The sequence below is a fragment of the Corythoichthys intestinalis genome, chromosome 7, assembly GCF_030265065.1.
Source record: "Corythoichthys intestinalis isolate RoL2023-P3 chromosome 7, ASM3026506v1, whole genome shotgun sequence".
NCBI classification, from domain to species: Eukaryota; Metazoa; Chordata; class Actinopteri; order Syngnathiformes; family Syngnathidae; genus Corythoichthys; species Corythoichthys intestinalis.
The window spans coordinates 13,429,349-13,535,548 of NC_080401.1; the positions used below are offsets into that span (position 1 = coordinate 13,429,349).

The 106,200-nt window shown below is 39.3% G+C and overlaps 1 protein-coding gene across 2 annotated transcripts; it reads right to left on the reverse strand.

Annotated features, from left to right (window-relative positions):
- Positions 1-44,567: 44,567 nt before the first annotated feature.
- On the reverse strand, positions 44,568-102,812 carry tnfaip8l1 (tumor necrosis factor, alpha-induced protein 8-like 1). 2 transcript variants are annotated; one of them, XM_057841295.1, is made up of 3 exons: positions 101,988-102,293; positions 62,665-62,944; positions 44,568-51,500 (listed from the first exon to the last, which is right to left on the reverse strand). In XM_057841295.1, the coding sequence occupies exons 2-3, from the start codon at positions 62,934-62,936 to the stop codon at positions 51,212-51,214; spliced, it is 561 nt and encodes a 186-aa protein (XP_057697278.1). In that variant the 5' UTR covers positions 62,937-62,944; positions 101,988-102,293; the 3' UTR covers positions 44,568-51,211. The 2 variants fall into 2 exon arrangements, with proteins under 2 accessions (XP_057697278.1, XP_057697276.1); XM_057841293.1 differs by lacking the exon at positions 101,988-102,293 and adding an exon at positions 102,327-102,812 and having other exon boundaries at positions 44,569-51,500.
- Between the last annotated feature and the right edge of the window lie 3,388 nt (positions 102,813-106,200).

Sequence of the window (106,200 nt, forward strand, 5' to 3'; positions counted from 1 at the left end):
GTGGCCAATGAGTGTATGTATATATATATATATATATATATACACACACGTATATATATATATATTAAAGTATGTATGTATGTATGTATTATTAATGTATGTATGTATGTATGTATCTCTTTTCAATGCTAAAGCTAAATAAATACATTGAACACACACACAAAACACACATAAAATGGTAGGCGGGTGCGCTACTTTGTGGGCTTTTTTAATTATCGCGGTGGGTTCTGTCCCCATTAACCGCGAAAAACATGGGATCACTGTTCATCAAGTGCCAACTCTCATCTCGAAAAAAAAAAGGCACCTCGTTGTCTAATATCCACAATAGTTGAAACCTTGAAACCAAAAGGTGTATTTTATTGATTAAAAATAAAAATAAAAACTAGGGTTGTTCCGATCATGTGTTTTTGCTCCCGATCCGATCCCGATGGTTTTAGTTTGAGTATCTGCTGATCCTGATATTTCCCAATCCGATTGCTTTTTTTTTTGCTCTCGATTCAATTCCAATCATTCCTGATAATTTTTCCCGATCATATACATTTTGGCAATGCATTAAGAAAAAAATGAATAAAACTCGGACGAATATATACATTCAACATACAATAAAATATATAAAATAAAATAATAATAATAAATAATAATAAAATAAAATATAAGTACTGTATTTGTTTATTATGACAATAAATCCTCAAGATGGCATTTACATTATTAACATTCTTTCTGTGAGAGGGATCCACGGATAGAAAGACTTGTGACTTTGTATATTGTGACTAAATATTGCCATCTAGTGTATTTGTTGAGCTTTCAGTAAATGATACTGTAGCCATGCCCAAATGCATGATGGGAAGTGGAACCATGACTGTGCATAGTGCTACCAATTGATATATCTTCTATGCATTGGGAAATAATATAAGGTGTTAAGAAAAAGATCAATTGCTACCTTGCTTCCCCACATTGCTTCCCATGATATTTCTAATCGTAGGGAGAAGGATTGTAAGGCTTTAGCCAATTAAAAAAATGCTCCAAAGGCTGCAAATATTCACTCTACTCATTTTATGCTGCCTTTTATCTCTCTATATAGGTAAATCGGCGCCATTACAGATTGAGCGCGACAATGCGTGAGTGGGTCGTGCAGCGCATGCAGTAATTGCATTAAATATGTTAACGTGATACATTTTTTAAAAAAATTAATTACCGCCGTTATGGGGATAAATTTGATAACCCTTAACTAAAGACTCTGGATGAGTGTAACATATTATGTCTGTAACGTTAAATACAATTAGAAAACGATTTAATTATAAAATACATATATATTAAAAAAAGGCATGGCCGATATTTTTTTGCCGATTCCGATACTTTGAAAATGACGTGATCGGACATCTCTAATAAAAACTCTTAAGAAAAGCAATTTGACTCGATTCAAACTTTGCAGATTACGATAAAGAGCCAAAGCTGATGCCAAAACAGCAGACTAACCTGACTCTAATGAAGTTACTAATGAATGCAAATGTCCCTGGAAAAGTTCATCTATTTTCTACAGTGCTTTTCCTCATTAAGAAACAGGTGAGATGGATCCTGCTACTGTTGACTTTTAGTGAGAGGCAGCTTACATCCTGGTTTTCGCATACTATCACTAGCGGTAATTGTATTAGTCATAGTTCAGTGTGTCAAAATGCCTAAAGTCAATAAAACAACAAAGCTCGGGATGGTCAAAGACTTCAGCGCAGCACTTTGTATTTATTGCCTTCTTTAAGACCTTGAATTTATGTCTCTTAAAAGGCTCTATTTTCCTTCAATCAAGCCAGCCTCTTGAATGAGGTCCATAAATAACACGGAGGCGGCGAAAGACACAATCATAGGAATAATAGGTAGCTGTCTCACTTGCAGTCCATTTCAGGTTGGCTGAGCAGCCTCACTACACGGATTGCCTCCCGTCCTTCCATTATGTTAATGTGGCCAATGTTTGTGACTGAGAGGGCCACTGACAGAACACAGTCGAAAACTGAAACAGATTTTTTTTTTTTTAAACTTTGTCCTTTTTGTTATTCAGAGTTTTGATTCAACAGTAAAAATGGAAATATTTGACAACAGGTTTACAAAAGCATATGTTGACTGAAGGACCTTTTTCCCCAGGGCAAAGAAACTTTTGGAGGAGCATTTCCAAATGTCTATTCTCTTTATTTTGTAGCTGTTCTCATGGCTGCACGTCTTAAGAGTACGTGTATGTGGATATTCGATTTTCTTTTTTTTTTTTAGCATAATCAGATTTCAACTCCTGCACTTTAGAATCTGATTTACCTTAAACTATATTAGCAGTGGGACTGTTTCTCTAATTAATGTCCTTTTGAGTTAATCTCAAAGGGCCTGCATTTGCCTTCATTGGTTGCTCATGGCAAAACTGTTACAGAAGGCTAAGGCATCGTGAGGTATCAGTTTTGTATTGTATTGATGCTATCTACTTTTGCATGTAGTGGTGATACGAGTAGGTGGATTAACTTGAATAAATGGTCTTCGCTTGGTCTCGTCCAGGGTCTACAATAGGGCTCAACTAATGAATATTTTTATAATCGATTAATTGGAAGGGCTTAGGTTTGCATAGGGACGGGAGGGACATAACACTACCAACTTTTCAGAATGGTCAAATTATCCCCACCAACTTTTAATCAACCTTATTTGCATTATATAATGACTTCAGTTGTATAGGTCATTTAGATTGTCTTTCTATATGTTGTAAGGATAGAATAGATCCTACCATTACTAAGTGAATGACAGTACTCTCATTATGTTCAGACTGACCTCTTTTCACTTGCTGAATGTGCCAGTGCATTTTTTCGATGAAAAAATGTACGTTTGATTGGCTGATGACTTGACCCCCCCCCCCACACACACACACACACAGCCCGACAGAAATACAACATGCCGCCTCCCCCGCTCCCTTCAAAGACAAGGGATATTAAAAGTTTTTTTCTGCCAGCAGCAGCCACTGTAAGTAATGTAAAAAGACGTCAATGTTGTGGAGGTCGGGAACGCTCTACTAATTTTGCCACTGCTACTGTGCTTCAAGTCGATTTTACTCACTGAGATTTCTTGAAATAAGAAAAACAACCAGCTGAAAATAAGCTTAACATACTTATTTTAAGCAAAAAGTTTGTATATTTAATCTTAAAAGAAAAACGTTTGTCAGAAATGGTCTTCATTCAAGTATATTGTTCATTGTTTTTTTTTTCTTGATTTAGGTGAAAGATGACCAACTTTTAGATGTATGGGCTCAATACGAACAAATAGTAATATTTATTTAAAGTAAGTGGAAGAATCTGACACATTAATCTATTAACTAGCCTTTAACACTCAAAAAAAGATGGAGAAAATTATTTTACTACATTAAATTTTTTTTTTATCAGATTAAGACGTTATAAATTTGCAGTGTGAAAGTTAGAATAGGTCAATACATATTTATTTTGCATTAATCATTTAACCTATCTATTAATTGGTGAGAAATATAGCCCTGACCCCCATTCACCAAATATGTTTGGTCTTATTAATGTCCCGTCCCCAGCAAAAAGTGTACATGCAGGTTACGCTGTTGTATCGTCCCTACCAATATCAAGACCAAACCTACGTCCTTGATTAATCGGACAATTAATTAAACGATTAATCAAATAAATGTCCCTTTTTTCCAATTACCTTCACAATTTAACCTGAAGTCTTTTTAGGCATGTTTTAAATAACAATGAAGACAAAATGGTTGACTATTTCCCTCAAAAATAATATTTGATTACAGCTTCCTGACTTAAATGTAGTCTGCAACTGTACTGTATACTATTTTAAGTACATCAAAGCTGTTAAAGTTTTTAATAAAAGTTCTGAGTATAAAACATGAAAAGAATTTCTCAGTACACAAAACAGACAAAAGTCCTGTTCATTCACTTCAAAAAAAAAAAAAAAAAAAAAAGCAGACAAATGAAAAAACAAAAAAACAACGTGCTGCTGATTGACATTTTCTTTTCTTGTGGACAAAGGGTGGTATCAATTGTGTCAATGACTCATTTATTTTAGAAACAAAATCGATTGAGGAGGGGGCAGACTGTAATGAATCAATTTCCTTGATCAAACAGTTGTTCAGAAATACAATCCAAATCCAATTTCAAAGCACACACTCTTGTATGCCAATTTACAGTTTGAATGGGAATGTGTGTTATGTGTGTGTGTGTTTTTTTTAATGGGAAATGAGACAACTTAACTATCTAACAGTAACTCAAGTGCTAATGTTTCTCCAAAACCTAATACAAACCAACATTTAAAACACTATTAGCATTAGTGCGAACTAGTTTAGCGCTCCGTGCTAAGTAGTAATGTCTCATTAAAAAAGAATACAGTTAGCTTCATTTACTCATCTCTGAAGGAGGCACACTGGCTCTAACAACACAAAAGACAATCTAACACTCGACACTTCGTAATACATTATTATTAACTCAGAAACCTAACTGGAGTGTAGCAGTGAACTTTCTCTCTCTTGCTGTAATCACTTGCGCAGAGCCTCACGTTACACACAAACAAGGACACAAATGGGACTGCTCATAGCTACTGGCAGAAATCGATTATCAAATTTCTTGGCAACTACTATTTTAATCGATTTTAATTGATTTAATCAATTACTTGTTGCAGCCTTAGTTTACAAAATTTAATTCCCAGCCCATGCGATTTTAATGCAGACAAGCACTTTAGAACAGTAGTTCTCGAGCATTTTACAGCAAGTACCACCTCCAGAAGTACTTGGCTCTTCGAGTACCACCAGCATGGCCAACAAGAACTCATTGGCTACCATTGATGGTAAAAGACGAACTACAGTGGGGAGAACAAGTATTTGATACACTGCCGATTTTGCTGGTTTTCCCACTTGCAAGCCATGTCGAGGTCTGTAATTTGTATCATAAGTTCTCTTCAACTGTGACGGACGGAATCTAATACAAAAATCCAGAAAATCACATTGTATAATTTTTAAATAATGAATTTGTATTTAACTGCATGAAATAAGTATTTGATACATTACCAACTAGTAAATATTTCGGCTCTTAGTTCTTTTTTAAGAACCCCTCCTGTTCTCCACTCATTACCGGAAGTAACTGCACCTGTTTGAACTTGTTACCTGTATAAAAGACACCTGTTCACATGCTGAAACAAACAAACTCCAACCTCTCCACAATGGCCAAGACCAAAGAGCTGTGTAAGGACATCAAGGATAAAATAATAGACCTGCACAAGGCTGGGATGGGCTACAGGAAAATAAGCAAGCAGCTTGGTGAGAAGTTAACAACTGTTGAGCGATTATTAGAAAATGGAACAAGTTCAAGTTGACGGTCAATCTGCGTCGTTCTGGGGCTCAATGCAAGATCTCACCTCGTGGGGCATCACTGATCATGAGGAAGGTGAGGGATCAGCCCAGAACTACACGGCAGAACCTGGTCAATGACCTGAAGAGAGCTGGAACCACAGTCTCGAAGAAAACTATCAGAAACACATTACGCCGTCATGGATTAAAATCCTACAGCGCACGCAAGGTCCCGCTGCTGAGGCCAGTGCATGTCCAGACATGTCTGAAGTTTGCCACTGACCATCTGGATGATCCAGAGGAGCAATGGGAGAAGGTCATGTATTCGGATGAGACCAAAATTGAACTTTTTGGTCTAAAATCGGCTCGTCGTGTTTGGAGGAAAAAGAAGGATGAGTACAACCCCAAGAACACCATCCCAACCGTGAAACATGGAGGAGGAAACATAATTTTTTGGGGCTGCTTCTCTGCCAAGGGTACAGGACGACTGCACTGTATTGAGGGGAGGATGGATGGGGCTATGTATCGCCAGATCTTGGCTGACAACTTCCTTCCTTCAGTGAGAGCCACGAAGATGGGTCGTGGCTGGGTCTTCCAGCATGACAACGACCCAAAGCACACAGCCAGGGCAACTAAAGAGTGGCTCCGTAAGAAGCATCTTAAGGTCCCGGAGTGGCCTAGCCAGTCACCAGATCTGAACCCGATAGAAAATCTATGGAGGGAGCTGAAAGTCAGTGTTGCCCGGCAGCAGCCCCGAAACCTGAAGGCTCTGGAGAAGATCTGCATGGAGGAGTGGGCCAGAATCCCTGCTGCAGTGTGTGCAAACCTTGTCAAGGACTACAGGAAAGGTTTGGTATCTGTAATAGCAAACAAAGGTTTCTGTACCAAATATTAAGTTCGATTTTTGTGATGTATCAAATAATTATTTCATGCAATTAAATGCAAATTTGTTATTTAAAAATCATACAGCGTGATTTTCTGTTTTTTTGTATTAGATTCCGTCCCTCACAGTTGAAGAGAACATATGATACAAATTACAGACCTCTACATGCTTTGCAAGTGGGAAAACCAGCAAAATCGGCAGTGTATCAAATATTTGTTCTCCCCACTGTATGTGGTTGGAAGTGGAATGTTTTGATTAGTGACCAGCTAGTAGCTACAAAGCGCCAGTGTGGATCTACCTCGCGATACACTTTAAATCGAAACTAGCAGCAGACGATAGATTAAGGATGTGCTTTAAACCTAAAGAATCCACCTAAAAGATTGTATGTTTGTTCTTATCACTTTGTTGATCGTTCGTGGACAAAATTCTAACAATCAGTTGTGTTAGCATGAGCCTTCCATCATTTATGTCCATCAACGTGTTTTTGTGAGGCACATCAAGTTGTGTTCCATTGCCTAACAGCGTTTTCCACCTTTAAACAAACGAACAAAAACTGTAACACTTGCATTTATGCATTTAGGGTAAAAAGCCCGTGTATGACTTGTAGTAGATGAGTTTGTTTTCCATTTCTGTATCGTTGAACAACTAGCAAAGCTAATAGTGTCTCAGCTGTGACGCAACACACAGAATTGTAGTCAAATTGAACATAATTGTACCTGTTATTGCTTTGTGGTGGCACTGCCATGGTTCCGCATCTGCCTTCATGAATACAAAATTCCCCTATTCATGTATCAGGACACATTAAACTTTGTTGCTGTGGAGGTAGGTACTAGATGACTCAGAGCTTTTCCGGTTTCTGATAGCGTTTCCATCCACTGCCATTAAATCAGTAAAATAGGAAAACATTTTGGTTGTGGTGACTCTTAGCCATTTCTTCACGTTGCCTTCCCATGTCGGGATTATGGCAGATGGATGCGATATTTCCAAATTGACTTTTTTAAAGGGATTTTGATGAGTGATGCCAGCTGCATTGTTATTCAATGTTTTTCCTTGCTGACATGGAGGGTCTAAGGATGGCGGATGCCCAGGACTTGAACTTTATCTAATTCATGTACTGTTTCTGACTGTGTATCATATTGCCTCTGCAAAGCCCTTTGAGACAACCCTGTTGCGATATAGCGCTATACAACTAAAATTGAATTGAATTATATGTTAGAGAATCTGGAAAACGGAAGTCGAGCAGCAATGCGGAAATAAAACACAAGTACCTCAGAAACTTGTCTGTGGAACTTTGTCTGTGTGTGTGGCTGTGTGGGTGTGTGTGTTCGTTCCCTATGGAATCCGAAATGGCTCGACCGATTTCCTTGAAATTTTACACATTTGTACAATAAGCATTTAGGAGAGTTCTTAGATGGGTTTGATCTCTGTAGGCCTCCATTTAGTCCGGGAAATTAATTCGAACCTCCAAAAATTAGCATAGAAAATCCCTGATTGCGGAGGCTACAGCGCCGTCTTTTGTGTAATGTCGCAGTTGGTTTTCAAACTTTACGGTTTGAGTTCTCCACAACAAGACAAAAAAAATGTACAATTTTCCGGAATATTATCAAGGGATTCATTTCGGCTGGATATTCGTACTCTACACAGTGATGGAAAAGCGATTGCACATCAACCCCTTTATGGTGTCCTTTACTATATTTCATCTTAATCTCTAAGTACAGTGGTACCTCTACTTACAAAATAAATTGGTTCTGGAAGTCGTTTCGTAACCTGAAAATTCTGTAAGTAGAGACATGTGTTCCATGTAAATGCTTCAATCCGTTCCAAGCCCCCCCAAATTCGATGTAATTTTTTTATAATGCATAAAAATGCATCAACACATGTAACAAATAAATGTTACAATCAGATTATTGCACATTAAACATAAAATCTGAGTTGTGAATTATGGAAAAAAAAAAAAAAAGAATATAGTAAAGAATAAAAGTTAATACACTCATGTAAAGCTGTCGTTAGACAAGGGGCGAACGAAGAGGACGCTGGGATACACACATACACATACAGTAGATGTCCCTTTTAGCCAATTGGCGCCAGTAATGCTAGGCAATAGCCAATGGCAGAGCAGCCATAAGTATGTTACGTTCAGTAAACTCCGAAAGCAGTGAGTACCAGTCATAGTGTGTTTTTGCCTTTCGTATCCTGAAATTTCTTTCGTAAGAAGAGGCAATATTTTCCCTTTGAGGTGTGTCTTAACCTCAAAATTCTGCATGTATAGACGTTCGTAAGTAGAGGTACCATTGTATGTTTTATCTGCGATTTGGTAGCGTTGCGTTCACTTTACACAAACCCGAGCAATGGTTTATAATAATACTGCTAGTATTTTCTAAAAATGATTTTTTGTTTTTTTTTACCCTCACCACCCAGTTACTTTGGCATTTACTACTTACAACTAAACTACAAATAAATGCTAATGCTAGCCAGAACGCGAAGCAACGCTCCGAGCCACCTAGCATAGCATTTGCAACGCAGTCACAACCCTCTTCCCCTCCTGTCCTCACCCTTCTGCTCTCTTCGTATCTCTCAGACATTTCTCGTGTCAATCAACCAACATAGTAACGCACGCCTTTTCATCCTCAGCAATGGTACAGCGTTGCAAAGTTGGGACACTGAATACCGCCATCTGGTGTACAAGAATATGCAGCACCCATGCCTTCACCCTTACGATCTATACACAAACATACTAAACAGGGCAGTTTACACTCTCTTCTCTCCCCTCACCCCAAGTAAACGCTGCAGAGACCATAATCACCTCCCTAAAAAAAGAAAAAATTATATCTATTGTTTAATCTATCACATACATATCTACAGTGTATCACAAAAGTGAGTACACCCCTCGCATTTCTGCAGATATTTAAGTATATCTTTTCATGGGACAACACTGACAAAATGACACTTTAACACAATGAAAAGTAGTCTATGTGTAGCTTATATAATAGAGTTAATGTATTTTCCCCTCAAAATAACTCCAAATATAGCCATTAATATCCAAACCCCTGGCAACAAAAGTGAGTACACCCCTTAGAAACTACATACATTCCTAAATGTCCAAATTTAGTACTGCTTGTCATTTTCCCTCCAAAATGTCATGTGACTCGTTACAGGAGTGCTTTCAGCATTGCTGCACAGATTGAAGAGGTGGAGGGGTTATTCCCACCACCATGCTTGACTGTAGGCATGACACACTTATTTTTGTACTCCTCACCTGGTCGCCGTCACACATGCTTGAGACCATCGGAACTGACACTTTTGACACAATGAAAAGTAGTCCGTGTGCAGCTTATACATTGGAGTTCATTTATTTTCCCCTCAAAATAATTCAAAATATAGCCATTAATATCTAAACCCCTGGCAACAAAAGTGAGTACATCCCTTAGAAACTACATACATCCTTAGATGTCCAAATTGAGTACTGATTGTCAGTTTCCCTCCAAAATGTCATGTGACTCGTTACAGGAGTGCTGTCAGCATTGCTGCAGAGATTGAAGAGGTGGGGGGGTCATTCCCACCACCATGCTTGACTGTAGGCATGACACACTTATCTTTGTACTCCTCACCTGGTCGCCGCCACTCATGCTTGAGACCATCGGAACCAAACAAATTAATCTTCGTCATGTCAGACCATAGGACATGGCTCCAGTAATCCATGTGCTTTGTTGACATGTCTTCAGCAAACTGTTGCGGGCTTTCTTGTGTACCCTCTTCAGAAGAGGCTTCCTCCTGGGGTGACAGCCATGCACACCAATTTGATGTAGAGTACAGTGTATGGTCTGAGCACTAACAGGCTGACCCCCACCTCTTCACTCTCTGCAGCAATGCTGACAGCACTACTGTAACGAGTCACATGACATTTTGGAGGGAAAATGACAAGTAGTATTCAATTTGGACATTTAGGGATGTACGTAGTTCCCATGCCGTGTACTCACTTTTGTTGCCAGGGGTTTAGATATTAATGGCTACATTTTGAGTTATTTTTAGGGGAAAATAAATGAACTCTATTATATAAGCTGCACACAGACTACTGTTCATTGTGTCAAAGTGTCATTTTGTGAGTATTGTCCCATGAAAAGATATACTTATATATCTGCAGAAATGCGAGGGGTGTACTCACATTTGTGATACACTGTATATCTACCATCATCGCTTGAGAGAAAATGGCATCAGTTCACGCTTGCGCAGTAGCAATCCGATCGGATAGTGACTGTGATTTTGGGTAAATTTGCTCCATATTTCTATAATATTGCCAATTACTGGCCTGGTATGTGTATTACAGTGTTTGTTTTTGTTGCACGACTATGTAAATTGGGATAGTTTCTGCATTAATGTTTTTTCATGCAAAGAATGTGTTTTAGCTGTGTTTCTATTTGCAAACTTTTGCAAAGTCCTGCTCTGATACACAAGCGCCAATTGTTGTCACCATGATGTACCTTTCATTTACCAGCTTGAACAGGCGGAACACTGGATCCTTGTCACCTTGCCCACGTCCTCCTTGAGGAATGTGTGCCGCCACCCTGAAAGTCTGTTGGCTTAAAGGAACCACCTCTGCAGGGAGACAGATTCTTCCTCAACTTCCTGTGAGCAGTGAGAGAGAGACACAGAGAGAAGCCCCACTCTCAAGCAATACTTTGAAGGGCAAAGGTAGCATGTCTGGTTAGATTTGGTGTGCAAAATTCCCATTAGTCACAGTGTGACCACCTTGAACAACTTGAGAACTTGCTGTATCACAATGAAAATAAGTGAATTTAAAGGTATAAGAGTTTTTACATTACGGCGCTGTGATGACACAAAGAGATTGGTGGCTTTATGAAAAAAATGGTGCGGCATTGATCCTTTATGTAGCCACATAACAGGGAAATTACGTTTTTTCTTACTAAGTACTAAACCACGCAGACTTCAAATAGTCTACATTGATGCTGTGTAAAACTTTTAATGAGTTTGCAAGCACAGCTTCAAAGACATTTTTTACTACCTCGTGGCAAATCAGTGGAGCCACTTGTTACTTAGAAGAATTCACGGGGCAGACTCATTTTTGGCTCGAAAAATTAGCTAATTGCTATGTTGTTACTTTGACAACTGGGGCCAGTACACCTCATAGCAATGATCCATCCATTCATTATCTTTTACTTGGGTTGCATGGGCAGCATCTTAAGCAAGGAATTCCATCTTTCGTTTTCCCGAGCCACTTCGTCCAGCTTTTAGGGGATCGCGAAATGTTATCTGGGTGATATAAATCTGCGCTTATCCCTTCAGTCTCTTCTTGGTGAGATGTGCCCCGAACATCTCACAAGGGAGGTGTCTAGGTGGCATCATTACAAGATGCCCAAGCCAACTCATTTAGCTCTTCTCAATGCTAAGGAGTAGCCACTCAACTCTAAGGGAGAGCCCTGGGGAGTAAACTCATATCAGTTGCATCCACCATCTTGTTCTTTTATTCTTGGCCACTGGCTGTAAATAAAAGAACTGGACAAACCGCTGGTTAGTTGACTTCCATTAAAGGCAGGGGCTGCTATCTGTGTTTGTGAAACCCATTTGGGCGGTGTGCATTTACGAAGTCAGTCTACGGGCAAGAATCCGAACGGGATGACTATGAAAAGATCCCGTGAGATACTATAAATACAAGTGGCCCGCTCATTAATTTTCATTAACTGTTGTTGTTGACCGCGACCCTCGTGAGGAAAAGCGGCATGTAAAATGAATGAATGAATGAATGTTGTTGTTGAAATAGATTACGACTTTTGTCCTGTAGTCCATTGGTACATCAGTGTCAACCCGTACTATCCGACGGCCAAGGGCGTAGGTTTGGTCTCAACGTTGGTAGGGAAGATATAAGAGCATAACATGCATGTACACTTTTTGCTGGGGACGGGACATTAATAAGACCAAACAGATCGGGTGAACAGGGGTCAGGACTACATTTGTCACGAATATAAGCCTAATTAATTGATAGTCAAATAATCAATGCAAAATACATCTGTATTGTACTAACTTTCATATGTATTGTTTCAGGTGATAAACTTCCATTTAAACCTTTGTTTTCAAAAACTACTAAAGAAACAGTCTAAAAACTTCCAGAATAAACGTCTGGATTTAATTAGCAAATTTATATTTCAATATCTGAACGCCTCTTAGTCCGGGAATAACAAAAATAAACAAAACAAAAAAATCAGCTTTTCTTCAGGTAAGAGACTACTGCTTTTGTCCACAAGCACAGCCAAACTCAACAAAAAGTGAAGGCTCCTTTGGACTGCTTTAAAACCACATTAACAAAATAAAAATGAAAATTGGGGAAAAAGGGATAAACTTCGGTTTACTACGTTCGTCACTCTTTAATTAACGTTAACAGGAAAAAATTCATACAAGAGGAGACTTTTAAGCAGCTTCCTACTCAAGTTTTGCAGGTTAGGAAATTCACACAGTTGAATGTTAAGCTAACGCTGATACAGGTCGTACTTTCAGTAGCAAAACTAGTGGTGTGTTCCCAACCTCCACAACATTGACGTCTTTTTACAAGAAATACAGTGGCTGCAGCTGCTGCTGGCCGAGGGAAAAAACCTTCTGATATCCCTCATCTTCGAAGGAGGCGGCATGTTATTTCTGTCTGTAGCTGGAGGAGGGGGCAGGGGGGTCAAGTTAACAGCCAATCAAACATGTGATTGAGGGGAAAAAAATGGACCTGCACATTCAGCAAGTGGAAGGGGATAAATGTAAGTCTGAACATAATGAAAGGTTGGTGGGGACAATTTGAGCATCCTGAAAAGTTCATAGTGTTATGTCCCTACCGTCCCTATGCAAACCTACGCCCTTGCCGTCAGCATCTGAATGAAAAGGGACTCTATGGTAGGATACCCAGGAAGACCTCACTTCCTACCCAGAGACATAAAAAAGCCAGGCTGGAGTTTGCCAAGACTTACCTGAGAAAGCCAAACACATTTTGAAAGAATGTTCTATGGTCAGATGAGACAAAAATAGAGCTTTTTGGGGAAAAGGCATAAACATAGAGATTACAGGAAAAAAACAAGGCCTTCAAAGAAAAGAACATGGTCCACAGTCAAACATGGCGGCGGTTCCCTGATGTTTTGGGGTTGCTTTGTTGCCTCTGGCACTGGACTGCTTGACCGTGTGCATGGCAATATGAAGTCTGAAGAGTATCAACAAATTTTGCGGCATAATGTAGGGCTTAATGTGAGAAAGCTGGGTCTCCTCAGAGGTCATGGGTCTTCCAGCAGGACAATGACCCAAAACACAGTTCGAAAAGCACTAGAAAATGATTTGAGAGAAAGCACTGGAGACTTCTAAAGTGGCCAGCAATGAGTCCATACCTGAATCCCATAGAACACCTGTGGAGAGATCTGAAAATGGCAGTTCGGAGAAGGCACCCTTCAAATCCCAGAGACCTAGAGTAGTTGGCCAAAGAAGAATGGTCTAACATTCCAGCAGAGCATTGTAAGAAATTCATTGATGGATACGGGAAGCGGTTGTTTGCAGTTATTTTGTCTAAAGGTTGTGCTAGCAAGTATTAGGCTGACGGTGCCAATACTTTTGTCTGGCTCATTTGTGGAGTTTTGTGTAAATTGATAATGATTTTAAAAAAAATAAAAAAATTCATTCTCTTTTATTGTTTTTTCATTGCAAGCAAAATAAATTAAGATATTACTACCAAAGCATTTGTAACTGCAATCATTTTCTGGGAGAAATTGATCACTATCTGACAGAATTGCAGGGGTGCTAATACCAGCAGTGTATGTGAACGTGGCTAATGTAAATTGCTCTGTTTTGGAGCCAATGTCCGGCACTGTAAGGGTTTTCAAAAGCTTCTGGGACTTCATTTTAAAAGATGAGAGGTTAGGCTTTGGTCTTGACCCAAAGCTCATGACATGAGAGGAGGGTATGAATGTAGATTGGCGACTAAATCAAGAGCTTTGGCCCAGAGAGTCCACATAATCACTGCAGACACTGCACAACTGTCAAGGTCTGGCTATCACCTTGAAAAAGATCTTAAGATATTTGACCTCTTCACCCTGGGGCAGGATTTCCTCCCTTTGAAATAAAGGTAAACGCACTCTAATATTTTTTCTGTGAGTGAGGAGCCTCAGATTTATACAGTTCTGATTCTTGTATATTGCGACACATTTTACGGTAAACCGCTCCATTGAGAGTTAAAGATCAAGACTTGATAAAGCCAACAGAACATGTTTATTGGCAGCACCTACAAATGATGTCCTGCACCCACTCCATTGTGTTCCTATAGAAAATGTTAAGATGGCAAAGGCGGACTGGCATATGGGGATTTCCCTGGTGGGCTGGTGGGCCGGTGTTGGGAGAAATAAGTAGGTTCAGAATTGTTTTTTAAAAAAAAGCGTTTGGTGTCACTACACATGCGCGAACAGCGACTCTACATATATTATACTTACAGTGATAAAATAAGGAATGGGTGAAAAATAAGTAGGAATTGGCGACTGCAGTCAAGCCAGCGGAAGTTCGTGATCCCGTGGTCAAAGGAGTGGACAATAAAATCAGCGCACCCGCGTAGCCATTCATTACTGTAAATGCATTTCGACCGAGCGGCAAGGCAGTTGACTTCCATGTGCTTGCGTTGTTCCCAACTCTTAAAAACACTCTCAACACTCTAAAATATATAACAACACCATTGTCATCATTTAATGAAGGAAATAAAGTTGCTTGAACTTAAAACCACTCCATCTACATGCGCGTTATGTGCGCTGTCACATCAGTACAATATTACGTGATTCCCCTTAGCAACAGGTCGTTTTAGTCGTAGGTAGGTTACAGTTCTCATTTGTGTGGCACTCTAAATCAACAAATCTGAAAAAACTCTGGTCAAGGTTCATGAAAATTTGTGGTAAACCTCTCTGACTACTCCCATACTAAAAACTGCATTTTTTGCTCTACAAATATCTAGAAAATTAAATTAAAAGTCCTACATGTACTGTATACTTTGATCAGGTTACAATTCTCATTTTTGTGGTACTGTAAATCCACAATTTTGATAAAGTTCTGGCCAAGGTTGGTGAATTTTAGTAGTTGTCCTCTCTGACTGCTCACATACTCAAAACTGCATTTTTACTGGACCAATTTTTAGAAACATGAATTAAATGTCCAACATGCAAACTTTAATCTGGTAACAGGTTACAGTTCTCATTTTTGTGGAACTGTAAATCCACAATTCTAGTTAAATTCCAGCCACGGTTGGTAAATATTAGTAGTGGACCTCATGGACTACTCACAAACTCAAAACTATGCATTTTTACTATACCAATACATAGAAATTTTGAATTAAAAGTCCTACATGTGTACATTGATCTGGTTACAGTTCTCTAATGTTTTATTCATATTATAGTTTATTGTATCAATGACCTGTTTGCACTAAAATCACTTTATGCTTTAAAGTGCCTGTGACAAGATTTTAAAAAAGAATTAAAATCATATTTTGAGACGATTCGACTGTACAAAACAATTTGGCAAACCACAGATGACGAGAAATTAGTCTTTTAATATGCCGCTTAGCCACCCCTGTCATAGCACTCTAGTGCCTCCAAAATGGGTGATGACGTCGGCAGAGTAACGATTTCAGCTGATTTAGAATTCAGCCCATTGAGAGGGAAGATTCAGAACTAGTAAAATGCGATCGAAAGCAGCAAAATTTCATCATTGTTTTAATCCGTCTACTCCAATATTTTTACTGGATTTTTTTTTTATTTTTTATCAAAGCATTTTTCCCCAACTGGTAAATAAATGGTATGGTCATGACAAATAAGTCTTGTGCTAAATGCAATATGAAATATTAAAAATGCATTTATTCAGTACAACAGGGTAAAATTACTGCCTCATGGTCAAAACCGCCGACTTCTTAAACCTCCCGAACTGTATCTTATGCCACTGGAGTTAGTCCGGCTTTTGTCATTTCCCTGCCCCGGCTTCAGAGATGGAGGAAAGAGCGTAAACAAAACAGGAGGCGTGACAGCTAGGCGACATGCTAACCCGAACCAAGCAGCTTTTCCAAGTCTTTTCCTCACCTTTCGAAAACGAAAAATTACACAAAATTACTCCGACTCATGTCACACACGGCGGTGGGGTTGATTATCTTCACTGATCGGCCAGCCCCTGGCGGGAAGCAAGTTTCGGTTCGTCGTTCTGCTGCAGCCCCGACAGGCAAGCAGTGCTTATCGCCGGGATGCAGGAAGGAATGAATGCCGAAAATAGCGCATTCTTGATGGACAAACCGGTTGACATCGGATCGCGTGGCTGCCTGAGCCCAAGCTGAGTATGGCGGGCACTAGAAGAGGACCGAGGGGGATGGAAGTCTGGACACAATCGAGAACCGGAGACGAGAGCGGGGGGCCCAAGCCAAGCCGAGGATAGTGCTCTATCGGCGGGCAGGCGAAGATGACGGGGGGGTGGATGTCTGGACACAATCCAACTCCCTGGGCCCAAGCCAAGGTAAGCCTTTATCTGCCGGCGACCATGGTGTGCGGCAAGCCACCAGTTGTCAGCCGAGTGTCTTTCTCGGTGGACAGGGAGCATTGTCGCTCACAAAATGCCAGCCACCTCCTTATTAAAACATTTGCCATGATCCCAGTATTTGACATGGCATAAAACACGTAGCTTACTTACTTCCTCGTCGGTTCATTGGTCCCACAGGACTGTTTTTGCCCGTTCTCCGTGGTGAACAAGATGTTTTAGGAATCCGAAAAGCCTCACCCCAATCCCCCTGGTGTAGCAACAAAAGCCTGCAGCCAATTGGGCTCGCGTGACACAAAAATAAACGAATTAATATGCAAAATCAGCTGAATCTGCAGTCCTTTTGCATGCTATTATCATACCTGTCAACCCGAGGCTGTTGGCAATCTTACCAATAGTGTGACGTATGCCCTTACAAATTCATGACTAATCTTACAATGTTTTATAATGCGTGCAATATGAAACAAAATTAATACTCATTTTTTTTTAAATAATATGAATTTATTGGTAATATTGTCACATGTAACCTGGTGCAGTCAAAGAACAATATCTTCAGCTACATCATGATTGCTTTTGTTATAATTGTATGCAGCACTTTTGGCAATTTCTATCATGTCTTTTGATGGCTGCACTTCATGGCACTTCAGCTCGCAATTCAGTTTGACTTGAAGGTAGTTCGTAAGTGTGTCCAATTATAAATTAAAAAGGTCAATTGATAAAATTAACTTACTGATGCAATCTTTAAGTCAGGAAACATTCCTTTTGCTAAATTTGAGAAGTGATCAGCAATACTTGCAGGCAAATTGTGTTCGGCAACAAATTGGCAGAATAAAATCTCTGCTTTCGTCACTTTTCATTCAGTGAGACTGCATTTTTATGACCAGTGTTAAAAAAAAAGTAAATTAAGTAATTAATTACAGTTACAAAGTACTTCTCCCAAAAAGTAATTGAGTTAGTAACTCAGTTCCCTGAATGTAAGAGTAATTAGTTACTTGGCAAAGTAACTGGTGTTACCTTTCATGTTTTTTTTCTTCATTTTTTCAAAAAAAAAACAAAAAAAAAAACAAAATAAAAACATAGCAACCTTTGCTATGTTTGGAAGTCATTTATTGTTGTTAATCAACCGTTAAAGTTGTTCAAATTGCTCCTGTTTTTGCATTAGTTCCCTTCTGTCTACTTTCGACATGTGAAAGTGATTTAGGAGTATTTTAGATAAAAAGTTACATAGGTTCGCTAGGAAGGTTCTCTACATCAGAGCCTTTCTGAGAAGTCTACTGCTTTAAGATGGCGGTTGTTTATTAACGCCGCCGAGTCTGTCATTTTGCATCTAGTTTTCTATGAATATGATATCTAGTGTAGTATCAAGTGAGTGTAGATTGTAGGCTGTCGGCTACAGTCAGGAAATATTGGAGCCACCTAGCCTAGCATCGCGTTTGCAACAGCGTCACAACACTTCTTACCTCCTTCCCACTCAAGATCTTCTTTCTCCGTGTCTCTGACTTTTCTCACGTCATTCAACCAACGTAGTAACGCACATTGTCCCGTTGCCGAAACGGTCACAAAATCCGAACAGAAAAGAAAAACGTAATGCATGAAAAACGTACACATTTTGAACGTACTGTATGGGGTATACATTTAAAAATCAGTGCTCACTTGTACAAATTACGCCGAAACCGTACAACTTGACAGGTATGTATTATAGTAATGGCTGTATCCTGAAGACGATCTCTACCGCTGACGTCACATTCACCTTCTTCCTCAATCTGAGACAGTGGCCGGAAGTCATCATTTTCGTAGTGCAGGATTCAAAAAATGTTATAAATTGTCGATCGCTTCCACAAACATCCTAGTGGTCCATTTCATTCAGGAGCATAAAATACCACCAAATAAACACGCTTTCTTTGTGTCACAGGCAGGGGCAGACTGGGACTAAAAAGCTGCCCTGGACTTTGACTCAGCCCAGCCACAAGAATTGCTATACGAAGGGAAACAGACCCCCTAGGGGTGTCCGGGGGCATACCGCCCAACCCCGGGGAGAATTTTTTTTTTTTTTTTACATTTTATTGTAAAATGCATCAATTTCTTGCACTTTAAGAGAAAATGAAGAAAATATGTCTAGACTGTCACTGTCAGACTTGGGGCGCTCAAAGTACTGCAAGGCTGAACAGGAGTTGGGTTCATTTTCTGTACTAGCTCTATGATAGACCTGAATAAACAAATGAAAGAATGTATTTTTCAAAGCAAGTTTTATGTATTCGGGCAAATTCCACATTCTGAAACTGTCAATGATTATGATGATGATGACAATAAATTCATTCATTCATTCATTCATTCATTCATTCATTCATTCATTCATTCATTCATTCATTCATGTATCCAATTGATTACAATATATCTCTATATATCTCTGTCTATAAAACGATTTCATTGTTTATGCCATAATTCAGTGGTCTCCAAACTATTCCACATAGGGCCGCAGCGGGCGCAGGATTTCATTCCAACAAAACAAGACAACACCTATGCACCAATCTGTTGTCTTACAAGTGTAATCAGTTGATTGCAGTCAGGTGCTGCTTGTTTTAGCAGAAACTTCATTGGTTAAACTGTCGGTACTCGATCGGTTGAAAGAAAAACCAGGCCCCACAGTGGATCTTGGGGACCGGTTTGGAGACCCCTGCCATAATTAATCTTGCCATACAAATAATAAATTTCACTGAAAATACAATAAACATTTCAAAACAAATCCTGTATACATAACCTTCATTGGAAAGTATTAACCAGAAAACAAAACGATATATAAATGATTAAAAATATATATCAATTTAACTACCTAAACTTTAAAGTAAAACCATTCATTTTATTAATATTTTGTTATATTTCTTCTGAATTAATATTGCTACTGCGTGTGCATACGTTGTTTTACAGCTAAAATATTTTTTCTTAGGAGAGTGATAGTAGGGCTAGCATATTGTAACTTGACACAATCTCAAACGGGTACATCGACTAGCTGGCACTAACCCTTTAATTGTCATTTATTTCATTTAAAATGTACCTACCTGGTGGATAACAATTGCCAGTATACTGAGCAAGTGACCCTCTTCATCCCTTTTTACTTGCCCTGCGCTTGTCTGGGGAACTTCCCTCTCGAACTTCCACCAGCTTATCATTACCTCTTCCCTCTTTTTTTCTCTCTCCCTGCACCGGCTGCACGTCAGAGCGGCTGCCGCTCCCCCTCTCACCATCGCCGGGGCTGGGCTGCTGTTACCCGACGTGGCCGTTGCAGCCAGACTGCTGCTTGCGAAAATATTTGTCAACTTATGACATTTTAATGCTTCGCTCTCCAGTTTCTTTAATTTTTTTCTTCCTAACCTTCTCCGCGCCACCCTTCTCTTTTTTTTGCCACCACCATCCATATTGTGCCTTAACGCTCGTCGCCATTTTGCTTCCACAAGGAACCAATGAAGGCAACTTTGTGCTTCTTTCGTTCTTCTATCAGACTGGCGATGAACAGCCAGGCGCATTGCTGCCACCTGTCGGATTGGATGCGAACTGTAGATAATCAGAGGCTAGGGGGGACAAAAACAGTGATGTATAACGAATGGCGGCCGCCGGCCGTCCAGGGCACCGGCCGTTCTGTGATCCTCCAGAACCCACAGATTACCAGTCCGCCCCTGGTCACAGGCACTTTAAAATCACTACACTGTTGTAATTATTTCACTCTAGGCTAATTAACCCTTTAAGGTCTGGGCCTATTTTGTCTGATTTTGCATGCCTTTGAAGTTGCCTTTGTATTTCAAAGAAAGAATTGTTTACGATGGCCTGGTTTGGTCCCTTTTTTTGTGACACCTTGAACTTGATGTCCAAACTGTTGTTTCCTTCACTGACCAATTATAAATCATCATTTTGGGCCCAAAAAGACCAAAAATTCCAAAATTGTTTTGTCAAAATTTTTAATATTGATGTCCAATTGATAACCAAACATGCGTAACGAACCGTTTTGAAACTTTGTAATATTTATTCAACATGTTAGGATGAACATTCAACCAAAAATTTTTTAGAATAAATAGTCTTATATTTGACAATTCAACATAAACAACAGGTATAGCCATAGGCGTTTTTTGCCTTTATACATGCTCTAGTCAAAACAGGTTATATACAGCAGACCAAACAGTGAAGAACAGTGAAAAAATATATACCATCTAACACAAAAAGTGTTTAGAGGCCATCTCTTTATGAGTTTAGGTATTGCGGCCCATCACCTGATGAAAACTATGTACACACAATCAAGCTTCTTGAACACACATTTATATACACAAATTGAGAAGACTGATTGTGGGGGAAAAAATATATATAACATTGGGAAAAAAAGTATTTTCAAAAATATTTACAATAAACAAGTTAAATTTTTTTCAGGCATGCCACTCCAAAAAGCAGTTTCGTCCTGGAATTAGACACAGGGCTACATCACACAGCCCACATTTCCATCGGGTGTCGGTCCTCTTTCCACCCTTCCACCCATCCATTTTCATTTCACTTTACTTTCATTGTCACTATAAATGTACATGAAAAAAAGTCAGTATTTATGAAAATAATAAAGTATAAAATAAAAGTATACACAGCAATAAATAATAATGGAAATCTATATGTATGACAATAGAAAGAATACCATAGCTGAATATGTGCTACATCCCTAATCTTCATATAGAAAGAAGAACACCACAAATTATAAATTCCTGCCTGGGATACATACAGTGCACGTACGACTTTGATCTGATATGCACATTTTATTATTATATACACAAACACACACTTATATTGCATCAGAATTAACTTTGTCTTATAATATCAAAAGAAACTTTCAAAAGAAACTTTTTCAGCATAAAAAAAAAAGTGAGTTGGCTTACCTCTGCTCGTCGATGGCGTCACCCACGTGTTCAAATCCGTCACTATCTTCACTCGAGGACTCTTCCGAAGAAGACGATGATGACGAATTTGGACCATCCTCTTCCTCAAGTTTATCAAAAAGCACAATTGCTTGCGCTAAATTTAGTTTTCCGTTCATTCTCAAAGTCACACAAAGTCGCTGCTCGATCCAAACGGCCGTCGCTCGCCACCTCGCTGCTTCAGAACACTCCTCCCTCTCGTTCGGTGGAACCTTGCACGGCAGTTATATTTATTTAAAAAAAACGCAGTGTGCTTCCACTGTGACTTCGAAAGGGTTCGTTTGATTTGTGTTTTTTTTAATGGAGCTTCCGTTGAAAAAGGACAAGAAATGATGGAAATATAGACATAAACAAATGATCCATGCAGCGTTTTAATGTTTTTTTGAGAGGACAATAACACTATAAAACTTAAATGACAATATCTCACGTTTTAGTTGGTCGATTGACTTCAAATAATAACGAGAGTAAACCGCAATTTCCGCACTTTAAAACGAGACCAACCAACGGCATGTGGGTGATGTAATTAAAACGTGAGGGCGCTTCAAAGACGACGTGCGCTGAGGCACGCCAGCGCGTCCTTCGCCTCTCAAGGGTTAAGAGCTTGTTTTATTGTTTACTATATGATTTTTGTCTAAAACAACATCAAATGCTTTGTTTCTTCATCAAGCTACAGGTACAGGTACTGCCAGTTGGATGGCTTCAACACCGTGGGCCGGACTTCCAATGACTCCCGGGCCACTCCACCCCTCCTAGTCCGCCCCTAGTGGACAGAGGAGGAAAATGTGAAATCCACCCGCCACAGCACCATCTACTGTTTCTATCGGGGCACTATCCTGTTTGCCCTTAAATGCACAGTCACTGCCGAAAGTTTGCAGAGAACGCCAAGTTTCCTTGTTTTGGTGCATTAAAAATGGAAGTGAGCAGATGTTGTCTTCCCCCAAGTGTCCAGTGTGGCATTGTTGATAATCCTCCTCGGCTCTCTTTTGTGCGTGAGCACACTGCACCACAAAGGTGTTACACACCCCTCTGCACAGTGAAACACACACGCTGAAGTGTGTCTTTCCTGTCCCCTTGCATATTTTTGTGTTGTTTGCTTTTTGGGACACACCCTCCCCCTACCCTTGCTGTCCCCGGTCCCCGCCATGCTTTTCATCCTTGAACACGTCAGTCAGGTTCTCTCTAAGGATTCACTGGGGAGAGGAAAAAAGAGAGATGTGGGGGACACCGAAAAGAGTGAGGGAGGGAACGCGAGCGCGTGGAGGAAGAGTTTAAAAAAAGGCAGCGTTTTGAAAGACTTTTAAGTTGCAAGCAGATTGCCGTCGCTATGCTTGCCAGAGGGGAGAGCACCTTTAAGCATACAGGATGAGAAATGTGGAGGGACTACAAAAGCAAGGTAACACATAAATAAGCAGCGTTCACATTTGCTCTGCAGGGGCAACTCACCTCCTCCAGGTCGCTGTTGAGGAACATTTTGAAAGCGCTTAGGAGGTCAATACCGTACAGACTGTAAAAAGGAATTTCGGAAAGCTCTGCTGCACCGATTGAGATGTCAGCCTTGGCACCAGAATTTGCATAGAAATAAGGGACAAACCAGAGAGACAGAAAACGGGCCCTGAGCGGACGACATCACAAATTGTGACAAAATGTTCTATCGAATAAATGGAACCTCATAGTTTTCGCGCTTTATATTTGATGCAGCTCATATGAGTTCGCTCCTGGACAATTTCTCATCCATTGAGGACACTGTGGATGAGTGATTAAGAACGCGGCCTGTGACCAAAAAGCCACAGGTTAAATTCCTCAAATCTCAACACCTGGCAAACAACACAGCAAGCTGACTCATTGGATGCCATTGACGCCGATAGACAAATTGTTTTGTTCCCTCCCCACCCCCATTATTCTGTTTCATATTTTTAGATTCCATCGCTGGCATGTTGCCTATTTGTATGTTTTTTACTTGCCTTCATCATTAGTGATCGAGGATACCCTGCAGTCAAGTACTAACTGTTCACTCGCTTTCATCACTTTCATTGCTAACATTTAGTGTTACACCAATTTGTAAAACTTAGTGTAGCTTTTCTTGATTCTATTTAAATTCAGCTTCTGACATTATCCTCATGAAATCAGTATAGTCTGTCCTTAATTTGTGCATTGGTGACGATTTCTGAAAAATATTGTAGTGCGCTACCTAGGGGTGTTACCGGGGGGGGGGAGGCAGTGCCCACCTACGGACACGCTCTGCCCACCCAAAGAAAACTGGATGTAGTACGTAACGGCAGTCTGGGCACCGCGTATGGTATCCCATTCATATAGTACTGATGTGTTCTAAGTTTTAACCTTTGCCTTGTTACCTCCTCTTTCACCTTTAAAAAAAAAATTTTTTTTAAATGAAATTAAATTAAATGTTGGTTGTGTTCCTAGGGGGCGCACCACACATTTACGCATATTTTTATTTATTTATTTATTTATTTATTTTACATTTTTTCAACGTTTTCACCAGTGTTCGCCTGGCTGTTGAGTGGGGGGGGCAAATGTAAAAAATGTAATTCAGTAAAAAGAAATATGTTTATATATACAGTATATTTTATATATTATATTATATCATTTTCTAAATATTTACTGTCCACCCTTTGTTTAAAAAATGTAAAAAGAAAAATTAAACTACTGTGATCCCTCGCTACTTCGCACCCTCAGTCCATCGTGGATTTTTTTTTTTTTTCAATTAAAAAAAAAAATACAGATGAGCTGTCCTGCGTCGATCGCGTAGTCTCACTCTCGTTCCCTCCCTCCCTCTCCCTGCTCTTTGTTCGTCAGGCACTTCACTAGAGTTGCTTTTTAAAGTTAACAATGTTGACAGATGTTTGTGTTTGAGTCACATACTTCTAAAGCGCCGCATGCGTCAATCATTGTTTAACTTGTTAAGCACTTGCTGTGGCAACTCATTGTGTGTGAGGTCTTAATGCCGATTTTTTGTCATATCTGTTTTTTTGGCGTGCCCGTTCAGACTGCTTTTGTCCATTGAGCACGTTCAATTATTACACATGCGCACTAATTCGCAGTCCGACACGCGCTGAAGAAACTGACCCGCATCCGCAGAAGCATCAAACAAAGAACTACACAGTGTGCGTGCATGACCCACACATAAGCCTTATATGTGTGCTTCAGTTTTCCCCGACTCGGCCATGTAAGCAATAGTGAAATATTGCTCATTTAGCGCACAGTAAGAAACCGAGCATTATTAGGCTTATCCTTTTCTTCATTTTATTTTTTTATGACTGTGGTCAAGCCCGCCTCCTGTGTAGTAAAAGCTAGGTGTTAAGGCTAATGAGCAGCTACTTCGCTGCCATCTTGCGTACCGCTCTCGCTCTTTGATGACGTAATTGCTGCATGAATACTGATTTGGGAGACTTGAAAGTTCAGACCGCTGCCACACTCTGGAAAAATGTGGCCCTGATTGGATTTAAACCCCATACGAAAGAGACCCTGATCGGATTTGAAATGGTCCACTTCTATGTGACTTGTCCCGTTCAGACCGTCAAGTTAATGCCTCACTCGAGTTGCAAAAACACGAAAAATTGGATTTGTGCAATAAAACCTGCAGTATGAATCTAGCCTTTGAGATTGGGTGAGAAGCTCGGTCATCCGGGAGGGACTCAGGGTCGAGCCGCTGCTCCTCTGCGTTGAGAGGACCCAGCTGGTTCGGATGCCTACTAGATGCCTCCCTAGGGAGGGGTTCCGGGCATGTCCGACCGGCGGGAGCCGTGGGGATGACCCAGGACACACTAGAGAAATTGTCTGTTGGCTGGCCTGGGAACGCCTTGGGATCCCGCCGGGGGAGCTGGTTGAAGGGGCTGGGGATAGGGAAGTCTAGGCTTCCCTGCTAAAGCTGCTGCCCCCCGCATCCGACCCCGGATTAAGCTGTAGATAATGAATGGATGGATGGATAGTCGATTACTTGTGGCAGCTCAAATTGTCATACATTAAGGCCCTCCGAAGGAACTCAACTATGATGTGGCCCATGACAAAGACAAGGACTGTAATTGACAAAACAATACCATATTTTCAAAAGAATCACAGTAGAGCCACTGTAAAATAACAGATATGTCACTGGAATCCCTGCTGTGTTTACAATATATTAGTGGTATGTTTTATCAAGTGAAATTCTTATTAGTGTGATTTGTAAGAAATAAAAAGGGATCACTGACATTGCCATGGCAATCGCTGGACCAGAAGCACACCTTTCATGGTTTGAAGAACTGAATATAATTCTGGCACTTCATACTTGAAACATATGAATCACTTTTGGCTTATAAGCAGTATTAATTAGAACTAAGTAACAATAGGGCTGACTTACATACAGTGGGGCAAATAAGTATTTAGTCAACTACCAATTGTGCAAGTTCTCCCTCTTGAAAATATTAGAGAGGCCTGTAATTGTCAACCATGAGAGACAGAATGTAGAAAAAAACCCAGAAAATCACATTGTTTGATTTTTAAAGAATTTATTTGCTAATAATGATGGAAAATAAGTATTTGGTTCAATACCAAAAGTTCATCTCAATACTTTGTTATGTACCCTTTGTTGGCAATAACGGAGGCCAAACGTTTTCTGTAACTCTTCACAAGCTTTTCACACACTGTTGCTGGAATTTTGGCCCATTCCTCCATGCAGATCTCTTCTAGAGCAGTGATGTTTTGGGGCTGTTGTTGGGCAACACGGACTTTCAACTCCCTCCACAGATGTTCTATGGGGTTGAGATCTGGAGACTGGCTAGGCCACTCCAGGACCTTGAAATGCTTCTTATGAAGCCACTCCTTTGTTGCCCTGCCTGTGTGTTTGGAATCATTGTCATGCTGAAAGACCAAGTCACGTCTCATCTTCAATGCCCTTGCTGATGGAAGGAGATTTTCACTCAAAATCTCTCGATACATGGCCCCATTCATTCTTTCCTTTACACAGATCAGTCGTCCTGGTCCCTTTGTAGAAAAACAGCCCCAAAGCATGATGTTTCAACCCCCATGCTTCACAGTGGGTATGGTGTTCCTCGGATGAAATTCAGTATTCCTTCTCCTCCAAACACGAGAACTTTGTTTCTACCAAAAAGTTCTATTTTGGTTTCATCTGACCATAACACATTCTCCCAGTCCTCTTCTGGATCATCCAAATGCTCCTTAGTGAACCGCAGACAGGCCTGGACGTGTGCTGGCTTCAGCAGGGGGACACGTCTTGCAGTGCAGGATTTGAGTCCCTGGCGGCGCATTGTGTTACTGATAGTAGCTTTTATTACTGTGGTCCCAGCTGTCTGTAGGTCATTCACTAGGTGTCCCCGTGTGGTTCTGGGATTTTGCTCACTGTTCTTGTGATCATTTTGACACCACGGGGTGAGATCTTGCATGGAGCCCCAGATCGAGGGAGATTATCAGTGGTTTTGTATGTCTTCCATTTTCTAATAATTGCTCCCACAGTTGATTTCTTTACACCAAGCGAAGAGTGAAGAGTTACAGAAAACGTTTGGCCTCCGTTATTGCCAACAAAGGGTACATAACAAAGTATTGATATGAACTTTTGGTATTAAGCAAATACTTATTTTCCACCATGATTTGCTAATAAATTCTTTAAAAATCAAACAATGTGATTTTCTGTTTTTTTATCCACATTCTGTCTCTCATGGTTGAGGTTTACCAATGTTGACAATTACAGACCTCTGTAATCTTTTCTAGCAGGATAACTTGCACAATTGGTGGTTGACTAAATACTTATTTGCCCCACTGTATGTGAATGTAGAATTACATAGCAATGTTTCGAATCCATAATTCAATACGCTGATCAGTATTAAAAGCATACAAATGTTTCCTCAAGCGATATAGAGTGAGTCATTCTGCTGTTTTTCCTCGTGGCTTCAATTTTAAACTTCAGATCTGCTGCAGAATTAGGACAGCTCTTGTACTACTACTATGGCAACCCTAGATTGGCGGCCACCTCTCAAACTGAGTTTACCATCTCGAGTTGTGTGTAGTTTTTGAAAAATAATGTACGGACTGAAAAGCATATTTTTCCTCTTTAGTTTGCGACTGTGTCTTCATCCATCCCATTTCCTTTCAGCTCAGCAATATGTGACGGAAAAAGAAGTTAATTAATGATTCAAACACTAATATGCAATTTAAGCACTATTATCTCCACCGGGAATGTCAGAATAGATGTATAATTTGATGGAATAGGCCAGAGGGCTTCATTTTCTTAAGCACTTCCCAGCGAGTTCAGCAGTTCAAGCATTAAAGTTCACCTTGGGCAGCTTCTAAACAAAAAGAAACTTTACTGCTGTCTATCTCCATTTAGAGTAAATTGCACTTCACAACTGTAGGAGGAGCCCTGGAGAAAAGAGTAGGAAATAAAGCATTTCTTTCCCATCATTTTCAGTCATTGGACCTAAAGGGGATTGTAATTGGTGATATAAAAAAAGATCTGGAAGACCAGTAATCCTGCAGTGTAGAAGGCTTTCTCAAACTGCGGCACCCGCACCAACGGTGTCCGTGAGTTGCTGATTGGGGCTCAGCAAAATAATTAGCTATAAATAATATCATATCAGCTTAGAACATCTAGAGCAGGGGTCAGCAACCTTTTTGGTGTGGAGTGCCACTTTCAAATTTTCTTGTCAATCAGTGTGCCGCCCCAAGATTTATGACGCGCAACCGAATTTTTATATTCAGCAGAGCTGGAATTTTACTCCAAACAAAAAAAACATGGACATACATCTAACTTGTATAACTACCATTCGTCTTCATCAATTAACTAAAAACTAATGCATATTGTCGAAAATATCAAAACTTGAAAATAAGTGCAACAGTAATAACAGCTGTACAGCTGCACCATTTTATGCAAACATATCACACACACACACCCCAGCACGCAAAGGGGAACAGGTGTGATTCTCAGTGCAGGTCTCTCACAGTACAGAGAGCCTTCAAAGTCAGAACAGCCGACTCTTACATTTTGTCTTGTTCACTAGCAACTTAAACAGTGAATTATATGCACAATTTTAGATATTATATTACAAATATAAAAGATACCTACTTTAATGTGTTCCTTGGCCCTGCTTTCTATGAATTTTCATGTTTTGTCTCATAGTGGCGTTTGACACTTGTTGTGCGACACACAACTCTCTCGAGGCATAATGCACAAAAAGAGCTACCAGAAGTAACCAGGCAACCAGTTGTTACCGGTATCCCCAAGGGGCCGCTGTCCCCTACAATATGATCGGCTTGCTAGTTAAGCGTAGAAGAAGAATTGGGCATCTGGGCGAGAAAAAGAGAGGGAACGAAGGAAGGTGTTGAGAGAGAGCGGAGAGCGCCGTGAAAAGGAGAGAAGAGGCTGTGTCCCCCGCTGGTTTTTGTTAAAAGTCTCCAGTAAAACGCCATCCAACGCGTCACAGTGTTTTTATACACATTGCCACCTCTCCGAAGTAAGCACCGGACGAATCGACAACGAGCCACGTTAATCGCCGGTCCACTCCATACTACAGTGCAAGCATCGCTTCACCCGCTGCCCTGACCTGACGGCTGGCAATCGGGGTCCAACCGGAGTGTTGCGATGCGCCGGGACAGGGGTGTACAGCCTCGTATCTTAAGCGACCGGCCTACGCGCCGGGGCGAGGGTGTGACATCGGGATCTCAATTCAAAGTTAAAGCGACGGGGCTCCCGGCGCGGACGCCGGCGATTCGCCGGCTGTCTACTCGCTTACTGGCCCGCCGGCCTCCACGCTGGGGCTTGGAGTAACAGTACCAAAAAGTGCAGATTGGTAACACTGTGTACTTCCACCAGCTCTCTGACTGGTTGGCTTCGTGACTCGTTAGTAGCGGGTGCTGAATTGAGCGCGCAGAATTGAGCGCGCAGAGGAAAAAAAAAAAACGACGAGCACAGGAATCGAGAAATTGAAGAGCTGGAAGTGTGCTCAAAATCAATAATTGTTCGCAAATAACGGTATAGGCAGAGGGGTCGGGAGGGACGCTCCTGTAAAGCCCTAAATAACAGGGTGTGCAACTAAAAATGTCTTAATTTCAGGTTAAAAAAAAATATATATATATATTATTTTGCCATGCGCTCGCGTGTCACTGGTTAACCCTTCGCGTGCCAGTGCTGACACGCGTGTCATAGGTTGCCGACCCCTGATCTAGAGTGATCCCTCACTCATCGCTGTGAATGGGGACCAGAACCAACCGCATAAAGTGAAAAACCGCAATGTAGAGTCAACCCCCACCCCAATTTTAACAGATTTTTTTCGTGTATATAAATCATCAATTGGCATGCATAAAAGCCTAAAATATATCAATAAAACATTATATAATGGTTTGAAAAATGTAAATAAAATATTAATAATATAAATCACATACACAAAATAATCTTTAAATGAAATAATACATACTGTACCTTGATTCTCTCACTCTATGATACTGTACGTGTATGTGTAAATGTACATTCATATGTAGATGTAAATACAGTGTACATACCGTAATTTTCGCACTGTAAAGCGCACCTGACTAGAAGCCCCCACCCACCAAATTTGACACGAAAACGACATTTGTTCATAGATAAGCCGCACTGGACTATAAGCCGTAGCTGTCCTTACTGTACTATGGGATATTTACACCACAACCGGTAACACTTCTTTTGACAGCGGCATCATAAGACTGTCATAAGACCAAATGAACGACCATGAAGCTTTGAACCAATTGGCTCCAAAGTGTCATTGCTTCAAGAAGCTTCATTTGGCCATCAATATTCTCTTGGGGGAGATAGTCAACCTCAGCTGCCAGCTACTGTCAACACTGTTGTCATCAAACATGCCTCCTAGCATGTATTGCAGCACAACTACAGATATGTAAAATTCCCGTTCTGTGCTAATTACTTCTGAGCTAATTATTTCTTCAGTTACTGTTGTAGTTGTTTCATTAATTGCTAGTCATGGAATTTTGTAACACTTTATATGAAGGTGGCGCCATCAGACTGTCATAAGACCATCATAATTATGACATGACACTGCCATGAGCATTAATGAATGCTTAAGACAGATGTCATTTTGTGTCATCTGGCAAATGATCTCCCTTTTGAATGGATGTAAAATATGCGAGCTGGACATACAGTGTATCACAAAAGTGAGTACATCCCTCCCATTTTTGCAGATATTTAACTATATCTTTTCATGGGACAACACTGACAAAATGAAACTTTGACACAATGAAAAGTAGTCTGTGTGCAGCTTATATAATAAAGTTAATTTATTTTCCCCTCAAAATAATTCAAAATATAGCCATTAATATCTAAACCCCTGGCAACAAAAGTGAGAACACCCCAATGAAAAAATGCACATCCCTAAATGTCCAAATTGAGTACTGCTTGTCATTTTCCCTCTAAAATGTCATGTGACTCGTTACAGGAGTGCTGTCATCATTGCTGCAGAGACGTGGAGGTGGTGGTGGTGGTGGTGGGGGGGGGGGGGCAGCCAGTGAATGCTCAGACCATACGCCGTACTCTACATCAGATTGGTGTGCATAGCTGTCACCCCAGGAGGAAGCCTCTTCAGAAGACAGTACACAAGAAAGCCCGCCCATCTCATCAGACCATAGGACATGGTTCCAGTAATCCATGTGCTTTGTTGACATGTCTTCGCAAACTGTTTGTGGGGTTTCTTGTGTACTGTCTTCAGAAGAGGGTTCCTCCTGGGGTGACAGCCATGCACACCACTTTGATGTAGAGTACGGCGTATGGTCTGAGCACTAACAGGCTGACCCCTCAACCTCTTCAATCTCTGCAGCAATGCTGACAGCACTCCTTTAACAAGTCACATGACATTTTGGAGGGCGGGGCGCAGTTGGGAGCTGGAGTTGTCCTTGGACTGAAGGGTCAGCGGTTCGATTCCCGGCTACGACTGCCCACTGTCGAAGGCACTGAACCCTGATTTCCCTCCAATGGGTTGACAGCGCCTTGCATGGCAGCAGCCCCGTTGGTGTGTGAGTGTTTGCGTGAATGGGTAAATGCGTGCTCATGTAAAGCGCTTTGGGCATGGTAACCATGCAGATAAATGTAAGTATTGTCCTTTTTTTTTTTTTGTTCTCGCACTTGAGTAATCTTGAAGACAAACATACGGAAAAAGCACAGAATATTTGGTATTGCCTCATACCTGGCGATACGATCGTATTACGATTCACAGGTCACGATTCGATTCAATCCTGGTTAATCCCGATACGACACTTGAAGACGATTATTGCAATATTTGTATATCACAAGAAAGCCCGCCCGTCTCATCAGACCACAGGACATGGTTCCAGTAATCCATGTGCTTTGTTGACATGTCGTCAGCAAACTGTTTGAGGGCTTCCTTTTGTACCGTCTTCAGAAGAGGCTTCCTCCTGGGGTGACAGCCATGCACACCACTTTGATGTAGAGTGCTGCGTATGGTCTGAGCACGAACAGGCTGACCCCCCACCACTTCAATCTCTGCAGGATTGCTGACAGCACTCCTGTAACGAGTCACATGACATTTTGGAGGGAAAATAACAAGCAGTATTCAATTTGGACATTTGGGGATGTATGTTTTTTCAATGGGGTGTACTGACTTTTGTTGCCAGAGGTTTAGATATTAATGGCTATATTTTAAGTTATTATGAGGGGAAAATAAAGTAACACTATTATATGAGCTGCACAAAAACTACTTTTCATTGTGTCAAAGTGTCATTTTGTCAGTATTGTCCCATGAAAAGATATACTTAAATATCTGCAAAAATGCGAGGAGTGTACTCACTTTTGTGATACACTGTAGCTGTAATATGAAACGGAAGAGGACAATGAGGTCAAAGGTCACAGAGGCCAGAAAAGGAATTTCTCAATAACTTAAAAAATGAATAAAGGGATTATTATCAAACTTGCAGTATATACAGGGTGACCCCAAAAAAAGTTTACACTGCCATAATACAACTTAAATGCCATATTTATTCAGCTTAGAATTAGAATTGAATCACAAATTATACATTATGTAAAGAACATGTACAGTACACTCTATTTTTCAATGTGTCCTCCCTTAAGTGTCACAACAGCCTCCAGGCGCCTGCGGAACGCTTGACAGGTCTTCTTTATGAAGGATGCTGTCATCTTTTCCCAAGATCTAACAATGGACCTCTCCAAGGCTGCCACAGAAGTTTGTGGTTTCTTACAGGCACTGTCCTCCACAGTTGCCCATATGCTATAATCCAGGGGATTGTGATCTAGACTCTGGGGTGGCCACATATCACCTTGTCAATCAACTTTTTGGTCCGCACAGATCGGGTTTTCCAGACCCAGGTTTTCGTGAGGCTGTTCCAGTATCTTTCAGCTTCTTTTTAACTTTGTAGACTGCACATCTGGATATTCTCAGATTTGCTGCAATCTCAGTAGGTGTCAGACCGGCACGCAGCAATTCAGGTACAGCTAAAGTTTTCTTCATTTTCAGCAGAAGCACAGGAATTGTAGAGACGAGAGATTACCAGCTGCATTGAGTGACCTTAATGTATCACTTAACCATGACAACCTATTTAGATATGTTTCAATGGCTTTTAAACAAGCAGTCAACTGAGTGTAAACTTTTTTTGGGGTCACCCTGTATTAGTAATATGGAACGGAAGAGGTAGTTTAATTTTGGAGTAATGAGGTCAAAGGTCACAGAGGTCTCAAAAAAGGAACTTCCTCACACTTAAAGGGCCTGCCCACTCTACCAAATATAGTGATGCTTTGAATTTGGCTGCTAAGGTTTAAGTCCTCTTGTTATTATTGTTTTAAAATAGCTGTCCAGGTGTACTACTGCAAGATTAGAGACTTTCAGTTCACTTGTCTAAATGTTAATATCGTCCTTTGTTAAATTTCAACTTTTTTGGTAAAGATTACATCTTTTGTATAACTGCGTCAAAAATATTTTGGAGGGACACTGTTTTGTCATAAGGAGAATGGTAGCCTCTCTTTTGCTACAGCAACAACCGAAATACCTTCTTTTGTACCAGGCAGGACAGCTTTTGCATTTCGTGTTTGAGGCAGCTCATAGTGTTTGAATGTTTTTTTTATTCTCAAAAAATACAACTTTTGTTTGATTCTTTAGGCATTTAAAGTGAGAAAAGACCGGTTCAGAAGACATTGCCCTCTAGTTTGTTTAGTTACACCACCCTGAACTCAAACATTGAGTTTTTTGTTTGTGACCGTATTGACAGCAGCGCTGCCTGGATATGCCAAAATCAACTGTATCCTCTTAAGGATACGGCGTGAAAATCCTGCTGGGTTTGTCCCAAAACAGCAACTCTGTTTTGATATGTATGCAACCACACAAGCACCCGGGATGTCATCTTTGATCCCACAGAGAAGTGTGATATTATAAATGTTGTTTTATTCGGTTAGGAATTCATAAGTGAATAAGGTGTGCTGTTACACGGGCAGGGATGTTAATAGAGCCTCCGCAGGCCTCGTCTTTATCAGCATCCTCTTTCTGGGGATTGCGGGACAGCTCTTCTGCAGTCACTTCATTATGGAGAATGATAATTACGCCCCAGTGGAGGTTGGCTCTCCTCAGCCTCTTTTTCTTCTCTCCTGCTGCTGATTTAAGTCATGAATGCCAAGTCAAGGTTTTTGCCTCTCTCTATTTCAATAAGAATATTTGTGACTCGTGAGGCGAGGTATTATGTTTGGTTGACATTTGGATTTGAAGCTGGCAAATTTTCACACACCATGTCAGCCTAGCGTCATTACAGTAAGCAATGTTGGCAAACCTACATTTAAAGTTGTAGCCGTGTTATGAAACTACAGTATGAAATTCTACTCAAGCTTGTTTTCTTGAGTGTCAGAAAATTCCTTGTAGTCATTATGGGTAGTTTTATGTAATTCCAGCGGCACTGTTGAATGCATGCCGCTAGGGTATGCTAACCTCAGTTAAGCTTGCATAACATAAGACCAAATAAGTTTGCAACAGGCTCGGATCTAGGTTTACCCACCAGAGTGGGCACTAAGAAATCTTGAGGGGGCACCCCCAATGCAAGCTTTTTTCACCCTCTGCATTTCTCCGGGCTTGGGACCGGTGCAAGTAGGACACTGGCTTGTGTCCTGTTGAGGCTGCATTAATTTGTGGGGGGTTTATTTATTTTTTATTTTTTTCATTCATCTATCTACTTATTCTCACAGTCGGTGTGATGTCACGATGACGTCATCTCGCATAGCAACGTGTCGCAATTTTGAGATGGGGGCACGCACAGGTAAACATTGTAGACAAACATTGTCTGAAATTCATATATTTCAGCTGTGTTTTGCGTCTTTTTTTCATAAAAACGTCTTAAACATGACTTATTATTATCACGAGTCACTGCCGACAGACGCGAGGAGGTGATACAACTTAAAATTATTGTGTATTGGCCTGCAAATCTGCCCATACAAAGTCGCAGCTGATAGCTGGATAAACAATCCAAAGGAATTGCCTGCAGTGGAGTTCGGAAATATCTACAACTACCTCATAAAGTCACCCAGTATCTTGACCTTTATCAATTACGTGGAATATGTACTGTGTGGGACTAAGAAAACTGGTAGTATATGCAGATTGATTATTTCTGCCGTAACCGGTAATTCGCTTCCAAGCGTTATTTAGCCGTGAACACGTCACGGCAAAATAACCAATTCCCACCAGGCCAATAATATACTGATTGACCGATCAGAGCAGTTCACGGCAAAAGAAAAATAACGCTTTGCGAGTTGTCGGTTACGGTAATAATAACCACTGCCTAGTCTATTGAATCCTAGCAGCTAATTGGGGCAAAAAAAATCGATTAAAGAGTACTCACCAGTAATAAAATGTCGGCTGCAAACGTAAATGTGCCTGGATTTAGGTTCCCACTGGCGAGAATGATCCACGGAATCATCTTCTTTTAATGTTCCCCGATTAATTGCTTTCAGCCATTTCTTTGTCCTTTTCTTCTCACGAGAAAGAATGAAGAACTTCAAATGCGGCTCCGAACTCTTCCTGTGTTACAACCCGCAACACGGCAACTTTTAGTCATTCCGATGGAAAAAAAGACCGCAAATAAGACAAAAGTTCAATGCGTTTGTACTACAATGCACGACAGAGCAACTGCTTGTGACTCGTGTTTTGCCCCCATTTCAATATGGCGACGCTTTGTTGTGGCTGGTGACGTCATTAATGCCCGGATGTCCAACTACGAGGTTGGAAAAACAGCTTGTTTTGGTGATTGCTTGTTCGGCGTGGTTGCGGCCAACAGTAACTGTTAATCCTGCAATAAAAATGTAGGTGAGACCAACTCTCTGTGCGCTCTCTATATCCAGTGCGACGCTACAATAGATATTCCCGACATTTTGATTGCCCACCCCGGCCCCCCCATACATCCGGCCCCGGTTTGCAACAGTAGCCAACTGCAATAAATATGTTTTTTGGGTCGTTTTTATACTGAGTTAGTGTTCCTCACCATGGCACTTTGTTGCCTTTGAAACATAGACATAGACAATGTCATGTTGGGCTTGCCAACTCCCTGAAAATAAAATAAAATAAGGGACACTTCATTGGTCGAGTCGGCCGGCCCGAGCTCCACCCTTTAAGTGTTATTTTGTTTGTGAAAAGTGATTTTTGTTGTTGTTGTTATTATAAATATTATAATACAGGGATCCTTCGTTTTTCGCGGTTAATGGGGACCAGAACCTGCCGCGTTAAGTGAAAAACCGCGAGGTAGACCCCCTCACCCCCCAAAAATTTTGTTTTTGTTTTTGTTCAATGTATTTATTCACATTTAGCATTGGAAAGACATATATGTGGCGGAAAACACAGACAAAGCTAAAAAAGCAGTTTCTGCTGTTGCACCCCTTTCTAAAATAAACTGCTCTATTTTAAGCCAAAAGAACTGTTGTGATTGATAGAACAATACGTCTGTATGTTGCCATAGCAGATTCATGGCGCATTAAACCCCTGAACTATTTTTAATTTGTCCGTTTTACCCTGGAAACCCCCGTTTACAGACATCGCGCAACCACTTTTGTTTCAACCCAGCCATAAAAAAAGGTAAGTAATTATATTTATTATTCAAAATGTCTGTCATTTTTAGCTTAGAATCATTCATCAATGTCTAATTTCGTAAAAAAAAAAAAATACGACTTAAAAAAATTATTAACTCGCATATTTTAAACTTTTAAACAAATTATGTCACAACGTTAAAAAAATGGTGTCAGTAAATAAGTCAGATATCTACCTGAAAACTATCGCTTCATTGTATTTTTTTTTTTGTTACTGTCGCATTTTCCCTGGTATGTTATATGATAAATAATCGATCCAGACAAAAGAAAAAAAAAAAAAAAAAAACGTTTAAAAGGGTAAATATATGAAAAATCCCCCCAAAATCTGGCCGTGACCATTCATAGCTGTGTCTTGACACTCAATGAAACGTGCTACGTGGAGTTTTTGGATCAAAAACAGGTAAGTACGTGATAATATCTCGTTAAAATTATGGCGTCTTTAATTATGCTCTCGCGTGCTCTCACCTCCAGTTGGGCTTTTACTGTTTTTTGTTTTTTTTTTCCTGTTCAATCTTTTTCTTTCCCCAGAAAATTGAGATTTTAAGCTTTCCAATGATGTATCACACACATATAGGACAATTTTAAAATTTGGCCGAATTTGGGGTCTCAGAGAGGAACTTCAAGTCACCTGAGTGTTTTCCGCCACATGTGTTAGATACGGTATGTTTTTTTCACTTTTTTCCCCAAAGTATAATTTAAAAAAACTTTTATGTATGCATATACTGTACATACTGTATATATACATATATATTAGGGCTGTCAAACGATTAAATTTTTTAATTGAGTTAATTACAGCTTAAAAATTAATTAATCACAATTAATCGCAATTCAAACCATCTATAAAATATGCCATATTTTTCTGTAAATTATTGTTGGAATGGAAAGATAAGACACAAGATGGATATATACATTCAACATACGGTACATAAGGACTGTATTTGTTTATTATAACAATAAATCAACAAGATGGCATTAACATTATTAACATTCTGTTAAAGCGATCCATGGATAGAAAGACTTGTAGTTCTTAAAAGAAAAATGTTAGTACAAGTTATAGAAATTTTATATTAAAACCCCTCTTAATGTTTTCGTTTTAATAAAATTTGTAAAATTTTCAATCGAAAAATAAACTAGTAGCCCGCCATTGTTGATGTCAATAATTACTTACACAATGCTCACGGGTGCTGAAGCCTATAAAATCAGTCGCACCCAAGCGCCAGCAGAGGGCAGCAAAACTCCATAAAACACAACAAGTGATCGTTTCACTGTACTGTCATTTAAATCTGTTTGAGCGGGGCATCTGCGTTAATTGCGTCAAATATTTTAACGTGATTAATTTAAAAAATTAATTAACGCCCGTTAACGCGATAACTTTGACAGCCCTAATATATATATATATATATATATATATATATATATATATATATATATATATATATATATTAGGGCTCTCAAACGATTAAAATTTTTAATCGAGTTAATTACAGCTTAAAAATTTATTATTATTATTATTATTTTTCTGTAAATTATATATATATTCTGTAAAATAATTTGTTGGAATGGAAAAGTAAGACACAAGATGGATATATACATTCAACATACGGTACATAAGGACTGTAGTGAGGTTTTCATACCACTCTACTGTCATTTAAATCTGTCTATGCTGTCCTCACTCCGAAGCGTCTACTTTTTCCAAAGCTAGACAGCTAGTGAACAACGCCTTAATAATCAGACTTCTTCCTTTTTCATCTGATTTATTAATAAAATGGCCTCAAACGACTGTCCTTTTTAGACTGTAGTGAAATTACAAAAAAAAAGTACACAAGCATTGCATTAGCAACAACGTTAGCTTAGCACGCTATACAGGTTCACTAAACATAAACAAAAAGCGTCTCATACAAAAAATATAACATTTCGCTTACTAACATAATATGTACATTCTTTACAACAACCATACTTACGGACAAATCTTGTCCAAGGATCATAGAAGCACAACATTACAACGTAGGCGTCAGCCCGAGACGTCGTGCAGCCATATTGAACTGGCAAGAAAGCAATAAACCATGTCGCAAAGCAACCACAAGAGTTCGCTGTTAGACAGCACAAAAAACCTTGCTGTAAAACTTACCAAAAGGCAGAATACTGTCTGAGCGGGACATGTGCGTTAATTGCGTCAAATATTTTAACGTGATTAATAAAAAAAATTAATTACCGCGCGTTAACGCGATAATTTTGACAGCCCTAATATATATATATATATATATATATATACGTATATATATATTTACTTTAAGAAATGATTTTTAAGCACTTCAAATGTAATAATTATGATACATTTTTAACATGTCACTGTTACACCCAATTATTTTTAAACAAGAATAAAGCAGAAAATTGCTTGGCTTTATAAAGAGTCCACTCAAATCCGCTCACGCTGCTCACTTACACACAACGAGTTGCCGCAGCAATTGTTTAACAAGTTTAATAATGATTGATGCATGTGGCGCTTCGATCTTGCCAGAGAACCGAACTTCAAACATAAAACAACAACCATCATTTACCTTAATAAGCAACTCCAGCGCATTCGCTGTCTGACCAACAAAGAGCAGAGAGAGGGACAGAGGAAGAATTCGGGACAGCTCATCGTTTTTTTGTTTTTTTTCTCTCTCTGGCAACTGTCTGTGTTGAGAAAGAGGGTGTGTTTGTATAATGTAAACGTGATATGATGAGTCATAAACACGTGCATTTTATGGAAAATAATCATTTTTGTCACCTCACCTAAAGGACAGCATTTATTTTAATTTCATTTAGAATAATTCAGTTATTTTTTGCAAGTTTTAAAATTTATTTCAACTTCACATTATGCTTATGTTCCAATTTGCTGATATGTTTTGCAAAAATTAAAATCCTGTTCAATGGGGAAAAAAAGTTTTTGTTGTTATTTTTTTTTTAACCCAGATATCTCAATGTAACACATTTTAGAGCTGTAATTGCAATACCATGATATTTTGGCTTAAGGTTATCATACCGTCAGAATCTCATACCGGCTACTGCCTACTTTGAAATGTGGGAGGAAGCTAAAGTATGCGGCGAAAACTCACTCAAGTTCTAAGCAACAGAGAACCTGTAACCTTCACACAGAACAGCCCGGCCTAGTGTGAGTATGCCCTTTGGAATTTTGCTTGTTTATAATAATGTTCTTTTCTCTTATAAATACAGGGCTCCAGAAAAATGTGTTTGGAAAAAAAATACTGGCGTAGAGAAGGACACAGGCAGAAAGCACATTAGCAAACAAGTCCCAAATGCACATTGCCTTTTGGCTCACAGAAAAATAAAAGCAGGCGTGTCATGATAGTTTAGTTTTCTTGGCAGCACTGTTAGATTAAGAAAAAAAAGGAAGAGGAAGCAGTTCACGTAGAAACAATGAGACGTGACGGAAGCGAAGCTCCCTCAAGTCAGTTGACGGCCAACAGAAGCGCAGGGTGTATTCACAAAACGCACAAACCGAGATAATGACCATTAGAGGATAATTGGGCGCTGGGACCAGCCGGAAGCTTTTTTTGTGCGCCGCCGGGACCGTCTTCAGACACGCTACGGGCCAAATTATCTCTCCGTAGTCCAAGCCGTGTCAATGACAGATTAAACTTCACACTGGATTCATAAACGCAGAGCAGTGATTAATTTAAATATCCCAGAAACAGAAGCAAGTCTCTCTGGCTGACTAATTTCCTGCGCTTGCAATCGACTGCTGCGTGGGCCCTGAAGGAAGTGGAAAGAAATGACCTAAACTTGAATTGCTTGTGAGTCAGATGGGTTTGTGTTTATTTTCGTGGCTTCCTCACAATGCTGGGAGCCGAGAAAGGAGAGGCAAGGGGAAGGGGGTGGGGGATTTGAGTAACTAAATTCAGGTCAGACAGTCCGATTAGCGCCGCGATTTGGCCGGGAACATTCCAAAATACTAATGAGAGAGAACCTTGATTAATGGCACGATGGACAAGTGGTTAGAACATCTGCCTCACAGTTCTGAGGTCGGGGTTAGAATCTGGGACCTGGCATTTGAATGTTGTAATGGTTGTTGGCGACCAATTCAAAGTGACCAAATAAGCACACTTGCTTACTCACAACCCAAATGGATAGCGCTGCACAAGTTGAATGGAGGGCTTAAGACATTATGGGTCATTCCAGAATTGTAGGACATTTTTACGTCCCACCTTAAAAATGTATACAATCTATATAAAAAATGTACTAAAATATGTACTGTAATTTTTGGCCTACAAACCGCTACTTTTTTCCCTCATTTTGAACGCCACAGTTTATAGTCCAGTGCAGCTTATTTGTTGATTTATTTGGATTAATAGGTAAAACTTTATTTGACACCGTTGTCCTAAGACTGCCATGAGACCGTCATAATTATGACATGACACTATCATAGTCATTAATGAATGCATATGACATGTCATTACACGTCATCCGGCAAATTATGTCACGAACTCCATTTATGTCCAGCTACGATCTTTTACAGCCATTGAAAACACAGATAGCAAAATATAACTGGAGCGGACATGGGCCAGACGTACTGCAAATTTCCGCCCAACTTCATACATTGGATCCGCCACAGTGTCTTTTTGAACAACGGCTCAGTAAGGAGTCATTTGCCGGATCCGCAATCAGTTTTTGGCCAGAATTGGTCCAAAGTAGCAGACACCACATTAATGTATGGCCCGGATATGGCACACATGTTACCCAATCTGGGCCGGATTTGTATCAAAACCGTTTTCAGTAATAAATTTGGAGTCCATTTTGTTCAATGTATCATGCTGTAATGTGTTTATATTGCAAATTAAATTTGTCTATTAAAAGCAATGATGATAACACTTCTATTTCATGCCATTTATTAATGCTAACATAATAATGCAACATAAAACAACATAACAATTTTACTTTTTCACAAAATATTTTAATTGGAACAAGCAACTCAACATTAAAGATGACCTATTTTTAGATTGTAAACAACATATTGTATTTGTTAAGGTTCTGGGGTAACGGGGGACTTAATTCATTGACAATGAGAGGGATTGTTAGCTAGTGTCCGAAGAATCCGGTGGGCAGTTTGGTAATAGAACAGGTGAACGGTCAGGCAGGCGTTTTGCCAGACAAGCAGTACAGGATCTGGGGGAGAAAAACACAAAAATGAGCGCGGTATCAGAATTAACAGATTCTTTGTTAGCTGAAAGTCACATACCTGTGGGTGAGTTGTTGATCAGGCGTTGATGTGAGGCCAAGGACCGGTTTAAGTAATATACTGACGATGATCAGCGGCACTTGGTCCCAGGCTAACCCATCTGTGCAATCAAGGTGACAATTAAGGCAAAACTGTCATAGTGCTGATCTGGGACGCATCTGGTGCGCTGACGCTAAGTGGGAGTTTGAGCACGTCCGGTCTTCAAGGTCCGCCCCGGAACAGTGTGTAACCTATCATTTGGACTTTCATAGTGCTGATCCGGGCCGCATCTGGCGCACTGACGTTATGTGGGTGGGACTGCTATGCGGATCTGGCAAGCTGAGGACGGCTCCGGCACACAGTCGCCTGCTATTGGGGAATTGAGATAATTTGCCGTATGACACAAAATGATATCTGTCATAAGCATTTATTAAACATTTATTCATGGCAGTGTCATGTCATAAACGATGTACACATTTGTGACGTAGGAACAAAGTTTATCGCAGTTAGTGACGTTTCCACAGTTAAATCGTATGTTATCAGTGTCCACATGATGGCGCCACAAACGCTGAATTTTTACAGCTTCACTTTGGACGTTGTTTATAAACCCTCTCGTTTTCAATGCCCAAAATGTGGGTGTGCGTGTGGATGATAGGCCAAACCGTAAAAAAAAAGTTATTCTTTTTGCCAAATACCCTGCTACATGTAGACATGGCATGGCCTTAGGCTACGTCTACACTAGGAAGGATAATTTTTTTTGCATTGTAATTCGGACAATATTTATACTTGTGCGCACTATGTATAAACGCCACACTCCTGCAAGAGACGCCTACATTTGCGCAGATTACGACTGTGCAAAAAGGAGCAGCCTCATGTGTGGCGTCATCGTCCGCACGGTTCACCTCTGAACCAGAAGCTTATAATTTTTTGGGATTGTTCGATATCTTCTCTGGACATATTCAAGCGTAAAAATTACAAGCTTTTTCAGTTGTAAAAAGAGGGGCAGGAAAGCCACGTATGTACCATTTGCCTCCATTGTTTACGATGCCTTAATGCCACACAGAAAAATGGCGAAGGCGCGCTCCATGACGTCACTTCCGTTGGCTCATATTTTTACATGGATAGCCCAGCGAGACCGGGTACACCAAGTTTAAGAAATTAGACGGCCCTCTCCTTTTTGTCATAAAATATATGGACAAGAGGTATATTAGAGTGGCTGACATGCTGTATAGTGTAATAAATTGAACGATTACGGTCATTATCCGTCCTAGTGTAGACGTAGCTGTGAGCCTGCTCGTCATTGCCTCTCGTCGCCATATCAACACTTTCGGCATCCCCTAAAGTCACGTCCAGCATTCAGGTATTCCGCCATTTTTATTTTACCCAACTTCTTGTTCCGTCCCAGGACTTGCCGTGCATGACCCCCTCATTGGTACCGTCGCCTGATTGACCTTCTGTCAACTTAGCCACGCTCACATCAATAAACCTTGTACATATCGCTGTCATTATCCCTTGTCTGCTTTGGGGTCCTCTTCCCAGTGTATCCTAACAACTCCTCCGCTATTAATGGACAGATAGAAATGAAATTTGGTAGGTATATTATAGGGATCTAGACACATCAATCTGCAGCACCCGATTGACAGCTACTAGCTTCTACTCCCGAGAAAAAATTGCAGTACGGATGTACTTTCGGACTGATGATGCCGCGTGAATATCCATCTATCCATCATGCTTAGTCCGGGGTCATGTCGCGGAGGCAGCAGCTTTAGTAGGGAAGCCCAGACTTCCCTCCCCAGCCACTTCAACCAGCTCCTCCGGCGGGATTCCAAGGCGTTCCCAGGCCAGCCGAGAGACATAGTCTCTTCAGCGTATCCTGGGTCGTAAACAGGGCCTCCCACTGGTGGGACATGCCTGGAACACCTCTCCAGGGAGGTGTCCAGGAGGCATCCAAACCAGATGCCCAAGCCACCTCGACTGGCTCCTCTCAACGTAGAGGAGTAGCGGCTCGACACTGAGTCCCTCCCGGATGACCATGCTTCTCACCTTCCTTAACCGAGAGCCTGGACACCCTGCGGCCCACAGCTCGTGACCGAACGTAGATCGACTAGTAAATCGAGAGCTTTGCCATTCGGCTCAGCTCCTTCTTCACCACTACAGACAGGTGCAGAGTCCATATCACTGCACCGATCCGCCTCTCGATCTCCCACTCCCTCCTACCCTCACTCGTGAACAAGACCCCAAGATACTTGAACTCCTCCACTTGGGGCACGACCTCATCCCCAACCCGGAGAGGACATGCCACCCTTTTCCGACTGAGGACCATGGTCTCACATTTTGAGGTGCTGATCTTCATCCCAGCTGCTTCACACTCGGCTTAGAACCGCTCCAATGAGAGTTGGAGGTCACAGCTTGATGAAGCCAACAGCACCACATCATCTGCAAAAAGCAGAGATGCAATGCTGAGGCCACCAAATCGGACCCCTCAACGCTTCGGCTGCGCCTAGAAATTCTGTCCATAAAAATTATTAACAGAATCAGTGACAAAGGTCAGCCTTGGCAGAGTCCAACCCTCACTGGGAACGACTTCGACTTACTGCCGGCAATGCGGACCAAACTTGACACCGGTCGTACAGGGATCGAACAGCCCTTACCAAGGGGCTCTGTACCCTATACACCCGAAGCAACTCCAACAGGACTCTCCGAGGCACCCGGTTGAACGCCTTCTCCAAATCTACAAAACACATGTAGACTGGTTGGGTGAACTCCCATGCACCCTCGAGGACCCTGCCGAGGGTGTAGAGCTGGTCCACTGTTCCACGACCGGGACGAAAACCACACTTCTCCTCCGTAGTCTGAGATTCGACTTCCCGACAGACCCTCTTCTCCAGCACCCCTGAAGATTTTACCGGGGAGGCTGAGAGTGTGATCCCTCTAGAATTGGAACACTCCCTCCAATCCCTCTTCTTCAAAAGGGGGACAACCACCCCGGTCTGCAAATCGAGAGGCAATGTTCCCGGTGTCTACGCGATGTTGTAGAGACGTGTCAGCCGCGTAATTATCCATTGATGTAATAATTTTTCTAACATTGACATTTAAGAAGAGGTAATCAAACCTTTCAAAGTATATTACTGATTATTAATGAATGTCGAGCAGAAAAATCAGACAAGTGAAGGCTTAGACTGATAAAATATTGAAGCCAAAATGCCCTTCAACTCTGGAATGACTCTTACACAAGACAAGAAAAACAATATTTTTAAGAAACGTAATATATTTGCTACATCTGGATACAATGTTGGAACACAAAAAAAACATTCGTATGTACATGGAATGAAAAACATCAGTAAAACTGCATCAAGACTAGTATGAAGAGCTTCAATAAAAGAAGTCATTGCAGAATGTGACTGAAAAACAGAATGAGAACCCTGAGATGGCCTCAATTTAAAAAAAAAAAGAAAAAAGCTGAAAACTCAAGCCCCACGCGTCTTCATCATTACGAGTGTTATGATAATCAAGTGCATACTGTTTTGTGAAGGTTTCCCCGGGAAGAGGCGACGTGCCGAGTAACAACAGCTCTTCAGCATCTCCTCCACCACTTTGGCAAGAGCGACTGAGTTAGAGGAAGTTAAGTTTCTGCAAGCCTATCTGGGAAACGTACAGCGCTTATTACACGGCTCAATTTCCAATTCTGTCACAGGTACGCATACACACACACACTCACTCAGTCACTGGCAGAATACGAAATTAAGCCGAGGCGCAGAGCAATCTCATGGACGCGGACTCGGATGTCGGAAAAACAAAGACAGCCATTATGGAACAGCCCAATCTCCTTTGTGAATGACAAACAACCTTCGACTGCACTAACCCTTTATAGGGCACACATTTAACTGTTTGGCTGCCATTGACGGCGCAAGACGTCCAATCCATTTGCCCTGGGAGGGCTGCAAAGATGAGCATTCACAGCCAGTCCTCCCAGTTTGAATGAATTGAACGTCATTTATTGTCAATGGCAGGGAATGAGCCAATTTTTATGAAGTTTACCCTTTCATGCATGATTTGAAGATTTTTTTTTAAAGGGAACCTCGGACTTGAAGACTTGTAGGCTCTAATAAGCCACAAGTGTTCTCTTTTTCTAAAATATGTTATTAGAAACACATAAAATATTGCAATTGATTTAGAAATCTATTTAGTACATCTTTTGACCTACGGAGGGCACCATGTTTTATGGAAGCTCAGGGTGATGACGTAAATTGTCACTGTCACTCGACAAATACTACCGGTGTTCTGCCAAAATGTCCTACATCGGCGAAACGTCTACATGAGGTGAATTAGACACCCAAAGTGCTACCGTGCACCCTCACCTTGTTTTGTTCAGATGCATACAGGCAGAACGTACAAAAAAAATGCCTTAAAAAAATACTTAAATGCAGTTATATCAAATAAGAATGGTTTAAATACGCTACGTGACTAATGTGGCCAACTGCTTTAAAGCTACCACCAAAAAGCACAATGGTTAAAAGTATGAGGGAAATTCATGCAAAAAGTATTTTTAAGCAATGAAAAGGTAATAAAAATCTCAAAACTATAAAACCAAATAGTAAGTACTCGCTGCTTTTAACCCATGTGCGCATGCGTGCCGATGCTTGCGCAAGTGCCCTGAGCGTTGTGTTGACATTTTGCCGCGTAGGAAGAAATTGCCGAACACCTGGTTACTGCAACTCCTTCTACGCGGTGAAGCGTCCAACACATGCGCTCATAGGTTAAAAGCGGCGAGTACTTACTATTTGTTTTTTAGTTTTGAGTCTTTTAATACCTTATCATTGCCTCGAAATACTTTTTGCGTGGTTCCTTCTCATACTGTTAAGCATTGCGTTTTCTTGTGGTAGCTTTAAAGCAGATTGTTGACCTGTTGACCACATTATTCATGTAGCATATTTAGACCACCCTTATTTGATATTACTACGTTTAAGTATTTTCTTAAGGCATCTTTAGTATGTATGCATTTAAACAAAACAAGCTAAAACCGCACGGTAGTACTTGGGGTGTCAAATTCGCCTCCTGTAGACGTTTCGCCAGTGTAGCACATTTTGGCAGTACAACAATTTTGTCCTACTCTCATCCCGTCTTTCTTGTTCATTTTGCTTTTGCTGCTCCTTTTGTGATAAATCGACAGTGCTGTCATGCTCATTAATGTTATTCTCGGGTTCAAATTGAAAAGGTTGAACAGATTACATGTTTATGTCGCTAGAGTCATGCTCTGGAAGCCAGACATCGTAACCATGTGACGTCACCGCCCTGCAACGTTAACAAAAATGGCGACCTATTAGTTAAACTAATTTTACAAATTGTATAAAAACGTAAACATCAAAAGGGGTTTCGATATCATTTTATCCAAACTCATAATAACGTTTATCTTTTAAAAACCTCAAGTCTTTCTATCCGCGGATCCTGTTAAACCCTTGTAAGGCACTCATTAGCTGCCATTGACAGCACTAGACTTCCAATCTATTTTGCCTGGGAGGGATGAATTAATGTTCATTCATTTGACCCTCCAAGTCAAAATGGATTGGACAACTATCACCGTCAATGGCATGCATGTTATACTATGAAAAAAAAAATCTAGTAGTTTGGGGCCGTAACCAGTGTGTATTTCTGTTGATATTCATTTTTCATTCATTTAGCTTGTATTAACATTGTATTAATTTTTAAAATGTATTCATTATTTATAAATATAAAACAATAATTTTAACAATATTTACATAATTGCTAATAGGTTTTTTAATAGTCACTGATCTATTATGAAGGGTTAAGTGTCAACTTTTGAACAGCTGTCCACTGTCCTTGAAAGGTTTAAAAAAAAAAAAAAAAAAAAACTTATAAGGGGCTGCTATAACCTGATTAATAAAATGTTAATTAAAATGCAAATAATATACATATTATCATATATTCATTCATTAATCTTCCAAGCTGCTCCTCACAAAGGTCGCGGGGGTGCTGGAGCCCATCCCAGCTTACTGGGCAGTAGGTAAGGTACACCCTGAATTGGATTATTAATTAAAAAAAATAAATATATACCAATAATAAAAACAATAATAATAAATGATACAATAATTAACATATATGGACATCACATTTGGGTCATGTAAGCCACAATATTACATGACCCAAAATGTGATCTCCAAATATAGGGGTTAGACAAAATAATGGAAACACCTAACATTTTGTCATCATAATCATTGAACATAATTGTTAAAGCAACACTAGGTAACTTTTCAACCTTTACAAAATATTTTTATAACATTTGTGATATATCGATTGACAACTACTTGAATGACACCACTTTTATATCTTGAGGGGGTCTGTATCACTTTCACCGGCACCAATTAACTTTGAGGAGGGTGGAGGGAACACTGCCACACACACACACACACGCACACGCACACGCACACGCACACACACACACAAAAAAACCTACAAATGTGCTGACTGCTTTACGGCATACATCACTTCCCCCTTTTCCCCATTCATTGTAAAAATGGAAGTCGATGTGAACACTTTCGCACGAATTCTGCAAAGATGGCAGAGCAATAAAAGAGACAAAAAGTTTTGTCCCGGTTTTCTGCAATTCCTTCCTACACGGCGAAACGTCTACACAAAGCTTAGCGCGCTTGCGCAAGCATCCGCACATCATTTAGAAGCGGCGAGTACCGTATTTTTTGGACTGCAAGTCGCAATTTTTTTTTTCATAGTTTGGCTGGGGGTGCGACTTAAACTCTGGAGCGACTTATGTGTGAACTTATTAACACATAATATATCATTTCATATTATTTTGGTGGAGTGACACTGATGGTTTGGTAAACTTGTTAGCGTTCTTTATGCTATAGTTATCTGAATAACGCTTAATAGCTAGGTTACGTTAACATACCGGCCAGGTTCGCATTTCGTTGTTCATGCATCATGTAACATTATCATACTGTACACTTATTCAGCATGTTGTTCTCTATTGTATTTTTGATTTTAAATTTCCTATCCAGATGACATATCTGTTCTATGTGTTGGATTTTATCAAGTACATTTCTCCCCAAAATGTGACTTAAACTCCGGTGCGACTTATAGTCCGAAAAATATGGTACCATTTTTATTTTTATTGAGTTTTTTAATTACCTTTTCATTGCCTCAAAAATACTTTTTGCATCTATTTCCCACTCATACTTTTAACCATTGTGTTTTTTTGTGGTAGCCTTAAAGCAGTTGACCACATAACTACATTCTACAAGGCATTCTTTCAAAAAATCCTGCCTGTATGCATCTAAACAAAACAAGTTCAGAGCGGACGGTAGTACTTTGGGTGTCAAATTTGCCTCATGTAGCACATTTTGCCAAACATTTAGGCAAAACACCCGCTTTCACTCGCTAGCGTGACACCCCCCACTTCAACAGAGTTCGAGTGGGGTGGGGGGCATAGCCACACTAAGCCACACAGTTGCTAACCGTCATATGTTATTGTTTAGCCACAGCTGGATTCATTACCTTACATTACTATTCATCAGTCACACAGCAGCAGGAAAAAGAAATGTTATTTAATCCATCTGTAGGCGACTGGGAGATTTTACAACACTGTGCGGGGGGTGCACTGGCCCTCATGCAAAACGCAGTCTTCCTTAAGGCAAAACACTGCCGCTTTTGTCCACGGACGTCGCTAAAATTGACCAAAACAGAAAAGTTACCAAGAATAGCATGAAGAAAATTCTAATCAAGTTGAGCATCTTGTATGGCCGGCACAATCCCCAACATTATGGAGCATTTATGGTCAGTTTTAGAGATTCAATTAAGACGTAAATTTCCAACGCTATCGTCTCTAAAAGGGTTAGAGGGTATTCTAACTGAAGAATGGCTTAAAATTTCTTTGGAAACGATTCACAAGTTGTATGAATCAATACCTAGGAGAATTGAGGCTGTAATTGCCGCAAAAGGTGAACATACACCATATTAGTTTTTGTTGATTTTTTTTTTAAGGTGTTTCCATTATTTTGTCCAACCCCTGTATGTGGACACTAGGTCTTCATGAGGTTTAGTGTGTTTTTATTTCAATAACAGAAACAACAAAAAGTTATTTGCCCCACGAAGGGTTTAAATTGAGTATGGGAGGTTGAAGTGAGGCTGTTGTATGCAGAAATGAAGGGGCTGGGCTTCGGTAGTAAGCTATGATTACAGTGAAATGGTACAATCAGGTACAGTGCTGTCACTGTGTGGCTAATCTTAACATGAAGCTGTGCTTCCCATCTACACAATATCCTCACTTTGTTTTCCAGCCAGCCATTTTTAAGTCATGTTTCTTTCCAACTTGAGCCAAATTGCAGCCAAGACACATTAAATTGGTAAAAAAAAAAAAAAAAAAAAAGTATCATCTTTATTTAGAATTGACAATTGTAAATTATTCAGAGCTCTTATCGTATTAAGATGGTATCCCATTCACGAGTTGAAGCAAAGATGGCGTCATCAAGGAGTCTGTTACAGTCACAATGTTGACTCACCGAGAGACATCTGAGTCAGCGTAAAGACAACACACACATTGCCGACTCCTTTATATTCTAGTGCCCCTATGACCTAAATACTTCATTTTTGTTGCGCTGGCTAGGAACCAGATTGGAGAGAAAAAAGGGGGAAAAAAACTAGAAGCGGCTTTATTGACTACTTTGAGACAAAAAGCCCAGCCTCGCTACAAATTTAAGATGTTTAAAATTCAGGCTAAGCAGGATTAATCTGCTCTGGTTCACATGGTTGCATTATTGCAGGAAAAAGTACAGTACAGCGCTTATTCAGGCTTGAGTGCAATAGTAGTTTAAAAATATATAAAAAGGAGCTTTTTTGACTCTGGCGTTTCCAAACGGTAAAGACATTTCTTTCCTCTCCAAGGCATTGTTTACAAAGATAAAACTGCCTGTTCAGGGATTCACTTTTTCTCAACTGAGTGAGATAGCGAGCATTGTGCCCTTGGAATGAGTAGGAAGGTGTTTAAGGCACATAGGCTCCTATACCGTTGTTTTACATTCACTTGTATAGGCTTTGTTTGCTTTGATACAAAAGCAAAAAGAACATAAACAGTCTTTAAACAAAAAACAAAAAGAGCACTTCAGTGCTATGTTTGAGAGGCACGCACAAACCGACTAAATATGTGGTAAAAAGTCTGATTGTCTGCTTGAAGTTGGAATATTCTTCAAAATGGGAGTAGAGGTCAAAGGTTTCCCTCGTCGAGCATCTTGTTGAGGCCGTTGCAGATCCTCTGCAAGTGAGCACGATAAACTTCGGACGGCCCGTAGAGAGCGGCCAGGAAGTCGCAGTCGGCAAAGTGATTGAAAACGTGGTTGACACGCGAGTGGCTCTTGGCCGTCAGGTGACGTTTGATTGCCTGGTGCAGCAGTTCGCGGCAGTCGTTCAACAAGGCGCTCATGACGCGGCGGTCAAAGGTGAAGTCGATTTGGTGGAAACTGACCGCTGTCATGGCCAGAGTGTGGACTTTCTTCCTGTGAGGCAGAAGGAAGAGACGGGGGGGGGGGGGGGTGTTGTCAGTCTGCAGTCTTGACACAGAGATCACTTGCTTATAAATAGAAACTGCTGCCTTGTTCTTTTCTTTATCGAACTTTGGACAACAGAAAATGTGTCAATGCAATAAAACATGAGTGCCTCGCCTTTGCCAATGTGATTAGGCTTCTACTCTTTTGTGAAGGCCTACAAGATGTCTCTGTCATTCGTTTTTGATTGATGGAAGGTCATCTAATTGGCTGCCCCTACTCACGTGTAATCGCAAGTTCTAAAGTGAGCCTGTCGCGATACGCAATTATTTAATTAATTGCACGGTAAGTGAAAATGAGAGGGAGGTAATTTTCCGCGAATCTGTGTTTGGTTATGAGACATGATGTTTATAGGTCATCAACACGCTGTAGCGTTAAAGTTCAGATATTCAAAATAAGGAAACATATCTATATTAAACATTGTAAACCGTTAACATTGCTACATTGAGGTTAATGGAAAAAAGACAATGTACTAACCACTTTAGCCTGCTATAAAACATCGACTGTCTTCTCCAAAATGAAAATTCGTGGTTAAAAGGTGACACTTCAAACAAGAAAATTCGCTGGTTTACAACATTTGCAAACTTTGTGGAAAAAAAATCTATTACTGACACCACTTGGATGACGAAAAGAGAAGTGCACCCCCCCCCCCCTTTAGTGTACAGCTTACTGCTAGCAGCTCAGTGAACGTACTTCCGTTGAACATTTCAAAATAAAAGATCGTCATGTTCAACATGTATAATGTAGCTTTCTGGGGTTTATCTCACATACTTCAGATTCTACACTAAGAATAGCTTTAGAATGAAACCCATTATGAAAAATCTAATTGGCAATGAATAATTTGGCTTTCAAATTTGTTAACATGTGCACTTTGCAGAACAAGATGACAGTCATTTAGATCAAATAAACACATTTGATAGGCTCTAATTGGCGGAGAGCAAAAATGACATTAGCTTTCTCACCTATTTCTATACTTACTGTAGCTAGCTTTCAAATGACTCGTTATGCATCGTGTGTGTGTGTGTTTTTTTTTTTTTATATTAATTATTTTTAACATAGTTAAAATAACTCAATAAATACAATATTTTATAGATATGTCCCAAACCGATCCCGTACAGTCTCTCACCTTTCCGTCCTTCTGCTTTTTGTTGGTCGGGCAGTGAGTGCACTGGAGTTGCTTATTAAAGTTAACGATGATTGACAGCAGTTCATGTTTGATCTTGCTAGACAAGAGAACTTCAAAGCACTGCATGCGTCAATCATCGTTTAACTTGTTAAAGAGTTGCTGTAGCAACTCTGTGTGTAAGTAAGCAGATTTGAGTGGACTCACTCAATGAAGCATTTAATAAAGCCAAGCATTTTTCTGCTTTATTCTTGTTAAAAAAATAATTTGGTGGGACAGTACATGTTTAAAACTTATCATAATTATTACATTTGAAGTGCTTAAAAACATTAAAATTAGGGCTGTCAAAATTATCGCGTTAACGGGCGTTAATTAATTTTTTAAATTAATCACGTTAAAATATTTGACGCAATTAACGCACTAGGCCCGCTCAGACAGATTTAAATGTCAGTACAGTGAAAGGCCAACTTGTTAATTGTGTTTTATGGAGTTTTTCCGCCCTCTGCTGGCGCTTGGGTGTGACTTGCATATGTTATGTGGCGTAATGTCGCCCTCTGCTGGCGATTCAGTGCAGCTGATTATTTGGGTTTCGGCGCGCTTTTCTGACGTGATTATATGTCGACGCGAACTCACACTAATAGACAGTGCTCTTCAGACCAGCTAACGTCCGCATCCAGTATTCAGTGGCAGTTCTCATAGCCCCATCACACTGTTTGTGTCTAATACATGCATCGCTTGTGAGTTATATTCCTCCTTTGTTTATATTCATGAGCATTAGATAGTTATTGATGATGTGTATCTGAATTTGTTCACATATATGGTGAAATGCAGTTACATTGTTAGATGCTTGTGAGCTAATTGGCTAGTGCTACTGCTCAAATGGACACGTGTGTGTACATTTTATGTTATTTTGTGATTTATGCAAGTTATTGACACATTGCCTTGTTATTTTCAGTTTTACAAAAATACAAGAAACGTGCTCCTGTTAAAAAGAGATGACTTCAGTAAAGCCCATGCAACTTTGCCACACCGTCTGATTTCTTTTTGGAACTTATGTTCGCTATCTGTCAATTTGTGTACTCACACACATTGAGGACAGAATAGGGCTACTAGTTTATTTTTTGATTGAAAATTTTACAAATTTTATTAAAACGAAAACATTAAGAGGCGTTTTAATATAACATTTCTATAACTTGTACTAATATTCATCTTTTAAGAACTACAAGTCTTTCTATCCATGAATCACTTTAACAGAATGTTAATAATGTTAATGCCATCTTGTTGATTTATTGTTATAATAAACAAATACAGTCCTTATGTACCGTATGTTGAATGTATATATCCATCTTGTCTTTTCTTTCCATTCCAACAATAATTTACAGAAAAATATGGCATATTTTATGGATGGTTTGAATTGCGATTAATTGCGATTAATTACGAATAATTAATTTTTAAGCTGTAATTAACTCGATTAAAAATTTTAATCGTTTGACAGCCCTAATTAAAATATATGTATACATAAGTTTTTTTTTTTTTTTATTATACTTTGGGGAAAAAAAGTGAAAAAACGTCATATATCTTTCTAATGCTAAATCTGAATAAATGCATTAAACACACACGCACACCCACACACACACACAAAAACATTTTTTTGAGTGGGGGGGGCGCTACTTGGCGACTTTTCACTTATTGCGGTTCTGGTCCCCATTAACCGCAAAAACGAGGGATCTCTGTTGTATTTTTTTCATTTGCTGGTAGGGTTGTCACAAAAGTCTGAAATGTATCCTGATACAATATTTGTTTACAAAAGTAACATTACTCAGCCCATCTTAGTTGATTGTCTTGTAGTTTCTGCACGGACAAAAAAAAGTTTATTTATTTATTTATTTATTTTTATCCAACTAACATTCGAGAGTGTTGAAGAGTATTACACCTAAATATTGTTTCAATTGGTGACGTTTGTTTTATTCATTTATTTTTATTGTGTTTGCACTACCACTGGTAACCAGAAATCTGTTGTGGTGGAGGAAATTTGCACTAATAGCGAATGACTGCTGTCAGCCCTCCTAGTCAAGATGTCTAGGCAGCCAATGGTTGCTCTACAACCCCATTATTATTTCTTGGCTTTGAATGCAGCATGAGATTCTGACCTTGTTTAAGTGTCTTATTAGTTTTTAATGTTTTAGCGCTGTTAAGTTTTAATTGTTTTTAAAGTGCTGGATTTTAATTGTCTTATGTTTTATGTTCAAATTTTAATAACTTACTGAAATTTGTTTAAGCAAAGTGCCAGATCAGCAAAACAACAGTTGGGAGTCAAGACAAAATTAAAAAAACAATTTGACTGTTCACAGTATGTTTTGGGACAGGAGTATCATTCATGTTTGATTAAGTGAGACAAAAACATCAACTTTGGATAATAGACAACAATGGCAGTCAGATAAAGCACAGGCCATGTTTAGTGAAGATAATAGAGGGTCATGACTTGCATCCAGGGACACACAAGAAAAGCTCAGAAGTGTTCGTTGAACATTAACAGATTCAACAGAGTAAATTGCTTTTGCTTTTTACCGGTATAATAAGTGATCTTTAATTTTTCTGAATTCCCTTGATCAAGGATGTCAAACTCGTCTGTGTCGTGGGCAAAACTGTAGTCAGGCTATCCTTTGGAGGGCCATTATGTCTGTCAGCTCATAAAAATTATGGTCTCATATTATTACATACAAACAACAAATTGAATAATACCCAGGGCTCCAGTACTTGAGAAAAGGATCCTAATTCAGGTTATTTAAAAACCTGATGTTGATGTAATAAAACATTCAAAAATCTGAAAATTCAAATTACTGGTCATAAAGGTGCTTGTAGCTACAGGCATTTGCATTCATCTTAAATACGACGAGCTTTTATTTTGAGATGTTAACCGCTACGCCGCAAACTAGAAGCTTTATACTTTTGTCAAGAGAGCAGTTATTATTGGTTACTCACGCTTGTGATGTGCACTGTACATCTTTGTATCTTTCAAGTTTCACGTTGAAGACAATGGTTGAATGCAGGCTAAAGTTGTTAGTGCAACTTTGCATTGCATTTCGCCATTAGCCACTGTGTTGCTATGCTAACATTGTACAAAATCTAATACAGTAGTACCTGTACATACAAAGTTAATTCGTTCCAGGACCTTGTTTGTAAGTCAAAATGGTTGTATGTCCAGCAGAATTTTCCCATAAGAATACATTATAATTCCATTCATTTATTCCACAGCCCGGAAACCTACACTAAATCCTTAATAAATGCTGCTGGTACTAATGCAAATAGCAACTACACAGAGCAAAACAAATATATTATGAAAAAAAATCGTAATAATGATATAATAATTGTAATACCATATTGGCCCGAAGACTGTGTTTTTTGCATTGAAATAATACTGAAAAAGAGGGTGGCGTCTTATGTTCGCGGTCTAGACGTTATACCCATTCACGACGCTAGATGGCGCCAGATAGCACTGAAGTGATGTTCTGTCATGACAGATCTCAGCTACTCTGAAGTTTAACCAGTTTGCATTATTTTATTGCAATGTTTTTCCTTATTCAGATTTGTTTCAAGACTACAGTTACAGTTAGACTTCACTTTGATGGTTAATGCAGTTATTTCAAATTTGTTTTATCACAATAGATTGGTTCATTTACATTTCAAAAACCAGAAGCCATTCATTTACAAATGTGATTGCTCTTTAGTTTACATATTTAAATGTTAAGATATTACGATTTGAATGAGGTAAAATAACATGCCTTTTCTCTCAAATATATTGTTATAATCATTAGTTTCAGATGTATGTACTGTAATTATTTTCTGTATAAAAATTAATTTGTTGTTCATAAAGTCTTTTTTTTCCCCAACTTGAGCCTTGAAAAATAGGGGGTCGTCTTATAATCAGGGCCGTCTTATATTCAGGCCAATACGGTAATAATACCTGCAATAATGTAACGAATCGGATTCTAACGTGGCGGATGTGTTTTGCGTGGTGTACCTGAACACACCGTGTGGCAGACTTGACAGAGTGAGATAGGACTTTTTACTTCGACATTTCATGTTCAGCTGCGGCGTACAGTAGGCATGTTGTGTTGCACAAGTTATGAAATAAATGATTAAAAACCTGACGAAGCTGGCGATTTTTTGGCGATGTTACCACAATAATAACTGTTACCTTAACTTAGAAAGACTGTCGAACGGAGGTCGGAGGAGGACTGTCAAAATCGTAGACATTCTACGGCCGTATTATCGAGCCAGTTCGCGGATGCGCACACCACGCTCATATTTTTCCTTTTTTCACCACCTGCACTAACATTCTTGGAACCCGTGTTGATTTCTCTCAAGAAAATCTGTCTTGAGGGAAAACAAAGAAACTGCGGAGCGATCATAAATTGTCGTATTTCGAGCATGTCGTCGGATGTAGAAACAAATAGCGAGTCAAGTTTTACATCGGATGTCGAAAAGATCGCGTGTCCAAGCGATCGTATGTCGAGGTACCACTGTACATGGTGTTGAAACCTTAGTTCCACGATGTGCTGGAGAGCAATAAACATCTGTGAATGGAACTGAAGCCTCTTTTTGCAATCAATGAGCCATTTGATGAAAATTTGACTTGCACGGTGTCAAAAGGGCAAAATGCCCCCATTTAGGAGCTGTCTGGAGACTTGATACCTGCTTTTTCAATTTTTTACTCATTAAAAAAATAAAATGAAACTTCCTACAAGTCATGCAAGTACCATGAACTTGAAGAAACATTTAAGTTCCGTGAATTTAGCCTTACTTCCGGTGCCTTTAAAAGAATGCACTTGCAACAGCATACTATTATTATACAGTGGTACCTCAACATACGATCGCTCCGACACACGAGCTTTTCGACATCCGACGTAAAATTTGATTCGCAATTTGTTTCTACATTTGACAACATACTCGAAATACGACGACATGACAGCAACGCAGACGCACGCACGGCGGATTTTCTAGTGTAAGAAATCAACACAGGTTTCAAAAACGTTGGTACAGGTGGTAAAACAAGGAAAAAGGTGACACTTACCTTTGAAATGAAGATGCAAATTATAGAAAAATATGAACGTGGGGTGCGCAGCCGTGAACTGGCTCAACAATACATCCCCACGGTCCTCCTCCGACCACCGTTCGCCAGTCTTTTTAAGTTAAGATGGCAATTATTATTGTGGTAACATCGCCAAAGAAATCCCCAGCTTTGTCAGGTTTTTATCATTTATTTCAGAACTTATCCAAATTAAAACGCCTACTGTAGGCCGCAGTTGATGGTGTTCTCAAGAAAACATTTAAAGTGAAAGTAACTCTAAACCTCACCGCTCCCTCTCTCTGTCACGTCAGCCACGCGGTGCGTTCAGGTACAGCAAAAAATGTCTGCCACATTAGAACCTGATTCTTTACATTATTACAGAAATTATTATTATTATTATTATATTATCTTTCCAATTTTTAGTTCTAATTTATTTGTTTTGCTATGTGTAATTGCCATTTGTAATAGTACCAGCAGTATTTATTAAGGATTTAGTGTGGGTTTTTGGGCTATGGAACGAATTAATGGAATTATAATGTATTCTTATGTGAAAATCCTGCTCGACATACAACCATTTCGACTTACAAACAAGGTCCTGGAACAAATTAACTTCGTATGTAGAGGTACAACTGTATATCTACTTCAACTTGAGTCAAGTTTAGTCAAGAATTTTCAACTTACTGTAATAGAGGTTCAGTTCACTTAAAATTTTGAGCTCAATTAAAAACTTCAAATGAGTCTAATTTAGTTAAATGTTGGGTTTTCGGTGATAACTTCAACAAAACATGAAAAAAAAAAATCGAGTGAAATTTTACATTTATTATTCACCAATGTACCAGGTTTGGGAATGAGAAACCAGTGCTTATTATGAACCGATTAAAAATACCACGTATTATGTTTTTTTTTTTTTTTTTAAATCAATCCAAAAAATCTGAAATTTTGGTATTTTAACAAGAAACGAAGTTGCTGAACATTATTTATTTGTTTTGTTTCACGGGCCACACAAAATGATATTGTGGGCCATATCTGGCCCTCTAGCCTAGCGTTTGACACATGTACCTTATATATTTGTTCAATAATTCTAACTCCAAAACTGGTCCCACAAAACCGAGGGCATAAAAATCTCTAATATGTCTTGAATTAATATTCTAAAATTGATAAATTATGAGGTTTGTAACGTTGTTTATATAGTGCATCAATTGTGGTATTACAACAAAGATCTTGTTGCTAAAATGCCAACATGGGGGGAAATAGTAAAATTTTCGACACCTGACACGTCAATAGAGTACGCATATCTATGGTATAAAACAGTTTGTGTCACGGTAGGTAGAAGAAAGTGTGTGTTGCTGTAGTGAAAAAAAAAGACGTATAATTTCCTTGTGCGAATGACAAAAGCCCCTGACGTTTAACTTCAACCCTGTGGGGAGTCTGCTTTCCTCATGTCATGTTTTCTCGTCGTATATCTGTAAATAAATACTTGTTTTGCCATCAAAAGCCGTTTTTGGGGTTTATAGTTTGATTTCTCACAAAAGCAAAAAAAAATATTTGGGTCATAGTCACTGTTCTGCTTGACATGTTTCTCTTCAGAAAATGCTTGTTTTTCCTCTTTTTATTCGAGTGAAACCAGCCCACGATCCACTTCTGATTACTAGAGAATAGCAAAAGCTAGAAAGATTTTTTTCTGGTGAAAGAAGAAAGTCAACAATTTTTTTTCCTGGTAGATTTGATGTTGTGTTTTTGACAGAACACTTTATTGTGGGTCTTGAAAGACCAGTCAAAATGCTTTAAAACTGTCAATATGGGGAACTCTGTTTTGAACATGGCAAGCAGTGAATGAGATAAAAGCTGCAGGATGTCCGTTCAACCTCGATGACACATTAGCACAGGTTTTACACTGCTGGATAAGCCCATTTCAAGGCATTTTGAGTTTTGCACTGGAACAGTGGGAAAAGAGAATGATTGTCCGTCCATACGGCACTTGGAAAATGGAAAGATTTAAATTTTTTTGTCTTTGTGATTGTGATCTTGAACAGTTGAAGCAGTGCAAAGGTTAGATTTTCTAAACTTTGAAGCATCTTTCTTAACCATCAACTTATTAGCTACCATTGACGGCGCTAGACATCCAATCCATTTTAAAAGGGGGAGTGGAATGGATGTCTAGCGCCGTCAATCGTAGCCAATGAGGCTGGCAGCGAATAATCTCTGCCAATCCTCCCAGTCAAAATGGATTGGACGTCTAGCACTGAACCATGAGTATTTACAGCCAGTCCACCGAATTTAAATGAATCGAATGTCTGTAAGTTAATACTAGACATGTGCCGATTACCAGATTCAAGGTATACTGTGGTATGAAAACGTCAAGGTTTCAAAGCCGCAAAAATTTTCCCGTCATACCGTCCCTAAGGTATTAGCTATTTTTTATGTCCCAAAAATCCATGGAGGAATCCTTCGCTTGTAGCTGTAAGGCTCAACCTTCCCCGACTGGTCGTTGCTCAGTGTCAGTGAGTCAGCTGTGCAACACGATGGCTGCAGGAGGTGAAACTCTTAAACTTTTTCCCCCATCGATGAAAATGAAATCGATGTTATGGGAATACTTCGGCAGCAGAAAAGGAAGAGGGCCAACAGACATGTAAAACATGTTTGCGGAGGTTGGCTGCCCAGGGGGCAATACCTCTAATATGATTTCGCATTTATACAAAATGAAAGGTTAGTAAAAACGGTCATGAACGTTTCCCACCAGCTACGAGAGTTAACTACAGCATGTTTAATGTGTCTAGCAGTGATAAAGCATATGGTGTTTTTTTCTCTCTGGGAACTCTCAGTGTTGAGAAAGAGAGTGTGAGTATAATGTAAACATGATACTAGTTATCCACATGTGCTTTTTATGGAAAATAATTCAATAATTTTTGTTGTGATGGTGAAAATGTTGAGCTGGGGCTGTGGGTTTAGGGTCACCTAAAGGACTGTATTTTATTTAGAATATTTTGTTATTTTTTAAAATGTATTTTAACATGATACTTATGTTCCCATTTGCTAATATGTTTTTTGAAAAATAAAAAAAGATCTGTTGAATGGAAAAAGTATATATAAATTTTTGGAAACCTAGATATCCCAAAGTAACACATTTTAGAGCTGTAATTGCAATACCGCGATACCGTACAACTGATATTTTGTCTTAAGGTTATCATACCGTCAGAATATCATACCGGCACATGCCTCGTTAATACTATGAAATTAAATAGATAAATCAACATTATTGATCTAACCATAACCGGTTCATTTCAGTTTTTATTTTAATTTTATTGACATTTTATTCATTTACAATTGTATTTATTCAAAATGTTATAAAAATAATGATTAATAATAAAATATCTGTATATTTATAATTGAAACCTGGTGTGTTGCCAGGTCACATTTTGGGTCATTGTAGGGCATACTTGTATATCAAATATTACTACTGGAGCTCTCATTGCCTAAAATGTGATGCCGACACAAGCACACACTTTTTTTTTTTTTTAAATTTCATCATCAAAAATGGTCACTTCCTCTAAAAAGGGTTAAGGGTGGACAGCACCGTCAGTAGGTACTGTATGTTTACATGGACACTTTTATTCTGATTAAAAGCCTGATCGGAATAAAACTGTTTCATGTACACACCCCATTCGGAATATTCTTACCCGATCCAGTTCATTCCGATTGAGAATCTATTCCGAACGAGAAGGGTGGTTTATGCCGATTGATTATCTGATCGGTGCACATGAACACTTTATTCCAAAATTTTGAAACAATGTCTTTACCTGTGACGTCAGCATATGCGTTTCTGTTATTCCTGGAAGCTAGCTAGAGCGAGCGGAAGACAGAGTAGGCGCAAACTGCGCAAGACTAAACTGGTCTGTGTATGTGAGACGAACACGTTGCTGGAGATATTAAAAGATCTTAAAAATGTTGAAAGACTTGATTGAAGAAAAACAGAAAAATACACAACACTAACGTTTAATGTCTAAATTGACAGCGCGATGTTTTGTTGACACAGAAGTCTACCATTTTTTTCTGGTATATTTGGTCATGCTGCCTTCACATGCTGTGGGGAAAATGAACCTTGCCACATTGGTAATTACGAGTACGTCCAGTTCAGGTGCTTTTGTTGTCTTTGCAAAAAGACATAGCAGTCATGGACTTCATTTTGGTTTGTTGCATGGGGTAAAAAAAGTTTTAAACCTATTAATTCACTTACAGCAACAAGAACAAAATGCATCAAAATCACTGAAGATTTTAGCAAACACCTGGTTCAAAAATACGCTTTTTATAAATGTGTAAAATCCGTTATCATGCTAGCGTAAAAAAATGTGTTAATTGATGATATATATCTGATTTAAAAACTTAGATTCAGCTTCGATCTGCGCACGTCAAAATAATTTGTTCCGACTGACATTCTGATGCATGAACACGCAAGACCTAATCGGATCAATATTTTTAGTGCCCATGAACACAGTGCATCCGATCATAATTTTAATCCAAAAGCTGATCAGATTGAAGAAATTTTGTGCATGTAAACCTATCAAGTTATTGTTTATGAAGGGTGTTGTTTGTAAATCTGCACCAACCTCTGCCCAAAAACTATTTTTATGGGTTTTTGGCACAAATGAGAGCATATTGATCTGTTGTCTCGTTACCACTACCAACGAGAGAAATGTTTTCTTTGTTTGTTCTCAGTCCGTAACACTGGGAAATACCTCCACAAACACCTACGGAAAACCACTATTTATAATTCTATGAAATGTCAATACAGTAGCTGCTATTGGTTTACCAGCTCTATTTACAGATAAACCCACAGGGTTATTGTGTCATGTTTGCTGATTTTGATATGGTCTGTAAAGAGCAGTTCAAGACTGGGTCAAGATGTATTCAGTAATGGTGCCCACCTGAAGCTCTCCACAAGAATCAACTCCTCGCCATTGAATTGGTTGTTCCTATAGAGCACCCCCAACTTGACCACCATCTTGATGAGGTTCTTGATTATCTTTTGGGACTCTTTGCGGTTGCGGGTGTACTCCTTAGTGACTCGGTAGAGCTCGTCCAACACGTCACTGCTGGTGTCGTCGATGAAAAGGTTGGCCATGCTCTTGCTGGCCATTTTGCTCATCAGCTTCTTTTGAGCCTGCAGGGCCAAGCTCTTTGTGCTGAAAGAGTCCATTGTCAACTCTAGACAAGAGAGAAAACACTTTCTTACACCTGATGAAGGTTACAGTAATTTTAAGATATGTCCTGAAATTTTAAGAGAAAATATTTCGATTCATGCGAGGGAAAGTGTTAAACATTCAAGAGTTAAGCTTTGCTTCAATAAACTAAGCACTAACAACCTTGGACAATGAATGTAATATTTTCAGTTGATGGTTGATAATGAAAGGCATCTTTTTGCTCAACCTTGTCAATCTGCTGCACAGAGACAAAAACGGGTGTTTGAAGTAGCTTATAAAATTATTGATACATCTGATTACATTAAAAAATATCAAGTTAATGCTTTGATGACTTTGAGGTCTCTGTAAAATCATGTTTTAACTTGCTGCCCACTTTTTAAAGAAGAGTGGAACAAGGACAGAAAACTATGACCAACTTTTTCACTTCCATTGACATCGATAGGCATCCAAACCATTTGAATTTTTTGGGAAGTCAGTGATTGATCACGCGTCAATGTCATTGATGACAACAGACATCCAATCAATCCATTTGAACTGGGAGGGACTGAAAAGTGGAAAGTGAAAATGCAATTTGCAGAAAACTCAGTATGGAAAGGCTCTCAGGCTGGTTAATAAATTCCCGTTGATTTTGGGTCACTTCTTGTTGATTTCGGCGCAATTCTGGGTTACTTCCTGTTGATTTTATGGCAATTTCATGTCACTTTCTAGTGATTTTAGTGCATTTCCAGGAAGTTTTTGGTAAAAAAAAGTGACCGCCAATAGAGATTTGGCCCAAGAAGTTGAATATTTAGTTGGAACCAGGGATGTCCCGATCGCATATTTTTGCATCCGAGTCCTAGTCACCTGATTGTGAGAATCTGCCAATACAGAGTCCCGATCTGATATGGGGTGAAAAAAAAAGAAAAAAAAAAAAAGTTTCCAAAAATGTTACTGTTCACTGTGCCGCCGTGATAATGTGAATTACAGTGGTACTTCGACATACGATCGCTTTGACACACGATCTTTTCGACATCCGAAGTAAAATTTGACTTGCCATTTGTTTCTACATCCGACGACATGCTTGAAATATGACGATTTATGACAGCGCCGTAGTTACTTTGTTTTCCTGCAAGACTGACGCACACCGGATTTTCATGTGAGGAGAAATCAACATGGGTTCCAAGAACGTTAGTACAGGTGGCAACAAAAGAAAAAGGTGAGGCTTACCATGGGAATGATACAAAAATATGAGCATAGTGGCCATGGCCGTGAACTGACTTGACAATACATTCGCCAGTCTTTATAAGTTAAGTTTACAATTATTGTCCGCCGCAGCTGGACAAAGACAAAGTAATAAGTCCTTCCTCCCTCCCTCACTCGGTCAAGTCAGCCACGCGGTGCGTTCAGGTACACGACCCAAAACACATCCGCCACATTAGAACCCTATTTGTTATATTATTACATGTATTATTATATTATTATTCCGATTTTTAGTCATAAGTTATTTGTTTTGCTCAGTGTAATTGTTATTTACAGTGGTACCAGCAGCATTTATCAAGGATTTAGTGTAGGTTTTCAGGCTGTGGAAAGAATTAAGGGGATTATAATGTATTCTTATGGGAAAATGTTGCTCGACATACGACCATTTCGACTTAGAAACAAGGTGCTGGAACGAACTTCGTATGCAGAGGTACCACTGCATTTTAAACAAGAATAACGTAGAAAAACGCTTGTCTTTATTAAATGCTTCATTACTGTAATTTCTGGACTATTGGGCGCCCCTGATTACAAGCCTCACCCAGTACATTTTTAAAGGAAAAACCATTTTGTACATACATAAGCCTCTCCTGCCTATAAGCCGCGTGTGCCCACTTAGTAACAAGAGACATTGACAAAGAAATATACAGTTTTTAAAATTTTAATAACACACCTTAACTTTTCGTTCCAAACAGCGCCAGCAAACACAGCAGTTATATGGCAGCGGCACGGAAGTTACATAGCCTCAGCATGGCGGTGCAGCACTAATTGTGCTGGTTAATAAAAACATAGAAGTCTTTGTCAGCAATCTTCATCTTTCTCCTGTGCATTCAAACCATGGAAGTCTTCACCCAGAGTAGGCATGTGCCGGTATGATATTTTGACGGTACGATAACCGTGAGAAAAAAATACCGCGGTTTCACGGTATCACGGTATTGCAATTATAGCTCCAAAAAATTTTGAGATGCATGGGTTAATTTTTTTTTTTTTCATTTAACAGGATTTTTTTTTTCCAGACCATAGTTGCAAATTGGAACATGAATATATTGTTAAAATAAATAAATTATCTATATAATATATATATATATATATATATATATATATATATATATATATATATATATATATTTTTTTTTTTTTTTTAAATAAAATTAAACTAAATATGACTTATAGACTATACTCACAGCCACAGCTGAAGTTGCTCAAGATTAGAGCAAGTACAAAATAATTTCTATAAAAAAGTAAAAACACTTCTGAATATTTTTTTTTAATTTTTATTTATACTGCATGACTTTTTTTTTTTGAATGTGGAAAACCTTAAGTGAAGTTTTGCCATTTTCAGCCACTGTGTCAACTCTAGTCTACATGATGTCATGCCTTTGTGTTAAAAAGAACATAAAGAATTCATAAGTTAGTTAAAAATGTATAAGTTAGTTAAAATGTCAATATTGTTGTGGAAAGGTTTCATCTAAAAAATAAAATAAAAAAAACATTGGGAGTGAGACCTCCTCTTGATCCAGCGAATGTGGATTTGTGCTTAGGGCAAGATCATCTTTCGCAATTAGCGATCTTTGATGCTTTCACTTTTTCCCCTTCATTCAATCGAATCAAGCTTGTTTTCTCACTCTGCGGCTGTCACACTCAACAAAGTTGCTCTCCCAGGTAAGCCTAGGCTAACAATCATCTTTGTAAGCTTTTAGTCAGTTTTTATATTGAATATAAAAGGAAAATGTGTGTTTTGTTTTTGGCGAACTTTTTCCATGGTGCTAATCTGTTGAAGCTACTCACATGGAAAAATCTAATTGTACAACATTTTAAATGTATTCATTTTGTATATTACACTTACCACGATTTGAGAGCTCAATAAATTGAAGAACAGTACGCCTTATGTTTGGAGTAATTGTTTTTGGGTTAGCTGGCTGGCTAGCCGATAGCGTCACTTTCACACACAGCAACAAACGGGAGGGGGTGAGCGCTGCTGCGCCAAGCCGCTTCTGGCTGCATTTTTGACACAAGAAAAATAGCGAATACCGAACTACGGTCTGACGGAAAATTTTAGTCGTTTTGAAACCGCGACGTTTTCACACCACGGTAAACCGTGAAACCGGTAACCGGCACATGCCTAACCCAGAGTGTCGGATATGAAGACGCTCAGATGCACTTTGCCACGCACCTACTCAGTATGGTATCTCCATAACTCAGTCTCTCCTTCGTTGTCGCCTTCAATGTCTCCCATAATGAGGCAAATTCACTCCTAGCCCGTGCTGTCCTCGTCACTAGGGATGTCCCGATCCAGGTTTTTGCACTTCCGATCCGATACTGATATTGTTTTGCACTTCCGATCCAATACCGATACCGGCCTATCTGAGCATATATTAAAGTTTAAAGTTATTTAGCCTCCTTACTTAGTTGTCAGACTCATGTTGAAAAGGGTTTTAGTACTCTTGATAACAACTAGCCTGCTGAATTAGGTGAGTGTAAATAACACACAATGGTTGGTAACAAGAAACTGACCTGTTTATTCAGTGACAAACACAAAACATTCTAAATAACAAACAGAAATGGCATAGTCAGTCAGTAAAATGTGCAAATAATATTGTAAACTGTCAGTGGAAAATCCCACAAACTTCCCAAGCTATTAGATGCTTTTAATGTTTCGTGCATTAGTTACAAAAATTGTATAAAAAGCCTCTCAGGTTTAAATAAACGACTATTTCAGTATCAAGTTAACATTTTAAAACAGTAAATAAAATATTCAAGTTCCCATTCTGTATCAGCAGCTTTAAACTACATTCAATTCATTTAATTTTGCGAATCAACTGTTAAAGTTGTTAAAATTGCTGGCGTTATTCCATAATTTCCCTTCTGTCTACTTTTGACATGTGAAAGTTTTAAAACTGTTTTGAAGATAGATTCAAGTCAAGATTTAAGAGTATTTTTGATAAAAAGTTAATTAGGTTCGCTTGGAAGGTTCACTACAACAGCCTACAAGGGAAGTCTCCTGCTTTAAGATGGCGGCTGTTTACTAACGCACGTAGTTTTCAATGCATGTGTTGCCAACGGCGTCGAGTCTGTCATTTTGCATCTAGTTCTATATTCATATGATATCTATTAGACAAGCATGATGTTTATGCTGGATTCCAGAGAAGTGGGAAGTCGGATTTATCCCACTCGGATGGTACCAGTTCCGACCTCAAAGCGTTCCAAGCAAATGTAAATAACAATGATGGCTGATCGCGATGAGGTGTTTTTTTTATTTTGGCCATCCAAAGACATTTTGACCTCCAGCGAACCTGCCTTCCTTTAAGCGATCAAATAGTAGAGGAAAAACGACGGCTGCGTTATTGTTATAGCCCACACTGTAAACTGCCTTTTTTTAGTTACATCCTTTGCTGATCGTCAATATAAACTCATAGCACAACAAAGATGATGTCGGACTTTTCAGGTCTCCGACTAGGAAAATATCACTGGAACGCCACTCGAACTGGGAGGTCCAAGTCGCGAAGTCGGAGAAAAAATAACTACCCCGACTTCCAAGTTGTTTCAATCTAACGTCACTGGACAAAATGGCGCTCAAGAAAACGTATTGAATGGTAACACAATAATGAAGTAAATCAAGTTTATTTGAGACGCCATGTATTTTTTTCCTCATACAGTGAATTATCTTTGTTGTGCTATGTTTTTATATTGACGATCAGCAAAGGATGTAACTAAAAAAAGTTTACAGTGTGGGCAATAACGCAGCCGTCGTTTTTCCTCTACTATTTGATCGCTTATGGAAGGCAGGTTCGCTGGAGGTCAAAATGTCTTTGGATGGCCAAAATAAAAAACACCTCGTCGCGATCAGCCATCTTTGTTGTTTACATTTGCTTGGAACGCTTTGAGGTCGGAACTGGTACCATCCGAGTGGGATAAATTCGACTTCCCACTTCTCTGGAATGCAGCATAAAAGTGTTGGATGGTGCGTCTTTACTCACGAGAGATAATGGCTCGTCATCCAGAATGAATTCTTCGGCAATGACTCTTGTTATTTCCTGGGCTTTAGGACTGTCGAGGGCCAGTTTGTCACGCATAGCAAAAGTTTCTGCCAGTGTTAGTTGCGTAGGACCTTTCTTTTTGTCTTCGGTTTTCTTAACATACTCCTTATATTGTTTGTGGTGGTATGTCGCTAAATGCTTGATTAGGTTGGTTGTATTAAAACTTCTTACAGCTTTACCACCACGCTTGACTTTATTGTGGCATATGTTGCACTCTGCCTCTTCGTCTTTGTCGTCCTTTAAGGTGAAATGATCCCACACAGCTGACATTTTTACCGATAAAGTCTCTCGGTAAATTGGGAGACTGTAATGTAGTGTGTTGAAGGAGTGCCGTAAAATGCGGACCGGATTTTAGGGAAACCGAAGCAAAAACTGGAATGGATTATGTATATCGGTGCGCTGGAAAACCCGGACCGGAGGTTTTAAAAAAAATGGATCGGAAGTCTGGATCAGAATTTTTCTGTGTCGGCCGATCCGATACCGATGCGCATTTTTTTGCCCATATCGGCGTCCGATCTGATCCAAATATCAATCAGGACATCTCTACTCGTCACGCAGCAGAATGGCCCCTTCGAAACCCGTTGGTGATGGCGGACTCTCTCACAGCGCTTCACGCTGCCAGGCTCCCCCGGCAAACCTGTGCAAAAGCTGCTCTTTGCATGTGGCGAGTCTTGGCAAACGATCTCTCGCCGCTCGTCATCAAAGCTTCCCATACAACTCGAAAGGCCAATTTAATTTCTTCGAGCATTTTCCATGATGCAGGTATGCCAATTCTACTCGTGCACAAAGGCGGATGCACAACGCACAAAGTTAAACTACCGGTAATAGTGCAAACTAGCGTCTTCCTCCACACATATATTCCGTGTGTCTCACTCCCACATTCCATGCTCGAGCGCCCCTGGCGGCCGTCAGAAAAATACACAAATTGCTCGCATCATTGCACACGCCGCAGGACCCAAAATGAGGGAAAAAAGTAGCGGCTTGTAGTCCGGAAATCAAGGTAAGTGCGTCAACTCAAATCCACTCACGTTTTGACGCTCACGCTTCTGAGAACAGCTTCTCACTTACACGAGGAGTTGCCACAACGCACTTATGCAAGCTCAACGATGATTGACATGTGTCACTTTGATCATAGAGCTACCAACTTCTCTGGCAAGATCAAAGCTACAAACCTGTCAATCATTGTTAACTACAAGTACCAAACGCAAGCTGGACAGTTTTTAGTCAAATGCCAATGGTCTTTAAAAAAAAAAAAAAAAAAACAGCATTTAAACACAGCATAGGAACATGTGTACAAGTGTCAGTTTTAGTATCATGTTGAAACATATAGAAACGGTAGATAGCATAGATGTGCACTTTTCTTTTAATGAGACAATGATAAGAATGAATGGGGAAGTTTGGTTTGGAAATAAAAGTACCACCAATGGAGATTTTTTTGTGGATCCAAGGGTTAATAGGAGCTCATGGGTATTGAATACGAGGGTCCTAGTTTAATGACAATGGACGCCAATGGGGATATCCAGGGGGTTGGTTAAAGTCAAACTTTTCGAAAGGGTCCAGTGGGTGGCGTCTCAGTTCAAATGGATTGGGCATCAATCACTTTCAATAGCAGACAATGTTAATTTCTCTCATAGTAAGAAAAAATGTAGTCAAATTGCATCCACTGAAAAGAAATGTGGTAACACTGAAGAAAAAAAGGAAGTGCTCGGAGTGCTGGATATAAGTCTTGCGAAGTGCAATGTGTGAGGCTGATGCAAATAACGAGCCGCGTAAAGTGCCGGGCCGGGATCTTTCGTCTTTATAAGATAATGAGCGGTGACAGCTTTCAAATGAGACCCTGCCACCTTCTGGCTCATAGCCTACAAGCTAGTTAGAGAAGAAGGAATCATAATGCATGTGGACATCTCATCTCCTCAGCACACTGCGAGCCCTGCATATGCGAGGGGATGTTAGTGGGAGACAAAAGTGTCACTCAATTCTCCGTTGTTTGATTTATGTATGACGCTTCTTCAGCGACGGCAGCTCCAAAATAGCGGGGCTGGAAAATAGTGAGGGTCAGTGTGTCTGCCAGGGTCCACGGTCCCCCTCCCTTTCCATCTCCCAAATCAAATGAGTCTGCAGCCCTCATCATCCTGGCAGCTGTGACTCAAAGCGTTCTGCAGGTCATCCCTTCAGGTTTGTACATTCTGTTTGTGAAAAATAAAATGAATCTGTTTTCCTCTGAACTCCCTCTATAACCCGCACAGATCTCCGAGGATAGTACACGAAAATAAATAGGCAACCAAAAGCCTTTTTCCCCGAAGGGCTTTTCAATGTCAGCACAAAGAGAATGAATAAAAAGATGGAGAGATGGGAGAGTTCTACTGTAGGTGCAAGTCTAAAGCTGCTTCAGATGGTCGCAAAAATAAAGAGAACCAGTCTTTTACATTTTCAGTATCTGGAGTATGACTACCAGGAACTTTATAACATCAGTAAATTAAAGAAATGGTTTAATCTGACCGTGACCTATGTCCTTGCGAGGATACTGACATACAACTTTTCGATCAGTTTTTCATTTCAATGCTTAATACTCTGCATTATCTGGCCAGATGTGTTTTTTTTTTTTTTTTTTTTGCAAATATTTGACTCATGTGATTTGATGATGTTTGAAGAGTGTTTGAGGTTTAATAATAAAAAATAAAGACATAATAAAAACTCTGTTGTACCACTTTTAGGGTTTTTAACGACACACTGTATATAGTAGGGATTTTCCAATCCATTTTTCTTTCATGTTTTTGCTGTTACGATACTTGGATTACTTAAAAATATTGCAAAAAAATAATGCAACCAGTATTACGTATAACCTTTTTATCTTGGTTTGCATTAGCAAGTATAGTTTTCATTGGCTCTCACCAGTTCAGGGTGTATCCTGCCATGTGCCCAAAGGCAAGGCTCTTGTAAGGATAGGTAGTATGGAAGATGAATGAATGAACTGTATTGCAACATATCATCCATCTCAACCAGATTATGAACATCTGTTATATTATAAATACAGTGATCCCTCGTTTTACGCGGTTAACCCGCCGCGATAAGTGAAAAACCGCAAAATAGCGCCCCCCTAAAAAAAAATTTCTGTGTGTGTATGTTCAATGTATTTATTCAGATTTAGCATCAGAAAAATATGTATTTATAAGACACGTTTTTTGACTTTTTTCCCCAAAGTATATTTAAAGAAAACTTATGTTAATATATTTTTTAATAAATGGTTTTTAAGCACTTCAAATGTCATAATTATGATACGTTTTAAATATGTTACTGTCCCACTGAATTATTTTTAAACAATAAAGCAGAAAAATGCTTGGCTTGAGTAAATGCTTCATTGAATGAGTCCACTCAAATCTGCTCAAGCTGCTCACATACACACAATGAGTTGCCACAACAACTGTTGAACAAGTTAAACGATGATTGACGCATGTGGAGCTTTGAAGTTCGCTTCTCTGCCAAGATCAAACATTAACTGCTGTCAATCATCGTTAACTTTAATAAGCAACTCCAGTGCACTCACTGCCTGACCAACAAAGAGCAGGGAGGAAGGGAAGGACAGAGACTACGTGATCTGCTCGGGACAGCTCATCTGTATTATTTTTTTTAATTTAAAAAAAATCTGCGATGAACTGAGGCCGCAAAGTTTGAAGCGCGAAGTAGTGAGGGATCGCTGTATATACACCTAAATAGTTCTAAATCAATAGCCATATTACACCTCATTTTTACAAAATAAAACTTAAAACAAAGTTGCAAGATTCAGCACTATTGAGGCCGTGGTGCTGGTTCAAGTGACCCTACATGCAGTAAAAGAAATAAAAATGTGCCTGTTAACTTACAGAGTCGTTTTTTCACTACTTTTCCTAAAACTGCTTGTTTTACTTCACTCTGTTTTTTAAATGTTGAAATCACTCCAAGAAACTGTCATTTGAACATCATTTTAGCCTTACTGAATCATTTCAGCCCTTTGAGTGTTAAGAAAAAGCACTTAAAAAATGGTGGTGCTAATTTTGTCGGGTGACTCCGGTGTTAATTAATTCATATTTTGAGTGAGCCCTGCTGATGTAGCCTCTAGAAATGCTCCGTGTACAAATGTTTACAAATGATTACTGGTCTATAAAGAGAAGTAGTCGCATATATGTTTGCCTTGTGATTAGCAGCAGCCGAAAAGCACGACGCTGCTGAAATAATGCTAATATTGGATCGGCCCCAACTTCATGGCCAAATAAGATATTGTTTGATACTCCAAAAATAGTCGATACAGAGTATCACTAGTATATAGTCACTATAATGTCTCAGGAAACAGCTAAACTAAGCATGGATTAAAACCTTTACATGATAAAATACAGCCTACACTTTATTTTGCCACATACTGTATGCCAGTGTTTCCTAATATTTAGCCATGGTCACCATTTTATACAAAAAAACAAAAACAACAAGAAAATCAACAAAAAGAAGCACCATTGCCAGGAATATTTTGAGATTTTAAAGATATGGGAAAAAATAGTTTCTCTATAGTAGCTTTTCAAGAGTTACACAATGAAATCGATATTTTTTTCACAATACAGTGAAGATATTTTTTCACAATACAGTACTAATGAGTTGTTCCAGTGTTTTCTAAATATATCGAAACAGCAGGGCTATGAAACGTCTTAGATATTTAAGACATTGAAACATCACGTCTCAAATATTCATGACTCTGACTGTCTTACAATTTTTGTTTTAATCTTCAGGCAGTGTATTTCCATACAAAAGTAGTGAAATCCTCAACATCCACCACTCATAATATGACATCCAAGAAAACCGATTCACAAGGTCAATCATTAAGCATAATTAAGTTATTGTACCAGCATATTAGCTAACGGCACTGTTGTCTTGAATGCTGTCTGTAAGTTCAAACAGAAACACAATTGTGACAGCATATCGCTCGAAGCAAAAAATCAAGCAAAGTCTTAATATGCAGCTTTGCGTGCAACTGCGAAGATGATCTGCAAAGGCAATGAAGGCATAGAAACATGGTGGCCTCCCGGGGCCGAAGATGTAGAACAGGCTGTGATCTGATATGCCTGATACAGTCCTGACATTTTAAACATTGTTTTTCGATGGCAGCCGCAGTCAAACAACAATTTGATCACTGACTCAATATGGAAGTCATAGTTGATCCCTTTTACATGGATGTCATTCGAAAACATCAATGATGGGCAACGAAAATGCACCTGAAATGAGTGCTAGAGAGTGTTTTTTTAAACTCACACGGTTAGTATTAGAAGGTACTGCTTCAGTATGACTTTCATTCCCGCTCTCTCACTGCAATGCCTCTCCAAGAATATCAATAAGACTCCTTGGAGAGTGTCAGCAGGATGCTTCCCAGGGAGGAAGGCGCAAAGGGAGGGGGGCTGATAGCTCGAGAGAACAGGCTTGAATGGTACTGGGGCGGAGGGGTCAGGTGCTACATATCAATTCTGAACCAGCACGGGGGAAACCTAGGTGTTGAATGCGAGGTCATTATACACAGTCTCCCGCTGAATCTACTTTCAAATCTCTGTCGTCTTTGCATCCCCTGCTCGAAGATCATCTAGTGCCTCATCATCAAGCTGCACTTGTTACAGGAAATCCTGCACTGACGCAATGTGCGCGAAACAGATAACAAGGAGGAAGCTAATGATCCCACTGACAAAAAAAAAAAACACAACAAAAACACTGAATTTGCTTTCATTGGATGTGATAACTCACCGTTCCCCCCTATTTAATCACAACAGTGGAGTCACTATTTGGCGCACTTAGACGAAAGAACTAACCTTATCTCTCCAGCCTTCCTGACAGATGAATCACTGTGTCGGAAAGCGCGATAATAGATCATGTTTGCACAACCTCGTCTCTTAAGATTCACATTGCTCCGTTTAATGCGGCCTCGCCAGGGACTGTTGTCATCTAAGCTGTCAACTCAGAACAGCTTGTTGATGAACAAAAGGGGAAAAAGGATGAGGAAAGGAGGCACTTTCATAGCCGCAGATACAAACACAACCTAAGAGTGTCATATGTCAGCTTCCATCTTTGCAGGATGGAATAACATTCAATATGGCTCTCACTTCCCTTCATCTATCGCCCTATGGCAAGAAAAATGAAGACGTCATGGGGGGAAAGAGGTCCCCCATGGGACAAGTGCTCGGAATGATGAAAAGGCTTTGGAAGGAGGCTCATTCCTGGTGACTTAGCAGTGTGACTATGTTTAAGGCCACATTCAGACATCTTTCCTCTGACTTTATGTGAACCTGACACAATGCCCACAATGTCCCCACAATGTTTCCAATTTGTCTCCATTGCCCCCACACTGTCCTTCCACATAGTCCCCATAGTCTCTTCTCTATAGTGTATTTCCACTTTGTCAAAACAAGAGCTCAATAGTATTCCCACAATGACTTACAGTGCATCCATTATCTCCCAAAATCGCTTTTCTGTATTTTTACATGGTGTCTGTGAGGGTACAGGACACTCTGCTCTCAATATGAATTTGTTAACATTCAGTAATATGCACAAGTTTCTTTAAAAAAAAATATATATATATTCTAAACTTTGTCGGTAACCTGTTGTTAAAAATATTGGGGCTCGAAAGGATTATAGGTAACATCCAATCGCGTACCGCACGAAGGCTATTTAGACCATGACGTCGCATCGTAAAGCGGAAGTGGGATATTATAGACACACCCTTGCATACAAACTAGAACGAACTGAAACGAGTACTCGAGCAACTCGAGTAACTCGAGTTTAAAAACTGATCCGAGTAATTTTATTCACCTCGAGTAATCGTTTATTTTGACAGCTCTAAGCATCACGTTTTGCTAGGACTACTTTTAATGCGGGACAACGCGCTGTCACGTTCGGAGAGGAAGAAGGGGAAAAAAAAAAACTTACCGCAGCCGACAGCCGCCACAAACAACGCCGACGTTGCTAAATACTAGCCCGCACAATGCTACATTGGTAACAGCAGGTAGCGTCTGGTGCGTCTCATAGAGATCACATGTATGTTGAACTAGATGCGAAATGACAGACTCTGCCGCGTCTGGGCAGCGTTTGTAAACAGCCGCCATCTTAAAGCAGTACAGCGCTAAGCGCTAATAAAGAGCGCTAAGCGCTAATAAATAAGATTAACGATACTGTCGCTACTAGCTCACGTAACGTTAGCCCTGCGGAGGGCTACGTTTCAATTAATTATGACCACTGTCGATGCGTGGCTAACGTGTCTTACATACAGGCTTTAACATAACATAGCATTGTGGGGTGATGAGGGTGTAAAATAAAAACTTAATCATGCTAACTATCAATTTTAGCTCAGTAGTCATTGCTGGATAAAACACCAAGTAGCACTGGTCCCTAATGTGCTCCAATACAGCCTGTATCATACATTTATTTTGAACACTGCAAAAACTCAAAATCCTATCAGGACTTACAGTTTAGACTAACTTAAAACTTAACTAGAACTTAAAAATGGCTTGACACAAAGAGAAATTCAATTGAAACACGTGGGGAAAAAATCCTAACTTTTAAGTGATGTGTGTTATCAAGCGTAACGACATTCTATATATCTATCTATCTATCTATATGTATATATATATATATGTATATATATATGTATATTAATAAGATCTAAAAGTTTTTTTGAGTGAAAGCAGTGAATTAGTCTTTTTTTTTTTTTTTTTTTTAATTCTAGTTACATCTGGGATGCAATTGTTGGCTGTTTTCAACAATATACATCGAAAATAAAGACATTCATTGACTGAAAATGGTTCAAGATTAGATGAAATGTCTTGTTTTCTCATGTATATGTATAATTGCTCTTCACCTAAAAATATATTTGTTTTATCCGATTACTCGATTAATCGATAGAATTTTCAGTCGATTACTCGATTACTAAAATATTCGATAGCTGCAGCCCTAATACAAACCAATATATTTCTACTAGTTTTCTCCAGTAATCTTTCAAAAACAAACATGCCAATCAAGAACTGCTGATATGGAACTTGTGCAATTAGTTTTATTGATTTGGGTGGATACACTGCCCTCTAGTAACAACAGTGAATAGAAAATAACTAACGGCTTAATCCAACTGCTCCCCTGTTAAGGCCAACATAAGGTTGTAAGTTTTTGTCAGAGCTAATATGTTTGTTAAATGTTAACGCATTTGTAATTTAGTTTAGAAGTATATTCAGAATTTTTTTGTAATATTATAATATGTTTGAACGATTTGTTAAGAGCTTTGGGAAAAAAAGCGAATTTCATAGCATTTAAGCTAGCGGACTTTTGCTATGCAAGTTAGCTAATTGTTGTTTTGTTATACTTAGATTCTCATTTATTTATTTTTTATACTGTTTGAGGCTAAGCTCAGATATTTGAATTTAGTTTAAATTAGGGGTGTAACGGTATATGTATTTGTATTGAACCGTTTCGGTACTGGGTGCTCGGTTAGGAACGGAGGAGTACCGAACGAGTATCTGACGTAATGCAAAGTGCTGTCAAATTTAGCGCGTTAACGGGCGGTAATTAATTCTTTTAATTAATCACGTTAAAATATTTGACGCATTTAATGCAAGCGTGGAATGCCCGCTCATGCATCCCATAATCCCACTGTTACTTCCCACGGACGGCTTGCTAAGGACGTAACATAAAACGAGCCACACACACACAAGTTGCAAGTGGACACAAATTTATTCACACAAGTCGAACTCGCAATGAACACAATATACAAAATGCGGAAGAAGCTGGCTTCAGCGTAAGCCCAAGCCAAAACAACAAACAAAATGAAACTACACTTAAACCCCACCCGCTAAGTAAACCCTGATCGTAAAAAGGAAATAACTAGACAGCCACTACCCTGGCTTCTACACTAAACAAAACGAGTTGAACGAAAACGGCAGTTTACCTCTACTGCTGCGGTGCTCTTATTTACAGTGGTAAACAAAAACGATCCAGTAACGAATGAACACAAAATACCTCACCGAAAAAGAGGGAGTGTAACAAAATAGCGATCAAATGCACAGGTGAATGAATGGCGAGCAAACAGCTGGCGAGGAGGTACGCGACACGTATGCTGTCAAATGCGAAGTTGCGAACTCTCAGAGTGTTGACTGTAAAATGACGAGCGGTCAGATGACTTTTGTTAACGCTGCCTTTATTTGGTTAACAAGACTCAGGCACAATACAACACACGCGGGGATGCAAGCTCAAACTACCTTGTATCGGCTTAGCTGCCGTAAAGCAAGTGTCGTTATTGCCGCAAATGTAAACAAAGGGCTGCACAATAGATACATGACAGACAGCGGCTAGTTTCTGAAGTAGACACCCTTACTCGGGTGGCCCATCAGCGGTGGCGACGTCGTCTGCCCGTCTGGCGTCAATCAGAGTACAACACGTTGGGAGGGGAGGCAGCCAGCTGGCGGACGCGACGATCAGCTGACTGACAGTCTCAAAAAAGATAACAATTGAACGACCAGGGCCGTCGCACCATTCAGAAGTGCAGCGTGGGTAACGGTTAAATGTAAACATGGAAGAAAATCAGGTTGGCCCTCTGGGTGGGGATCCATCCAATAAATCCATCTTGTGGATTTATTGTTATAATCAACAAATACAGTACTTATGTACAGTATGTTGAATGTATATATCCGTCTTGTGTCTCATCTTTCCATTCCAAAAATAATTTACAGAAAAATATGGCCTATTTTAGAGATGGTTTGAATTGCGATTAATTACGATTAACAAATTTTTAAGCTGTGATTAACTCAAACATTTTAATCGTTTGACAGCCCTAATAACCCTTAATTTTCGAGGCTGTGGTCATAAAGTTAATATGAGAAACTTGAAACTGTTCAGTGTTGCAACTGTTCAATTTTGCACATCACATATTTTTTTTAAAGAAAAAGTCTTAGCCAAAGTTATTTATATTCATTATGCTTTTCGAAATATCTACATTTCAAAATATTGTATTTTCTATTTTTGAGCAGAATTCTAGCTTTGTAGGCTAATGTTCCTATTGTTGAAAGCACAAAAGTGTATAATAAACAACTAGCACATTTATATTTTGCATTTTGTTTTCTTACTGTACCGAAAATTAACCGAACTGTGACCTCAAAACCGAGGTACATACCGAACCGAGACTATTGTGTACCGTTACACCCCTAGTTTGAATGCAATTATTGCATTTGTGAAATGAAAGTGTAATGCTGCATAGTTTGAAGAAACACTCTGGAATTTATTTGCATTTAATTATCTTTGAAAGTGCAATCTTAGCAAGCCAAAATAAATATTATTGCATGCATAAACACTGGTTGCTTTCGTTTTAAATCTCATAAAATTTTTTCTGCGAGGCATTAAATGTTTGAAATGTGATTTCTCGATTATTCCAACTATCAACAGAATAATCGATTACTTAAATAATCGATAGCTGTAGCACAAATCCATTGTAATCTCCCCTCATCAAAGAAAAACGACAACAATGAGCACATTTATTTTATAAAATCATGCCATAAATAGACTTCAGAAATCACTAATTATATAACGATACGATAGTGATTCTTCGGACAGCAATATGATTTGTTAATATTATGAAGTCTGCCATATTCCAGTTCAATGGTCTTTTCATTTCAATTTAATATGATATTGTGTACACATATCAAAATTGGTTGACGTTCACCTAAAGCAATAAAAAAATCAATTCGGTTGCTGAAACATTTCAGACATTTGAATAAAAAAACATTCTCTTTAACATTCATTCATTCATTCATTTTCCATGCCGCTTTTCCTCAACAAATCAAACAGATGACATGTCGATCAGTATTTTGCGTTTGATACATTTTGATTCATTTCTGATTAATAATGGTGGCTGACTTAATAATGTCGTCAAATATCATATCATAAAGAATCAATTTTGTATTGTTTCATGAAATTGGTGATTTAAATCGCTAAACATCGATCCATATTGATTAATTGTGACACCCCCTAACTGTAATGTAAGTTTAACAAAGAACTCAACTAATTTTCTCAAGCTGAATCAATTAAGTACTGCTCTTATTGGTGTGCCTGCCTTGTTGATGTCCCGATCCGATATTTGGATCGGATCGGACGCCGATATGGGCAAAAAAATGCCCATCGGTATCGGATCAGGAAAAATTCCGATCTAGACTTCCAAGTTTTTTTGAAAGTCCGGTCCGGGTTTTCCAGCGCACCGATTTACATAATCCATTCCAGTTTTTGCTTCGGTTTTCCTATAATCCGGTCCGCATTTTACGGCAAACCTTCAACACACTACATTACCGTCTCCCAATTTACAGAGAGACTATCGGTAAAAATTAGAGATGCACGATAATATCGGTCACCGATAATTATCGGCTGATAATGGCAATTATGACGTCACACAGATAATCCAGATAAAACGAAAATTCAACCGATAATGCAATCCGATAACTGTATACTTGATTTAGCCTCCAAATGTGCGCAATCAACAGTTTTGTCCAATTCTGCTAGTTTCAAGGAGGTGTTTTTGCAGTGTAGTAATGTGATATATGTTAGGAATGGCTTACTTTTTAAGGCATTTTTGTCCAACTTGGGTGTTTACTCTCTAAGTAATTGTTGCCAAAAGCTTACCATTACACAATGTCATTGCCATTGTTTAGATGTTGGAATTTACTACTTGTTCACATTTGATGTGGAAAAAAATAGCACTAAATTACATTTTTGCACAGTAGCATTAGATCTTTGTATACTTTAAAATTTTACATACATATTTGAATAGAATTATCGGCGTGACATTATCGGTTATCGGGTGGAAGGGGCAGGAAATTATCGGTTATCGATATCGGTTGAAAAATGTATTATCGTGCATCACTAGTAAAAATGTCAGCTGTGTGGGATCATTTCACCTTAAAGGACGACAAAGACAAAAGAGGCAGAGTGCAACATATGCCACAATAAAGTCAAGCGTGGTGGTAAAGCTGTAAGAAGTTTTAATACAACCAACCTAATCAAGCATTTAGCGAAATACCACCACAAACAATATGAGGAGTATGTTAAGAAAACCGAAGACAAAAAGAAAGGTCCTACGCAACTAACACTGGCAGAAACAAGAGTCATTGCCGAATAATTCATTCTGGATGACGAGCCATTATCTCTCGTGAGTGAAGACGCACCATCCAACACTTAGAACCACGGTACAACATGCCCAGCCGTCATTACATCCTTGAGCGATTCGGCCATGGAAGATTCGAGAACGATTCACAAACATCCAAATTCCGATTATTGAAATATGTCAAGTAAAGCGGAACTCATACAGAGCGCGGTCTTCGGGACGCAATGAGAAACGGACCGCATTGCGTCCCGAGAGTATGATGAGAGCATGCTTGTCATAGACCCGGGTAATGCCAATGCTCAACTCATGGCTTTAGCTCAACTCATGCCGCTGGATAAATAACACAAGAATACCTGACTGCTGCTGACAGCCGCTACTAACTACGTCAACATCGTTTTACTGTAGATAATAGATATCATATGTATATAGAACTAGATGCAAAATGACAGACTCGATGGCGTTAGCAACACAGAAGTATGGACAACTAGATGTGTTAGTAAACAGCCGCCATCTTAAAGCAGGTAACTTCCCTAGTAGGCTGTTGTGAACCTTCCAAGCGAACCTAATTAACTTTTTATCTAAAATACTCCTAAATCGGCAAAATCTTGACTTGAATCTTCAAAACAGTTTTAAAACTTTCAGAAGTCGAAAGTAGACAGAAGGGAAATTATGGAATAACGGGAGCAATTTTAACAACTTAAACAGTTGATTCGCAAAATTAAATGAATTGAATGTAGTTTAAAGCTGCTGATACAGAATGGGGACTTGAGTATTTTATTTACTGTTTTAAAACGTTAACTTGATACTGAAATAGTCGTTTATTTAAACCTGAGAGGCTTTTTATACAATTATTGTATCTAATGTACGAAACATTAAAAGCATCTAAGAGCTTGGGGGGTTTTGTGGGATTTTCCACTGAGGTTTTTTGTGTGTTTTGCTTTTTTAAGACAGTTTACAATATTATTTGCACGTTTTACTGACTGACTATGCCATTTCTGTTTGTTATTTATAATGTTTTGTGTTTGTCACTGAATAAACAGGTCAGTTTCTTGTTACAACCCATTGTGTGTTATTCAAACTCCCCTAATTCAGCTGGCTAGTTGTTATCAAGTGTACTAAAACCCTTTTCAACATGAGTCTGACAACTAAGTAAGGAAGCTAAATAACTTTAAACTTTAACACATGCTCAGATAGGCTCGGTATCGCCCAGTATCGGTATCGGATCAGAAGTGCAAAACAATATAGGTATCGGATCGAAAGTGCAAAAACCTGGATCGGGACATCCCTAATTTCAACTCCTTTCTGAGCTCATCGGTAGAGGACAATCTGTTTAAAATCACATGGAAACGTGAACAGCAATAGCCCAGAGATGCAGTCATATAGACAGTAAAAGAATAGCTCAGAAAACATGACTCATGGAAGTGATACTTGACCTCCCCCCACGTGGGAATGGAAGTCTTGTGATACAGTGCAGCAAACCGGGTCGCAGCCTGCCAGCCATAGACTCACGCCCTCATGCAGGTGCCTGCTCAAGGCTGTGAGAAAAGCCGGGCTTACCAGTCAAGTGAGGCAAGAAAGGGAAAAAAAATTGGTAGCAGTGCCAAAAACAGCACTGCTCATACAGAGACAAAAAAAAAAAAAACTTCTGGCTGCTCATATTGTGGGATAAACGGATGTGAACCGGACACTAAATACAAATCACAGAACTGAAGAAGCATCTTCTGTCTGGATAAGACTAGTCACACTTGCTTGTCAATCGGAACTCTGTGGAGGCATGAGGTGACGAAAGGGCAGAAAGTCTAATCGATGCCACGGACGCTCGAAACGAACCAGAATAAGGACGAAATCAATAAGGAATGTTTTTCTCATGTTTTGCTACAACAAACACTCTGGGAGGGATTGAAAGACTTTCCATGACGCCTTATGTTAAAGGGTGATTTGGTTGATGGTAGGAGAAAATGTCACGACTTGCTTGCTCTTGGGGGAAGTCTAGTCACGTGGACCAGGGCACTGTGACCCTGAAAGAGACACCAGTCCTTGAAGCAGGGAATATTGTGTTTATGAGGATTTATTGCTAAAACATTCTCAAGAGTCATAAATCATTTCGAAATTATGCAGTCCGTAAACACAAACAAGCCGATAATCAGCTGCTGACAGCGACCATTTTTTTCTGCTAACGGATGAATTTGGCATATTAAGGTCAAGTTAAATCTTGTTTTTTCACCCCTGGTGTATCAAAATAAAATAACTCCTCCTTTGTTCAGCATCTTTTCAAAAACAATATGAAACAATGTCAAGTAGCTCTACAGATGCAAAATCACAATCAATGGATAGCTGAGGTAGGCTTTTGTGAAGGCACCGAGACACATTATTTGCATGCAGATCATTACATTAAAATATCAAATCCCTTGGGAAAGCGCTGCAATAGAGCCCAGCTAAAAAAACATGAGGTATACGGTAATAATCAAACAGCTCGTTGACAGCCCGATGCTACATGGATAGGAAAAGGCCCTAATAACATTACTTGAACAAATCATTTTGCTGATAATGTAGAAATGATTATTAAATTATCGTGTACCCAACTAAGACAAAAATAGAGTGCACTAGTTGGCCGTTTGCTGTCAAAAATCAACAAAAGGGAGGCTGAGCTACATCCACTGTATGGCACGACTCCTCCAAGGCGGCATTATTCTGCTCAACACTCACTGGCATTAAAACAGGAAATCAGAAAACTAATTTATATGGGACAGGAGAATCTAATTGAGGATTGGTTGTTAATTTCCTCTATAGTCAAGCATGTGAATGCAGTCAGTGTCCAGTGAGTTTGGCAAATTACATAAAGATATCGAAGATATAATTATGACTTTGAAAGCAATTCCTGGAGAAATTGCATCGGATTGTGTTCATGTTAGTTTTAAACCCCCAAGGATTTTAGGTGACTTTCTGTTGATTTTAGACATTTCTGGGTCACTCAGTGTGAGAGATAAGAGGTTTGAGTAAAGCGCGAGTAAAAAGCATGTTCAAAATGAGGATCATTTGCTTGCTTGTTCTTCTCTGTGCACTTTATTTTCATTAATTGTATTGTATTTTTGTGTCCTGTCAATTTAATTTGTATTTCCACATTATAATTGGAGTGATCATTTGTGAAAATGTAATTGGGGACTTTGAACGCATCCAAGTTGTTTAAAAAAAAAAAAAAAAAAAAAAAAAAAAAAAAAAAAAGTATACCTCAGAGTTTATGTTTGCACTTTAAAAAAAAAAGTTTTAAAAAATTAAAATGTAAAAAAAAATGGCCAAACGAGCAGACACATACACAAAAAAAGTGTCAGGACCTTAAAGGTTAAATCATTTTAATTTCAATTTTTTTATATTAATTTTTATATTAAATTAAGCAGGAAAGATGTTTTATTTTTAATTTTATTTTAGTATATTTTGTATTAAAAATACATTGCTGATAATTATCGTTTTCAATGTGATTATATCACTCAAGTAATTAATTCAGTTTTGACTTAAATTATCATTTAAAAAAATCAACACATTCAAAAAAAAAAAAAAAATGAAAGTGCTGGCTCTACCAATAAGGTGTCCCTTATTTTATTTCTCCAGGGAGTTGGCAACCCTGCCCAAGCCCAACTGCAGATAGTTTCACACACACAAATTGTAAGTGTTAAACAATTAATAATTTTAAACGTCAAAAATACAAATGCAATTTAAACGCAACAAACAGCTTGATGCAAGTTCTGTTCCAGTGAGAACACAAGGCTGAAGAAGGCCATGCATGTATGGAGGAGAGCTAGGAAAGGCACACTAGCAGCCTATCGATGCGTATTACCAACAGCCCTAAAATTAGCAACCAGAGTTGCTACCGGTTCATAAGAGCGATTCCTGGGCCTTAGATAATGTAACTCTTATAGGAAGCAAAACTGAGAAGCATTAACACCCATACCCAAACCCATCAAGTTTACATAATTTCTAATGCCTAGAACGTTTATTTTAATGCTTTTTAAGGGGAGCAAGCAAAACAGTTTAAAGTTGGAGCGGTTAAAATCGGCTATAATGTTTCTTTCTTTCCTTTTATAATGTCAGTGGGACTTAATGGAGGTGTTTTTTGTGGGTCCACCAATGGAGAAGTTTTATAGGTCCAAGTTGAAAGTAAAAAAAATGTGGGTGCTAATTAGTGATAATTTTGCTTGAATGACTGATGTCAATGTGTTAAGATGAATGTGCCATTGGAAATTACAGTGGTTATTTTTGTCCCCAAAAAGCTTTTGGAAGAGCTGTGAATTTTAGGGTTCATAAAAACACAACCCTATGTCTTTTTAGAACATTTTGAAGTTGGAACGGTCTAAAGTGTGCAAGGATAACATGCTGTATGTGAACTCCTATGACTATATCAAAGAATTCCGATTGAGCTGCTTGAATGTGATGGAAAATGAGCATTTGGAGCTGTTGGTAGGCTCCATTGAAACCAGAGAAACTGGGTTAAACTTTGAATTCAAACTGATGGATCCTATTGATTCTGAGGGATAAATACAATGATTAGGAGCGAGGAGAGTGAGTCTGAATGTTTGATGGTGATTAAAGTTGAACCGAGAAATCCTGAATGAGAAAACTCCCGTCCACCAGCTTCTGCCCTGACTGCATGACATAATCCCCCCGCCACTCGGCGATGAAACAATAGACATTTGTGCGAGTTATATAAAAGGTGCATCCGTGCTTTGTGTTCACAAGTGTGCACTCCAACGAGCGTCGCCAGCAGCAGGACACGAGGATGAGAGAGGGTTGAAATTTCATCTAAACTTTTGTCACAGATGCTGTGTTTTAACCATTGCGTAAGCCGCAATGATATACATGCGTGCGCCATTGCAACGTTCCTGAAATTACTTCAAAAGTGCTCACACGTGGGCACAGTTAAACACGCGTGATTTGAATGCAGCATTAGGTGCCGCTTTCTCATCTTCCCACGCAGTCCGTCAAGTCTTACGTTGTACCGGCAGCCACTCCGTCAGACCCCTTTCCCTTTTTTTTTTTTTTACCATCTGCCACATTCCTGTGAACGATTAATAATTAAAACAAAGGCATATAATGGCTCACTGATGAATAATTCAGCCAGGCGATTTGGACCAAAATAGACCCAAGGGCAAGTAAGGGAGGTCTGCTGCAACAGGTCGATGCAAAGATGTGAGGACGAGCGCACACACACAGTGCCTGCGAGCTGAGGGCCCAAATGTTAGGGCATCAGTAACTACTATGCATGGATTATAATGAACTGCAATGGCTGAGGGTCAAAACAACACACGCTGACATTTGTTCTTGCATTAAAATGCCCTCTGTGGGCTGATTTTTCTCCAACCCAGAACAAATACGGTACAGTGCATTCCCCCCTTTTCGGTTGCCAATTCTAAATATGAATTACACATTATTTACATCATAATAAGAAAAAGTAGCAGCCCTACATTTAATTGAATTCACACAGGCGCTGGAGCAATGACTGATTTCTGGGCCAATGACATTTTAATTAAAGTCACTGCAGAAGCCAGTAATGTAATGACTAATTTTAACTCACCTACAACCCACACAAGCTAGTTTGTTAAGTAAATTGGTTGACAGAACATGATCGAGACGGAAATTTCACATTGCTGTTCTGGTATGTAATGATCAGGGGTGTAAATCACCAATATCGTTACAATACCATTTTGATTCGTCTGGCAACAATACTATATTTGCCAATATTACACAGTCTGCTACGATTTAATTTAATATAATATGATGTACAAATTTAGTGCAATCAAATACATGTCACTACATAATAAGTTCCATTTCGCCTGATGCAGTTAAAAACATTTTTTTTAAACGTTCTTGACCATTTAGTTGGTGAAATATTTGAGACATTTTAACAAAATCCTTTTTTTGTAACGAAACCCAGTATCTATATTTAGTAAAGATACACCGATACCAGTATCGGGAGGGGGTGGGGGGGTGGCGATACCATTTACCAGTCCAGTATTATGACACTTGACCGCAGCCTTTTTTTCTCCTGACATTCACCCTGTTGTGTGATGACACGTGATCACTTTGCATGCCAAGCAGCCATCGCTATTGGCCTGCTCCAGCCCCATGAAAGTGGGCCAATAGCCGCTCTTAACCAATGGCAGGCAGCTTTTTCATATGGAGGAAAAACAAATCAGGAGAAAGAATGTTGGCAGTCTGGAAATATTTCAGCATAGAAAGCAAGATTTGCGGCCTGAAAATTTCGAGAGGTGACATTAAATCGGCCAGTTTCAATACCTCGAACTTGATATAACATTTGAAGACGAAACATGTAAACGAACACAAAGAGGTTGAGGCTGCAACAGCTGGACTTCAGAGGAAGGGGGCTGGACCGGAGCATCAAACCCTGGTGAGTTCAAATCGTCTACTTTACTTTTATTGTCTTACTGAAAGAAATGCCGCAGTAATTTGAGACCTGTTTGAAAAGTAGAGTTGCCAACTTTCAGAAATATAAATAAGAGACGCCCCCTCGCGCCCAAAGCCATACATGCGACGAAAAAAGCGGACATCCCCTAAACTCCTAAAATGCATAGAAATGTACCCATTTACAGTGCCTTGCAAAAGTATTCGGCCCCCTTGAATCTTGCAACCTTTCGCCACATTTCAGGCTTCAAACATAAAGATATGAAATGTAATTTTTTTGTCAAGAATCAACAACAAATGGGACACAATCGTGAAGTGGAACAACATTTATTGGATAATTTAAACTTTTTTAACAAATAAAAAACTGAAAAGTGGGGCGTGCAATATTATTCGGCCCCTTTACTTTCAGTGCAGCAAACTCACTCCAGAAGTTCAGTGAAGATCTCTGAATGATCCAATGTTGTCCTAAATGACCGATGATGATAAATAGAATCCACCTGTGTGTAATCAAGTCTCCGTATAAATGCACCTGCTCTGTGATAGTCTCAGGGTTCTGTTTAAAGTGCAGAGAGCATTATGAAAACCAAGGAACACACCAGGCAGGTCCGAGATACTGTTGTGGAGAAGTTTAAAGCCGGATTTGGATACAAAAAGATTTCCCAAGCTTTAAACATCTCAAGGAGCACTGTGCAAGCCATCATATTGAAATGGAAGGAGCATCAGACCACTGCAAATCTACCAAAACCCGGCCGTCCTTCCAAACTTTCTTCTCAAACAAGGAGAAAACTGATCAGAGATGCAGCCAAGAGGCCCATGATCACTCTGGATGAACTGCAGAGATCTACAGCTGAGGTGGGAGAGTCAGTCCATAGGACAACAATCAGTCGTACACTGCACAAATCTGGCCTTTATGGAAGAGTGGCAAGAAGAAAGCCATTTCTCAAAGATATCCATAAAAAGTCTCGTTTAAAGTTTGCCACAAGCCACCTGGGAGACACACCAAACATGTGGAAGAAGGTGCTCTGGTCAGATGAAACCAAAATTGAACTTTTTGGCCACAATGCAAAACGATATGTTTGGCGTATAAGCAACACAGCTCATCACCCTGAACACACCATCCCCACTGTCAAACATGGTGGTGGCAGCATCATGGTTTGGGCCTGCTTTTCTTCAGCAGGGACAGGGAAGATGGTTAAAATTGATGGGAAGATGGATGCAGCCAAATACAGGAACATTCTGGAAGAAAACCTGTTGGTATCTGCACAAGACCTGAGACTGGGACGGAGATTTATCTTCCAACAGGACAATGATCCAAAACATAAAGCCAAATCTACAATGGAATGGTTAAAAAATAAACGTATCCAGGTGTTAGAATGGCCAAGTCAAAGTCCAGACCTGAATCCAATCGAGAATCTGTGGAAAGAGCTGAAGACTGCTGTTCACAAACACTCTCCATCCAACCTCACTGAGCTCGAGCTGATGTGCAAAACTGATAGAAACATACCCCAAGCAACTTGCAGCTGTAATTGGAGCAAAAGGTGGCGCTACAAAGTATTAACGCAAGGGGGCCGAATAATATTGCACGCCCCACTTTTCAGTTTTTTATTTGTTAAAAAAGTTTAAATTACCCAATAAATTTTGTTCCACTTCACGATTGTGTCCCACTTGTTGATTCTTGACAAAAAATTAAAATTTTATATCTTTATGTTTGAAGCCTGAAATGTGGCGAACGGTTGCAAGGTTCAAGGGGGCCGAATACTTTTGCAAGGCACTGTATATATATTCCGTATTGGTTCATTGCGGAACGCAACTTTTATTTCCCAATTCGGAACGATTCCTTATTTCAAAGGACGGGTGGCAAGCCTATTAAAAAGTGCTGTAGAAGTAAGCGTAGTGGCTAAGTGTGTCTGTGTCAGAGAGAGTCTCACTCATTCGCTGTTTGCATTTGTGCGTAGCTATAGATGGAGTTATGTTGCTACTGGTGCAAAAAGTTAAGAGAGACAAGATGCGGTGGTCAATTATTATTACTTATAATTTCATGAAAGTTGCTCTGTTTGGCCTTTGAGAGCCAAAACATAGGGCTTTAAAAAGTTTATTCATTATTCATTCATTGTATTTTTACTTTCTTGCTGATGGGCAGGTATTATACATTTTTATTTTCATTTTGGCCTTTGAGAGCCAAAGTTGTATTTAACTATTGTCACCCATACCAAGTATGCAATAAAAAGTTCTACTGGATTCACTTTGTATATATATATATATATATATATATTAGGCCTGAACGATATTGGAAAAAACTATTGCTGCGATTTTTTGGGGGTTTGCGACAAATTGCGATATTATATTGCAATATTTTAAAAAATGTATATATATTTTTGTCAAGAAATTTTCACAAGATGACTTAAATAGCTGTTTGGAAAGACTTTAGATGGGGACCAGAACCCGCCGCGATAAGTGAAAAACCACAAAGTAGTGCACCCTCCCATTTTTTTGTGTGTGTGTGTGTGTGTGTGTGTGTGTGTGTGTGTGTGGGTTTTTTTTTTTTGTGCCCAATGTATTTATTCAGATTTAGCATTGGAAAGAGATACATATAAGACATGTTTTTTTCTCTCACTTTCCCCCCCAAAGTGAGTTAAAAAATGTATATAAATAAATGTTTTTTAAGCACTTCAAATGTCATAATTATGATAAGTTTTAAACATAACTGTCCAACCAAATCATTTTTGAACAAGAATGAAGTACTGTAGCAGATAAATGCTTGGCTTTATTAAATGCTTTTGTTTATCTACTTTAGCTGTGACCGTTGAAGTGACATGTAAATTTCAAACTCCTCATGATCACTTCTGGCATTTAAATGTCTCCAACGTCCCCACACTACACACATTCATTCCAGCGCGGCTTCCTTGGAACTGTTTAACAAGTTAAACGATGATTGACGGATGCCCGTGTGAAGTCTGCTTCCTTGGCCAGATCAAAGCCATCGTTGTGCCGCAGTGACTGAGAGGATCAAAAGGCTGGGAGAGGGAGGGTAGGAGGCTGTGCAGACCAGAAAGTGAGGAGTAAACTATCGCACGTGCTTGTGATGGGACTATCGCGCACACGCACTTTGCGATGGCGATGTTTCAACGATATATCGTTCAGGCTTAATATATATATATATATACACAGGGGTGCACATATTTTTTTTGCCCAGGTTCTCAGAGGAGGACCTGGAGATGTGACTTGGTCCTCATTGAGCTTGAGAGCCGATCCGCCTGATGCGATAAATTTATGACAAGCTTTACTTAGAGTCAATTAACTTTAATTAATTATATTAACAATTAATGCTTGATTAACATCAACTGGCACAACAAGATTGCCATTACTTTGAAGTGAAATGTAAAGAAATTAACATAAAAGCACCAATTCAAAATAAAGGGCATTATGCGGCTCCCACATTAACTCCATGCCTTTTTAAAAGTGGGATGTCCTCCTCATAAGACCTCATTGAACGTGCATGTTTAGCTTTGTAAAATGCGAGCAAAAACACATTTGTCAGTGCATGTCGCTGTTCATTTCCTTTATTCCGCCCTATTCCGCCACTTGACTGACATCGATAGTTTGCTTAATTGCCACATGCTCTGTCTTTTTTCGTGCTTTTCAAAGTTTGGATGGCTGAAATTCTTTGACCCTACATAAAATGCGCTGCTCTTATCGGAGACATTGGGATTCTCACGGCACATTTTGTAACGCATTTCCGTGCGAGCATCATTTGTTTCTAGCTATGGTACCTGCTGTAGCCACTTTTCAGCAAAAGTCCTTTTTTTCGGTAGCTCCGGTGACGTCTCTGTCGTCTGTCTGTCTTTTGACGGGGGTGGAGGAACACGGAAGTAATTACTCAGTGTGGCCTGCCTCTTCGACATTTTGAGAAGTTATTTTCTCGTGTCCGCCGCAAATACAGTGGTCAGCCATCGGTACGCAAAAGCGTATGGAAACCGTTGAGGGCCAGCGCGTTTGTCTACGTCCAGTACGCATGCGCGTATGCGAACCACTTATGTGCACCCCTGTACACATATATATATATGTGTGTGTATAAAAATTTTAAATAAGTTGTATCGGTATGGTATTGGCCGATACTGCACAGCCACGTATCGGTATCGGGGTCAAAAAATGGTATCGCTGCAACACTGATGTTTAGTAGAGATGTGCCGAAAATAGCTAAAAATGCTATTTCCGTGTTGAAAACCGAACATTTACCATCTAAATAGTGTGAAGAACCTTTGTCCTCTAGTAATAACGTCATCAAAACACAGCAAGAAGCAACACGCTGGCCGACCCTGTCTCACTAGCACTTTTGGGAGTATCCAAACCACGGACATGTTGGCTGTGAGCCAGTAGTGTAAGCAAGAAAGTCTCCAGTGTGTTGCTTCTCGCTGTGCTTTAATGACGTCATCACAGGAGGACTATGGTTCACACTATTCGGCAGTAAACTTTCGGTCTTCAACATCGAAAACCGAAATAGCATTTTTAGCTATTTTCGGCCGATGGTTTTCGGCGTCGATTATATGGTCACATCTACTGAAAACCAATTATGCATTTTTAACTATTTTCGGCCGATGGTTTTGGGTGCCAAATTTTCTGTTAGATCTCTAATATTTACATCGATATAAACATCGATTCAGGTCAATTGTTACACTTCTAGAAATGATACATTTATGTTTTGCATTTTTATTGATTTCTATTTGATTATACTTAAACAATACATCGATCTAGATCAATTGTTACACCCCTAGTGACCATACGTCCATCTGGATTGATATGCCATGCACAATCAAATCGATCAAAACATCCATCGTCATCTGTTAGATATGCGATTTTGTAAAAAAAAAAAATAATAATAATAAGAATGGTTTTCATTCAAATGTCAGAAATATCTCAGCTGCAGCAACATTGTCAAAAACATCAAAAATGATTTGTGCCAAATGTATCACATTTGATACAGCTAAATTTTCATGATTTTGAGACAAATTCAGAATTTTGACATTTCTTTTTGAAAAAAAAAATGATGGATGCAAGTCAACACATGCATCTGCAGGTTCCATGAAAAAAAACAAACAGGATTTAGCAAGGGATATAGATATCGAAGCGCTTCATTATAAATAAGGTTTCATTAGGACCTTATTTTTCAAATTTTGGGATTCTCTGATAATTGCTTCATATTGCTGGCATTAAAGGGTTAATTGCTTTAGGTGAAACACAACTGATTGTGTACTTCATAATTTATTAAAATCAATCCTTTAATCAAATTTTGACAAACTTTGTACTTAGTAATATCAGCAAGAATATTGTCAAGAAACTTGTGATTTACAATCCAAATAAACTTGTGACCAGCAGGAGAAACCAAGTTCAAAATATTCTGTATCATGTGAATATTGATCCATTTATCAGGAGGAAACAAGCAGAGGGTGCATATTTGATGACACCTTTAACTATCAAGAAGTTAAAACTTTGGTGTGAAACCAGGGAGAGCTTCTTATGCAGCTGCACTGACTATATTTGACCTCAAGGAAAATTATTATGCTGCCATTTCTTTATTTCGTTAATGTTGGCTTTTACTTTTTAACACAAGGGTCTAACTCAGAGAGCCTTGGGCTACCTTGCTTTGAGTACCACTATTTTTCTCTTGTTTTAACAAGGCAGTAAATGTTTATTTGTTCAGATGATTGTTGGAATATCATTTCTTCTTGGAAGAAAGATTTCATTGAGTAAAAACACAATTTGTTTGCTATTCACAGCCTTCGGAAATTAGTATTACAAAAGAGATTTACAGATAATTATTCCGTAGATAATCCATTTAGGAAACATGTCCTCACTTGCCCTAATATAAAACCCAGCAAGACAGCTGGATTTGCGATAATACAGCCATGAAATCTTGCAAATATATCTTGTCGGAGCTTCAAACTGATGACTAGCCCAGTTCACATCCTTAATGAAGATAGCAGCGGTAGCTAGAATGGTACGGCAAACAAATCCCGTCAAAGTGATAAGTGTCTATGTTTGCCCTCGCAGCTATTTTATCAGAACCGAACATGACATGGTTAGGAGATGAACTGAGGAACGCCATTTTTGTCAGAAAAGATGCTTTTTGTCCCGTGCTTCTGATTTAAGGCAGCGACACTACACTAAAATCGGTCTATTTAACGACTCTCCTGAGAATTGGTGGGCCAGTGCTAGTCAAAACAAGGTACTCTGATTACTAATGTATTAATGGAATTCATTCATTTCTTTCAGCATCAGCAATTTATTGTCTTTTGTATTTAGGCATGCAAGTGTAAGGAATAGAGGGAAACTACTGCACTATCCAAAAGATGCTCAATGATTTTCTTTAATGCCGTGTTTCCAGAACCTGACAAAACTTACCTTTAAAGACGTACATTGTCTTTGTAAAACCTTGTCTGTCAGCAATTTAGAGAATGTTTTTAAGATGTACAGTACACGTCATCTTACATACTTGGATATAAAATAAAATTAAGATATTTTCTAAACGTAGTCAATAACCTGCAGGTTGTCAATATATGATCGTAATCAATTCCGTTTGGTGAGAAGAGGCGTGGTATGGCAGTAATGTTATTCATCTACGTTATTTAAGTGCAGCATATCTATACTTAAGGATGTGTACTAAAAATACAGTGCTGGCCAAAAGTATTAGCACCCCTACAATTCTGTCAGATAATTTTTCACAGAAAATGATTGCAATTACAGATGCTTTGGTAGTAATATCTTCATTTATTTTGTTTGCAATGAAAAAAAATAGAATGGAAATTTTTTTAAATTATTATCATTTTACACTCATATTGTAATGTCATAGAATTTTCAATCATCAACTTTTTGTAACGCTCATTTCGTATGTCTTTGAATCACCAATAAACTGATTATTACTTTTACAAGCTTGAATCCCACCTCTTGTGTAAATGGATGAAACCAGTGTCAGTTGGACCAGCTCAGTAGAATACCATTGTTGAAAGAAAAAATACAAAAATCTATGTTTGAACATGACCCGGGGCGACATTTTGATACGTTTGTCTAACCAAACAGGGTGGAGTGATGGAGAACTGACTGCCATCTCTTTCTTGTTCAGTTCCAAACAATGGAGTGGACCTTGTTTGAGAGAGTGTTTTGAGTTTCTAGGGAAACTGGAGGCCAGCTGCTGAACTTAGCAAGCTAGTAAAATTGGGTCAAACACCTCTACTTGTCTGGTCAATAAGTTACCTTGGATTGCACTCAGCTCAAACAACTATATCTCAAATGTTACTACCACAGCACTTTCACACCTTCTAGCTTTTAATGATAATGATATCACCACATGGGGACAGTACGGTGGTGTGACTTTATTGTCCTGTTCCTCAAGCCGCTCCGAGGGGAGCATCTACAATGATTCAGAGGAGACCCACCAACCAGCTTCTATTTAGACTTAATGGGTCATTATTGCGCATCATTATTTATCGTCTTCCAGGATGATGCTGTGCCTGGACAACGAGGAAGCGCAAGCACGAATCCAAGATTAATAACGATAAAGTAAAAAGCTCATTAAAAGCGACCATGGATGAAATCTAAAATAAACAGATTAATGGTACATCCGCTGAACTGTACGCCACTTTTATAATTTTAAAAGTGTCATGGAGTAATTGGAAACTGACACGTATTGTATTACTGTATGGCCAGTTAAACTTAAAAATTATCCTTCTATTTTTGCTTCAATTACAGAGGACAAGCGGTATTGAAAAATGGAGGGATTCAATTCATGGTGAATCAATAGTTCCAAATGCTCTTATGTCCATTAAAATTATAATATTATCTAGAGCTGAAACGATTACTCGAATAATTCGAGTAACTTGATTTAAAAAATTGATCAAGGCATTTTCTCCACCTCGAGGAATTGTTTAATTTTGCCAGCTCTAAGCATGACGTTTTGCTCGGACTACTTTTATGCGGCACAACACGCTGAGGTCACGTGCGTAGAAGAAAAAGCAATAATACCTGACTGCAGCCGACAGCTGCTACAAATTACGCCAAAGTTGCTACAAACCCCACCCACATAATGCCACAGTGGTAGCGTCTGATGCGTCTCATACTGTAGATATCACATGTATATAGAACTAGATGGGAAATGACAAACTCACCGGCGTTGGTAAACAGCCACCATCATAAAACAGTAGACTTCTCAACACTAATAAATAAGATCAACGTTACTCAACCTTGCTAACGTAACGTTAGCCCTGCGGAGGGCTAGGTTTCTATTAATTATGACTACTCTCGATGCGTGGCTAACGTGTCTTTTAAATAGGCTATATTTAATCCGTAAAAACACAGCGCTGTAGAGTAGAGCTGAAACGAATACTCGAGCAACTCGAGTAACTCGAGTTTAAAAACTGATCCGAGTAATTATATTCACCTCGAGGAATCGTTTAATTTTGACAGCTCTAAGGATCACGTTTTGCCCGGACTACTTTTAATGCGGAACAGCGCGCTGACGTCACGTGCGTAGAGGAAGAAGCAATTTAAAAAAAAAAAAACACTGCAGCCACAACCGCTACAAACTACGCCGACGTTGCTAAAAACTACGCCCGCATGATGCTAGTGCGGTAGCAGGTAGTGTCCGATGCGTCTCATAGATATCGCATGCATTTAGAACTAGATGCGAAATGACAGACTCGGCCGCGTCTGGGCAGCGTTAGTAAACAGCCGCCATCTTTAAGCAGTACACTTCTCAGCGCTAATAAATATAACGTTACTGTCACTTGCTCAAGTAACGTTAGACCTTAGGTTAGGTTAGGTTTCTACTGATTATGACCATTGTCGATGCGTGGCTAACGTGTCTTCCATACAGGCTTTATTTATTTAATCTGTAAAAACACAGCGCTGTAGAGTGATGAGGGTGTAAAATTAAAACATAATAAAGCTAACTGTCAGTTTTAGCTCAGTAGTCATTGCTGAATAAAACACCAAGTAGCACTGGTCCCTATCCCTAATGTGCTCCAATACAGCAGCAGGTATCATAAATTTATTTTTAACACTGCAAAAACTCAAAATCCTATCAGTACTTACAGTTTAGACTAACTTAAAACTTAACTAGAACTTAAAAATAGCTTGACACAAATGGAAATTCAATTGAAACACGTGGGAAAAACACGTAGCTTTCATGTGATGTGTGTTATCGAGCGTAATTACATTTTTAGGTAAGATTTTTTTTTTTTTTTTTAAATAAGATCTAGAAGTTTTTTGAGTGAAAGCAGTGAATTATTTTTTGCAGTCACATCTGAGATGCAATTGTTGGCTGTTTTCAACAACTACATAAAAAATAAAGACATTGATTGACTGAAAATGGTTCAATATTAGATTAAATGTCTTTTCTCATGTATATTTATAATTGCTCTGTACCTTAAAAAAAAAAAAAAAAAAAAAAAAAAAAGTTTTATCCGATTACTCGATTAATCGATAGAATTTTCAGTCGATTACTCGATTACTAAAATATTCGATGGCTGCAGCCCTACTGTAGAGTGATGAGGGTGTAAAATACAAACATAATAAAGCTAACTGTCAATTTTAGCTCCGTAGTCATTGATGGATAAAACGCCAAGTAGTACTGGTGCCTAATGTGCTTTAATACAGCAGGTATCATTCATTTATTTTGAGCAGTGCAAAAACTATCAGGCCTTACAATTTAGACTTAAAACTAAAACTTAAAAATAGCTTTTCAATTGGAAATTCAATTGAAACATGTGGAAAAAACACTTAATTTTTAAGTGATGTGTGTTATCAAACAATGAAATTTTTAGGTAACAAATAAGGTCTTAAGTTTTTTTGAGTGAAAGCAGAGAATTTGTTGTTTTATTTTTCGAGTCACATTTCAGATACAATTGTTGGCTGTTTTCCAAAATGTAGATCTAAAATAAATACTTTTATAGTCTAGAAATGGTTCAACATTAGGTGAATTGTCTTGTTATCTCATCTATATTTATAATTGGTCTTTACCTAAAAAAAATGTTTTATCCGATTATTCGATGGAATTTTCAGTAGAATACTCGATTACTAAAATATTCGATCGCTGCAGCCCTAATATTATCTAAAAAGTATCCAACTAGACAACTGAAGCTAGCACTTGTTGCTCCGAATTCTTACTATTTTCAGGTGTTTTAATGAGTTGGTAACTTATTTTGTTCCATCTCATGGCGGTTTGTTTTTTTTAACCCTAAAAACAATAAGACACGAAACGAAAGTCTGGGAAATTGAAAGAGGTAGTAACTCCTCACTCTTTCAACCACTGATGCAGGTAATACAAAAAGTTAAGTCCAAAACATTGATCCTAAGTCATCATTCATCAGACATGTCTGCGGCGGCGGCTGTGCAAGATAACGTGGGCTGAAAGCTGCCCAGACCCCCTGGCTGCACAGTGAAGCCATTCATCCACACTTGAGCCTTGTTCTGGAAAGAAGCTTTACATTGTAAACACTGCAATGTGTTACAAAACATATCAGTGTTTTCAAAACATATGTCTCCGCCTTTTAGCATTAGTGGACACGCAGCAAATTAGCAAGCCTGCCACTGAATGTAAGGAAACTTTTTTTGAAAGAACCACAGTTTTTCGGCATTTCCTTTTTTTTTCGTGTGAGCTCCTCATAACGTCTAATGTGAAACATGACGCCCTTGTGCAATACAAATATGCATCTTTTCTTGCTGCTGTCCAATCCAGTGTGACTCATCTATTGTCTGAAAAATTGCCCCCCAAGCTTATATGAATAAATGTGAAATATGGAAAACTGTTTGACAGTGACATACTGTTTAATGTTGGAACAACTAGGAAGGCTTGCTCATCAAGCAAACTCCCTCAAAGTCAACATCTAAAAAGCACAGAGTTATTGACAGGTCCCCTCACATGCCCGAGAAAACAATAAAACATGACATCTGCTCCAAGCACTCCTTAGATTGGCCCTATACATCAAGACTGTCACACACATTAGATCTATCACATTCAAATTGAGCTTTTGGCATAATCAAATTTTATTATTGCCCTAGGATGCGCAATCCTTTGAGAAATTGCATCTAAATGCTGAGAAACGAGAAGTCAAAATGAAAAACAAAGTACTTGATTGCAGACTACAAGACAAAACAGTTGGCAGTACTACAGTAATCTCACAAATCATGAAAATGTGCATTTTTGAGTCCTTCGGAACAGTTTCTTTAAGTTAAGGTCTTTGAATCCCTTTGTGATGCACAGAAACCCTGGACCTTCAGAATGCATTCCAATAAAGTTATGTATGAATGACAAATAACATAAAGGCGAAAATGCTACTGGAAGGCAAGAATGAATGCTTGACAGTTATCCTTCACATAGAAAATAGTACTGTTGCATTGGTGTATCGGTACCAATACAGCACTAAAATTACATCATCGGTATCGGAGTTAAGCAATAACGTGCCGGTGCTCCAATATGAACTGCTACAAGCCCTCCCACTTAAAATGGATTACCGGTATACATCTAGTGCCATCACGGGCAGCCAATTGGATAAGCAGTGTATGACCAAGCAATGATATAGCAGTGTATGAGCAAGCCATGATAGAATTATATTCGATTCAAGTGAGTCTGCAGAAATGACCATACAGCCGGGTGTCGAAATTGGTATCAGGAGCCAAAAATATGGTATCGGTGCAACACTAGAAAAAACTGGATGCACAATAGACTAAGTGAATGCTTGTGCATTCACCTAAAAATAGTTTTGACACAAAAGGATTGATTGATTGTAACTTTTTGACATTCACTCAGGGCGAGTATGCGTGCCTCTCCCTTCAAATCAACAGGTTTTTAGCACACTGCAACTGATTTTGCTTGTTTGTCAGTCTTCACAAAGTAAAGTTTCTGGCCATTATCTCATTGGCTGCCAGTGACAGCAACAGGCGTCAGTAGCACTGAAAATGATTATTCACAGCCAGCCTTCCTTGTTGAAATAAATTTGATGTCTATAACGCAATGTCAGTTAAGAGCTACAATCAACAAAATCATCCAGAGGTATAAGGATATTGTATATACAGTGGGGCAAATAAGTATTTAGTCAACCACTAATTGTGCAAGTTCTCCCACTTGAAAATATTAGAGAGGCCTGTAATTGTCAACATGGGTAAACCTCAACCATGAGAGACAGAATGTGGAAAAAAAACAAAATCACATTGTTTGATTTTTAAAGAATTTATGTGCAAATCATGGTGGAAAATAAGTATTTGGTCAATACCTAAAGTTCATCTCAATACTTTGTTATGTACACTTTGTTGGCAATAACGGAGCCCGAACGTTTTCTGTAACTCTTAACCACGTTTTCATACACTGTTGCTGGTATTTTGACCCATTCCTCCATGCAGATCTCCTCTAGAGCAATGATGTTTTGGGGCTGTCGTTGGGCAACACGGACTTTCAACTCCCTCCACAGATTTTCTAGGGGGTTGAGATCTGGAGACTGGCTAGGCCACTCCAGGACCTTGAAATGCTTCTTGCGAAGCCACTCCTTTGTTGCCCTGGCTGTGTGTTTGGGATCATTGTCATACTGAAAGACCCAGCCATGTCTCATCTTCAATGCCCTTGCTGATGGAAGGAGATTTTCACTCAAAATCTCTCGATACATGGCCCCATTCATTGTTTCCTTCACACAGATCAGTCGTCCTGGTCCCTATGCAGAAAAACAGCCCCAAAGCATGACGTTTCCACCCCCATGCTTCACAGTGGGTATGGTGCAATTCAGTATTATTTTTCCTCCAAACACGAGAACCTGTGTTTCTACCCAAAAGTTCTATTTTGGTTTCTACTGACCATAATACATTCTCCCAGTCCTCTTCTGGATAATCCAAATGCTCTAGCGAACCGCAGACGGGCCTGGACGTGTACTTTCTTCAGCAGGGGGACACATTTGGCAGTGCAGGATTTGAGTCCCTGGCGGCACATTGTGTTACTGATAGTAGCCTTTGCTACTGTGGTCCCAGCTCTCTGTAGATCATTCACTAGGTCCCCCCGTGTGGTTCTGGGATTTTTGCTCACCGTTCTTGTTATCATTTTGACGCCACGGGGTGAGGAGGGAGTTGAAAGTCCGTGTTGCCCAATGACAGCCCCAAAACATCACTGCTCTAGAGAAGATCTGCATGGAGGAATGGGCCAAAATACCAGCAACAGTGTGTGAAAAGCTTGTGAAGAGTTACAGAAAACGTTTGGCCTCCATTATTGTCAACAAAGGGTACATTTTTGGTACTGACCAAATATTTATTTGCTACCATGATTTGAAAATACATTATTTAAAAATCAAACAATGTGATTTTCTGTTGTTCCCCCCCACACACATTCTGTCTCTCATGGTTGAAGTTTACCCATGTTGACAATTACAGGCCTCTCTAATATTTTCAAGTGGGAGAACTTTACAATTAGTGTTTGATTAAATACTTATTTACCCTGCTGTGTATGACATACATAAACTACTAGAGAGAGGAATCTTTTGGGCACCTAACAATTCGATTACGATACAGAGGCTACGATTCAATTATAAATCGATTATTGATGACCCCCGCCACCCTCTCCCCCAAGCTATTAGCTGCTTTTAATGTTTCATACATTATTTACACAAATTGTACAAAAAGCCTCTCGGGCTTAAATAAACGACTATTTCAGTATCAAGCTAACAGTTCAAAACAGTAAATAAAATACTCAAGTTCCCATTCTGTATCAGCAGCTTTAAACTACATTGAATTAATTTAATGTTGTGAATCAATCGTTAAAGTTGTTAAAATTGCTCCCGTTATTCCAGAATTTCCCTTCTGTCTACTTTCGACATGTGAAAGTTTTAAAACAGTTTTAAAGATAGATTCAAGTCAAGATTTTGCCGATTTAGGAGGATTTTAGATAAAAAGTTAATTAGGTTCGCTTGGAAGGTTCGCTACAACAGCCTTCCAGGGAAGTCTACTGCTTTAAGATGGCGGCTGTTTACTAACACCAGCAAGTCTGTCATTTTGCATCTAGTTTTCTATACATGTGCTGCTAACGCCGCCGAGTCTGTCATTTCACATCTAGTTCTTCATACATGTGATATCTACCGTAGCATTATGTGGACGTAGTTTGTAGCAGCTGTTGGCAGCAGTCAGGTATTATTATTTTTTGTTGTTGTTGTTTTGTTTTATATCTAGCGGCATGAGTTGAGTCAAGAGTTAAGCAGTGAGTTAGCATTCCCATTACCCGTATAATGACAAGCATTATGTTTACTCTCAGTCCATTCCTCACTGCGTCCTGAAGACCGCACTGACTGAGTTTTCTTTCTGTTTTACTTGACATATTTCAATAATCAAAATTTGGACGTTTGAGAATTGTTCTCGAATATTCCACGGCCAAACCGCTAATAATCTAAGAATCGGAAGTTTCGAACACCTCTATAAACAACTGAAACAAACTTTATATAACAAAGAAAATGTCCAAAGCCAGCAGAAAAGTCAAGAAAATCAAAACCATGATAGCTCAATTTATCATTTTTTAAATAAAAGTTTATTTACATCAAGCAAAAAATGTAATTGTGATATTTTTGGAACCTTATTTTGTACTACACGACTGATCCCCCCCACCACTTTGTTGAAACCACTGCTGTACTAATTACCCTTTTATATGGCTATAATGTTGGTATACTCTAGATTTGCTCAAATTGGGGAATAAAGACATTTGGATGCAGGTTTTTTTTTAATCCCTTTTAATACATTTCCGAGGTATCGGATCGAGACTCTGTATCGGCAGACCTTCAATATGATGAGACTTGGACTCACATGCAAAAATATGTGATTGGGACATGCCTAGACTGGACATCCATTGCTGTCAACGGCAGTTAGATGACTTAATACAAACATTTGACTTTCATCATTTACCCAAAAACATTTTGAAACCAATGTACTGATGTGACAGCGTAACTCTTGGCAGTCAACAAAATAAAATGTTTTCACTTTGCAAAGGTATTTGTGCCAATGCTCGACTCTCAGCATCCACACAAAAACGTATTATGCATGAAAACTAATACAAACTTTATCAACACCCAACAGTTCAGTGTAAATGCTAAATCCTCAGCACCCACAAAGTAAAAGGTTGCTCCACTGCATTTCTGTGAAACAAATGTTTGGCACACAAACGCAATAGTGTGGAAACTTGGCTCTTTTCAACATTCACACAGTTAACTCACAGGATGTTCTGGGGTACAGCCAATGTAGTGTAAATGCGTGCATGTCGTACGGAAAGCAGTATGACCTTAGCACCAATAATTGCAGTAAAACAACTGCTAAATTGAAATTGCAACGACACTTGACTATCATGCCCTGAGTTATATGCTAACAAACTACCGTCAACAGTAAAACCTGTCACAAAACCCCCGTTTAAATTGATTGACCGTGTCGAGAGTGGCTTTGATTTTGACAGCGGTCGACTTTTGACGACCTCAACAAAGGCAGGCCTTTAAGGTCTGTTGATGAAATGTTACATTAAAACCCGCTCGACCATGACGCGTTCGAGACGAGGGGCTCACCTTGCTCTCTCCCCAGTCGGATACAAGACAAACTTATCTCAACTCTCTATCTGGTCTTCATCACTCGCGGTGAGGCGGGGAACGGTGTTTCACAGCATGTTCGCCCGCCTTTTGCTTGTTGTGTCTCGGCTTGATATCGTCTCGGGTGCTCCTTTTCCTGTTCTTCCTGGAACCGTGGGCCGGGCACAGATGTGTGAATTATTCAAAGACTGTTTTCTTCCTTCGGCCGAGAGTGGGCTCGGTTGCCAGAGCTCGTTTAGTTGTAACCCGATGCCTTCTCGTAAAAAAAAAAAAAAAAAAAAGTTTCAAACTTAGGGGGGACCTGGATGTAACGAGATTGATGTGGTTTTCGACCAATGGCGGCGCAACAGAGTCGCTGGTACGTCCCAATCAGGGCCAAAGAAAGGCACATTGACGGTCAAGCGGATCCCCTGCCCCCATGGAGATTTCCAGTAATTATCCTAGTCCAGGTCCCGGTCCCAAAGCTGGAAATTTCCCCAGAGGAAATGGGGAGAAGTGAACAATGAGCAGGAACCTGGAGAAGGGGGCTTTTCCCTCACGCGAGTTTTTTTTTTTTTTTTTAAATTCAATAACAAACAATTGTGCCTTGGGATACGAGTTTGTTCTGTCATCACGCTCGTAACAGATTCTTTTCGAGAATCATCTTTCCCCATCAACGTTGATGCAAATGCCAAGAACCCTTTCAGGGATAGTGGTCACTACAGTGGACAGTTATTCAAAAGTTTACAGTTTAATCATGAAAAAAAAAAAACTGAAATATTAGCAGTTAGGCCTATAATATAAATATTCTTTAATTATTAATCATTATTGCATTTTTTAAAATATATTTTTTATAATGTATATATAAATTGGTACAGTATGACTAAAAGCAAAATTAATTAAAATAAAATGAATAAAAAGATAAATACACTGGTTACACCCTCAACTACAGTGGTATGAAAAAGTATCTGAACCTTTTGGAATTTCTCACATTTCAGCATAAAATCACCATCAAATGTGAGCGGATTTTTGTGAAAATCACACAGATGAAAACATGTCTGCTTTTACTAAAACCACCCAAACATTTATAGTACTGTATAGTTTTCATATTTTAATGAGGATAGTATGCAAACAATGACAGGGGAGAGGGGATAAGTAAATGAACCATCACATTTAATATTTTGTGCCCTCCCCCCCGCCTTTGGCAGCAATAACTTCAACCTGACACTTCCTGTAGCTGTAGATCAGTCTGGCACATTGATCAGGACTAATAGTTCAGTGAATCGCATGTCTTTAGGTCATGCCACAGAATATAAATGGGGTTCAAGTCTGGACTTTGACTTGGCCACTCCATAACGTGCATTTTGTTCTTCTGAAACAATTCTGAAGTTGATTTACTTGTGTGTTTTGGATCACTGTCTTGTTGCAGCATTCATCCTCTTTTTAGCTTCAGCTGTCTGACAGACAGCCTCAGGTTTTCCCCGAAAACATCCTCATTTTTTTTATTTTTTAAATTCATTTTTATATTAATGATTGCAAGTTGTCCAGGCCCCGACGTAGCAAAACAGCAAATCATGATGCTCCCTCCACCATGCTTCACGGTGGGGTGAGGATGATACAAACAATTCAACTTTGGTTTCATCAGTCCACAAAATAAATTGCCAAAACTTCTGCGGATTGTCCAAGTGCCTTTTGCGAGGATTAAACGAGCAACAATGTTTTTTTTTTTAGACAGCAGTGGCTTCCTCCGTCGAGTCGTCCAATGAACACCATTTTTGGCCATAGTTTTACATATAGTTGATGTGTACACAGGGATATTGGACTCCGCCAGTGATTTCTGTAAGTCTTTAGCAGACACTCTAGAGTTCTTTTTTACCTCTTTAAGTATTCTGCGCTGAACTCATGGCGTCATCTGTGGTGGACGGCCACTCCTTGGGCATAAGCGGAGTTTGCAGGGGGGCCGAGGGGGCCAGGCCCCCCTGGTGGCCGAAAAGTGTCATTGCATGTAATTGACTTTCCTATATATGATTTGAAAACTAAGAGTGTTCCAGTAAAAATTGTATACAAAAGTTGTAAAGCAATAAAACAAACAACAAAAATGAATTAAATGAACAAAAAAAGATACTTTTACAATTACCGTAATTTCCGGACTACAAGCTGCTGTTTTTTTCCCTCAGTTTGGGTCCTGCGGCGTGTGCAATGATGCGGCCAATTTGTGTATTTTTCTGAGGCCGCCAGGGGCGCTCGAGCATAGAATGTGGGAGTGAGACACGTGGAATATATGTGTCGAGGAAGACGCTAGTTTGGACTATTACCGGTAGTTTAACTTTGTGCGTTGTGCATGAATAGAGGTGGCGGACCCTCGTCTTTGTGCATGAGTAGAATTGGCAGACCTGCATCATGGAAAATGCTAGAAGAAATTAAATTGGCCATCCGAGTTGTATGGGAAGCTTTGATGACGAGCGGTGAGAGATCGTTTGCCAAGACTCGCCGTATGCGAAGAGCAGCTTTTGCACAGGTTTGCCGGGGGAGCCTGGCAGCGTGAAGCGCGAGGAGGACGGCACAGGCTGGGAGTGAATTTGCCTCATTATGGGAGACATTGAAGGCAACAGCGAAGGAGAGACTGAGTGAGTACGTGCGTGGCGAAGTGCATCTGAGCGTCTTCATATCCGACAATGAGGGTGAAGACTTCCATGGTTTGAATGCACAAGAGGAAGATGAAGATTGCTAACAAAGACTTTTATGTTTTTATTAACCAGCACAATTAGTGCTGCACCGCCATGCTGATGCTAAGTAACTTCCGTGCCGCTGCTATATAACTGCCGTGTTTGCCGGCGCTGTTTGGAACGAAAAGTTATGGTGTGTTATTAAAACTTTGAAAACTGTATTTCTTTGTCAATGTCTCTTGTTACTAAGTGGGCACACGCGGCTTATAGGCAGGAGAGGCTTATGTATGTACAAAATGGTTTTTCCTTTAAAAATGTACTGGGTGAGGCTTGTAATCAGGGGCGCCCAATAGTCCAGAAATTACGGTAGTCAAAATTTGTATAAGCCATATACCCTATTTGTGTTATTATTGTAATTTTACTCCTTGCCACAAGAGGCAGCCAAACGTTTCTTTCCACTGACCTGGAGTCAGCCCCGGTACACTTAAAAATCAGAGCTAATCATGACACAAGGTTTGGCAGTTAGGAGGGCAAAACAGTTTTTGACCATGGCTTAGTGCATTGTGCTTGAAAGCAATGTACTCATTTTGTTTGTTCCGTTGTGAATACGTTTTTGAGTCTTTTGGTTCGTTTTTATTTGGATAAAGAGCATTTGAGTTAAGTTACAAGATACCGCCAAAATAAACTATTGGATAAGAGAAATGGACTCGCTGTGTATGCATCGCTTCTTCAGCTGCACTGGGCGCACATCATCACGAAATTGTTTTCCGAACTGATAATGTGACTAGCACCGTATTTGCTTTGCTTAGCCAAAACCACCCGAGGACCGAAGAGGCAACAGGTTTTTTTTTTTTTCAAACCTAAGCTTTCAAAAGCAACAACAACTACAGAGCAAGAACCAAGGATTGAAAATGTGGACCACGAACCGCCAGAGAGCACCGCCAAAACGGTGAGCGGAGTTTCAATTTGCCCCACTAAAGATTCTAATTGTACAACAGAGCCACCACAGGTTTCTTGTCACCCCCCCCCCCCACACACACACACACACACAATTAGTTATGAGTAATGTCCACTTATTATTTGAGCCAGAAAAGAACCACAGTTATATATTTTGGACATCGAAGTTTATTAAACTGGAGAAAGTCCATACAGGACTTGAATTACGTTCAGTGCGTATGTTATGTTATACAACAGAAGAATTCTTTTTT

Coding starts and splice junctions, on each gene's coding strand:
- tnfaip8l1 (XM_057841295.1), bottom strand. CDS start 62,936: ATGGACTCTTTCAGCACAAAGAGCTTGGCCCTGCAGGCTCAAAAGAAG. Junction 51,501..62,664: donor ATTCTTGTGGAGAGCTTCAG/GTGGGCACCATT, acceptor TCTGCCTCACAG/GAAGAAAGTCCACACTCTGG.